This window comes from Rana temporaria, chromosome 1 (genome assembly GCF_905171775.1).
Source record: "Rana temporaria chromosome 1, aRanTem1.1, whole genome shotgun sequence".
Classification (NCBI taxonomy): domain Eukaryota; kingdom Metazoa; phylum Chordata; class Amphibia; order Anura; family Ranidae; genus Rana; species Rana temporaria.
In genome coordinates, this window is record NC_053489.1 from 527,606,981 (window position 1) to 527,726,311 (window position 119,331).

The window sequence follows — 119,331 nt, forward strand, 5'->3', positions numbered from 1 at the left end:
TCCGGGGCTGAAGTGGTTAAAGTAAGGCAGTGCGCGGCACAAAAAATGGCCTAGTCAGGAAGTAGGGTAAATCTTCCAGAGCTGAAATGGTTAACGTGAAAAATGTCAAACTTTTCCCGGAAAAGCACACTGATTCACGTTTGTTTGTTATTATATCTTTATGGATAACAGAAAAAACGTCTAGTTAAACAGTAGCGTGCTCTGGAATGCGTACGTTCCATAAACTTGGCTATTAGACTCCGGAAAAATGGCCGCCACTTGCACGCGCCTTTCTTCTTGTGTTTTCTGAAGAGAGGGAGCGGACGTACGCGCCGTCATATTTGCAGTGAGCCTATGGAGTGAAGAAGCCAGGTTCGGCGCAGACCAATCAGCTGCATAGGAAAGGTTGTTGGGCGGTGCCTGTAGCGGGACTGAATTTTCCCGCGGTTTCGGAAGCGGAGTGGGCAGTGCAGGCAGCTGGTATTAGGTGGACCAGATATTGGCAGCATGGTGAGCGCTCTCTCTATCTCTTCTCATGTTCTGTTACACGGCGTATTCCCCTATGAGAGGAATAAAACAATGGAGTCCGTGCTCGGCATGTTCTGTATCCCTCAGACATAAGGGGCGTGTTTATGAATTGGGTTCCCACCAATGGACGTGTAGACAGGACTGGAAGCCAGTATTGTACACATGAGGACGCAGGCCTCCCTTTGGGCACTCTCATACAGTGGCTTCTCATACATAGGAGAAGCCACTGGTTCACTCTAATCTAAACTATTTATTTTTCTGATATTTATTATGATTTATACAGATTCCCCTGAAACAAATAAAAATAATATACAGAGGGGAAAATAATGGTTTGATCCCCCTGCAGATTTTGTAAGCTTGCCCACTTACAAAGAAATGAAGGGTCAATCATTTTTATTATAGGTGTATTTTAACCACTTCAGCCCCTGGCCACTTTTTGCGATTCGGCACTGCGTCGCTTTAACTGACAATTGCGTGGTCGTGCGACGTGGCTCCCAAACAAAATTGACGTCCTTTTTTTCCCCACAAATCAAGCTTTCTTTTGGTGGTATTTGATCACCTCTGCGGTTTTTATTTTTTGCGCTATAAACAAAAATAGAGCGACAATTTTGAAAAAAAAAATATTTTTTACTTTTTGCTGTAATAAATATCCCCCAAAAATATATATAACTTTTTTTTTTTTCCCTTAGTTTAGACCGATACGTATTCTTCTACAAATTTTTTGTTAAAACAATCGCAATAAGCATTTGATTGGTTTGTGCAAAAGTTATAGCGTCTACAAAATTGGGGATAGTTTTATTAATATTTTTTTTTACTGGTAATGGCTGCTATTGGATCTGCTATTTTTTTTTTATTTTTTATTTTTATCGGTACTGCGATTTTATGGCAGACACTTGACACATTTTTGGAACCATTGGCATTTTTATAGCGATCAGTGCTATAAAAATGCATTGATTACTGCAAAAATTTCACTGGCAGGGAAGGGGTTAACACTAGGGGGCAATCAAGGGGTTAATTATGTAATAACTGAATGGGGGGGACTGACTAGGGGAAATGACAGATCGCTGTTCATACATTGTATGAACAGACGATCAGTCATTTCTCCCCCTGAAAGGACCGGGAGCTGTGTGTTTACACACACAGCTTCCGGTCCTCGCTCTGTCACAAGTGATCGCGCCCGCCGGGCACTGGCATCAGCACCAGGGGCGAGCAGGGGGCGCGCCCCTAGTGGCCGCAATGCAAAATCACGTTATATTACGTGATTTTGCGCAGCTGAGCCGACCTGCTGCCGTAAAACTACGGTGGGCGGTCGGCAAGCGGTTAAAGTGCTTAACCCCCACCAAAGCAGATTACACAGCACAGTGCTTGTGCTGTGTAATCTGCCCCCATCTAAACTATAAAAAAAAAAACCTGAACCTGGCACTTCCTGTATGCCCTTTGCGCTGACCAGGAAAATCATGGCTTCTCCCCCGGGATCATCGTGGTCAGAGTACATTCCTGCATCATACGTATCTGTCCTCTCAGCTCTCCTCTCTCCCCCCCCCCCCCCTTCCTGCCTGTCATCTCCCTCTGTGTCTGTCTCCGGTCTGGCCCTGCCCCCCCGCCGCTATTCTTGTAAAATAAAAACCTAAAATTGTCACTGCCAACATCTCTATTAGAGGCTGACATAGCACACTATGTTTCAAAAACGAGCGTTCTAAATACCGAATTTGAGCTGTCTTCAGGCCGGTCACGTGACTCGTGGCCACTTTACAGCTACGATACAGAGCTTCTGCTGAGGAGACGAGCGGCCACGTGATCTCCCCGGCTGACGTCAGAGGGAGATCACGGCTCCTCCCGCAAAAGCAATCCTGTGACCGGCCTGAAGACAGCTCAAATTAGGTATTTAGAATACTCTTTTTTTAAAAACTACTGACATAGTGTGCTATGCCAGCCTCTAATAGAGGGGCTGGCATAGTCTTATACAGATTGGTTAACAAATTCTAGAGACAGAATATCAACCCAAAAGCCAGAAAAAACACATGATTTGCATTATATGTTTTTTCTGTATTTTCGGTTGATATTCTGTCTGTAACAATAAATCAAGTTGCAGTTCAGTGAGTGAAATAAGTATTTGATCCCCTACCAACCAACAATAATTTTGGCTCCTACAGTATGTGCTCATGTACACAGATTAGTCCTGTCAATTTAAAGCGGAGTTCCGGCCACAATTTCACTTTTTAAATATAAATACCCCTGTAATACACAAGCTTAATGTATTCTAGTAAAGTTGGCCTGTAAACTAAGGTCCGTTTTGTTAGGTTGTTACAGCATTTAGACACTTTATAAAATTGAAATTGACTGGGGCCATCTTAAGTTTGGGCATCATGAAGCCAGACTGTATGACTTCCTGGATTTCAGCCTTGCAAATCTCGCACATGCTCAGTGCTGCACAAGCAGTGTCAGATCAGGTTTCAGCACCTGTGCTGTCCAAGTCACATGATTCTTTGAGACTGGGGAGTGCACAGACTCCTGGAAAGTTACACCCACTACATTCACAGGAGTCTGTGCGGTGTAGGTTAGGAAGCATTAAGCACCTAGGTGCAGGAAGTGGGAAGATTAACTATTCTGCCTAGCAACAACACTTTGAAGGCATCTAAAAAAATTTTTTTTTTCGTAAAGGACTAATGACATTTTTTTAAAACTACTGATGTAATGTTATATTTATGGGTGGAACTCCACTTTAAGAAGGTGCTCCTAACGACAAATCGTTATGTGTATAAAAGACACCTGTCCACAGAATCTTTCTGTCATTCAAGCCTCACCATCATGGGCAAGATCAAATAGCTGTCAAAGGGACACAATTGTAGACCTGCACAAGGCTGGAATGGGCTACGAGACCATCAGCAGGAAGCTTGGTGAGAAAGTCAACTGCTGGAGTGAATGGAAGAAATACAAAATAACCATCAATCACACTCAGTCTGGAGCTCCATGCAAGATTTCACCTCATGGGGTAAGGATGATCATGAGAAAAGTGAGGAATCAACCCAGAACTATACAGGAGGAGCTTGTGAATGATCTCGGGGCAGTTTAGCGCAGTCACCAAACAAACCATTACTAACACAAAGCACCACTATGAATTGAAATCCTGCAGCACCTGCACGGTTCCCCTCCTCAAGAAGGCACATGTACAGACCCGTCTAAGGTTTGCCAGAGAACATCTAAATGATTCGGAGAAGGATTGGGAGAATTTGCTGTGGTCAGATGAGACCAAAATTGAGCTCTTCGGCATTACCTAGACTCGCCGTGTTTGGAGGAAAAAAAATGCTGACTATGACCTTAAGAACACCATTCCTACAGTCAAGCACAGAGGTGGAAACATTATGCTTTGTGACTGTTTCTCTGCTAAAGGTACAGGCTGACTTTGCCGCATTGAGGGGCCAATGGACAGGGCCATGTATTGTAAGATCTTGGATGAGAACCTTCTTTCCTCAGCCAGAACACTGAAGATGGGTCGTGGATGGGTCCTTCAGCATAACAATGACCCAAAACATACCGCAACAAAAGAGTGGCTCAAGAAGAAGCACATTAAGGTCATGGAGTGGCCTGGCCAGTCTCCAGACCTTAATCCTATAGAAAATGTATGGAGGGAGCTGAAACTTCAAGTTGCCAGGCGACAGCCAAGAAACTTTAAGGATTTGGAGAAGATCCGTAAAGAAGACCACAATCCGTCTGAGATGTGTGCAAACCTGGTAACCAACTACAAGAAATGTCTAAGCTCTGTGCTTTCCAGCAAGGGTTTCTCCACCCAGTACTAAGTTGTGTTTTGCTTGGGGATCAAATACTTATTTTACTCACTAAACTGCAACTCCATTTATAACATTTGTATCATGTTTTTTTCTGTATTTTTGGTTGATATTCTGTCTCTATCACTTAAAATACACCTATGATAAAAATGATAGACCCTTCATTCTTTGTAAGTGGGCAAACTTACAAAATCTGCAGGGGATCAAATTATTTGTTTCCCTACTGTAACTTGTGTGTATCTATCTATCTATCTATCTATCATATATATAATATATATATATATATATATATATATATATATATATATCTCTCTATCCTCCTTGGAGCTTTCTTTTTCAATTATCCCCAGATGAACTGCCATATTCCTGCTGTCTTTGTGCCACTGGGACCTATGGAGTGCTGTGTGAGTCTGTGCAACATGTGCGCTCCTGCTCTGTACTACAACTCTACATGCAGACATTGAGAGCACTGCACACAGCCAGCATGAGGGGGACACAAATCAAAAGCCTCACAGCCCCCCTCAACAATGGTGATTGATAGCGGCTCTGTCTGTGTGTGTCTATCTAGAGAAGCCCTGACCCTCCTCTTCTCAGGTCCCCTGCCAGTGTTCCATCAGAATTGCTAACGGAAGTGACCTTCCGTCGCCACCATCTTGCTACATCCCACACTCCTCCACAGTAATGATACACGGAGATGTGGGCAAGCGGACATCTTGTTACACACACCAGAGTTTTGCATTTCACACTTATTTTTAACAGGAAACGGAGCATATATGGTGAAATACAGTATTTGGAAATCCGACAAACTGTTTACATGTTGTATTTTAAAATCAGCGGTGTTCTCTCACATTAGCAAACCTGTTAGATCAGCAGTGAAGAAATAATTCCGGACGGCTGCACTTCCAAAAATCCTTTTATTGAAGCTTCATATGACAAGTGGTTGACAGATGGAGCAGGGGACAAAGAGGTAGACGGGTTTTGCGCAAATGTCATCGCTTAGTCATTAACAGAGACTTACTCACCTGGAGCAGCTTTTCTTGTTTCATGTGAGTTCAGCAGGTTTGCCACTGCTTTATAAATTCAACATCTAAACAGTCAGTCGGATTTCTAAATACTGTATTTCACCATATATGTTCCGTTTCCTGTTAAAAATAACTGTGAGATGCAAAACTCTGGTGGGTGTAACAAGATGTCTGCTCTCCCCCTTCTCGGTGTATCATTACTGTGGAGGAGTGCAGGGTGTAGCAAGATGGCGGCAACATAACGTCACTTTCGTTACCAATTCTGACGGGTCCCCATATCTGACGGAATACCAGGGCTCCTCTTCGGCAAGTGCCTCCAAAGAAAGCCACTTTCTACAAACGCAGACAGGTTGGCTCAGCCACGCCCACTGCTCCTTCGTTTTGATTTGATTGCCACAGCGGGAACCAATGGCTTCTGCTGTTATCATTCTGCCAAGTGATGCACATCTCTGGATCAAACATGGGCTCGGGTGCGTATGAGAGGGTGCTGAGGTGGATTCTGTGACACACAAGTTTTTTTTTTTTACCTAAACGCATAGAATGAGACTGCAGACTTGGTATAGTATATGTAGGCATTTGTGATGTGTTTGCTATAACTTTTATGGAGGAATAAAAAGCATAAAACCTTTCTGTCTTTTCAACTAGCTTAAGTCAAGCTCTTGGGCCTTAATTCACTTAATTGGCCATAAATAAATAATTTATTCTGGCCATTGAAATGAATTAATGCTCAAGCACTAAACGTGCCTAGCATTTAGACACGCTTAGAAGCTTTTAGTAGCGTCATGTGTTTTTTCTGCTCAAACTCTGCTGCTCCTGGATGCACTGCCAGTGTTTTTTTTCCCTGCCACCAAACGCTGCTAAAAGCCTATGTGTGCATGGACACTAAAGCCCTGTACACACGGCCGGGAACGTTGTTTTTCCTGACGAGATTCCTGGCCGAGTGTATACACGTACGATTCAAAAGAACCGCCATTCTTTTGAATGGCACAAACTCGGTGACGTCATCTACTATGACGAGCATGCAATTGTCACATTTTATGCCGCCGCCATCTTGCTTCATCCTACCTTTGCCTTGGGAGCTACCGCGCATGCGTCAAAGTCATTTCGAGCATGCACGGGTTTCCATGGAGACATGTAAGTATACACACGCTCGGGTTTCTCGGCAGGAAAACACTGCCGAGAATCGCAACGAGAAAATAGAGAGTAGGTTCTCTATTTTTCTCGTCGAGTTTCTGGGCAGTTTTCTCAAGAAACCTCAAAGCCTTGTACACACGCTCGGTTTACTCGGCAAGAAAGCTCTGCCAGCAGTTTTCTTGCTGTTTCTGGCCGAGAAAACCGTGGGTGTGTACGAGGCTTCAGGCTAGCATGTAGAGGAGGCAGGAAAAAAAACTCCAGACTCTCCCAGGATTAGCTTTAAAAATGTCCAGTGTGCATGAGACCTTAATGGGTGATGCAACATGTCAAGCAATACACATAACCAATGCATCTGCTAAAGGAAGATTATTTTTTGATGTGGATTTTTTGCTTTTAATAGCAGCAATGATCTTTGTCCTTGGCCTTTTTATGAGTTTAGTGGCTCCAAAAATCTTCTCTGCTACTATGAATCAGTTTGTGTTATAAGGGACATAATATTATTTACAGATTATAACTTTGGTATTTCTTTGACATGATGTGCAGAGTGAAAGACAATATTGAGCTGTACGTGCAAAAAAAATAAAAAAAATCACATATGTTACTCAACTTTTGTTGTAAGTGCATTAAAAAGGTTGTAACCCTTAAAAAAACAAACAAAAAAAAACCCACTTGTAAGACAAAGACATAATGAGCTAGTATGCATCGCATACTAGTTCATTATGAAATACTTTAGAACAAAGCTGTTGCAGTGGCGCCTGCACACTGTTGAGACGACATTTTCCCCAGAGTTTCTTCCGGGTTCGTGGGCTCCGGCGCTGTGAATGACCAGAGCCACGATGAGGTCATTCCCACGCACTCCCATGGGTGCTGCTGGTCATGGCACAGGGCCATGAATAAACGTCATGATCGGCCGTTCCTTCAGTGCGCCTGCGCCGATGGCATATATAGTAGATAGTATATAGTAGGTATTTTATTATATCTTTTCATGTGACAACACTGAAAAAATGACACTTTCCCACAATGTAAAGTAGTGAGTGTACAGCTTGTATAACAGTGTAAATTTGCTGTCCCCTCAAAATAACACAACACACAGCCATTAATGTCTAAACCGCTGGCAACAAAAGTGAGTACACCTCTAAGTGAAAATGTCCAATTGGGCCCAATTAGCCATTTTCCCTCCCTGGTGTCATGTGACTCATTAGTATTACAAGGTGTCAGGTGTGAATGGGCAGCGGTGTGTTAAATTTGGTGTTATCGCTCTCTTAGGCAAGGGCTCGACAAAATCCGGGTGCCAGGTCGCAATTGCAACAAGAAATTGTGACCTGGCGCCCGCCGGTAATTGAGGCCGCGCCTTTGCGGCCAAAGATGCCGCGGCACAGGATCCTGTGTCTCCGTGCGCCCCCACCTCCCCCAGAGCGCTATCGCGATGGCCGGTTATTGAGGCTGTTATTTTTTTTTATTATTCTAACACCCTAGAGAATAAAATGGCGATCGTTGCAATACTTTCTGTCATGCCGTATTTGCGCAGCGGTCTAACAAGCGCACTTTTTTTAGGAAAAAATACACTTTTTTTATTTATAAAATAAGACAACAGTAAAGTTATCCCAATTTTTTTTTAGATTGTGAAAGATAATGTTACGCGGAGTAAATTGATACCCAACATGTCACGCTTCAAAATTTCGCCCGCTCCTGTAATGCCGACAAATCTCCATAGGCGACGTTTAAAAAATTCTACAGGTTGCATGTTTTGAGTTACAGAGGAGGTCTAGTGCTAGAATTATTTCTCTCGCTCTAACAATCGCGGCGATACCTCACATGTGTGGTTTGAATACCGTTTACATATGCGGGCGCTACTCACGTATATGTGTTCGCTTCTGCGTGCAAGCTCGTTTGGACGGGCGCGTTTTCTGGCTCCTAACTTTTTTAGCTGGCTCCTAGATTCCAAGCAAATTTGTCAAACCTTGCTAGGCCCCTTTCATGCGGGGGCAGCATTGGCGGTACATTTTTAGCGCCGCTTTGCCGTTAATTTTGCTTCGCAATTCGGACACTAGCAGGGCAGTTTTACTCCCTGCTAGCGGCTGAGAAAGGGTTAAAAACTACCGTAAAGCTGCAGAGGTGCTTTGCCGCCAGTATAACTGCAGTGTCCCATTGATTTCAATGGGCAGGAGCGGTGGAGGAGCAGTATACACACAGCTCCAAAAATGCTGCAAGCAGGACTTCTTTTCCCGTCCTGCTAGCACACTGCTCAAGTGTGAAAGCCCTTGGGGCTTTCACACTGGAGAGACAGCAGCGGCACTATTTTTAGCGTTCTAGCGCCTGCAAAGTGACCCAGCGTGAAAGGGGTCATACTGGTCACTGGAAGTTCAACATGGCCCCCTCATGGCAAAGAACTCTCTGAGGATCTGAAGAAAAAAGAAAGACTTGTACATAAAGATGGCCTAGGCTATAAGAAGATTGCCAAGACCCTGAAAGGTGCAGCACGGTGGCCAAGACCATTCAGCCGTTTATCAGGACAGGTTCCACACAGAACAGGCCTCTCGATGGTTGACCAAAAGAAGTTGAGTGTACGTGCTCAGCCTCATATCCAACGGTTGTCTTTGGCAAATAGACATATGAGTGCTGCCAGCATTGCTGCAGAGATTGAAGGGGTGTGGGGGGTCAGCTTGTCAGTTCTCAGACCATATGCTACACACTGCATCAAATTGGTCTGCATGGCTGTCATCCCATAAAGATTTGGAACCTTGTCCTGTGTTCTGATGAGACCAAGATAAACTTATTTGGTTCAGATGGTGTCAAGTGTGTGTGGCAGCAACCAGGTGAGGAGTACAAAGACAAATGTGTCTTGCCCTCAGTCAAGCATGACGGTGGGTCTGTCCTGGTCTGGAGCTGCATGAGTGCTGCTGGCCCTATGGAGCTACAATTCATTGAGGGAACCATGAATGCCAACATGTACTGTCTGTGCCATACTGAAGCAGAGCATAATCCCCCTCCCTTCGGAGACTGGGCTGCAGGACTGTATTCCAACATAAGAACCCCAAACACACCTCCAAGATGACCAATGCCTTGCTAAAGAAGCTGAGGGTAAACTGGATGAACTGGCCAAGCATGTCTCACAGACCTAAACCCTATTAAGCATCTGTGGGGCATCCTCAAATGGAAGGTGGAGAAGCGCAAGGTCTCTAACATCCACCAGCTCCGTGATGTCATCATGGTCGAGTGGAAGAGGACTCCAGTGTCAACCTGTGAAGCTCTGGTGAACTCCATGCCCAAGAGGGTTAAGGTAGTGCTGGAAAATAAAGGTGACCACACAAAATATTGACACTTTGGGCCCAATTTGGACATTTTCACTTAGGGGTGTACTCACTTTTGTTGTCTGTGATTTAGACAGTTATTTTGAGAGGACAGCAAATTTACATTGTTATACAAGCTGTACACTCACTACTTTACATTGTAGCAAAGTGTAATTTCTTCAGTGTTGTCACATGAAAAGATATAATACAGGCCTTGACAAAATCCGGGTGCCAGGTCGCAATTGCAATTGTGACCTGGCACCTGGGGAAGCTTAGGGCTGCAGAAGGCCGCAAAGCCGGAGCCTCAATTACCAGCCAGCACAGGGCGCGATTGTGGCGGGCCCGCACCCGCCAGTAATTGAGGCCGCTGCTTTGCGGCCTTCACAAAAGGAAGCTGAGGCCAGCAGAAGCCCGCAAAGCGGCGGCCTCAATAACCGGCCGGTAATTGAGGCCGCCGCTTTGCGGGCTTCACAGAAGGAACCTGAGGCCTGCAGAAGGAATCTAGGAGTGGCCATCTTGTGGTGGCCGTTGACATTACAGGTTACATTACAAGTAGCAAAAAACAGCAGTTCTAATGTATTTTTTTCACTGCCATCTCCTTCCCTCTAATTAGAACCCCCAAACATTATATATATTTTTTTATTCCAACACCCTAGAGAATAAAATGGCGGTCGTTGCAATACTTTCTGTCACACCGTATTTGCGCAGCGGTCTTAGAAGCGCACTTTTTTTGGGAAAAAATACACTTTAATTAAAAAATAAGACAACGGTAAAGTTAGCCCAATTTTTTTTATATTGTGAAAGATAATGTTATGCCAAGTAAAATTGATACTCAACATGTCACGCTTCAAAATTGAGTCCGCTCGTGGAATGGCGATAAACTTTTACCCTTTAAAATCTCCATAGGCGACGTTTAAAAAATTCTACAGGTTGCATGTTTTGAGTTACAGAGAAGGTCTAGGGCTAGAATGATTGATCTCGCTCTACCAATCGTGGCGATACCTCACGTGTGGTTTGAATACCGTTTACGTATGCGGGCGCTACTCGCGTATGCGTTCGCTTCTGCCCGCAAGCTTGGCGGGACGGGGTGCGTTTTTTGGCTGGCTCCTAGATTCCAAGCAAATTTGTCAAACCCTGATATAATAAAATATTTACAAAAATGTGAGGGGTGTACTCTCATTTGTGAGATACTGTAGGCTTAAATGTAGGTACAATTAAACAGGAAGACTTTACTTTAATATAGCTACAATCCCCTTACAGCTTTGGCAAATAACAGTCCGATTTATCCGCAATGATCTTTCTGGATTCTCATGAGATCTTTTTGAAATAAAAGTAGATGAGTGACGTTGCTTGCAAACATTTAGATGTGAATGGCTAAGAAAATAATTTGTGGCTTGTAGGTCCTAAAGAGCAATACCAGAAATTGATGAGAAGATATGAGTTGGCAGTTAGCTAGGTATTTTTTTTTAAATAATAAACCTACTTGAAACTAATGCTTTTTTTGTTTTTGATTGGCCTATTTGTGGAGGGACCTATTCCATCAGGGCAAGCAAAGCTGCTGGCATGAGATACGCAGAAGAATAATTTTAAAAGTGAAAGTTGGGTAAAGATGAGGAAGCATAATAACTACCTGCACTGGGCTCAGTATAGAGTGTAGCACTACCCATGGCAGGGGTGCCCAACCGTTTAATTAGTGAGGCCATTTAAAGTGGTTGTAACCCCCCCCCCCCCCCAAAAAAAAAACATGCAAGACAAAGGCACACAATGGGCCTAGCTCATTATGTATTACTTAACTGAGATCAAACTAGAAGCATGTCATAAAACAGCCATTCCTGGATTGTGTGCACACATGCCTACATGATGGTCAAGTAGGGATGCCAACTGCACAAATGCCCACAACTGGCTATTTCAGGGCTTCTGTTGGGGAAAATCTTGAAGGAAAATGTTTAATTTATGAATTGATCTAGTTGGGTTTAAAGGGTACCAAATAGATGTATGCTGCTAGATATTATATGAGTTCATCTTTCATATAATATTGCCTGTAACCACACCGAGCAGTAGTGTGCTGCCAACACAGTTAGAATTTCATCCCTTTTTTCATGTGCTACTAAAAACATAAAGGTGTCAATTTTTTTTCACACAAGAGTCATACAACTTTTACCCAGGATTCATATTTTTCTATTTGAAATCAACTCGACAATTGTGTGAACCCTGGGTGAAAATTGTGTAAAAACATTTTATAAGAAGACCCTCAGTTGTGTCCTGACATTCAAATATTTATTTGGGTATACTTTAATTATTCACTTCATTAAGAAATGCTAACTTTGATTTTCTTTAGTCTAAGAAACGAGGTCTTAGCGTTGAGGAGAAAAGAGCGAAGATGATGGAAATATTTTTTGAAACGGTATGTGTTTTTATTTTATGTTGTGATTTTTTTATAAAAATTATGTTGGAGGCTGACATTGTTTACAGACCTGGTTTTATCAGTAATAAATTTGAAAATGTAATGTTTACTATATATACAGTTCCTACTGCTTTCATCTATTTCTGTGCAAAAAATTTTCATATGACATTTGTGAGGCTACAGGTAAAAAAGTCAACCCAAGAAAGGATCCGGGGTATTAACTCCTCTTGTCAGGCAGCCTTTCAAACATCCACAGGGATCTACCTCAGGGAAGGGGAGAAAATTATATAGCATTTCCATACAAACGGGAAACCACTTTTACCCCAATTATTTTCTGGGACAACATATGCGAGAGGCTCCACCTGCATAAAACAGGAAACACGTCATTCATATTCAGTAATAAGAGCTTTGTTCACTTCCAGCTATTTACAATGTTTTCAGTGGCCATATGGGAACAGCAAAACAGCTTATTTTCCCTCAGACCTTTGTGCTAGCTACATTTCAGAAATAGTGGACCTGGAGGAGGGGTAGCATATCTGGGCGTTTTTTGGCTAGAATTGTTATTGTCCTAGTTGTGGGACCTGTCATCCCCATTCACCTTCTCGAATTTCCACAATGTGTCTTCTTCGCCCGTGGAGAAGTAATGATCCCCATGAGTGGAGAGGCTCCAGGGGGCCCTTGCTTAACTCGCATTTGGTCAGGCTCTGAGTTCTCCCCTGTGACACCTCAGGTAACAGTTGAGCGCCTGATGTACACTGACAAATTATGTGGATGGCCTGTGGCTGCCAGTAACCCCGGGTCTGTTTGGGTTGATTGTGCACAGTTAAAGCTCCTTCCCCCTGGATATCATTGAGGTTGGAGAAAGGTCCGTTGTCCCTGGCTACTTTTCAGAAAGATGATGCATGTCTGCAAAGCCAGATGATGCACTCTCAATGCGTGCATCAGGACAAAATGCCGCCTAGTACACAGTGGGTCTCCCTGAACAGACCACAATACAATAGTGCGTGAATGGGTAAATCCACAGACACCAGGGAGGGAGTGCAAACAGGTGGGGATGGAGCAGTTGGCAGACCTAGATTTGTGTATGGTCAGCAGTGCTAAATCATGCAGTGTTTTTCAATCATGCCAGCTGCTTCAAATCGGGCAGATGTGGGCACCAATGGCTCCAAGCTATTTGGATTCTTTAATTTTGTCTCTCCTTCCCATAACCCATACTGTGTGGAGGCTCTGTGTACTGTAGGGTAGTCCTGGGAGGACGTCCTCTATTGGTGCTGGTTGCTTTGGTTAGGGGTGTTGGGGTGCCTCTTAAGCCTCGTACACACGGTCGGACATCAAACAAATTTTCCCTTGGATTTTTGTCCGAAGGGAGTTGTCCGGTCACACCCACGCTCTGACTTTTTCGGCAACAAACACAAACGTAGTGACGTTTCAACGTACTGACGAGAGTTTAAAAGAGGAAGTTCAATTCTCCGCCGTCACCCTTTGGGCTCCTTCTGCTAATTGAGAGTCGGTAGAGGTTTTGTCTGAGTGCATTCGAGATTTTCAGTTTCGTGCAATTTTGTTTTTCTGAACGTCCGTTCGTCAAGCAGACATGTTGCGCAATGGTGTTGTGCTAACTTGACCCACAAAAAAATATAGAAATATCTTTGATTCATATAACCAAAATACACTAATCCAAAGTAAAGACATTTTGTTTTTACTCCGTCAGTATCACCAGCAAAGCAGCTTTTAGTATGATCACATAAAGAAGAAGAGAATGTGCGCTGCTTTTCTTGATTTCAGAACTTGCCGCGTCACGAATGTGCTCTTTCAAATATGAACGCTAGTTCTACCAGACAGAATGCTTCCGGCTGGTCTTTGCTTCTGAGCATGCGCGTTTGTACTTTGTCCAAAAGTCCGATTGCTTGCTGTACACATGGTCGGACTAGGCACCATCGGACTCTTGTTGACATAAAGTTTGTCCGTTTGCAGACCGATCTTTTTGTCCGATGAAACCCGAAAAAGTTTGTCCGATGGAGCGTACACACGGTCGGACTATTTTGAAAACTTGCTGATTTTGAAGTTTGTTGGCAAAAAGTCAGACCGTGTGTACGGACGGGCCTTTACAAGCACAAGAGATGAATGTGCTGTGTGTTCAGGTCTGTCATTGGCTGGCAATTTTGGAGGTCGAGGTTGCAGCTCTAAAACTTCTAAAGCTGTAGAGGTAAGCAGAAGCTGGTAACGCATTCCTACACTTATGTTACACTTGTTGGTGTGTAGGGGTACTGGGATCTTCTTACCTATACTTACTGTTATAGCAGGAATACACGGTTAGAAAATCGACCAATGTTCGACCAACGAAACAGCGAATGTTGATCGAAATCATCGCCAACATGACCCAATGAAAAAAAATCTTTAAAAGAGCAATTGATTTCATACGTAGTGTTGACGTCTCATGTACAAGTGGGTTGTCTACTAGTTCTGTTTGTGTCATAATGTTCAATAGATGTTTTACAGACGACCTTCACACCAACAAATAGAATATTGTTCGTTCACAAACGATACGACACAAATTTATTTATTTATTTTCAATCGGTCTTTTTTGTTCACAATATCTATATCGGCTATTACTTGCTGGGCATGAACGAGTAGAAAAGCGGCCGATCGTTCGCAGAATGAAAATTTGTGACTTTTTTTTTTTTAATTGTGTATTCCTGCCATTACTTATTTTACCCTCAATTAAACTTTTATTTTTTTTGTGCTATGGTTTAGACAGTAGCCCACCCTTATATAAATGTGGATTCTGCAACATTTAACTGATAGGCTCCTGGGTTAAACATTGATGCAAAGACTGCATAGACAAACTTGTGTTTTAAAGGCTACAATGCCATGAAAAAGTATTCACCCCCCCCCCCTGGCTTTTTACCTATTTTGTTACATTACAGCCTTTTACTTCAGTGTTTTTTTAATCTGAATTATATGTGATGGAACAGAACACAATAGTCTAAGTTGGTGAAGTAAAATTAGAAACGTATACATAAAACTATTTTTCAGAAATAAAAAACTGATAATAGGCATGTCCTTATGTATTCACCCCCTTTTGTTATGAAAACCTCTGGTGCAACCAATTACCTTCAGAAGTCGCATAATTAGTGAACTGATGTGCAATCTAAGTGTCACACGATCTATCATTACATGTACACACCTTTTTGATGTTGTATATGGACGAACTGGTATTATCTAATTCTGTAGTACAGCCAAAGTTTACCTCAATTCTCCTCCGGGTAGATGATTTGCAAAACCAAAGCCGGAGGAATAACATCCGTTTTAGGGGTAGTCTATATGTAATAATATATTGGGGAACCCCCCATTAGCTGAACTCCTAATAGAGTACATCGAGTTACTCTGTATAGAAGCCAAAAGGGGTCGGGTCCACGAGATGTCCTTTGCCATATAGATTTATACATCCTTATAAAGGATAGGGCACTGAAAGGGTCACAAACGAAACTGCAATTACGTCTAAGTTGTCAGACTCAGCTCCTATAGCTCAGTAATTCTATTGGAGGCTCTATGGTCTTCACAACACCCAAACTCAGCAATGTCCTTCAGGCAGACTTGATATATACTTTTTTGACATCTTCGGGTATGCCTTCTCTTCCGCCAGAGGTAATTGAGGTAATGGAAGCCCCTATAATAAATAAAGAACTGGTCATGGCGATAGAATCCTCTAAATCAGGGAAGGCCCCTGACCCAGATGGGCTAAATCTCATTTACTATAAAACTTTTTAGGACGTTCTCTCTCCCTATTTTTTTATGCGCCTATAACTCTATTTCAGCCAATTTTAAGCTAATAGATGATGCTTTGAGGGCTCACATTATTGTGATTCCTAAGCAGGGTAAAGATCACACTCAATGTGGGAATTATCGGCCCATAGCACTTTTAAATGCCGATTTAAAAATTATTTTCTAAAATCTTGGCGAAAAGGGTATTGCAACATATTTTCTTGTCCACGTAGACCGGGCAGGCTTTATCCCTCAAAGAGAAGTCAGGGATAACACTATAAGGTCAATAGATTTGATCCACTTCACACATTTGGAGGCCTGACCGTTTCTGCTTCAATCAACAGGCGCTTAAAGGCCTTTGACCAGGTGGATTGGCAATTCTTTTTTTTTTTTTTTTAAATAGTTTTTATTAGTTTTTTTTTTTTTTTACAGATGTATGAACATAACGCTCAAAAGAACATATTCCAGTTTTCCGTCAAGACGGTACAAGAGTGTTAACAGGTTACAATCATTTGCAAGAGTACAGTGCATAGATCACGTGTATCGAAAGCGAGAGAGATCTCGCAGTTCCCAAATAAATGCACAAGAGCTAAAATATTCCGAACTAAAGAGAATAAGAGACATTTCGACCATTAGACTCATATGGACCAAAACAGATGTCTGGGTCACAGAAAGGTCGCCACCCCGGTCCAACTGGACCACGGACGCCACCTCTCTTGCGTCTCAGTATACTTTCCCGTAGTGGATGCCATCGTCAGCTCGTAGTTGAAGTGTAGGTTTACCAATTCAATAACACTAGCGATCGTCGGGGGGTGGGTATCCTTCCATAATCTAGTTATACTCAGTCGAGCTGCGAGTAATATATTGGTGACTACCAGTCTCATGTTGCAGGGGATCAGGTCAATATGCATGTTGAGTAGTGCCATTGCCGGGGAGGGAGATACAGGGGTACTCGTGATATCTGATAAAATTTTAAAGATGGTCATCCAGTATGGTCTAAGATGTGAGCACGACCAAAGAGTGTGGAAAATGTCACCCCTGGTCGTGTTGCATCTCCAACAGGAGTCGGGGATATCTTTACCGAACTTAGCTATTTTAGCGGGTGTGAGGTACCAGCGGAGAGAGATTTTTATTGTGAGTTCCCATAGCGTCGCGTTGCGTGTGGATTTGTATACGGACCTGAGCGCGGAGCGCCAGTGTGTTTCAGTGAGCGTTTGTCCTATGTCCATGTCCCACTGGTCGTGAGGCTTAGCCTTGGTAAACACTTGTTTTTGGCGGAACATATCATAGAAAACGGAAATTCCTTTCTGTTTGGATATTGCGTCATTCAAAAATGACCAAATTTTAGGAGGAATGGAATAGCATGGCTTGGGCATCTGGGAGAGACAATGTTTAACCCTAAGATATGTGAAGAGTTCCGCGGGTCTAAGGTTAAATTTTTCTTGTATTTGAGGGAACGTGAGCAGAGAGGTGTTGGAAAAGATGTCTTGTATGTGGTGAATACCAGAAGACGTCCAATGAGACAGCCTGAGGTTTTCTGTGCAATTTTCTAGAACTGTTAGTGGGAGAGGAGGTTGAAACTGATGTGTATGTATTTCACCCTGTTGGACCAGAAAGTTCCAGGCCGAAGCCGAAGCTTTCATCGTGGGGGGAAGTGAGTCAGAAACTAGCGATCCGCATGGGACCCCTAGAATCCAATTACTTAGTGTGTGGTGCTTGACCGCCGTGGATTCCAACTGTCCCCAAAGTGTAAGGGGGCGAGGAAGAAACCAATCTTTAAGTTGGGCAAGTATTGCTGCCCAATAGTATTCTTTAAAGTCGATGGACCCTGCTCCACCTGCTATTTTGTGTTTGGTGAGTAGCTGTTTAGCGCACCTTGGTGTTTTGCCTTGCCACAGTAGTTTATTCAAGATAGTTTGAAGGGAGTGGAAGTAGGACGATGGGATGGGTATGGGGAGTGTCCGAAACAAGTACAGTATCTGGGGGAGGTGTATCATTTTAAACGCAGCCAGTCTCCCTAACCAGGAGAGTTCGTGTTTTGCCAGTTTTTGAGTTTCAGTTTGGAGTGTAACTAGAAGGGGCTTGAAATTACTCTTGAATAGTTGTTTGGTGGATCTCGTCAATTGAACCCCAAGATAGGATATTTCGTGATCCGCCCATGTGTAGGGAAATTGTGTTTGCAGGAGGTTTCTTGTGGTGGCGTCTAGCCCTAAGTCAAGTATAAATGATTTGTTGGCGTTAACTTTGTAGTAGGATACTCTACTGAACCACTGGAGGGTGTTTTGCGCCTCCTTCAGCGATGAAGACGGGTTGGTCAGCATCAGGATGACGTCGTCTGCAAATAGACTAATCTTGTGGGAAATAGGTCCTATGTTGAATCCAGTAATCTTTGGGTTTCGTCTTATGTGTTCCGCGAGTGGCTCAATGAGCAGATTAAAAATCAGCGGGGATAGGGGGCATCCCTGTCTAGTACCATTCGATATGGTAAATGGCTGGGAAATCATGTCCGCCGAGAACACTCGTGCTGACGGGGATGTGTACAGTGCAAGTAAGGCATTAAGTATTTGACCTTGAAAGCCAAATTTCTGGAGGACTTCCCTGAGGTAGCCCCAGTGGATCCTGTCGAACGCCTTCTCTGCATCCAAGGCTAGGAGCAGAGAAGGCGTTCCACTAGTCTCAGCATGGTGTAGTATGTCTATAACCCGTCTCGTGGCATCGGATGCCTGTCTCCCGGTGGTGAAACCCGATTGATCCCTGTGGATCAATAGAGGCATGATATGTAGAAGTCTCGTGGCTATCGTTTTCGCATAGATCTTAAGGTCTAGGTTAAGAAGTGAGATTGGACGGAAATTTTGGGGCGTCGTCGGATCCTTCCCCGGTTTGGGTAAGGTTACAACGAGAGCTTGTAGGGATTCTGCTGGGAAGTTTGAGGTATTGGCCGCGGCGTTGAATAGCTTGGTCAGTGCTGGCGCTAGTTGGTGAGCATATTGTTTATAATACTCCCCTGTAAGGCCGTCAGGGCCAGGGGATTTGCCCGAAGGCAATGATTTGATGGTAGCTACAATTTCTGCGATGGTAAAGGGATCATTTAGTTTGGACAACTGATCTGAGGTAAGGGACGGGAGTTTAATGTGGCTAAGGAAGTCGTTTATTTCGGTAGTTGTAGGCTGGTGCGTGTCTGGGTCAGTGTGCAGGTTATACAGGTCCCCGTAGTAAGCGCTGAATGCATCGGCGATTGCTTGCGGGTTTGTAAGTTGTTTCTTCGTATGCGGATGAAAGATGTGGTCAATTTTATTTTTTAACCTCCTCCCTTTAATACGTTGTGCTAGGACTTTACCCGCTTTATTGGATGTGTAATAATAGGACGCCTTTAGTTTCCTTTGGGAACGTTCAAAGGACTGCAGTAAAAGGAGTCTAAGTTCCTGTCTCAGGGACAATAGACGCGCGGAGGTGTTCGGGTCTGGGCTGGCTTTGTTGAGTCGTTCTAAGGAGTCTATTTGTGATATCAGAGCATCTATTCTTAACGTTCTATTCTTTTTATGGACTGAGCTTAGTTTAATCAGTATGCCCCTGACGAATGCCTTATGCGCGTTCCACACCACGCCTGGATCGGGCACAGAGCCCGAGTTAGTGTCAAAGTATTCTTTTAAGTGGCCAGAGATTTCCGGAGAAAAGGAAGGGTGTTGCAAAACATAGTTGTTTGCTCTCCAGACATAGGTAGGTCTTACTTGCTGTGAGTCAGAAATGTTGATAGTTATGGGGGCATGGTCCGACCAGGTCGTGGTGTGGATCGCAGATGCGCTGACCGACTGCAGAAGCCACTTGTCAGTAAGAAACAGGTCAATGCGTGAATATGTTTTGTGGAGGGGAGAAAAGTACGTGTAGTCACGCTCAGAGCCATGGTAGCACCGCCAGACGTCAAACAGATCATGCGAGGTGATAAATTTTTTGAGAGGAGAGTCTCTGCGTTTAGAGGCTGTGGTGGAATCCAGGAGGATTTCCGGTACTAAATTAAAGTCTCCACATATGATAAGGCGCCCTTGTTTAAGCGGGAGTGTAATTCTCATTACTTTGCGAAGGAACTTGATCTGTTTGACGTTGGGGGCGTATATGTTAACCAGAGTGTAATCGTTGCCATTCACATTACATACAAGTACAATGTACCTGCCATCAGGGTCTAGTTCAACATGTTTCAGAAGAAATTTCACAGAATCTCTAATAGCTATAAACACCCCTCTTTTTTTGGAGGTAAAGGAGGCCGAAAACGTATGAGGGAAATGTCTATTGGTGCAAGCAGGTGCCCCAGTAGAGATAAAATGTGTTTCTTGGACACAGAGTATCACATTTCAGATCTACCGCTGTCTTCCATAAGGAATGTCTTTTTGCCGGGTGGTTCAACCCATTAGCGTTGAGGGACAAGACCTTGATCGCCATTGGGGTCAGCTGTGGGTGCACAGTGAGAAGGGAAGTCACTTACAGTTCTGGGAAGAGTCTGAGTTGGTCCGGTCGGTTTTACCACAGAACGATGTGGAGGTCACCTTCAAGTGTAGATCTCCGTAGTGCAGGTCCCTGCACATGTGTTGTAGTAGCTGTAGAGGTAACACAGTTAGTAACAGAACTGATTAAGCAAGAAAAACTGGAGTTCAAATAGAGTGAACTAGCGGTGGTGTGCCCACCTACGGAGCTACTATGGAGTAGAGGAATGAGAGTTTCAACTAAACCACTGGAGAGGGGATACGAAAGTTAGTCGTCAGCTGTAACAAACACAAAAAAAAAAACAGGAGAAAGCTGAGAGCCAGGGAGAGACTCTGAAATGTAGATATAGAGGCCCATGGGGATTCAAGACATTTGTTCCGGTTCCTCTTCATGAGTTTCAGGCTCGCGACGTGTTGGGCGAGGATGTCGTTGTTCCTTCGGGGTTGTTTGTGTTAACGGTGGTTCCAAGAGGATGCCCCAGGAGTGGAGTAGGCGTAGGCCCTTTTGTAGGTCTTGGATCGCATGACTGGCGCCATTCCTGGACACGAGCAGAGTAGCCGGGTATCGCCATTTATATGGGATCTTGTGGTTAGCTAGACCTTTGGTGATCGGGTTCAGTTGTCTTCTGAGCTGAAGAGTGTACTTAGAAAGGTCAGGGAATAGCAGTACTCCCTCAAAAGGGGCTTGCAATGGCGGACCGTTTCTTGCGGCCGATAGGAGCCTCTCCTTTACGTGGAAACAGTGGACCCTCATCAAAGTGTCCCTGGGGACTGTGGCTGCTAGGTGTGAGGGTTTCGCTATCCTGTGGATTCGGTCTATTATAAGATCTCTGGGGGAAGCATCCGGGAGGATCATATGCATAAGCTCCCTTGCATAGTTAGAGAGATCAGCCGGTAGAACAGTTTCTGGGACCCCCCTCAGCTTTAAATTATTTCTCCTTGACCGATCTTCCAAATCGGCCAGCTTGGCCCTCACCCATGTCTGCTCTTTTTGCAAGTCATCATAGGAGTCCACAAGATCATTTACTGTGGCTGTACAATCCTCCATGCTGCTCTCAAGATGTGACACTCTATCGTCCATGACATGCATGTCAGCAGTGATTTTAGTGAAAATAGAGGACAGGTCTGTCATAAGGGAGGTCTGGAGGGATAGCAGCATGTCTTTTAGTGTGGTGTCCATCACTGGTTGTCCTGTAGTAGGAAACGAGGCCATGGAGGATTTCAAGGCCTGGTTGGATGGAAGGTGTCCATAAGCCGGGGGCTCAATTTGCGGGGGGGGAGCGCCGCGGACCTGGGCCTATGCGCATCCGCGCTTTCGCCGGGCTGCCTGTGACAGGATTATCCCCAGTCTTTAGTGCGGGAGGTGATGCAGAGTTTAGGTGAGTCTGTGAGTCGGGGCTTTCAGCTGGGAGGTCCGAGTAGGCCTCGAGCGCCGCGATCCCGCCGGCGCCATTTTGTGGCTGACTGACCTGGCTCGGCTTCAGGAAGAAAGCCGTCAGTTTCTGAGGGTGGCGTTCCGTCATCCTTTTCCTGGACATGGTCGGTGCTTCCCCGATGTGGTAGGACCCCGGATGGGTGCGGATGGCTGGGTTAGGTGGGCTCAATTCGCTCCGTTGCTCTCCCTGGCCGACGAGCACAGAGCCTAAGCAGCCATCACCAGCGCTGGCAGACCACGCCCCCTCGTGGATTGGCAATTCTTAAGATCCACCCTTAGACATATTGTCCTGGGGGAACAAATGCAGTCCTGGATTCAGGTATTATACACTGGGCTGTGTTGGTTAATTTTCTCTGTAAAGTTAGATCAGACTCCTCGATCAGTGGACTACAGGTCTTAAGCATGGAACATAAAATTGCTGCGTATGACCTCTTATTCTTTCTTACTGACCCAGAGGTTTCGTTACCACGTCTACTCCAATGTTTTGCTTAGTATGAGGATCTTTCAAATTTTTCTATAAATGATGCTAAATGTGAAGCAATGAGTATTCTTCTCCCTATGGAGTGTATTGCTAAGCTAAGGTGTTTACCGGTTTAACCACTTAAGCCCCGGACCAATATGCTGCTAAATGCCCAAAGGCGTTTTTACAATTCGGCACTGCGTCGCTTTAACAGACAATTGCGCGCTCGTGCGACGTGGCTCCCAAACAAAATTGACGTCCTTTTTTCCCCACAAATAGAGCTTTCTTTTGGTGGTATTTGATCACCTCTGCGGTTTTTATTTTTTGCGCTAAAAACAAAAATAGAGCGACAATTTTGAAAAAAATGCAATATTTTTTTACTTTTTGCTGTAATAAATATCTCCCAAAAACATATATATATATATATATATATATATATATATATATATATATATATATATATATATAAAAAAAAATTTCCTCAGTTTAGGCCGATACGTATTCTTCTACCTATTTTTGGTAAAAAAAATCGCAATAAGCGTTTATCGATTGGTTTGCGCAAAATTTATAGCGTTTACAAAATAGGGGATATTTTTATTGCATTTTTATAAAAAAATTTTTTTACTACTAATGGCGGCGATCAGCGATTTTTTTCGTGACTGCGACATTATGGCGGACACTTCGGACAATTTTGACACATTTTTGGGACCACAGTGAAGCACGGGGAAGCCGTGTTTACATATGGCTCTCCCCGTTCTTCAGCTCCGGGGAGCTATCGCGACGGAGCGACTATAAACGAATAGCCGCGCCGTCGTCCCGGATCGCTCCCCGAGGGAATCCGCACGCAGCGGGGGGGGGGGGGGGGGGGGGGTCCCGATCGGACCTCCGACCCGTGGAAAGGCAAGGACGTATATATACGTCCTTCTGCCTGTCCGTGCCATTGTGCGGACGTAAATAGTCGTGCGGCGGGCGTTAAGGGGTTAAATGGGTTCAGTCTTTATATAAATACCTGGGGGTTAAATTGACCCTGGATACTGCCTCATTATATGAGATACATTTTTGTCCATTACTATCTAAAAAGCAATCACATTTTCACTTTTGGCAAACCCTTACGTGGTTTGGGAGGTGTAATGCATTTAAGATGACATTTCTCCCCCTGATTTTATATCTAATGTAAGTGATACCTATTAAATCACCTCAAGCCTTTTTTCTTTTGGACACTGTTCATCTTGGGCTAAGATGAACACATGAGAGCAAGTCCGCATTAAAGTGAGCAAATGCATACTCCACCAAGGCAGCGAACACAAAAACATAGCATATGAGGAAGTAGACATCCAGAGCTTTGATAGCAGACGCTCTGGGCAGAGAAGATTGTGCCCAGTCCATCAGAGTGGTCATTTGAAGCACAATGCTGAGTAGTGACACTTTGATTCTACAGCTACATTCACGCTTTTGCTCCAGATAACGGAGACCGCCTCAGACATTCCATAGAGGGTCCGGAGGGAGACCAAAAATCCCCGCGTTTGCTGAGACCACTGTAATAGTGGTCACATTGATAGGGTAAGGAGACTACATTACCACTTCTGGGTGCCTTCCTGGTGGGTGAAGTTCGCTCTATCTTTCTACCTATCTTTTGGATGATCGCTTGGATTAACCTTATAAGGACTGGTTTATGCCATAGGGATGGATTTTTCATGTTTTTCTATTTAATTAATGTAGTGGGACTCTTCTTTTTTTCGTTTTTCAATTTTTATCACTCATGTTTTTTTGTGTCACATATACTGGTTTTTCACTATAATCTGATATTGTGAGACTCAACTCTCAGTAGTCACCAGCTACATTTAAGATCTATTCACATTGGATCCTTTTTTCAACTTCTTTTGAGCGCTGTACTGTAACTATATATTACACTTGTCAAGTGATAAGATATTTACAAAAATGTGAGGGGTGTACTCACTTTTATGAGATACTGTATAAGGTCACATAGGGTTTTTGCCTACCAGTAGTATTGTGGGTGTTATGTCATTATAGATTTATTTAAATAAGCAGACTGTTTTATTTAAAGGCAGGCAGATGCAGTGGTCAGCAACCCTGTCCTCAGGGCCCACTAACAGGCCAGGTTTGCAAGATAACTGAAATACATCACAGGTGATACCATTTGTTGCTCAGTGATTGCAGTATTCTAGTCTGCATCTCCCCAAGATAATACATAAAACCTGGCCTGTTAGTGGGCCCTGAGGACAGGGTTGATGACCACTGGATTAGAGGATACAAAAAAGCAGAGCTAGCATGTCTAATGAGCATATTGTTTCCCCTATGTGTTCATTCAAGTGTGTGCATGTTTGTGTAAAGCAATAACACATTTTACACCTGTTATGTGATTTAATGGAGGTGTGCTTTGCCATAAAAACCCATGCTGCAACGCTCCACACAAAAACATGAAGGTGCACATGTTGATTTTACATTTGCCTTGTGTTTTAAATATGTGTTTAAATTTCCTTTTTTGTTTTTGTGTGTGTGTGTTTTTTTTTTCTCTCTCTGCATGTTATCTTATTTGTAAGCTGGGTGGATGAGGCTGCTGTCTAATCATTAAAAACAATGTTCTGTTTTGCTAATAGAAAGATGTGTTCCAACTGAAGGACCTGGAGAAAATTGCCCCAAAAGAGAAAGGCATTAGTAAGTTAAGTTTTTCTTTAGTATTGTAATGTGAGCAGTTTGTAAGACATCAACAAAGGTTTTAGGTTTCTAGAAAATTATACTTGAAGGGTTGGGAAAATACTTGTGTTTTTTTTTGTTTTTGTTTTTTTAGATCTAGGCATGTGCATTAAGATGTGTTTTTTTGTAGTGTTGGGCAGATTTGTTCTCATGTGTAAACGTGCATTGATGTAGATTTTGACACATTGGCGCATTTGAATCTGAAGTGGATATGGTTAACAGCCATTGACACAATATTTGTTACTAACACATAACACATGGTATATGTGCTTTTCTGTGCTGCCATTAAAGTGGTAATAAACCCAAACCCAAAACCAAAAATGTAATTTATTGCAGCTTGCCAATCATTAGATGTGGTGGCTGCATTCATTTTTCTTTTTTAGGCTTTTTTCACCTGGTGATCTAGCAGGTAGCATATCATTAATTAGAGTGCCCCCACTCTGGATGAAGGAGCAAATGTGACATCTTTGGACAGCAGCACTGTCAGTCTAATCAGTTACAGCAGTTTTTTTTTCCCTTTGGGGTAAAGGTTTTGCATGAATAAATAAAAGATTATCATTGTAAGCACCCCTACCAGTGTTAAATGGTTTGTCCCATTCCTTTTAACTGATCAATTCTGCAGGATAGCTTGTTCTTTTGAAAAGCAACACACTCACTTGTCAGATCAACAGATGAAAATAGAAGAAAGCCTAAAAAAGAAAATGAATGCAATCATCGCATATAAGAAATCATATACAAAAATGTGGAGTAGCGCTAAAAAACTGAAGGCCTTCAGATGATGGAAGGCTATGTGAAAGTCCAATGTCAATCAAAAATGTGTTGCACAAATAAGTGAAAAAACAAATGATTAATAGTCCAAATGTGCATCAAATTTAGAGTGTGACACCCCAATGTGAAACAGAGGAGAAAAATCTGGCTCCAAATGGAAAATGCAACTTGCTGACCCTTACCGAAAAGGAAGATCCTAACGGACCTAGTCAAGCAGAAATCCCTGGGTATGTTGTAGTAGAACTTGTCTGTTGAGACGATCCCTCCAGGGGTCACAAATCCACCAATAAAGCAACCAGACGGGAAAAAAAACTCATATAGTGTGAATCCGTGTGAAAACAACACATAAGTGAATCCCCCAGTGACTGGCAACAGACAGTGTGAACACAAGAAACCACCACCGGTACACACGCTGACCCTTACCAGAGCATATGATCCATCAGGATCAGTCAGAGCAGAGGGGATGTAAACAATAGGCAGTAATGGGACGTCTCAGCCAATGGTAGAACGGAAGAATCGGCAGGTCCTGTTTAGCAGAGCAGCCGCATAGGTTGGGTTGTGATCACTTCCATATACAACCACAGACACTCCTACTCTTTAGCAGAGATATGATTTTCACTTTTTGTTTTTTCACTTATTTGTGTAACACATTTTTGATTGACATTGGACTTTCACATAGCCTTCCATCATCTGAAGGCCTTCAGTTTTTTAGCGCTACTCCACATTTTTGTATAAGATTTTATGTTAGTATAACATTTTTGAGTTAGCAGCTTGTTCACTATTTGTTGTTTTTTTTGGTAAGCGCACTATTTTCCTTTTTATATAAGAAATCATAAGCTGCAATTTAAAAAATGTTTGCAGGTAGGTGCAATACCACTTTCAGTTCTATGGGCCTTCCAATCCGCTAAAAGACAGAAAAACATGTTTTTTGTTTATTTTTATAATTTTTTAATATGCTTAAATGCAGCCTTTGAGATGGAACATGCACTATTTTTAATATGGGGATGTTGGACCCTTACATCTTAGCTTTAAAACACAACATTATAAATGGGCCCTTAAAGAAATATAACTATTTTTTTAATTCTTCTGGTATCCTCCAGGGGGCCCAGTGCATGTGGCGTTTTTTGTCCCTTTCTGTTCTGTGACTTGGTTGCTGATCTAGCATGCCCCACTTCCCCCACTGCTGTCTGACCACGCTGCTAGCAAAAAGATGAATAGGTGACTGACAGGCAGGGGTAGCCCGTCCATTAGTTGCACCCCCCCCTATCCAATGCGTCCGGCCCCCATGAAGGATGCCGGAAGCATGAATTCCAATGTGGGGGGGGGGGGGGGGGTTTGAAGCAACTGATTAGAGGACAAGTGATGGTGTAAGCCAGGGCTCAAAATTTCAAGTCCTGAGCTACTAGCCAGGCCTCAAGAGTTACTCGCCACCAGTTGCCCCACCTAATTTATACACTGCCCTGCGCCTAATTGCACCCCTAAACATGCCCTCGTAGATTATCTCATGGAATGACAATGTTTTATGCAGAATCAAGTTACAAAATTAAATATTACCAACAACAACTTTAACAAAATGGGACAGGGCACTGGGGGCAGACCAGAGGGACAGGGCACTGGGGGCAGACCAGAGGGACAGGGCACTGGGGGCAGACCAGAGGGACAGGGCACTGGGGGCAGACCAGAGGGACAGGGCACTGGGGGCAGACCAGAGGGACAGGACACTGGGGGCAGATCAGAGGGACAGGGCACTGGGGGCAGACCAGAGGGAAAGGGCACTAGAACTGTGTCTCTTCCCCATTCTCTTGCTGTCTCCTCTGCAACCCCCATCCATCCTCTCTCTCTCTCTCCCATTCATCTCATCATCAGGAGCCTGTGTGTGCGGCTCCACGCTTGCATGTCCCCACTTCCCCCTTTTATTCAGGCTGGCAGAGGAGAGGAGAGGAGCTGCAGCACAGCGGGAGGGAATACAATCCAGCGCTGAGATCCACAAAACTGCACAGCCATTGACACCATAGCACAGCGCACGGCACACATTGAGACCAGTCTGCTCACAGTGCTCAGGCTAAACTGTTGGACACTTACATAGAGCACAAGGAGAAGGAAACTGCACAAACTAGAAGGCTGCCGCTCTCATGTCAGGGCAACTTTCAGTGAGCGCTGCACCAGAGTGGTAATTTTTGCAATCCTCCACCTCACTCATTACCTTCTGCTCTCCAGCTACATTGGTCGGGGCCCGGGGGAGGGGGGCAGGCTCAGAGAGGTCATACTGTTAGGTCCCATGGCTTAATGAGAATTGTAAGTAGAGCACCTGTGTACTGCTCTGCCTGTGCGTGGCTCACCAGACTACTTTTCCCGAGCATGCACCTTTCCTCTTCGGCCGCCAATCTCATCGGGACTCTAAGTGTAGGCACAGATTGGAGGGAGATTGGTCATGCAGCCCTGTCATCACTCGCCCCCCGCTTAAATCCACTCGCCAAATGCTAGTAGGCGAGTGGAAATTTTGAGGGCTGGTGTAAGCGCTCAGGACCTGACCGACCGGACTGGGGGGTTGGTTGTGGCTGCAGGTGCACTGTTTGCCACCCCTCCCAAAAAAATTACCACCAGCCACCACTGCTGATAGGCACACATAGTTGAGGGCACAATGATGGACAGCACAGACAGTGGGGATGGGCATAACATCTGCAGCTCTGTGCTTCTTTTGTTCTACCCCCAGTTTCTTCTAATCCAAGACCTGCCCACCTGCTATTCCAGGGAAAAAGACTACAGTACTAGTTGTTGGCTTATGTTGTGAATTACTGCATGCTGTGTTGTCTTTTTACAAAAATGTTAGCCCACAACACAAGCTAGAAGCTAGTTCTGTAGTCTTTCTACCTGGAATGGCATGCAGACAGGTCTGGGCTTAGTTGACTGAGAGAGACTACAATACTAGCTGCTGGCTTGGATTGTCGGCTTAAATTTTTATGAATAATGGTGGATGCCTCTAGTGTTCTGTCATTCATAAGTGTTAATGGTAATGTGTTATGGTTTCTTTTATCAAAAGAAAGTTTATTGAAAAACATAGCAAACATATCATATGGCACAATACTCATGCAGCAAGAAGTACAGCATATGCATTACTTAACCATAACACAAGGGCAATTACAGAATAACACCCGCCTGTATGAAAGCACAAGTAGTTCAAAAGACAGTGCTGCATTATATCACTAATAATACCTTAAAATGCAATAAACTTGACTACCATTCCTGGATCATCAACAGTAAATGGTAATATCTCCTTAATATGGATTTGAAATGTCCACTTTCCTTTTTATATAGCAGAGAACAGCACCAGACATCATTCTTCACATTTTCTATAGTATCCATTTATTAAACCTGTTAAAAAAGGGCAAATTGCATTGCTTATGCTTTTTATGGTTAAAGAACGCTCTTGAGATTAGGGTGTTTTTAAAGCTGTACTCCAAGAATTTAGCCAATTTTCTAAAATGTATGTTTGCTAAAGCAATTATACCATGAATACCATAGTAGAATTTTGTTTAAATACATGCATTTATTTGAACCATTTGCCGATCTGCCACAGTACCTGCCGGCACAATCACATACCTGGATGTCATATGCCTGCACTGGGTTTAGGAGCATCCCTACCCAGTGACTGCTGTGTCCGCCGGACTTGGGCCCAGTGATCATGTGATCACAATGTCAACAAAGATGCTATGAATAAATATATACTTAACGGCTGTGGCGCCAATGCTGTGATAGGCCCACGTACCATGTGATAGCTGTGAGCCTATCACAGCAACCTGTACCATGTATTTAACTGTACTTTGCTATTACAATGATCTTTTATTTAAAAAAAAAAAAAAAATCTCTGATCAGTCCCCCAGAGTGGTACAGAGTAGTACGGTGTGAAAACGATGGTCAGCGCACAATGGGTGAAAATGAGTCCCTCAGTGGCAGTGAAAAAATGACAAGTTTATTTAGTAACAATATCATTAATAATGAAAATCTTAAAACTGATATTTGAATAAATGTTAAACCTCCGTATGTACTCGAGTATAAGCCGAGATTTTCAGCCCCCCCCTTTTTTTTTAGGCTGAAAATGCCCCCCTCGGCTTGTCTTGTCCGAGGATGAAAGAATATCCGTGATGGGCGGAACACTATACACAGTGTCTGCTGGGGAAAAAAAAATGTGCGTTCCGCCTATCACGAAACTGAACGAGGAGGAGGCCCGACTGTTCAAGAATGGCTGCCCGCCGTCTGACTCTGCAGTGCACCATACTCAGATAAACAGAACGAGGAGGAGGCGCGACTTTTCCACAATCGCCGCCTGCCGTCTGACTCTGATGATCGGCAAGGCTGCAATGGCCACATTGAGGTGAGATTGCAATGGCCACATTGAGGTGAGATTGCAATGGCCACATTGAGGTGAGATTGCAATGGCCACATTGAGGTGAGATTGCAATGGCCACATTGAGGTGAGATTGCAATGGCCACAGTGAGGTGAGATTGCAATGGCCACATTGAGGTGAGATTGCAATGGCCACATTGAGGTGAGATTGCAATGGCCACATTGAGGTGAGATTGCAATGGCCACAGTGAGGTGAGATTGCAATGGCCACAGTGAGGTGAGATTGCAATGGCCACAGTGAGGTGAGATTGCAATGGCCACATTGAGGTGAGATTGCAATGGCCACATTGAGGTGAGATTGCAATGGCCACATTGAGGTGAGATTGCAATGGCCACATTGAGGTGAGATTGCAATGGCCACATTGAGGTGAGATTGCAATGGCCACATTGAGGTGAGATTGCAATGGCCACATTGAGGTGAGATTGCAATGGCCACATTGAGGTGAGATTGCAATGGCCACAGTGAGGTGAGATTGCAATGGCCACATTGAGGTGAGATTGCAATGGCCACATTGAGGTGAGATTGCAATGGCCACATTGAGGTGAGATTGCAATGGCCACAGTGAGGTGAGATTGCAATGGCCACAGTGAGGCGTGCAAATGGGCATTGGTGACCCTATTTTCCACTTACAGTAGCTGCTGCATTTCTCACCCTAGGCTTATACTCGAGTCAATGAGTTTTCCCATTTTTTTTGTGGTAAAATTAGGTGCCTCGGCTTATACTCAGGTCGGCTTATACTCGAGTATATACGGTAATTGAAAAAAGCCTATGGTTACACTGGAGGACCCTGGAGCAGTGATGAGCTGACAGCATCTATGAATGGAACGGTGGGGCATGGAGCGGCACTCTCTGTGCTGTAAGGGTGGCATGCTGTGGGAGGAGGAGGAGAAAGCCACGATCTGCGGAAGATGGATGACCTGCTCTACACAAGCCTGCTGGCTGGGCTGCTGGTGAAGGAGGAGCTGGCTGGCTGATGTGTTGGTGGAGGAGGAAGAGAAGCCGCGGTCCGCAGGTGACTGGCATGCCGCTTGACTCTGGCTGGTATTCAGACAGCGGATAGCAACGCTGTTGTGTCACCAGAACTAGTGTCCCCATTGGAAGACTTTTTATTCTGGTGACACCCCAAAATGTGGGATTTTCTTTTACTTTCACGCTCTGTACTAAAGGTAAACCGGACAAATAGAGAATTTTAATTTCTCTAATAGGGCAAAGACAGCAATAAAAAAATCTGTCAGGCTTTCCAATCCCTTTCCACTCCATCCAAAATAATAAAAAATGCCTTTAGTTATACTTTAACCCCTTAACGCCCGCCACACGACTATTTACGTCCGCAAAATGGCACGGACAGGCAGAAGGGCGTATATATACGTCCTTGCCTTCTAGCGGGTGGGGGGTCCGATCGGGACCCCCCCGCTGCGTGCGGCGGCCGGATTCCCGCTGGGAGCGATCCAGGACGACGTCGCGATCGCTCCCCGGAGCTGAAGAACGGGGAGAGCCGTATGTAAACACGGCTTCCCCGTGCTTTACTGTGGCGGCGTATAGATCGAGTGATCCTTTTTATAGGGAGACTCGATCGATGACGTCAGTCCTACAGCCACACCCCCCTACAGTTGTAAACACACACTAGGTGAACCCTAACTCCTACAGCGCCCCCTGTGGTTAACTCCCAAACTGCAACTGTCATTTTCACAATAAACAATGCAATTTAAATGCATTTTTTGCTGTGAAAATGACAATGGTCCCAAAAATTTGTCAAAATTGTCCGAAGTGTCCGCCATAATGTCGCAGTCATGAAAAAAATCGCTGATCGCCGCCAATAGTAGTAAAAAAAAAAAATTTAAAAATTAATAAAAATGCAAAAAAACTATCCCCTATTTTGTAAACGCTATAAATTTTGCGCAAACCAATCGATAAACACTTATTGCGATTTTTTTTTTTTTTTTACCAAAAATAGGTAGAAGAATACGTATCGGCCTAAACTGAGGAAAAAAAATGTTTTTATATATGTTTTTGGGGGATATTTATTATAGCAAAAATTAAAAAATATTGCATTTTTTTCAAAATTGTCGCTCTATTTTTGTTTATAGCGCAAAAAAGAAAAACCGCAGAGGTGATCAAATACCACCAAAAGAAAGCTCTATTTGTGGGGAAAAAAGGGCGCCAATTTTGTTTGGGAGCCACGTCGCACGACCGCGCAATTGTCTGTTAAAGCGACGCAGTGCAGAATTGTAAAAACGCCTTTGGGCATTTAGCAGCATATTGGTCCGGGGCTTAAGTGGTTAATGCTTCTGCTGCCTGTTGTACAGACTAATGAATGCTAAATTAAGTTCCGTATGACACATAGAACATTATAGCAAAGTTGTTCTTTGGTTTGTAATAGAGAAGGACATTTTGTTGCCCAGAATATCTTGTCATAGCCCTATTGATGTGCACCTTCTTGATCCATGAAAGTAATGGCAGGTTATTTTGTACGTCTATTGCATTTCCACTGTTTGGGTAATTCTTTTTCATTTTTTTTTTCCAGCATCCATGTCAGTGAAAGACATCTTGCAAAGCCTAGTGGACGATGCCATGGTAGATTCTGAGCGCATTGGGACTTCAAATTACTTTTGGGCTTTTCCCAGCAAGGCTCTTCATGCTCGGAAGAGAAAGCTGGAGACTCTGGAAAGCCAGGTAATTCTGACGCTATCCTGCCATACAGTATGTGTTGTGTGTTTGCAATTAGTTTTTTGTGTGATTTTTATTTTATTTTTTATTTGCATTATAAAAAGAAAAAAAAAAGCAGGGACTTTTACACAAAATCCTAACATGTTATGACCATCCCTCATTAAGAACGTTCTGCTTGCGTTAATCATTACATAACCACTAGAGGGGGTGCTATATCTGTTCCAATATGTAAAAGGAAATGAAAGAGGAGATGTTTATAACATAACAGTGAAAACTATGTTCTTTGGCAGCTGCCTTGTGGGTTGTTTAATGTCAGAATGAAGCGGAAATCTTCTCTGGGGCAACTTCCCATTTGTGTATGTCTAATATTAAGTTGCTTATTATTTTGAGAAAGCAGTTTCCTATTTTGTACACATTGAATTCACAGCATGATGTTGTGTTTTTTTTTTTTTTTTTTTTGTAGATTGTCACATAAGAAGTTTTTAAAACTAATCAAAAATAATAATAAAAAAAGAATCAATAAGAATACAACTATGAAGCATAGCGGTCAAGCAAATGTAGAAGATACACTGATTTACTAAAACTGATGCACTCAGAATCTGGTGCAGCTATGCAAGGTATCCAATCGGCTTCTAACTTCAGCTTGTTCAATAAAGCCCTGTTATTCCAATAGGGGAGATGCGCTCTTTCTCTCTGCCAGTGGTTCTCAGCTCTTGATTGGATAGATTGATAGCAGCGCAGCCATTGGTTCCTGCTGCAGTCAATCAAATCCAATGACCCAGGGGGCCGAGTCATACATTCTGTGTCTATGGACGCAAATGTCGGACTCGGGAGCGTGCTCGCAAGCTAACCCCCCCCCCCCCCCCCCCAGAAGAGGATGATCATGGCCACTCTGTGCAAAATGAACTGTGGAGGTAAGTATGACATTTGTTATTTTAAAAATAAAAAAATGAAGCTTTACAATCACTTTAACATCATTTCTTGGTAGTGTCCATTTCTAAAGGTGGCATTAAAACCCAATGGTTCCAGAATACGTCATCATGTACCCTGTAATGTACTCCAAGAAAAGGAGGGATGGTTGGGTGTGGCCACATTTTTTAGTGTTATTCTAGCCATAGACGAGTAGATATTTTGACAGAAAATCTTATTTGACAGGGCACCTATCAATCCTCAAAAGCATTGTGATGCTGCATAGACTCAGTGTGATCTCAAAGTTGGCCTACTTATGTAATGTGGTTTATGAACGGATAAACTATTTTAGTTCTTGTTTCTTTGCCACCCATTTGCTCAGATCGCAGAAGGCATGTGAAGTTTGATCCATGTATGGCCATAGTGCTGTTAACATTATGTGAATATTTGTCTATTACAGGCTTTATTACCCAAGCACATTCTCCTTTATAAAACTGTCTTATGAACAGATTAATACTTGGTATCTTTCCTAAGCCTCTGGCTGTCTTATGTGTTTGCCTTTATAAATTGTTACTTAGTCTGTAACTAAGACTTAAGTTTGCTTAACCAGTGATTTATGGGCACTTTTACATTTGCTTATACAAATTAAATGACAAATTTTAAATGTATTGTTTCTTATATATTTTTAGCTAGTGCTGTGGGGGTTTTAAATAGCCTTGGCCTGCAGCCTGATATGTAGCAATGCCTTCGGTATTAACGCTTAGCTCTGTTTAGCGATATTGGTTTCCACTAATCCACGGCTTGTTGACCTTTTGTGATTTAACTACTGTGACCTATGAATACAAGGCTAAACTGTTTTAAAGCATTACAGGAATTCTGATCTTAAGTAATGAACAATAAATTATGTTAGTACTCAACAGTGGACTAATGTTTCTTTGAGAAGTTTGTCCCTAACTAAACATGCACAAAATTAGATCTATTAGTATTCATGTCGGTAGGTTTACATCCAGTCAGAGTGAAACCACCCCAGGATAGATTGTCTACAGCTAATCAGGAAGTGGTAAGTAATGATAGAAGAATTTTTTTCACGTAGCCTTTTTTAGTAAGAGCCAGATCTTGATATGTGATCGGTGATGAAGCCTTTTCTTCTACAGCAGATGTATTTTACATGTAGGTTATAGTCTGATATTTGTGCATCATATGGTGACAGGAGATCCCAACCACAACTCGCTGCTCTTTTATTGGTCTGGTGTTTAGTCCTATGTAAAAGTTTACTATTTAAATAACAAACGTGTTAGGCCGCATACACACGGTCGGACAAAACTGATGAGAATGAACCGAGGTTCAGTTTCATCGGTCCAAACCGACCGTGTGTCAAGCCCATCGGTCTGTTGTCCTTCGGTCCAAAATTTTAAAACATGCTTTAAAATCGAACCGATGGCCCGCTGCCCGATCGGTCCAAACCGATGGTCAGTACAGAAAGCACAGTACAGAATCAAGTCGACGCATGCTTGGAAGCATTGAACTTCGTTTTATTCAGCACGTCGTGTGTTTGACGTCACCGTGTTCTGACCCGATCCGTTTTTGGAACGATGGTGTGTACGCACATCAGACCATCAGGCCACTTCAGCGGTGAACCAATGGAAATGGCCCGTCGGACCATTCTCATCGGTTTGGAACGACCATGTGTACGCAGCCTTATACCACATCAAACGTTTTATCCAACCTCTTAATTTTCTGCATTTGTTATTTTGGAAAGCCAGTATTCATAAAAAGTAGTGGTAAAGAAAGCATTTTTTTTGTGTTTTTAATTTGTCATGGTACATGTAACAGGGTGTAACAGGGATGTGCCCTTTTCCTAAATACTTTGCAACTTAAGGTGCCCCGCTTTCTCATTTTAGAAAATTGGATTTTAGGGATAGTATTTATGTAAAACTTTTGAAAACCTAGAAAATATAATAAAGTCAAGAGAGCTTAGGCAATTGTACATATATAAATGCTGACATAAAGATGTATTCGACACAGGCAGCACATTTTCTTTTAAATGTTTTCATGAAATGAGTAATGAAATATATTGGGTATTGCAGCATTAACATGTAATTTTATTGTGCAGTTGCCTAAGTTATCAAAAAACATTGCAACATGACTGTGGTAATGATGACATTTTTGTTTGTGGAAGATAGATTTGTCAGATGCTACAGATTGTATAGAATTTGAGGTGTCTACCAGCTTCAGTAAAAAGAAAACCTAGCTGCCAATTTCCTTATTGTTTTAGGAAGGAGGAGCGGTGCACAATTGTGATAACAATTAAGGGCAATTTACAGTATCCTATGTTGATACTGGGCTCCAGCTTGTATTGCTCATGCCAACCCTAGCTCTAGTGACCTCTGTTTTTGGTGCTGTGGCAATCGCGTGGGCGTCTTGCACATGTGGTGGATTTGTCCAGATTTGATAGGTTTTTGGTCCTGATTCTTCTACACTATTTCATCTGCCTATCCGAAAGAATGCTAAATTAGCCCTGCTGCATTGCCTCATCCAGGGCCTCTATGCTCGTCATAAGAATTTGGCAACCTACTTATTTTTGTCTGTCAAGAGGATAACTGCCCAGGCCTGGAGGAAGCCTTTGGTTCCTTTTCAGGACGTTAGAGATTGTATGATGGCTCTAATGCTCAATGAACAGATGTCTAGAATTCTGAAGGACTCTCATGTAAAATTTTTAAAGATTTGGGGCTCCATTACGCCTTCACTTTACTTCCTCCAGCTAGAATTGGACACCTGTGACTGACCCGCCTGACGATCCGATCCCAAGTCCACATATTCCCTTTGCCCTTCCTTTGCCCTTTGCCCTTTGCCCTTTTTTTCTTCTGTTGGCTTCTCTCTTCTTCCCCCCGCTTTTCCTTTCTCTTTTATGTTTCGTCTTCTTTTTCTTCCCCTTCCTCCTGTGGCTCAAGCCCCCCCCCCCCATTTCTATGTGGTTACCTCGCACTCTCTAAGTGCATAATTATACTGCATCACTCTCAGGGATTTAGACTGTCCAGGTTTGACATTGACATCCTTGCTTCAACTGTCTAGGTCTTTTGCATAAAACTAATGCCACTGTTTTTTTGTTTTATTTGTTTTACAGCATGTGAAGTCTTACTCTGAGTTATGCTGCCACTCCAAGCCTCTGAGTGGGCAGATTGGATGCTTTTTTTGGCATTCTTTTAAAAAATGTATAAAATATTTGTACCAGAAAATTATGGGCGATTTATGGGAGTCAAAAATGAAATGACTTACAACCGTGCTGCTCTAATAAGAGATCTGCTGATAATACACCTTATGCTGTGTAGGTTATGACACTGGCTGGGAAGAGGGGTTAACATCGGGGGCGATAAAAGAATTAACTGTGTGCCTGTGTTTTATTACAGTGTGGGAGGTGCTTTTACTAGAAGAAGACATGGATCCGTGTCCCTGCTATGCAGACACACAGCATCCATGCCTTCCCTTCTGTCTGAGCCACTATCTCTGTGTCTTATGGATGCAGAGGGCTGGCTCGGAAACGAGTACGCAAGAGTTCTCCCACAGCGAGTAGCTTGCTATGGGGGCACTTGGCAAGAAGAGGAGGATCGGGGCTACTCTGTGCAAAACCACTGCACAGCAGGTAAGTATAACATGTTTGTTCTTTTTTTTACGTTTTTTTTTTTTTTTATCATTTACTTCACTTTAAGGTATCTGAAAAACTACACTGCTCTAGAGGGGAAATGGTTAAGGAGGATGGGGCTGCCTCCATATAAGCCTGCTCTCTGTGCATTGCTATTTTTGTCCCATAGTTTGGAAATTCAAATAGTTCATAACAGTTGTCTGCAAATTTTGTCCAGCAGGCCGGATTTTGCCCTTTGCCTGCCTTTATCTACCCTCTGGGGCACTATTACTCCCGATAAGAGGAATTATTCTTCCCACTGACACCGACAATTCTTTTTTGCTGACACCCAAAGTGGGGAATTATTCCTTCCATTGAAAATAACAATGGGGCACCACTACCCCTACTGATACTAATAATGGGGCACTATTCCTTCCACTAATGCCACCAGTGGGACACGCTACTGAAACCAACAAAGAGGCAACGTTCCTCCCATTATTACCAATGATGGGTCACTATTCCACATCCTACTAACCACAGATATTTTTTTATCCCCCACTGATCATCAGGCCTGAGGCATTGTTTATTCCCACTGATGATGGGGCATTTTCTACTCCCACTGGCTATAGGTCTGTCCCCCTAAATTCTGAAGGGAAGTAAATTGGCCCTTTTGAAAGTTTGGAGATTTCTGGTTTAGATTGGATTTTTAGGCTGATTCCTGTGAATTTTCTCAAATTTGAGCCATGGGTGGTCCTGTTGACACCACCCAGTTCAAAAAACGGCAATGAAGAAATTGAAGGAACCAGGAGAAAAGAAAGCCGTCAAAACCGTGTTTGCAGCCATTTACTGTTTGGGTGTTCTGACATCCACGAGTGCTGGATGTCAGAATACAATAGCCAGCAGCAGGAAATTCATCCATCCACACTGCTCAGTGTGGATAGGGGAATCTATGGATTTGTCTTGCTTTGTCCACTTTGTGTGTATGGCCAGCTAAAGGGAGCCACACTTATTAAAGCTGCCGATGCAACAATGTAACTTCCACGTGTTTTTCGCAAATGTGTGCAACACATTGGTCCCTTCCAGTGGGAATGCCCCTGCACTGCAAGATTTACATGCTTGTTATAGGTCTATGGCACCGCAAAAAGCAAATTTTTTACACAAACCTCATCCTCTGCAGGCACCCATCCAGCTGTATAACCAGTCCCTGCAGCCTCTTCTCCCCTATGCTCTGGGAGTGTCAGATCCTCTGACTTCTTCAAGTTCAATGCAGAGCCCATAGTTCTGCACTGGATGAGAGGAAAAGTCCACCTCTAATGCATAGAGGAGAGCACCAGCTGTGAGGAGAGTGGAGGATTAGGTAAGTAAAACTGCTTTTTGGGGCCCCCTAGACCTAAATGAGTGTTTTAACCCTAGCAGTGTAGGGATAACTTAATATTAACAAGGCAGTCACATTGTATTATTTTTATTAAAACAACTAAAAATAAAACAGGATTTATCATCACTCATTCTGAAAAGTGAGTAATAAAGGAGAAGTGGTGAAGAGAAAGAGAACATACTACTGCTTCATTGTTTTAACCATTGCTCACATAGCCTTGGAGCAGGCTAAATTTAGACTGGCTTACTTCCACTGAAAAACCATACTAACCTTTGTTCATTTAACTGAACAAGTCAACAAGACATCACTTTTTAGAGTTTTGATCTAATATTTTGTGTTAAACCTTTTTAGTAGGTTTTACAAAAAACGTACAGAAACGAAAAAAAAAAAAAATAGTCCGCGAAAAAAAAAGAGAGGGAGAGAAATATAGTAAAATAGACTGCAGCTTTGCAATCCTGAACAGTGCTAGGATACAGAACAGCTTAAGACGTATGGATAATGAATCAAAATGCAGTCTCTGCCTAATCAAAAACATATCTAATACACTAGGCTGATTATCCCATTAATATGCAGTACACTACACTTTTCGTAAGTCTACACAAAATACAGCATTTAACTCAAGATTATATAATATTAGTCATACTGCTGGCACATTGTGAAAAAATGCCACCATCCCCAAATATGTAGTCAGTGCATACCTGTCGCCCAGTATACCATCAGGGATATGTCAAGTGACCATACTTAGCTAGGATTGCAAGTAAAAAAGCATGGATTATGTAAACTGTTATACCTTTTAACATCCGCAGAGACGCTTATGCAAGCTGAGCTAAACTAGGGGTCTGTAACCATGGATCCCACAACTTCTCAAATTTGCAAGGAGTATCCCTTTTATTTATGTGACGCTCTTTAAGGAGTGTGGAATTGACCTGTAATCCCCACTCCTCAAGCGTAAGGGGAAGAGGAGACAGTCATTTAGACACCAGTTTGACATTTATGTGTCAACAATCACAATCTGGACAGGGGGATTCGAACATTAGGTGGGAAAACTTCTTCATTCAGAAATACCAACACATTTTCCAAATTAACCTGAAATGCCCTATTGGTAGTATCGATAATTCAGTGCCAGTAGTGAACTAGCTTGGAACATCGCCAAATCAGATGTAAAAGATCTGCTGAAGAGCAACGTGGGCAATCGGAGTCCTCCCTACGATTCCACAGATAGCATTGTATGGGTGTTCTGTACAGTTTATGGATTACACATAGTTAGGATAACCTATGCATGGGCAAAATGGAAATAATTAAAACCTGATCTAATACTGCCTGCCACGTCTCATCATCTATCTCCCCAATATCTCTTTCCCTGCTTATAATACCAAGGATTCGGAGGTTAGCCAAGGTTAGCATCACCAGTTCGGTGGTGGTCAGTGATAGTCTGGGGAAGCATATCCATGGAGGGATGCACAGACCACTACAGGCTAAACAATGGCACCCTGACTGCCGTTTGGTATCAGGATGAAATTCTTGGACCCATTGTCAAACCCTACGCTGGTGCAGTGGGTCCTGGGTTCCTCCTGGTGCATGACACTGGTGGACCTCATGTGGCGAGAGTATGCAGCCAGTTCCTGGAGAATGAAGGAATTGATGCCATTGAATGGCCCCTACACTCGCCTGAGTTAAATCCAATAGGACACCTCTGGGACATTATGTATCTGTCCATCCAACGCAGCCAGGTTGCTGTTCAGGAGCTCAGTGATGCTCTGGTCCAGATCTGGGAAGAAATTCCCCAGGACACCATCCGTCTCATTAGAAGCATGCCCTGATGTTGTCAGGAATGCAAACAAGCACGTGGGGGGCCATACAAACTACGGAGTATCATTTTTAGTTGCTGCAATTACATTTCAGCAAAATGGACTAGCCTGCTGCATTATTTTTTCACTTGAATTTTTGGGGTGTCTTTGAATTTAGCCCTCTCTGCAGGTTAATAATTTTCATTTCAATCAAACGATGTGGCATCCTTCCGTTCCTAACACATTACTCAGTCCAAATCAGTATAGATATCCAGCATGATTTTTTTTTTCTTCATTGAGATCTGATGTTTTCAAAGTGTTCCTTTTTTTTGAGCAGTGTATTAATTGTATGCACTAACATTTTAAAACAACATAGGCCAGAGTGTTATGTAATATAGTTTGCAAAAGACACTGTTTCTCATCCACTTCTGTTTCGATCCAGACTGGGTGGAGCCAGGTGGCTCATTGATTTTCAAAGTAGGCTGCACAATGATACAAATCAGATTTTAGACATCCTCTGCAACAAAAAAAATTGTTTGGGCAAGATACTCCCAAAGGGTTATTAAGTTCCAAAATTATTCACACCCTCATTATAACCCTGGGAGTGCATCAGCTGAGTGATAATGAGTCAGGTTCATTTTGCACATTGAGATAACCAAGCAACCTTTTTTCTTTCGAGCAACAAAAGGTATGAATCTGCAGCAAAGTTTGTTAATATCCTTGAAATGTACATTAAACACCTAGCGGGGAATATATATATATATATATATATATATATATATATATATATATATATTGTGACAGTATGCGAGGTGCGATACATGATCATAGGTACATTTCACCTCGCATACGTTCTATTATGAGAGACTGAACCGGAATCCATTCCGGGTTTTACAGCCTCTGGGCCTGGCTAGGATTCCGGTCCGGATGTTTGGGTCCACTGGAGTCCACAATCAGCTGGACTTTAAATGTCCAGGAAGAGAGCACAGCAGGGCTCTGGCTTGAAACTCAGGAAGGGACCTGAGTGAGGGGAGCGCTGAGTGCTGGATTGAAAAGGTTTGCTTTACTGCATGTTTTGTGGGTGTCAGGGACTAGCCCCACACTGTATAGAGAGGAGATCCTGTTTGTTTAGTTTAGCGCCGGACGGCAAGGATTTAATTTACTGTTTTGTTTATTTTAATCTGCAAACCGTTTATAAATAAAATCTGTCATCCGCCAGACTTAAAAGAAAGTGCCTGCTTACAGACTGTGATTTCAGAAAAGGTGATCCCCACGAGCTAATCCCTCACACGTGGTGGATTCAGCGGGCACTTTTCTGAAAATGGAAGAAATATTAAAGGCCCTGTTACAGGCCAATGCAGCCCAGCGGGAAACCAACGCCAAGTCGCAGAGGCCGCTGCAGCACAACAGGCTGCCCAGCAGGAGATAAACCGCCAAGTCGCAGAGGCCGCTGCAGCACAACACCGCCAAGTCGCAGAGGCCGTTGCAGCACAACACGCTGCCCAGCAGGAGATGAACCGACAGTTCACCGAAGCTCTGGTGGAACTGAAAAAGGGGTCCGCACCTCCGGTGTTAGCGGAACCAAAGATTGTACGTGCTTCCTACCACCTGCAAAAGATGACACCGGCGGATGATGTTGAGGCGTACATGGCGACTTTCGAGAGAGTCGCTGACCGCGAAGGATGGCCAAAAGAGCAGTGGGCGGGACTATTGGCCCCATTCCTAACAGGAGAACCCCAAAAGGCCTATTTTGACCTAGAACCAGATAAGGCCCAGGACTATGAGACTCTAAAGACAGAAATACTCGCACGCTTGGGTGTCACCATGGCAGTCCGGGCCCAGCGCGTGTATCAGTGGTCCTATTCCAGCAACAAGCCACCCCGATCACAAATGTTTGACCTGGTCCACCTCACCAGGAAGTGGTTGCAGCCAGAGACTCTGACCAGCCCTCAGATTGTGGAGCGTGTGGTAATGGACCGTTACCTGCGTGCGCTCCCTGCTACCCTGAGAAAGTGGGTCGGACAGGGGGACCCCAACACTGCAGCCCAAATGGTGGACCTAGTGGAGAGGTACAGTGCTACTGAGGACTTGATAAACCCACCTACGCCCCACTTCGGTGTGTCTCGGGGTGCAAGATCTCCCAACGGTTCGGGTAAGACTGTTCCGGGGTTCAAGAGTTTGGGGAGAGTGGATAAGACTGTTGTTACAGCAGATGAGACTGTAGGTCCTAGACCTGGAGACTGGCCAAAGAAGCCAGGAAGGTTTTTGGGACCGTTAAAAGGACTGGGGGTAGGGCAAATACGGTGTTTTCGTTGCCATGCATTAGGCCATATTGCTGCAGATTGCCCTCTAAATGATGAACCTATGCAATGTGATTATGTTGATAGGGTAAGACGCATTTCTCTGTTTGCACAGGTCGCATGTGTTGCGACAAGTCAGAGTCGCCTTGAAAAACAAATGTGCGTTATTTCAATAGATGGCAAGCCTCTTACAGCCCTGCTAGACTCTGGTAGTGTGGTGACCTTAGTCAGGAGTGCGTGTGTAGACCCCGCAAAACTACACCCCAGTTGTATTGGGGTAATATGCATCCATGGGGACACTCGGGACTACCAGACAGCGGTGGTTGAGGTTGATACCCCCTGGGGCTGTGTAACACATTCAGTGGGGGTGGTACCTTCACTGCTCCATGAAGCCTTAGTGGGGAGAGACTTTCCTCATTTTTGGAAGTTATGGGAGAGTGAAGGGAGGCCCGTAGATAGCGCTCCCCCTACTGGGGAAACACGGGAACTCTCACAAGACCCGTTTTGCCAAAGAGAAGGGCAGGCTGTTGGTGGGATCGAGGAGGCCGGAGATCCTCCACCATTCCCTGCCATGGCTGGGGAACCGGAGGACTTAGAAGCTAGCACCCAGCCTGAGGGTAACGAACAGGAAACCTCGCCTGACCCTGACATGGAGAGTAGCCAAAATGTGGTACCCGACTTGGAGATCAGGAGGGAGGATTTCTGTACCGAGCAGCTGCGAGAGCCCACCCTCATGAATGCCAGGGAAAATGTTAAGGTGTTGGATGGGGAACCGGTGGATCCTAATTGGGTGGTGTCCTTTCCCTACATGGCAATTAAAAACAATTTGTTATATCGGGTGATAAAACATGGAGAGGAAGAGGTAGAACAGCTACTGGTTCCCAAACCCTTTCGCAGGGTGGTGCTAGACCTGGCTCATGGTCACGTAATGGGGGGACATCTCGGGGTCGAAAAAACCAGGGAGAGAATCACCCAAAGATTCTTCTGGCCCGGTTTGCATGCAGAGGTCAAGGAGTACTGTGAATCGTGCCCCGAGTGCCAAATGTCAGCACCATCGCCCCATTTTCGCAGCCCCCTTGTTCCTCTACCAATAATTGAGGTCCCCTTTGAAAGGATTGGCATGGACCTGGTGGGGCCGGTCGCGAAATCTGCCCGAGGTCACCAGCATATTCTGGTGATCCTGGACTATGCGACTCGCTATCCTGAGGCCATACCCTTGCATAACACCTCCGCCAAGGTTATTGCCAAGGAATTAGTCCAGGTGTTTAGTCGAGTGGGGATCCCAAAAGAGATCTTGACCGATCAAGGCACCCCTTTTATGTCAAGGGTTACCAAGGAATTGTGTAGATTGTACAAAATCTCCCATCTCCGTACTTCTGTCTACCACCCCCAGACAGATGGTCTGGTCGAAAGGTTTAATAAAACATTGAAGAGTATGTTGAAAAAGGTGGTCGACAAGGATGGGAGAGACTGGGATTTTTTGCTACCATATCTCATGTTTGCCATACGAGAGGTTCCACAGGCCTCCACAGGCTATTCCCCCTTTGAGCTCTTGTATGGTAGGCATCCCAGGGGCCTGCTAGATATTGCTAAAGAAACGTGGGAAGGAGAGGTCAGTCCATATAGGAGCATCATAGAGCATGTCTCCTTGATGCAGGACCGAATCGCAGCCGTTCTGCCCCTAGTACGGGAACATATGGAGCGAGCCCAGGAGGCCCAAAGGAGGGTCTATAACCGGGGTGCCAAGGTCCGTACTTTCAACCCGGGGGACAGAGTGTTGGTACTGGTTCCCACGGTAGAAAGCAAGTTTTTAGCCAAGTGGCAGGGTCCCTTTGAGGTTGTCCAAAGGGTGGGGGAGGTAAACTACAAAGTCTACCAGCCAGGGAAAAGGAAACCACACCAAATTTACCATGTAAATCTCTTAAAGCCCTGGAAGGACCGAGAGACTTTACTGGCCACGTCCCCACTTCCAACAGACTGGATACCCGTGATACCTGACGTTCCCATCACGGATTCCCTGTCCGTAGCACAGCAAAGTGACGTTAGGGCATTCGTGCAGAAAAATAGAGACTTTTTCTCCCCCTTACCCGGACTGACCAACACGATCCAACATGACATAGTGACGGAACCAGGGGTTCGGGTAAATGTAAAACCATATAGAATTCCAGAGGCCCGGCGAGAGGCAGTTGCAGAAGAAATAAAAAATATGTTAGAGTTGGATGTGATCGAGGAGTCTCACAGTGAGTGGTCAAGTCCCATAGTGCTGGTCCCAAAACCTGATGGCAGTATTAGGTTTTGTAATGATTTTAGAAAACTTAACAGTGTGTCCAAATTTGACGCCTACCCGATGCCCCGGGTCGACGAACTTGTGGACAGGTTGGGACAGGCTCGCTACATAACGACCCTAGACCTAACGAAAGGTTATTGGCAGATACCGCTTACTGAATTGGCCAAGGAGAAGACTGCCTTTTCCACTCCTGAGGGCTCGTTTCAGTATAAGCGGATGCCGTTTGGTCTGCACGGAGCCCCTGCATCATTCCAGCGAATGATGGACAAAATTTTGAGACCACATCGCTCGTATGCAGCGGCGTACTTGGACGATGTGGTCATCCACAGCCCAGATTGGGAATCGCACCTGCTCCGTGTACAAGTGGTCGTAGATTCCCTTAGGGAAGCACGTCTCACGGCCAATCCAAAGAAATGTGCCATAGGCCTGGAGGAGGCCAAATACCTTGGGTACATTATTGGCCGGGGGATGGTCAAGCCGCAGACCAATAAGATTGAGGCAATTCAAAAATGGCCCCAACCAGTCAATAAAAAACAAGTGAGGGCCTTCCTGGGCATTACGGGGTATTACAGGCGTTTTATACCCAATTTTGCCACCATTGCCGCCCCCTTGACCGATCTAACGAAGGGTAAGGGGTCGGTCATGGTCAAATGGAACCCCGAAGCCGAGGGGGCATTTCAGAAGTTAAAACAGGCTCTTTGTATGGTACCCGTACTAGTAACCCCGGATTTTAGCCAGGAGTTTGTTATACAGACGGATGCCTCTGAGGTGGGACTAGGGGCCGTACTGTCACAGATCAGGGATGGTGAGGAGCACCCAGTGGTATACCTGAGCAGGAAGCTGAACAAGCACGAGAAAAATTATGCCATCGTAGAAAAGGAGTGTCTCGCCATTAAGTGGGCCTTAGACTCCCTGAGGTATTACCTACTGGGGAGGTCATTTAAGCTGGTCACAGACCATGCTCCCCTGAAGTGGATGTGTGACAACAGGGAGAAAAATGCTCGTGTGACAAGGTGGTTCCTGGCTCTACAGCCTTTTAAATTTGCGGTGGAGCACAGGCCAGGGAAGCTCCAAAATAATGCAGATGCCCTCTCCCGTGTGCACTGTATGGTTGGGTCAAGTGCTCAGCCGCAGGGGCTTGAGCAGAGGGGGAGGATATGTGACAGTATGCGAGGTGCGATACATGATCATAGGTACATTTCACCTCGCATACGTTCTATTATGAGAGACTGAACCGGAATCCATTCCGGGTTTTACAGCCTCTGGGCCTGGCTAGGATTCCGGTCCGGATGTTTGGGTCCACTGGAGTCCACAATCAGCTGGACTTTAAATGTCCAGGAAGAGAGCACAGCAGGGCTCTGGCTTGAAACTCAGGAAGGGACCTGAGTGAGGGGAGCGCTGAGTGCTGGATTGAAAAGGTTTGCTTTACTGCATGTTTTGTGGGTGTCAGGGACTAGCCCCACACTGTATAGAGAGGAGATCCTGTTTGTTTAGTTTAGCGCCGGACGGCAAGGATTTAATTTACTGTTTTGTTTATTTTAATCTGCAAACCGTTTATAAATAAAATCTGGCATCCGCCAGACTTAAAAGAAAGTGCCTGCTTACAGACTGTGATTTCAGAAAAGGTGATCCCCACGAGCTAATCCCTCACAATATATATATATATATATATATATTTTTTTTCTTAACAAAAGTGTAGTTACTCTTTAAAGCCTAAGCCTCCAGGCTGCTTTTAAACGTACTTATATGGTGCACCCTCTCCCATCAGCCTCCTCCCTAGCCCTGCATGCATCCATTTCATGGCTTAAATTTCCCAATTTGGCTGGGGCAAGGGAAAGTTCAAGTACTTACCTCAGTCCTCACACCCGCAACAGCCAGCACATTTCCCCCTGTGTGTGTTTTGATCCGTCCCTTGGTATCCTCCCATACAATGCAGAACTGCTGGTCCTGCATTGCACATGATGATTTTGGCCTGTGGGAGCAATTAATAAGGTATTTGTATTTATTCATTCCACCCCTAGCCAAATGTGCATTCAACCAATGTACTACACAAGGGAGTCTGTTTTGGGGATTTAAAGGTTTTTCTGGCTTGTAGAAGCTGTAGGAACTTTTCTCTAGATAGCAGGGGATGAAGTAATATAAGCAAAGTGGTCCCACAAACAATGATCTTCTATCCTGTGGTAATTCATAAAAGAACTGTGTGAAGCAAACAGATGCATGCTTTCACAGCATGGTCTCTGATTGTGAGGAAGCATATAGTTTCTGTCCTACAGAGTTTCCTGATGTGTTTAATGCAGGAGATAAGTATCATGAAACATAAGACCAAGGTGGGAAGAAATGAATGGAAGCCACACATTTGGTTTAATTCCTTTCTATTTGCTTAAACAATTCAACAACAAAACCAGAAGGAATTTATTATTATTATTAGTGGTGCTTATATAGTGCCGTCAATTTACGCACTGCTTTACATATTCATTGTACATTCATATCAGTGCCTTCCCACAAGAAGCTTACAATCTAAGGTCCCTAACTCATATTCATGATTACACATACTAGGGTAAATTTAGGCTCCATTCACACCTAGGCGTTTTAACGCCTGAAGCCCGACGCTATTGCAGCCTGAAATACGCTGGAGGGGTGATTTAACATTGTTCTTTATGGAGATGGTTCACATCTCCACGCCGAAACGGCGTATGCCTGAAGCTCAAAACAAGTCCCTGACCCTTTTTTTCGGCTTCGGCGTTCGGCATAGCCGACATTGTGTAAATCACCCCTCCAGCGAAAACCGTGGAAAACGCTGCGTTTTTGTCGCGGCAAATCGCGGTAAAAAACGCCGCAATTTGTCGCGGCAAATCGTGGTACAAAACGCCGCACTAAGGTGTGAATGCAGCCTAAGACAGGAACCAATTAACCTATCAGCATGTCTTTGGAGTTTAGGAGGAAACCGGAGTACCTGAAGGACACCCATGCAGGCACAGGGAGAACATGCAAAATCCATTTGACAAAGGCATTAAAGATTACATGTTTATGGGACATATGTATATAACGCAGTAATCCTTGTATTTGAAATTGTAGTGCCATTAGCATTGCTTTAAAAGAGTAATGAACCCCAAGGTTTATTGTGTCTGTGCACTTTGTTGTCTGTTGCGAGAGAAGGAGAAGAGATGGTGGGTGGAGATTGGAGAAATTCAGCTTTTGAGTTCCCCTATAACATTTGCATAGTATTGTTAGTGCAATGGAAAGCCTGACATATATATTTGGAAGCCATATATTTTTAGATCCAAATGTATACTAAAAGGTGAGCAAAATTCACATCCCAATTCAAAGGCTGGCTAGCAAAAAACTTGACAGGCAAATAACAATAGAATCAATAGATTTTGTAAGTGGGTATCAAACACTTTTAATAGGTTATATGTACACTGGTTGACTATAGGGAACTGGATCTGTACACTAGCAGGATTTTTTATAGAGACAGGCTTTCCAACCAAGGTGACTGAGATCTAATATTCTCTTTTGATGGTTTATTTTTACAATACCTTTTTAACTCCTAGTTTAAAATCCAACACTACAGATGCCCAGCTACATAGTGTACGCTAACTGAGAAAGCGGGAAGTACCCCTCCTCGATAGTGACCCAGAAGTTTTTGTTCTAAATGTCGAACACTTCAAATATGTATAGAAAGCTAGACTTTCCATTCCTGTCACAGGAAAAAAAATGTGTGTGTATGTATTTATGTGTGTGTGTGTGTGTGTGTATGTGTATGTATATATGTATATGTATATATATATATATATATGTGTGTATGTGTATTTCACGAAAGTGAGTACATCCCTCACATTTATGTAAATATTTTATTATATTTTTTCATGTGACAACACCGAGGAAAATACACTTTGCTACAATGTAAAGTAGTGAGTGTACAGCTTGTATAACAGTGTAAATTTGCTGTCCCCTCTAATGGCTGTGTGTTAGGTTATTTTCAGGGGACAGCAAATTTACACTGTTATACAAGCTGTACACTCACTACTTTACATGATAGCAAAGTGTAATTTCTTCAGTGTTGTCAAATGAAAAGATATAATATATTATTTACAAAAATGTGAGGGGTGTACTCACTTTTGTGAGATACTGTATACACAGTATATCCTATTGCTTTTTTTAGATACTGCATTATATAAAGTTTTTAAATATAAGGAATACAGGGGCACATCTAAAATAAGAACCATCTTTGTTGCTGCACAGCAGATAAATTAAATTGCAGTGAAACTTCATAAGAGCGTTATTGGCTGCTGTGAAGCAATGAGGAGAGGTCTAATTTTATGCACAATGGACCTTGTTTATAAAACTTTGGAGTTTGACAGTCGGTGATCCCCCACAGCAATCATACTGGGATACCCTGACTGGGTCAACATAAGCTGTCTGACTCCAGTTTTTTTCCTTCAGACCCTTTCATAAATGAGACACTGTTGTGCCGTCATGATTAGACTGTAATTACAGCCGTGGCCTCAAGTTTTGAAAATTACACAAATATAATTTTTTAAAGTCTGCTGCTTCAGTGTTTTTTTATTTTTTTTTTATTGTCAGATGTTACTATTGTATACGGAAGTATAATTAAAAGTATTTCATACGTGTCAAAGTCTTTTATTGACTATATCATTAAGTATATGCAAAGAGTCAATATTTGCAGTGTTGACCCTTCTTTTTCAAGACCTATGCAATTCGCCCTGGCATGCTGTCAATCAACTTCTGGGCCATATCCTGATTGATGGCACCTCATTCTTGCATAATCAATGCTTGGAGTTTGTCAGAATTTGTGTTTTTTTTTTGTTCACCTGCCTCTTGAGGATTGATGACAAGTTCTCAATGGGATTAAGCCCTGGGAAGTTTCCTTGCCATGGACCCAAAATGTTGATGTTTTGTTCCCCAAGACACTTTTTCCCTTTTGCCTTATAGCAAGGTGCTCCATCATGCTGGAAAAGGCATTGTTCGTCGCCAAACTGTTCTTGGATGGTTGGGGAAAAGTTGCTTTTGGAGAATGTTTTTGTTTTTGTACCATTCTTTATTCATGGCTGTGTTTAGGCAAAATTGTAAGTGAGCCCACTCCCTTTTCTTCTCTGGACAAGGTTTTTTCCGGATGCCCCAAGCAATTGGAAATGGCTTTACCCCTGTCCTCAGCAGTCCAATCTCTGTACCTTTCGTGGAATATCAGTCTGTCCCTGATGTTTTTCCTGGAGAGAAGTGGCTTCTTTGCTGTCCTTCTTGACACCAGGCTGTCCTCCAAAAGTTTTTGCCTCACTGTGTGTGCAGATGCCCTCACACCTGCCTTCTGCCATTCCTAAGCAAGCTCTGCACTGGTGGTTCCCCGTTCCCGCAGCTGAATCACAACTGTAAGAGATGGTCCTGGCGCTTGCTGGACTTTCTTGGGCACCCTGAAGCCTTCTTTACAAATGCAGTGGAACTGTTTTTTATGGGATTAAATTCATTTTCATGGCAAAGAGGGACTTTGCAATTTATCTGATCATTCTTTATAACATTCTGTAGTATATACAAATTGCCATAATAAAAACTGAGGCAGCAGACTTTGTGAGAATTAATATTTGAGTCGTTCCCAATTTTTTGGCACGGCTGTACAGTTATGTACAGTGTGCTTCCCTGACACCTGGTCATGTGATACTTTTGCTGAGCATTCGTATCTTTTGTGGGAGAAAGGGGCAGCGTAGGAAGATGCTGCCAACTGTTTGTTTATTTCAGGAGGAACACTATTGATTAGGACAGGTTTTAGTACCTATCTTGTTGCTTCTCCTTTTGAAATGAGTTGTCACCTGCTTATCTCCATAGACCTGGCCCCTCAAAATGGCCAGATCAGACATGTCATCTAATGTGTATGGGCTTTTTAGCATTGTAAAAAGAATATGTAAATTGTTATCAGAACATGTTTAGCGCACGCCACTTTACATAAAGCTACTATAGCACTTCATTCCCTTACACCCAGTCAGTTAACGTAAGCATCATAAAAGAGTTTGGATGCTTATTAACAGCTTTTTCTCTCTGCAAGTAAAATTAGGTCGGTATAATTCCATTGCATAAACACACCCTCATATCTTGTAGTAAGGAAATGGTTAAGAGAAGCACACATCAGGCCTCTCTTGTGCACAATGAAAGCATAAAGGATGTGTGTGGGGGGTTCGTGTTTTTCTTCTTCTTTTTTTTTTTTTTTTTGTACTTGGGATTATGTTAGTTTAATAATGCTTCACAGGAAGCGTTCACAAACCAAGACACGAGCAGCGAAGACACTAATTACAAGTTCACACCAATGCTATACATTCTGCAAAAATGAAACAACAAAATGGATGGAAAATGTATTCTTTCCCCGCCCCTTCTCATTCAGTGAAAGCAATGTATAAAAGGCAAATTAAAGGCAACATGAAAAAGGCTTAATTTGTTGTACTTCTTTTGAAATTGCATCTTCAGAAATAAATGTGATTTGTTCTTATGCAAAACAGAATTGTTTTTATTCCTCTGTTCCCAGATACTGTATCTGAGAGTATCACAGATGTCATACACAGGCTACAATTTTTACTAAGTGCTGTAGTGATACATAGCTGGATGTTCCATCCGAAAAGTTTTATTTTTTCATGAGTCTCTGCAATAGACTTTAATAGATAATCAATATAATTGGTTGTGTCATATTTCATTGGAATAAAGCCTAAATGCCTTCATAACTGTTCTTTCAATGGTCAACAATTTGAAATTCTTCTTTGCTTTTAGAAATATATTGTCGTTTACTGAAGTATGGATACTGTGAGCAGTCACTGATTTAAAAATACACAATATAGCTTTAATCTGTCAGTGTTGCATGAGTGGCCAGATGTATATATGAACAGCTGAAACAATACACATGACAGTATCTGAACTCTGTGACAGCTTTCTTTGTTTAGCACAGACTAAGCTGGAGACTATTCTGTTCACAGCCAAGTCTGAGAATCCAGGATTTTCTTTTCTGTGGCCTGACTCTCAGTAACATAATAACTGAGGAGGGGAAATGGTGATAGTGCTAGAAACTGTTTGTGCCATTTAATATCCCTGCATCAACTGTGAATTGTGAAAATGAGAAATCATACTTGTTTGAATTAAAAAAAGGTTAGTTGCTAATTCTGCTTAGGGAAACTAAGATCTAAAAAAATCGAAGTTTACATGCCAAATGAAACTGGCCCAGTGTGTTGAGAATGAACAGCCCCACCAGTCATATGCAGACCACTTTTCAATGCAGGCTAAAAGGAAGATGAAATGAAAAGACCTGCAGCACAGCAGCATGCAATTGGGAGACATATTATTCACATGTACCAGTATTTAAAGGGTCAGCATGAAACTCATGCCTCAGTTGCTAGTAAATGCTGGATAAAACATTGATCGTCCCATAGTATAAGATTTCAGCAGTGACACTTTCAGTGGTGCTATGAGGTCTCTCATCCTTGTGCAACATGTGTCGTTTTGTTACACTATTTGTTAGATCAACAAAAATTTCAAAAAGGCTCACAAAATGCCTTTGTAATGGCTGAGAACTAAGCTGCAGAAGCCTGTCACTGCTGTAGTTCTTGAGAGAAGGAAGCAGGCATTTCAACCCACCAGCATGTACCCCAAATTAGTTCTTTGTTTGGGCTGATCTCATTTTTCCCCATATGAATCGGACCCTTTTCAGGCTGAATTTGTGGACTGCCAAGAACAGAGAAGGCACTGAAATGTTTGAGGTGACCCCTTGCATTATTCAAAAGACCCTTCCCAGCAGGTGAATACTGATGGAATGCTGTACACAGATGGTGTGGTATCCCTACTGATATCCTTTGCAGTGAATATGAATTGATATTTCTCTTTTTTTCATGGACAGGCACAGCCTTAATCTTGACAAAGTGGGTATAGGCCTTCATTCAGGAGTGACTAAGCAGAAACTTATCGAAAGTGTTAAACACATCACACACCATATAGCGGTCCCTCTGGCTATTACCCCTCTCTGCATCTCGCAGATCAGTTTTTTTCTGCCTAGCTAAGGTGAAGACGTGGCTCCTTCGGGCCCATAGGCCTGGAGGTCTATTCCAAAAAGATTTATTTTATTTTATTTGTTCCTGTCATCTACAATCAACTGCCGACTGGGGGACAGGCTAGATCCCAGATCCTAGTAGTCTCCCCAGTTTCAGCCATTGAGCTTGTGCTGACCGTAGCTATGCGCTGGGTCGTCCACGACATGCCCGTCGCTCTACGGGTGGCTACATGCTCCAGGGATAGCATATAACTGGTCTATAGGACCGAGTCGCATCGGCCAGGCCGACAGTCACCTCCTGGGCTCTCTGAGCTAGGCTGACTGCTGGGGCGGGGGTTCACCTGGGGGGCTTCACCTGTGAGGAAACTGCGCTGTACGTCCGCTTACAAATGCTATAAGCTGCCATGAAAAGTTTGCTTACCTGTGTGTTCCCATCCATGCTGTCGGGGCCATTTTGCCTGTGTTCCACACTGTGTTTGGCCTCTATCTGTTAATCAGCAGCCATTTTGCCTGTGGTCCATGCTGGGTTTGGCCTCTATCTGACGCTCGGTGGCTATGTTTTTGTGGTCTGCGCCTTGTTTGGCCTCTATCTGCTAATCGGCGGCCATTTTACCTGTGATCCACGCTGTGCTCTGGTGCACGCTGTGTTTTTGAGTGAGTCCTCTGGGGTCTCTCTCGCAGCTAGGAGGGTGGGTTGTTGTACCTTGCCTTGGAATCCCTGTGGGTGTCGGGCACATGGGTCAGCATGGCGTCGGAAGCAGACGCCTTTTCCCCTGAAACACTTGAGCTAGCAATTGATGCCCCTGCACCCGATGTATCGGACACTATGTCGGCAATCCTAGATGCTTTTGTTGCCAAGGTGGAAGCGGCGCGTGGGAAAAAAAAAACTCCCCCGCCATCTTCTGGGGACAACTCTGATGCAGGAGCCGGATACAGCTACGAGTCATGACCCTGGCTCTGATGTATCTAAGGACTGGCCGGACAGTGAGGATGACTCCGGATTCCGTGTCAGCACGCGAAAAGGCTCTGGTCTGGTCTGGCTCTGGTCTAAAAATAGAGGAGTCTGCGAAAGCAACAAAGGCTTTGGTTCCTTTTGGGTTCCGTAAGCCGACCCGCACTGCTAAGGTGTTCCTTGTGTGCCTTATCTAGACAACCTTTTATACAAGAAATGGGACAAACCACAGGTTTTTTCTGTCCCTAAAAATTTACTGGTGCGTTGCCCTCTTGAGGATTGTTTCCTGAAAAAATGGACCTCTCCTCCGATGGTGGACCCTCCTGTGTCCAGACTAAACAAGGTAACCAAGATTCCAGTGGAAGAGGCTCCTGCTTTCAAGGACCTTGCGGACAAAAAGGCTGAGGCGGTCTCCCGCAACCTATACACGGTGGTGGGCTCCGCTGTGATAGTTGGGGCCCTGGTGTCTCAGACACTCACTGAATGGGCAAAGATGCTGCACAACGGGTTAAAAGCACGTCAGGCTCCCTCGGATGAGGTAGCGCTAGCCGACCAGTTCGTACAGGGCCTAAAATCTGTCTGTGAATGAGCCTTGTACACTATTCCTCTGCTGGCAATAGCCTCAAGCTATGCAGTGGCGTTACGCCATCTGCTCTGGCTAAAGTGTTGGTCTGCGGACCAATCTTCCAAGAAGGCCCTGATGGATTTGCACTTTAAGAGCGCCAGACTTTTTGGAGCATCCCTGGATGACATTGTTAAAGATGCCACAGGGGGTAAGAGTACGCTGCTCCCACAATCCAAAAAGGGTAAGGAGCCACGCCGTAGACAAGGGCCCTCCTTCACTGTGCACAAGCATTTTTTTCCGTCCGCCCAGCACGGCCAGTAAACGATCCCAGGCCAATAAAGTGCCTGCTGAGGGACAGAAGCGTCCCTCGTTTCGCAAGCCTGCGAACAAATCCAAGTCCGCATGAAGGTTTGCCCCCACCCATCTCTCGTGTGGGAGGGGGTGTCTTTGCGAATTCGCGACCTGGTGGACATCGCAGATCTACGACCGGTGGGTTTGCGAAGTAGTTTCCTTAGGGTACAAGATAGTTTCTCTCTTGCCCACCAAACAGATTTTTTCCCTCCAACCTCCAGCTTCAGGCGACCCGTCGGACAGCCCTGTTTGGCGCAGTTCAGGATCTGCTGGTACACAGGGTAATCATTCCTGTCCCAGTACAGGAACAATTTCAGAGGTTTTACCCAAACCTGTTCGTAGTACCAAAGAAGGAGGGCGTTCGCCCAATCCTGGATCTCGGGGCTCTCAATTGCTTTGTGAAGGTACAAGGATTCCGGATGGAGTCGGTTCGCTCTGTTGTCGCTGCCCTCCATCCGGAGGATTTTCTGGCATCCTTGGTCATCAAGGACGCATACTTGCATGTCCCCATATGCATCAGAGATGTCTGCGCTTTGCGGTTGGTGAAGACCACTACCAATTTGTGACTCTCCCCTTTGGCCTGGCATCGTTACCAAGGGTGTTCACCAAGGTGCTTGCCCCGATTCTGGCCCTACTAAGACATTGTGGCATCGCTATCGTGGGCTACTTGGACGATCTTCTTCTGAGGGCCACTTCAAGCTCAGAATTAGAGGTGATCGTGTCTATAACCTGTCAGATCCTCTGAGATTTTGGTTGGGTGCAGAACACTCAGAAGTCAGTATTGGTGCCGACTCAACGCCTAGAGTATCTGGGGTTGATTCTGGACTCCTCAGAGGTGAAAGTTTTTCTCCCTGTGGAAAGGTTGCAGACTCTTCGGGCTGCGGCAGTTGACATCCCAAAGATGGTTGTCACTCCGCTTTTGCATGCGAGTCCTGGGTCTCATGGTAGCCTCCTTCGTGGCGGTACCGTATGCTCAAATTCACACTCGAGTGTTGCAGAAGGAAATTCTGTCCAGATGGGACAAGTGCCTATCGTCCCTGGATTGTCAAATCTGGGTGAGCCACCTAGTCGGGACCTCCCTGGTTTGGTGGCTGACATCACCGGCACTTCTGTCCGGGAAGTCGTTCCTTCCTTTTCACTGGATGGTGGTCACGACAGACGCCAGCCTTATCGGTTGGGGGGGGGGGGGGGGAGTCTGGGGGTCCAGTCGGCCCAGGGTCACTGGACTCCGGAAGAATCCCACTTGATGATCAATGTCCTGGAACTCCGGGCGATCAGGCTGTGCCTCTCCACATGGTCTTGGAGGCTACAGGGGTGTCCAGTCAGGATCCAGTTGGACAACGCCACGGCGGTGGCATATGTCAACCATCAAGGAGGAACAAGAAGCTCGGCTGCAGCGTTGGTCGCCCACATCCTGAGGTGGGCAGAAAGGAGCATACTGGCCCTGTCGGCCGTATACATTCCGGGCGTGGAAAACTGGCAGGTGGACTACCTGAGTCGCCAGATACTGGACCTGGAGGTGTTTCAGCTCCTTTGCCAAAGATGGGGCACGCCAGACGTAGATCTCCTGGCGTCTCGACTCAATCTGAAGGTATTGAAGTTTGTGGCCAGGTCAAGAGAACCATGGGCAGACGTGACGGATGCGTTGGTGGCACCGTGTAGTCAGTACCGGCTAATCTATGCCTTCCCTCCTCTGAAGCTCCTTCCTCATCTGCTTCGCAGAGTGGAGGCAGAGGGGATCCCAATAATTCTAATTGCACCGGATTGGCCTCGACGTCCTTGGTATGCTGACCTAGTGCGTCTAGTAGCAGACATCCCTTGGCATCTACCGCTGAGAGGACTTGCTGTCTCAAGGTCACATACTTAATTTTGCTTTACAGTCGCTGGCTTTAACGGCATGGCTATTGAAAGCCAGGTGCTAAAAGACCAGGGCCTGTCGGATTTAGTGATTTCTACTAGGGTTGTCCCGATACCACTTTTTTAGGACCGAGTACAAGTACCGATACTTTTTTTCATGTACTCGCCAATACCGATTACCAATACTTTTTTTTTTTTAAATGCAGCCGTGTCCCTAAATGCAGCCATGTCCCTAAATGCAGCCACGTCCCTAAATGCAGCCACGTCCCTAAATGCAGCCATGTGTCCCCAAAGAGAAAGCCAAGCCCCCCCCCCCCCGCCGCCGTCTATTTGATCAGCGCTCGGGGAACATAACGGCTTTCATTTGAATAGCTGTGTGTTCCCCGCCACGCTTCGTCATATATAGACGCTCCCCCTTGCCCAGGCACTTTGATAGGCAGATCACCCGTCCAATCCTATTCAAATGAAAGCTGTTATGTTCCCCAAGCGCTAATCAACTAGACGGCAGGGGCGGGGGGGGCATGGCTTTTTCCTTGGGGATTAGGTGGCAGCAGCTCTCCTCCATACCCGAGGACTGCTCTGCTCCGCTCTCCGCCCCCTCTCCACCCGCTCTCGGGATGGGAAAAAGGTATCGGGGGGGAAGCATCAGAAGCATTTGCGCGAGTACAAGTACTCGAGCAAATGCTCAGTATCGGTATCGGGAAAACCCTAATTTCTACCATGAGGAGGGCACCGAAGCTATCCTCTAGGAAGATTTACCATTGCATTTGGAAGGCCTACATATCCGCGTACTTATTTTGGTTTCCAGAGTCCTGCTGTTCTTACAGCGGGGGTGGACCACAAGCTTGCCTTAAGTACGATCAAGGGGCAGATTTTTTTCCCTGAAGGTCTTTTTTCAATGACTCCTGGCGGCTCACTCTCTAGTTTGTGCAGGGGGTTCGGCATGTGGTCCCTCCGGTCCGTCCTTCCCTACCTCCGTAGGACCTGAACCTGGTCCTCTTGGTGCTTCAGAAACTTCAGAAAATATTAGGGAGATTCCCTTGTTGACACTCTCAAAGTGGTCTTTTTGGTGGCTGTTACATCAGTTAGAAGGGTTTTTGAGCTGGCAGCCTTGTCATGCAAGGCCCCCTATCTGATCTTCCACAAGGATAAGGTGGTGCTGCCTTATCCGCAGCCTTCTTTTCTTCCTAAGGTCATTTCGGCCTTCCATCTCAATGAGGACATTGTACTTCCATCCTTGTGTCCTCGTCCGTCGCTTCCTAAGGAGGCGGCGTTGCATTCCTTGGACGTTGTCCGAGCTCTGAGAGTATACTTGTCTGCTACTGCTTTGTTCCGGAGGTCAGACTCACTGTTTGTTTCGGGTGGCTGGTCCTAAGAAGGGCCTGGCTGTCTCGTCGGCCACCATCTCTAGATCGTGATTCAGGCTTACGCCATAAGGGGTCGGGCGCCTCCCTTTCCTGTCACGGCGCATTCGACCAGGGCAATAGGTGCCTCTTGGGCTTTCCGACATCAAGCGTCTGTTTCCCAGGTGTGTAAGGTGGCGACCTGGTTGTCCATTCACACTTTCACGAAAATCCACCAGGTTGATGTGAGTGCATCTTCGGATGTTTCTTTCGGCAGTTTTGCAGGCGGCTGTTTAGAGTTGCAACTCCTCAGTTGAGGAGCTCTGTTTTGTCTTGGGGTAAAGTTATTTTTATGCTGTTCCCACCCCTCGTTTGACACTGCTTTGGGACGTCCCACTTTGTCAAGATTAAGGCTGTGTCCATCAATGAACGAAAGAGAAAGTAGTATTTTTGTGCTCACCGTAAAATCCTTTTCTCTGAGTTCATGGACAGACACAGCACCCACCCCTCCTTTTTTGTTTGTACTGCTTTTTGACGAACTGATCTGCGAGATGCAGAGAGAGGGGTTATACCCAGAGGGACCGCCCCTTGGACGGTACTGTATGGTGTGTGATGTGTTTAACACTTTTTTTATAAGTTTCTGCCTAGTCACTCCAGAATGAAGGCTAATACCCACTTTTGTCAAGATTAAGGCTGTGTCCGTCCATGAACTCGGAGAAAAGGATTTTAGGGGGAGTACAAAAATCCTATTTTTAAAACAAAACTAAATTGAAACATTAAAGAGAAACTTTGTTACATAAATATGTGCTGTCTGAAATATATCATATATTACGGTAACTGACTGTAGCTGTAAGCATTGGCCTTGTGGTCACTGAAACAACCAACTCCTAACCCCCCCCCCCCCGCTGGGGTTTTGGTACTCTCTCTAATAGATTAATCTAATTTGTGAGCAGAAAAAAAACACCGGCACCATACCTTTTTGAGGTAATTTAGGCTCATTTTCCTGAGACCTAGAGCTAGATTCTGGTAGCTTGGCGCATCTTTTGGCCGGCGTAGCGCATCTCATATGCGCGACACAGACGTAAAATAGGGAGCCCAGAATAGTATTCTCAAAGTTCTGGCGCCAGCCCACCTAATTCAAATGTGGAAGGTAGTGGGCGTGCTTCATTTAAATTAGCCGTGACCCTATGTAAATGAATGGCCGTTCGTACGGCGCATGAGCGGAATCACGTCGCAAATACTCCCTAAGAAACGTCGGTGCAATGCTTTCGACGTGAACGTAACCTACGCACAGCCCCATTCACATACCACTTACGCAAACAACGTAAAATTCGACGGCTGTTCCGACATCCATACCTTAACATTGGCTGCGCCTCATATAGCAGGGATAACTGTACACCGGACGTAAGCCTTACGTAAACGGCGTAGCGGGCACAAGTACGTTTGTGAATCGGTGTATCTAGCTCATTTACATATTCAATGCGTAAATCTACAGAAGCGCCCCTAGCGGCCAGCGTAAATATGCACCCTAGATACGACGGCGTACTAAGACTTACGTTGGTCGGATGAAGCAGGAATTCAGGCGTATCTAGTTCCCTGAATAGCGCGCATAGATACGACGGCGCATCTTTCAACTTACGCAGCGTATCAATAGTAGCCACGCCCTCTGTTGAAGTCGGAAGTGACGAAACGCGTCAGGGCGTGGCTACAACAGCGCAACACGGAAGCCTACCTGCAGTCTACAAACCATCCACTTGTTTGCCAGCGTCAGAAGCACTCGTGCGGCCCCTGGTGTCCATAGGACGGAGACGACAGCAGACATCAGCAGAGAATACAGGCTTGCTTTTTTGTTCATTCTTATTTATTTTCCTGTACGGGCATTTTACATAGGGAACTATTTCCCACTTAGAATGTATGGTTTAATGTTAGCAGTACTTCACTATTTTAGTGTTTTTATTGTTTACATGTAACATCACCAAGTTTGACCGTCACAGAGGAATTTGAGGATCATTTGAAGGAGTGCTTGTGAGTTCTAAACATCCCCTTTACAGGCTGCGTCAAGCCTTTTTTTCAGAAGTGGGCACTCTCACAGCATATGGGTGAATCTTAAATAGATTTGAGGGTGCACTTCCACCTATTTTTTGATCACCCAGCACTTCACATCTGTATCTTCAATAGAAACCTCTCTTTTGGGGTTATTTATCACTTTATTACACAGCGCTGTTTTTATCATTTTTGAACCATAGTTCTTTTTATTTGATACTTTGTTTTTATACTGTCAATGGGTTTTTTCCCATTTTTAAAATAGCTGCTCTTGGCCTTTTATCAAGTTTACCACTATTTGATAGAATCCACCTCACTTGTTGACACATCTTTTTCTTCACTTGGGATCAGTTGATATTAGATCCCAGGCGCCGGAAGTGCATTTAGGTTCCCTGTTGTCTGGTTTATGCACCTTACTATCTAGTATCAATAGATACGCCGACGTAAAGGGTTTGTGAATCTAGCTCCTAGTGTCCACTGTCAATCATAAGGAAGGCGGAATTGATGGGGAACTAGTCTCTCAGCATCTGCATCAGGTTCCACCCACTGTCTGCGTTTAGCTTCTCCATATTTTTTCCTAGAATGCTGGTAATCTGCGTTCTAGCAACGAATGAGGCTATGCAGCTAACAGTGTCGCAGCAACCACTGATGGCATGCAAACATGCCCCACATCCTGCTCTTTAATACTCCGTACACAACTCTACTCTGGTTTGTCTCTGTATGCCTACTTAGACTATAATTACCTCCCAGTTTCCTTATCAACGAACTGTCCATAATTATTTTTGAAGCAGCCACAGCGACACATTCTGATGGTGGAGTAAATCATAACTACCTGAATCTATTGCATGTTTTGAAGCTGTTACTGGAAAACAATACCACCAGAAAAGTGTCACAAATTAGCTTTTGTTGTAATCTTTGGGGATATTTCAAAATTCATTTCTTCACAGGGCAGGCAGTTAGACTGTGTCTGGGTTGTTTTAACTGCTTGCTGACCAGCTCACGCCGACATATATGTCGGCAGAATGGCACAGCTGGGCAAAACACCTACTGGAAGCACCTGCAGCTTGGCGGGGGACCCAATGTGCATGGCTGTAAACACACAAATCCCTGTTCTGTCAGGGGAGAGGAGACATATCGTTTGTTCCTAAAAAGTAGGAAAAACAATATGTCTCCTCCCCCAGTCAGTCCTATACACATACAGTTCGAACACATCCAGAGAACACACATTTAACCTCTTGAATGCCTCTTAGTGCTAACTTCTTCCTTACCAGTGACATTTACACAGTAATCAGTGCATTTTTATAGCTCTGATCGCTGTATAAATGTCAGTGGTCCCAAAAGTGTCGGATCTGTCCGCCGCAATGTCGCAGTACTGCTAAAAATCGCAGATCACCGCCATTACTAGTAAAAAAAAATTATAATAACAAAAATGCCATAAATCTTTCCCATAGTTTGTAGATGCTATGACATTTGTGGAAAAAAAAAACAGTTTTTTGTGATTTTTTTTTTTTTTAACCACCTCAGCCCCGGACCATATTGCCTGTTAATGACCGGGCCACTTTTTGCGATTCGGCACTGCGTCGCTTTAACTGACAATTGCGCGGTCGTGCGACGTGGCTCCTAAACAAAATTGGCGTCCTTTTTTTCCCACAAATAGGGCTTTCTTTTGGTGGTATTTGATCACTATTTTTTGCGCTATTACCAAAAATGGAGTGACAATTTTGAAAAAAAAATGAATATTTTTTGCTGTAATAAATATCCCCAAAAATATAATATATATATATATATATATAAAAAAAAACTTTTCCTCAGTTTAGGCCGATACGTATTCTTCTACATATTTTTCGTAAAAAAAAAATCGCTATAAGCGTTTGGTTTGCGCAAAAGTTATAGCGTTTACAAAATAGGGGATAGTTTTATGGCATTTTTATACATTTTTTTTTACTAGTAATGGCGGCAATCAGCGTTTTTTTTTTCAGTACTGCGACAATATGGCGGACACTTTTGACACATTTTTGGGACCATTGGCATTTTTATAGCGATCAGTGCTATAAAAATGCATTGATTACTATAAAAATGCCACTGGCAGGCTATGGGTTAACACTAGGGGGCGAGGAAGGGGTTAAGTATGTTCCCTGGGTGTGTTCTAACTGATTTGTATGAACAGAAGATCAGGCATTTCTCCCCTGACCGGACCGGGAGCTGTGTGTTTACACACACCGCTTCCGCTTCTCGCTCTGTAACGAGCGATCGCTGGTACCCGGCGGCGATCGCGCGCCGGGATCAGGGACGAGCGGGGGCGCATGCGCGCCCCTATTGGCTCCTGGGAGAGATGACGTATAGCTACGTGATCTCGCCCAGCAGAGCCGACCTGCCGCCGTATAACTGGCGGCTGGTCGGCAAGCAGTTAACCAAAGATATGTAGAAGAAAATATATAGGCCTAAACTGATGAAGAAATTTTGTTTGTTAACATTTTTGGGGATATTTATTATAGCAAAAAAAAAATCATTTTTTTCAAAATTGGTGCTCTTTTTTTGTTTATAGCGCAAAAAATAAAAAACACAGAAGTGATCAAATACCACCAAAATAAAGCTCTATTTGTGGGAAAAAAAGGACGCAAATTTTCTTTGGGTCCAGATTTGCATGACTGCGCAATTGTCGGTTAAATGGACGCAGTGCCAAATTGTAAAAAGTGCTCTGGTCAGGAAGGGGTTACATCTTCTGAGGCTGAAGTGGTTAAAGGGCTTCTATTGCTTGTTAAAATTTTGTAATTACTATAATGTCCATACCCTGGGCAATGGTACACTTAACTTTAATACATAGCTGGATTACATGATGACTATCTTGGGCCATCTTCCATATTCCAAACTGAAATAATCTTTTATGAGGTAGTCAAAGGTTTTACTCCTGTGTAGCACACATGTTTATGACTGTTCCATGTTTCCTTTCCCATGTAGTATATTAGCTTTATGCTATGCTCTTATACATGTCTCCTGCTGTTCATTTGTTTTCTCACTGGGAAATGAATGAGTAAATGCACAAGCAGCCAAATGATGACTTGAGCTAATGTTACAGAATTCTTACATTCTTTCCACAGCCATCCATAAGGAGAAACCTAGGAGAACGTTCCATAGGTCAAATATTTCTCTACTGGTTAAGAAGGATATGTTCAAAGGATATGACTGGTTAAGAAGGATATGTTCAAAAGAAAAGACAAGTCCTTACGAGGCTGGATGCACTTTTCTATCGGATCTGTGAATTGTGTGGGAAAATCTCATGACCTACAACAGAGATACGCTGGTTCCCATGTGTTTCATGAATACTACAGATGTTTAGTGTAAAAACATATGTACAGTAGATATACTGTTCCCTTTAGATCTGTTAAAGGAGTTAAGATGTTTTAGGGGAAGAACTATGATAATCGTTGATAAAATTGTTTATTGTAGGGTTTGCTGTGTTATAATAGGGAACTTTTGAAGTGTATTGTTATACTTATTAAGTGTCAAATATCAAACCAGAATGATAGGCCCAGATTCACAGAGAGCGGGCGCACATTATGCCGCCGTAGCGCAAATAATATACGCTACGCCGACGCAGCGCAGAGAGTTAAGCATGGAATTCACAAAGCCAGTGCTGCCAAAACTGCGCTGGGTTTCGAAGGCGTAAGTCGGCGTAGGTGGAAGTGGGCGCGAGCCATGCAAATGAGGCGTGACCCCATGCAAATGATGGGCCGAGCGCCAGACAGATACGTATCATGAAGTGCGCATGCGCCGGGACGTGGACACATTTCTTCTGCGCATGCTCACAACCACGTCGAAACAACTGCCTAAACTACGCCGGATCAATGCCTACGACGTGACCATAACCTACGCCCAGCCACACACACATCCAACGTAAACTCTGTAAAATACGCCGGCTTGTGTTCCCTGGTGCAGACCTTTGCATGTCTGCTGCTGGGTTACACCTCCTTTATGGGGCTTAACTTTACGCCGGACGTACAACTTACGTGCACATCGCGTAGCCTGCATCGGGCGCACGTACGTTCGTGAATTGCCGTATTTCCCTCATTTGCATATTTGAATAGAAAATCAATGGGAGCGCCACATGCGTCCAGCCTAAATATGTGCCCACGCTACGCCGGCGTAGGCAAGTTACGTCGGCGGGATGAAGCCTATTTTTAGGCGCATCTTGGTTTGTGGGTCCGGCGCACAGATACGACGGCGCACATTTGCACTTACGCGGCGTATCTTGAGATTCGTCGGCGCAAGTGCTTTGTGAATCCGGGCCATAGTCTTTATATGCATCTTAATTTAAAGAGCACCAAGTATACCTGTAATCTAATGTCCATGTGCAAAACCATGCACTGCTGCCACCAGGGAATTACATCCACACTTCTCCCTGCTTACAACTCGCCTACTTTGCCAAGCTGTACTTCAATACAAACGCACAGGATGCATGACTTCGGACTAAGTTCCATTGCAAAAAAATGTAAAGTGTAAATATGCGCCGTCGTATCTATGCGCCGTATCCCCAAAACCAGATACGCCTGAAAACCAGCTTTTTCCGACCGACGTAAAAAGATTACACCGGCGCATCGTGGGGCATGTATGGGGATAGCTGGCTGGTTGGTGAGTGACATGGGTGTCAGGCATGACGGTCCCCCCCTGATGCAGACATCACGAGGGGCACATGCATGACTAACATTCTCCTGTCTTTTCCCTTCCAGGTGACTCTGCATATGCACTCGGACCCCATCTCATGACTCCATTCCGGAACCCCCAAACCCCAGGAGAGGAAAGATACAATGAAGCACACGCACGTACCCGTGGAGTGGTGGAGCGCACCTTTGGCCTCCTGAAGTCCCATTTTTGATGCCTGGATAAGTCTGGGGGGACCCTGTTGTATTCCCCAAACTTCGTGTGCCAGATCATCGGTGCATGTTGCATGCTGCACAACTTCGCCGTGAGAAATGGCCTGGAGATTGAGCTACGTGATGACCTGACCCCCGAACCACACAACCCCCCCCCCCCTGACCGAGGGTACCCCGTCTTCTGAGGGAGCAGCAGTCAGGAGACGCCTTGCAGAAGGCATCTTTGCACGTTAAACCCACACATTAAACATGGCACAAGGAGAATGCACGCATGCACACCACTGTGGTCCCTAGCACACACACCCCACATCCTCATCAAATTGGATTAGACCAAAGTACACCGCACGGTACTAGGGAGCAGCAACGCCACGCCAAGGCTCCAATTATGTCACTGTACATTCATACACCATTCACACGGACCTGGGATCACTTCTCCCTGGTCCTGGGGAACCCTTCTCCACACAAATGAGGGTGACAACCCTTTTCCGGCAGGAATGTCACCCCCACAACCATACATCATTCACAAACCCAAAACAAATCATAATCATAGTAAAAAAAAATAAAAAAAAAATAAAACACTGAAAACAAAAAAACACAAAAAATTTACGTTGTTGGCGTGACCCACGCCTGGGGCCCCGGCTCCGCAGGGGAGACTCATGAGAGGGGCGGAATCAGGGGAAGGAGGAGCATCCCCTGGTCCCTGCCCTCCAAGGCCACGGCAATTCTGTTGAGGCCAACATTGAGGGCTGCCATATTGGCCTGGACTGCCTGGGTCAGGGCACACACCTCCTGACCCACGCCTGCTGTGGTGGTCTGCATTTCATTAAAGCAGTTAATCACAGCCAGGGAGTTACAGCTCATGTCCATCACTGACTCCTTAATGGAGGCCAGGCTCTCCTCCATCCGGGCCAAAGTCTGGGTGACCTGACCGAGATGGCGGGTCTGAAGGGCCTGGTCCCTCCGCAGATTTGCAGGCAGAAAGTCTGCCAACCCCCCTGGTCTTGTGGGTCGCCTTCCTGCCTCCAAATGAGGCTTGTGGCCTGGGAGTAGGAGAGACCCCTGGGGGGGGAAGCCCTGTTGGGGGAGGAGTGGGAGGGGCTAGCCCTGAAGGAGGCCTGACTGCTGCCAGCCACAGGGGGAGCCTCCTCCGAATGGAGAAGTACCTCATTGGCACTGGTGACCTCCTCAACCTCAACCTCCTCCTCCTCATCCTCCTCATGAGGTAAGCTGTGGCCACTCCCCTCCCCTGAGGACTCCGGGCTTGCCTGGGTGTTTTCCTCAGACTGATGTCCGGTGGAGGCTGCGGACTGGCCAGATGGCCCAGCACCCTCCTGCACATCTGTGGATGACACAAAACATTCACAGGTTGGAGGATACACACACTTGTCACATATTCCCTTCCCCCCCCCCCCACACATGCTACTCGCCAGATAGAAAAAAAACAAAAAAAAAACGTACCTGTCCTCACGGCCTCCTCGGAGTCAAAGCCAGGCAGGCCCTCCACTTGCTGCCTGTGGAAGCACTGGGCCACCGCACGCTCCTCAGCAGTCAGCCTAATATTGCAAGGTGGTCCCCCTCCAGTGCCCCTGGCATGTGCTGTAATCTTGGCCAGCTTCTCACGGACCACGCGGCGGAGGTCATTTATCTTTTTTTGGATCCCACTGCGGCTCCGGGTCTCACCCCCCAATGCATTGACATCGTCGGTGATGTCCTGCAGGATCTGCTTCCTCCTGGCCGGGGTGGTGTCCCGACTCTCAGGGCCATGCAAAAACCGCCCATGTAGGGTAATGGCCCTGGTAAGAATCTCCTTCTCCCGCAGAGAGAAGTTCAACTTCCTCTTCCTTGTTGCCATCTCTGCAACAAACAATCACCAAAAACAGACAGCAAAAACAAACCGCAAATACAATCTCCAATAACACTCTCCAATACGACTTTCCAATAACACTCCGACACAAACCAACAAACACCAACAGCCAACAGAACAAAAACACCTAGCTTTAGGAAGGGAAACACATGGATGTACTTTTGCAATGGAAGGGCGTATGTCTGGGCCTATTTATGCACTGGGCATATCTCACTAAGTACGCCGGGCCTAGTTCCTATCTCACTGATTGCGCCAGGCCGAGTTCTGAGCATGCGCAGTGAGGCGCAGAACATAGTCAGCGTAATGCGCGCATGTGCAGTCCGGCCGGCCCTTCATTTGCATGGGGTCACGGCTCATTTCAATGGAGCACGCCCATTTCCTTCCCACTTTCAATTACCCCGCCTTACGCCTCGTAATTTACGTTACGCTGGCGCATATTTGGACGCAAATACTCTGTGGATACGGTAGTTGCGTCTCTAAGTTGAGCCAGCGTAACGGAAATGAGATGCGCTATGCCGGTCTATATATGCGCCGATGTACGTGAATCTGGCCCTATATGTCTATGGACACACTTGTTAAACACCTTTTGACATTCATCTTGCATGCCTTTTGTTGTTCGTTGACTGTGTGACAGCCCGTGGAACAATTGTAAAGAAAAGTCAATCATGGGCTTCCAAATAGTGAAAAGCGCAATAATACCATAGATGCATTAGCGTTTTTTTCATTGTGCTTTTTAAATGGGTTTGCCATTTACAAGCTACACTCCATTGTGTATGTATCAGATACAAACTCCTATAATGGTGTCGACATAGAAGGGTGAAGAAATTTATAAATGCCCTAGGTCAGTGGTTCTCAACCTCCTAGTGCCGTGACCCCTTGATAAAATTTCCCAAGTTGTGGGGACCCCTAATGGTAAAATTCATTTTCATAGTGTGGGTTGTCGGCACCCAAGGCAAGACAAGTAATTTGTGCCCTTAACCCACGGACATTTAGCGAGTCCCCTTCACTTGTATAGTATTAAAACCCCTTTATGGTAAATTTTAGGATACACCATGCTTTGTATGTGTTTTCCTTTCTATCCCTTGTATCTCTCTCTATCCTAATTTCTTGGTTTTTCTTTTTCCCCATTCCTCTCTATAGCTTACTTTCCTGTTCCTTCTCTTATTCTTTCTCTCAATGTTGCTTTCTCCCCCCCCCCCCCTCTTTTCTGCTCCCTTCCATGTATTCTATATTTTTATTCCTTCTCTTACTCCTTTGTGGGGGGGAATGGGATGAATGGCAGTGCTGGTGGGGGGTGGATCAGTGGCAGTGCTGGGGGGGGGGGGGGGGGGGGAGTTCTGATCAGCCAACTTTGGTGCTCTTGATCAAGGTCATCTGCTGATCTGAGAACTGTAGTGGGGCCTTTTTAATAGCAAGTATAATCACAGGTAGTGTTACTCACTGTATCTCTGACTTTGTGGCGTCTCGCAGCAGTGACACCTATGCCGAAATCAGGAGATGGGGTCATCTCCAGCCCCTCCCACTTCACATTCCTCACCGGTCAGATGACCTCTAGTCTTTGCCCTCTAGCTGTGTACTGAGTCGGGCGGCCACAAAAAGGCTGGGAGAGCGGTGCGGGCTTCAGGAACAGCCCAGGATTCTGTGACCCCTGGCAAATCATCATTTGACCCCCGAGGGGGTCCCGACCCCCAGGTTGAGAACCACTGCCCTAGGTGAACATTTTTAGGATAACCAATTTCTGTAAAACTTTTAAAAGGGTCTCCATCAATTGAAGTGAGAGTCATTTGAAAGGATGGTTGACGGGGTACTCTTGTATCATTTTTAAGTTAAATGGGAAGTTCCACTCTTCCTCCTCCCTTTTTTAATCGGATAATTTTTTTTATTGAAAAAATGAACATATAAAACATAATACACATTTTTTTTTAGATACGTTGCAAAATATTGTAGAGAACAGATTTCACATGTTATGAACACAGAGAAAATAAAATAATTCAGTACAATACAGTTATACTCTTCAGCACTACATTTGGTGTATTCACTATATCAGAAAGCAGTTATACCGTGATATACTTAACCACAGCCATCTAAGACGACGCAGTGGCCACTACAACTCTGTCTCCAAGACTTCTGTTTTGCACAAGCCTCAGTGGTGCCAAACCTGGGCTACCCAGCCAGGGATCCCATATATTCTCAAACTTCCCCAGGTTACCCCGATGCTTATACGTAAGTTGTTCCCTAACGAGAGAGTCATTTACCGATGTAATGTGGAAGCCGTTATGGACAACCATTTCCTGGCAATAAGTTTCCTGGCCAGAAACAGAACTCTAATAATAGCGATAGAGGTATGTGGCGTATACAGTTCTTCATCTAAGCACCCCAACAAACACAGTTTGGGATCCATAGATAATTGGAGCTTCCATATGCTATTAATATTGGCCACCTTCCTCCTCCTTTACATTTGATGCAATTTATTTGAGGGGGAGCAGGTACCTAGTTTTCACAGGTACCCACTTCTTTTGATTGGATCGCTGCAGCTATCCAAGTGGGAGTTTGGCTCATCTCCTTCCCCCGCAGCCTTTTGGGACACATCACAGGTCCCAGAAAGCTGCGGGACCATTCAGCTGCCTGTAAAGCTGCAAGCAGTCGCAGCTGGCTGCCCTCAGTTTATATGCTGGCACTGCAGACCTAAGGTCGGTGAAAAAAAATGCCAGATGAGGACCGTTCTGGATCCTGGGACAAGTGAGTGGCTGTTAATTGAAAGCCAGCAGCTACAGTTTTTGTATTGTATTTATATGTATAATTTTTACCACAGGTGACTGAAGAGCCACTTTAAATCTTCTGCCTCCATTGTATACTTTATTTTACAACAGGCAGGTGTTTTTTTTTTTGCTAATGTGTTTTGGATTCTTTTTTTTTATCAGTTGTCCGAAGCCAGCCAGAAGAAAAACAGCCTAGAGCAAAGTGTGGAAAAAGCTAAAGTTGGCCGCCAGGATACAGTAAGTAAAACACGTTTCTGTCTTAATCCCGAGGGGGAGTTGGAAGTAAAAACTACAGACAAAAAAATTGAAGAACTAACATGTATCTCACACGCTCCCCCTCCCAGACACTGTAGCCCACAGTGGGAGGGTTTCAGCAACAGAGGCGTTACTAATAATCTAGAAAGCAGTGAACAGGAGTAGGTGTGTCTGAGTGTTGATTGACAAGTTCCAGGCTTAAAAATCAACAGTGACAAATGCCTCAAAAGCCACTCCCTTGCCTCACCCTGCCCTCCACTGGCGAATGTTCTGTTTAACCCAGTTATACCTGACAGCATCTCATTGGGTAGGATTTCTCTGTGGCTCGACGTACCTCTATTTCAACTCCGAAACTTAGTGCATCCTGTGACACGGAGATTGTATAGCTTTGATGTCTTACGCAAAAAATTCAATATACCCAATCATCTTTTTTATTTCTACCTGCAGGTGAGACATTTCTTTCAATCCAAATCTTCTACCCTGACTCTCGACAAACCGACGGCTTTTGAGTTTCTATGTGCCCAGGGCCCCCACCAATTGCACCTAATATCCTCTATTCACCGTATCCTCCATGGGTCAACCCCTCTTTCTGAAACCACACACCTTTACATGAGAAAATGGTCCCACATATTGGGTAAGCCTATTACGGTCCAAACCTGGGATAAGATTTGGTCTTCCACCTTTAAATCCTCTAAATGTGTGATCCATCGGGAAACGTCTATTAAAATTCTCATGTTTTGGTATAAAACTCCTGATGTTATCCACACATATGTCCCCTCAGTTATGCCGCAATGTTGGCGTTGTGGAAAAGATATTGGCTCTCTGTTTCATATTTTTTGGAGGTGTCCCCTGGTTCAACCCTTTTGGCAGGAGGTGAGACAGCTGGTACAAGAGGTGATAGAAGTTTCCCTTCCATTTGACCCACTGAACTTCCTTTTGGGCCTCCCATTCCCAGGTCTGAACAGAAAAAGTAACCGCTTGGCCGCTTATATTTTACTGGCAGCCAGGAGGCTGGTACCGTTATGTTGGCTGTCTAGTTCCCCGTCCCCATGGCCCAGATTTCTACACCTGGTAGCTGAAATTCGGAGGATGGAATATTTGACGGCCTCTGTTAACGATTCCATACCAAAATTTGATAAAGTCTGGGAACCTTGGGATCTCTCGAGATACGGGACCCCTGTGTCGTTGCCCTCACCTTAGTATATGGTTTTCCCCTTGTGTTTTTTTTTTTTTTTTTTCTCTCTGATTGCACCTCTAATATATACCTAAGAGTTGTTTGTTTTAATATGAGCCTGTAAATTCATGCAGACCACTTCTGTGTTCTGCGTCCTTGGACACTATGTATATGTCATTTACTTTCATGTTTTTTTTTGTTCTTTATACGATTTCTGTATCGTCATTGTGTTGAACTTTTCAATGCTTTGTACTTTATGATACTGTGATGTCTTACTTGTTTTTTTTTATATAACCCAATAAATAATACAATTATAAAAAAAAAAATCAACAGTGACAATACCGATGGCCATGCCACTTTTTTTTTTTCATCCTCCTGTAGTATAAGCAGGCATTGCGTACATGAGAGTGTCAACTCTGCTCTGAATTCAGGAGCAATGTAACATTATTGCCACACCATCACAGGAAGTTGTATTAGGTGGACTGACAGGATCAACAGGAAAATTCACACTTTCAACAGGAAAGTGTGAATTTGAAGGGGGACTAAGAAAACTGTAAGTGCAGATTAGAGGTAGTCCGATATGGGTTTTTCTCTGGCCGATACCGATGCCGATATTTAGAAATCACGGCGGCCGATAGCCGATTTATGATGCCGATTTTTTTGGGCCGATATGTTAAGCCGATTTTTCAGGCGCTTTTGGGCTAAACAGTAAAGTTAGCCCATATTTATTTTTTTTCAACCAAAAGTTTTCATTACCCGTTTTTGTGTAATATATATATATATATTATATACAAAAACAGGTAATGAAAACTTTTGGTCGAAAAAATAAATAAATATGGGCTAACTTTACTGTTTAGTTTTTTTTATTTTATTTGTTAAAGTATATTTTTTCCCCAAAAAATGTGTTTGAAAGACCGCTGCGCAAATACCGTGTAACATTAAATATTGCAGCAATCGCTATTTTATTTCCTAGGGTCTCTGCTAAAAAAAAATATATAATGTTTGGGGGTTCCAAGTAATTTTCTAGCAGAAAATACAGGATTTTTACTTGTAAGCAACAAATGTAAAAAAAGATTTAGCCTTTAAATGGTTAAACTGAGAATTCTCCTACACAGAGTTCAGTTAATTGATAAGTAGCAACATTGTATATCTTTTCTAAAATTTGGCAGGCTGCCCAGGAGAGAGAGAAGGTCTTCTACGGGAAGCACTTGCATTGACTTGTATTGCAGAAGCTTTTTGCAAGTCGCGGTGCTGAACTTATCAATCGGCTTTTTTAAAGCACAAATCGGCCGATGCCGATTATTTTAAAAACGCCAAATATCGGCCAACCGATATATCGGTCGACCTCTAGTGCAGATGCATTTATAATTAGGTGCTGCAGCAGCACCTAATGATCATATATTTAGATGTACCTTTTGATGTATTCTTATAAAATGGTTCAGCGCAATACAATTTGATGTAGTAACCAATAGTAATTGCTCAATTTCATCTGGACAAATGAGAATCTTCACAGACAAATATTTATAAACTGTAATGTCTTCTACTGTAGAAGGAAAGATCAGAGCTGTTGGAGGAACTGGCAATGTTGAGACAGCAGCGGGACCAGCAAAAAGCAGAACTAGAGCAATACAAAGAATGTGATCCGGATGTTATAGAAGAGATGCGTAAGTTTTTTTTCCTCTCTAACTTCCTAAAGCAGAACTCCATTCTTACTTTCAGCCATGCACAGTTGTACAGGCTTCTGTCCTGTCCTGAACTTGCTTAGACTGGTTTCACTGCCCACTGTGAGCTTCTCACAGTGTGCAATAGAAGCTGCAGCAAGTCAGAAAGTCTGCCTCGTTTTCTGGCTGGAGGAGACCTAGCATTATCACACCCTTTCCTCAAGGCCTTACTGTCCCTAGCCCACCCATTTAATTATAAATAAAATGATAAGCGCTAAAGTAAAGTGCAAAACACAATATAATACAGTGGTCAACACACAGTGACCTAGGTGATGAGTGAACTAGATAAAGCCAAAAACATAAACAAAAAAGTGACAGTTCCACTGTGCTATACTGAAAATAAAGTCTAACAATGGAGTGACAAGTGGATCTTCCTAGGAGCAAAGCTTATGAGGTAAATCATCTGGACATGGTATTGAATCCCATCACTTATTTCCTATTGCCCTTACCTCCAATCAGTAGTATTTGTGCATAGGGCAAAGGGTCTCTCCTTCCGTTCAGCGTTAACTCTCCTGGATAGGTGAGACCTATGCAATCAGCCGGAGGCCAACGGATCTAGTCGGCTTGTCATATCAGCCGCGTCCCACGCTGAAGCGCGAACCGCTGTGTTTTTAAATTCTGCTTATAGAAGAATTTTGAATAAAAGCGTTTTTGCCATCATCCACAACGCTCTTCACTATTGTGGCACTTATTCCCTTACTACATCCCTCGGCTCCACTCCTGTCCGACGGAAAATCCAATCGTGTGTACGTGGAATTAGAGAAACCTAAATAGAAATCAGGATGACTCGTTAATTTCAGCGTTGGTGTAATATTTTGGACCATTTACAGGAACTGCTTGTATGTAGAGGTGTATGCGTATGTAGGTGACCAGTAGTCTGTAAATGACAATTTGTACCATTCTTTTTTTTTGCAGATAGCATAGTAAAACATGTTTCAGTATTGTATATTGTTTTACATTCAGTTATTGCTATCAAGTTCTGTGGTGCTTTACACTAAACATATATTGTAAACAACACAAGAGGAAAGAAAAATGTATAAGGGTCCTGCCCATTAGTGCATTGACTGTAATAGGAAACAGAAAGTAATATGAATGGCAATTAATATCCTAAAGAGGGATTTAACGAGCTGTATATAGGATTTGACTAGCTGCATGTATTGCAGAAAATTAGTACAGGTTTATCCTTTGCTCATGGTAGCTGAACATGGACCTACTAGGCAGCTGGTATAGTATATACGTAAGAGTTAACTTGTTTAAAGTAAACATGTAGCAAACCTCAGCTATTTAAAGGGGTTGTAAAGACAAAAATATTTTCCTCTTAAATTAAAGTCTGACAGTAGCTGATAAAGTAAAAAGTAATGTTTTGCATTATAACTAGTTTGATACCTGTTGAAATCGAGCTGTTTTATTCACCTCCATCACTCCTGAATCATTATTCTCACTGACTTCCTGGTTTGCGGTGCGCATTCATTCTTGCAACATCACGGCCTAATGGGAACTACAGTTCCCATTAGGCTTAGCCTCCATGCCTGTGAGGGATAAGAGAGCATCTTCACGCAGGGCTGTAGTCATAGGGAGGGGGTGAGCACATTCTGCTTTCCACCATGCAAAACTGTTCAGATGCTGGTGGAAAGCAAGAAGAGGAGAGACAGGAAATGGCATTTTCAAACCTGGATTACTGTATTTTGGAGGTCAAAAGGAAAAACGAGGTAAGTGATATTTAAATGCTCTAGCTTACAGCAATCAATTGATCTAATAAAAAACGAACCTTTAGTGTTCCTTTAAGCCTGAGCATACCTCAAAAGATGCTTAAAACCCAGTATTATCCAAAAATATATATAATCAACAGGAAATGCACAGCTGGAACTTACTGACCATTTTTAACTGGTAAGTGGTGTGTTTCCATTTTCTAAAGATCAGTATTTTGTTGTGTGGTGCCTGCTGGATTATTTACACTATATATTTACTTGCCTGTCAGAGGGCTGAGGGAATGGAGATATCTCATATATTGATAGTTTGATAAAGGAAATGTTTAGTTTGGATTCCTTTATCTGCAAATCCAGACTTTACCAGTTAGCTTGACCCAGTCTTTTCTCGCCTTCCTAGCTTGCCTATTCAAAGGATCCACCTATCACATTATAAAACTAATAGACACATTAAAGCGGAATGTCAGTCTGTCTCTTATGCCTTGTTTCCACTGAACGGAACTGTTCGGGTCAGTAGATTTGGAGCGGTTTAGAACGGACCGGTCTATTCTCGTGAGCGTTTCCACTGCAAATCGGACCGTCGGGACCATACAGGATTTAGAAAAAATGCCTAGCATGTCCACCAATCAGTGGAATGTATTGCATTTCAGCCCTAATGGAACCGTTCCATTTTCTATGGCCCCACATCTGAAGCAGGACCCAGAATGGTCCGGTACGGTTTGGTTTTATGGCACACTTTCATAATGGAAACACCCAAAATAGCGTACCGAACCGCTCAGTGGAAACGAGGAATTAGTTGGCCCCTGGGGTCTGGCAGAGCCCATCAACGCATTTGCAAGATGGGGAAGGTTTGGGACTTCCTTGATAGCCTTCTTTCCACATGAACAGCTAAGAGCACTGATCAGGATTCGGTCGGCTGCTGGATTTCCAGCATGCTTGTCCAAACAGGTGGCTTCTGTCGAACTGGGTGACATACACATGGGCCGAATGTTGGCTGTTTTTTATTGAACCAGACTATGTCTCCTGACATTCGTCCCCAGTTTACTTGGCATAAGAGAGGGAGAGTGGTGTAGGAGGCAGGGCAATATGAAATGACCTTTAGCGTGAAGGTCCACTTTAAGAAAGCAGGAATAGGTGGAGCTAAAGTAAACTTTGACAGGAATATTTAAAGTCATACCTTGTATATACCTTTATCTGTCTGTATTGACCCTTTACTTGGAAAGCACAGCGGCTAAGTAGTTAGCCCTTGCAGCACTAGGGTTGTAGGTTTGAATCCCAACCACAGCACTACCTGCCTGGAGTTTGCATGTTCTCCCTGTACCTGCGAGGATTTCCTCTGGGTACTCCGGTTTCCTCCCACACTCCAAAGCAGGGCTGCTGTTAGAAATCACGGGGCTCCATACAGCCTACCTGACAGGGCCCTCCTGGCCGAAAGTGACTGAGGAAATAGATTTCCTATTCCCTTTCTCTGCAACCTCAGAAGCACAGATGAATGAATAAAAAGCGCTCAGAGGCTTCCTGCTCATTCACAAACTGAAGCATAGTAGCTATAGTTTACTATGCTTCAGTGATGAATGGACACAATAGTGATTGGTACCAACATTATTACCGGCCTCTTGCCCCGCTCTTCATCCTGAAACACCTGTCTGAGTGCCTGCAGCACCTACCGACAGGAGAGGAGAAGAGGGAAGCTAGCAGCACTGGGGGGAAAGGGGCACAAGGGGGGGGGGGGGGTCGGACAGCAGTTAGAAGCGGTGCATGTGCTAGAACCAAGCCCCATGCAGTTCAGCCGGAGGGAGAAAGAGGAGGAGAAAGCTGACAGCTCTGTTGGGGGAGTTATAAGAGGATCTGTGTCTGCAGTAAGACAGTACAGCTAGCCCGACCCCCTTTTGAACTGATGGGACCTGGGCCCAGTACAGGAGGGCTGGCTGTACTGCCTTATTAGTGGCCCTGCTCCAAAGACATTCTGGTAGGTTAATTGGATCCTGTCTAAATTGGCCCTACTATGTGTATGTATGAATGCAAGTTGGGGGATTAGATTGTAAGCTCCCTGAGGGCAGGGACTGATGTGAATGTATAATGCATATGTAAAGCACTGCGTAAATTGATGGCACTATGTAGAGTACTTGTAATAAATATATAAATTTACCTATTAATTTTGATGTGGCGTTTACTAAGGTTAACATATGCTAGTTTCATATGCTTTGAGGTTTGTGACAGATTTCCTTTACTACAAATGTCATTAAAGTGATTAAACCTAGTTTTGACAGGCACACAGCTCCCACTTCCTCCCCTGGTGCCGCAGCGCCGTAAGGAAGTGCACCTCTCCCCCCCTGCAATCTTCTGGGACACGTCACAGGTCCCAGAAGATTGGCCGGCCATTCGCAGTGCGCGCCCGGCTGTGAAGCTTACAATGCTGGAGCTGCAGAGAGGAGGGGGAGTGGAGCGAGGCTTTGTGCGCTTGCATCGCTGGACCATGGGACAGGTGAGTGTCTGTTAAAAGTCAGCAGCTACACTTTTTGTAGCTGCTGACTTTTAAATGGGTGGAACTCCGCTTTAATGAAGTTGCCAAAATGTTTACCCCTTTCTTTTAATAATTAGACACATTTTACATGGTAGCGAAAAATAGTATATAGTCATAAGGCCTTTTTATAGGTTTTTTCAAAGCTCATTGCTTAAAAAATTATAATTACACGGGCAATAAAGTGATACAACTGAACTGCACAGAGTGATAATCCCATAATATAGCGATTATCTCATCGTGGGAGGGACTGACAGAGAGTAGGATTCCCATCTTAATGCTGGCATATAATTGAGAAAACAAGGCTCCAAGGCCAAATGTCGTCATGTGTTTTCACAGTTGATTTATGGTGTGCCCACACTGACTCTGAGCAGATTAGAAAAGTGCTTTTGTTTCTATACATTAAACTTGTATTAGCTGTCGCCTCTTTTAACTCACTTTTTGCATTTTTTCACATAAGTATGACATTAGCTATTGCTGTCTGGCTTTTCTAAATATGCAGATTTTTTTAAAAATTTGTCACAGCTTCATGGATTGTAGGTCACAAACATCTAAAAAAGAGTGCTAGTGTCGCCCTTCCTCCAATTTGTTAGCACTACTCAGCGCTCAGGAATAAGCAATCAAGGTGATTGGCAGCAGGATGTGAGATGAAAAAAAATATTATTATACCGTCAAGCAGCTGCTTAAAAAATGTACAACATCTAACAAACTGTAAAAAAAGGGGAGAGAAACTAATGAAAGTCCCAAAGTCCAGTATGATACTGTAGCAGCGCTATTTTCAAACCACCGTTTGAAAGCCCTCTATGTGTTACACATAGGAAACAATAATGGTGCACGTGAACCAAATGTCATTGATCAAATTATTTCTTATCAAGTGCTCCTTTCACCAGGGGGTGGTCACCACGTGGGGGGGGTGTTTTCCCCTTTTGGGGATGCACTCACTGAACTTTCGCGACGGTTCTCTTGTGTGACACCTCCCATGTTACAGATCACTTCCTGTGACATCACTTCCGGTTTACTTCCTGCTGTCATTCAAAATCAGTTAGCCAATCAGGAGAGAGAGGTGGCGAGGCCGAACCAATGCTTCATGTGCGCAGAGATCAGGTAAGTATGACATGTTTGTTATTTTTATAGAAAAAAAAAAAACTGACACAATATTACCACAGTTCTACATGAGTACCGGCCCTACGGGCATAGTGGGTTACGGAAAGCTAATCACTTTCATCTGTTATGAGTGATGGCATCATAATGTGGTAGGACTAAGTTATCTCTACTCCTGGTGACCCATTTCACCGATATGTTTCTTTTCATTGTGTTTGTATCAGTTATGTCTGAAACTGTTGAAACTAATAAAAAACTATTGAAAGAAAAAAAAAAAACTGAGACTTTACAATCACTTTAAAAACCACTTCCATACCAGGCCTATTTTGGCACTTCTCTCCTACATGCATAAATCATAATTTTTTTGTTAGAAAATTATTCAGAACCCCCAAACACTATATATGTTTTTTTAGCAGGCACCCTAGGGAATAAAATGCCGGCCGTTGCAACTTTTTATCTCGCACAGTATTTGCGCAATAATTTTTCAAACGCCTTTTTTGGGGAAAAAATCGGTTTTGTGAATTAAAAAATAACAAAAGAGTAAAGTTAGCCCAATTTTTTTGTATAATGTGAAAGATGAAGTTACGCCAAGTAAATAGATACCTAACATGTCACGCTTTAAAATTGCGCACACTCATGGAATGGCACCAAACGTCAGTACTTAAAAATCTCGCGTCGCTTTATTTTTTTTTTTACAGGTTACCACTTTAGAGGTACAGAGGAGGTCTAGTGCTAGAATTGTTGCTGGCGCTCTAACGCACGTGGCGATACCTCACATGTGTGGTTTGAACAGCGTTTACATATGTGGGCGGGACTTGCGTGTGTGTTCGCTTCTAAACGCGAGGGGCGTTTAAAAAAATTGTTTTATTTTTTATTTTACTCAATTTCTTTTATTTTTACACTTTTTTTGACTTTTTTTTTTTTGATCACTTTTATTCCTATTACAAGGAATGTAAACATCCCTTGTAATAGGAATGGTTTGTGACAGGTACTCTTTATGGAGAGATGCAGAGTCAATAAGACCCCACATCTCTCCTCCAGGGTGGAAAGCATTAGATCGTGAAAAAAAAAAATTCACCGATCTAATGCTTTCATCCGCGATTGCGGCTGTGTTTACATTCCAGGAACCGTGACGTCATAACATCGGGCCTCCGACGATCATAGAGATGACTGGTAACCATCTGGTCACCAGTCTACTCTATGGTTTCCATCGGACGCCGGCGGATCGTTTCTCCGGGTCTCCGATGGCAAAGGAGAGCCCGGAGAAGCACCGGATGGAGGGGGGGGGGGCGGCGTCCCCTCCCGCCGCCTATAAGAACGATCAATCGGTGGAACCGCCGCTATGATCATTCTTATGGTGCAGGGATTCGCCGGCTGAAGAGATGGATATCTGAATGATGCCTGTGGCTGCAGGCATCTTTCAGATATCCCCACTGAAAATCCAGGACGTCATATGACGTTCTTGGGCTGGAAGTGGTTAAAAGCCAAGTTCACCTTTAAAAAACAGTTACCGACTGCCCACTGTATATGTACGTCTTCTTTTTAAAGATGGATATCTCGGTAACGGCAGCAGCTGCTGCCACAACCAAGGTATCCATCTTTTCAGTGGGCGGCCGTGTAAACGATAACGGCGGTCTCCGCGGCGGATTCGCTGCGAGATCGCCGTTATCGGTGGCGGGAGAGGGCCTCCCGCCGCTCTCCCGCGCCCTCCGCCGCTTACCGGAGCCGTCAGGTAGCGGCGGAGGAGATCGGGTGCTGCTGCCTGATCAGTGAGGACTCGAGTGAGGGCAAGATGGCCCCCACCCGTCCTCATAGCTTTGCTGGGCGGAAGTGACGTCAAAACGTCAGTCCCGCCCAGCGTCTTAAAGAGACAATTTTTTTGTTGTCATTTTTTTTAAATGACAAATTTTCCATTTTGTTTGAGGTCTTTTTGACCCCAGATCTCATATTTAAGAGGACCTGTCATGCTTTTTTCTATTACAAGGGATGTTTACATTCCTTGTAATAGGAATAAAAGTGATACATTTTTTTTTTATTATTTCAGTGTAAAAAATTATAAAATCAATAATAAATAAGAAAACAAAAAAAAAAAATATTTTAAAGCGCCCCGTCCCGACGAGCTCGCGCGCAGAAGCAAACGCATACGCGAGTAGCGCCCGCATATGAAAACGGTGTTCAAACCACACAAGTGAGGTATCGCCGCGATCGTTAGAGCAATAATTCTAGCCCTAGACCTACTCTGTAGCTCAAAAAATGCAACCTATAGAATTTTTTAAACGTCGCCTATCGAGATTTTTATGGGTAAAAGTTTGACGCCATGCCACGAGCGGGCGCAATTTTGAAGCGTGACATGTTGGGTATCATTTTACTCGGCGTAACATTATCTTTCACAATATATAAAAAAATTGGGCCAAATTTATTGTCTTATTTTTTAATTCCAAAAAGTATTGCAATGACCGCCATTTTATTCTCTAGGGTGTTAGAAAAAAATATATAATTTTTGGGGGTTTTAAGTAATTTTCTAGCAAAAAAAAATGTTTAGTCTTGTAAACGCCGAATCTGAAAAACACCTTCTGTCCTTAAGTGGTTAAAGAAAAATAAATGTAATTTTTTTTTTTGCAAGTGAAAAAAATGTACATCATTTTTTTTTTTTTTCTTGGGAGAATGTAAAGCATTGCACCCCCGATGAGCAGATTGGGGATGCAAGGTCAGACTCTTGCAGACTGTCAGTACACTGTCTGCCTGTACCTCCGATAAGGGCAGGCAGTTCCTGTAGTCCAGGAAGCTCAATGGACTACAAGAGCGCTCACCAGTGCACTCGCAGTTCATTGAACTACAAGCCGTCAGATGCAGTGGCTGATGGCAATTGTAGTTCATTGACATAACTCTGTGAATGAATGGCACGTCCATGTGTACAATTGGTACAGCCGGACGCAGCAGATGACTGATCAGTGTACCAGCCTGCTGCCGGTGCCATTTGACCGATGTGACCGATCACAGCAGATCACATGACAGTTGTAATCAATGAATGGCTTCCTTTCATGTCATTCATTGTATATAATTGTGTTGGTAGCTCTGATTGGTTAGTGATCACATGGTACAGACAGGGCCATTCACAGCCCATTTGTACAATGTGATTAGCTGTGGCCAATCATAACAATACACAGTGTTTACACACTCATTCAGTAAAAAACCTTTACTTATAGTAATGGTACAGTGTTACTATGGTAACACTGTATTGGTGTGGTCACAGTATGTAAAGAAAAGGAAGAAAAATGAAAAAATATTAAAATAATATTGAAAGATTTTTTTTTTTCTTTAATTTACATCTTGTAAACACTGAGTTTTCCTGGTCACCCCTCACACCAGTTATACGATGACGCTACATACTGCTGGTGAACCAAGCCAAAATGAAATATCTGTACTGTTTGTTCAATGGTACACTTTACATATTTATGATTATATGCAGAGCACATTAAAAAAAGTATGTATGAAGCGACTTCTAAGTATTATTGTTCATAATGCATAAATCATTGAAATCAGTGAGTGTCAAAACTGTATGTAGCGCTCACCCCCGAAGGAGCCGCTGGTTATAGATCGGGTGGACTGTTACCTCTGTAACTCTGCCATCTAGGGTAGTCGATGAGAGCCAAAGTAATGAAATGTCCACACAGCAGGTGTCTTTTTCTTGTGCTTTTATTTACCCAAAAAGAGATAAAACTTGAGGTAGAGGGTAAAGATGTATGAGGAGAAGAAACAGCAGATTCAGGCATAACGATACGGAAACAGTCCTGCTTCCAACAACACTTTGCTTTCATCGCCACTCCAGCCGGATTGGGTATAGTGTACCCGGACAGGCCTCTCACACCGACCTGGCAGCCAGAGTATCACTCGGAACTTTGAGGGAAAAGATCTCTGCCACAGACCCTCCCTAGAATTTAGATCATGGAGACAATCCTCCTTGATAGTATTTGTACCTGGATCAACTTCAGGTAGTTTTCAATTTGGTTACCGACTGACAGGTGGCTAGCATCCACCCTCTGTGTCCGGTTACCTTGATCCCTGATGGATTGTCAAAGCCCTTTTGGATCGCCAGCCTCTCTTGGCTCTCCTCAGGCATACTCCCCACCGAAACAGCTATCTCGCTTGGGATCTTCTCAGAATTGGGGACCCAGTCGGTCACTGGGGCCCCACCACACCTTTAAATGTTCCGGGCCAACATGGTCCAGGAACACGGCATGGCACGCACACCCCGGCCTGGTAGGCCGTCTCGCCGGGGGGCCGTGATGTGTGGTCACCCTGAAGGTGGGTGCCACACCGGGAAAGAACCCCGCCTCAACGGCGTCTGTTCCAGAAGTACCCTCTTTCAGCATGCCCAGCGAGAGAAACTCCCTCCTGTTTGGCTGCTGGCAAGAGGCACCCAAGCCTCGACTCCACTGGCGCCACCTGTCGCCCCGGGGTGGTATAACACCCCAGCAACAACAGAACAAGCCCACAGCACAGCACAGCCCAGCTGAAACAGAGACCCTCTTTAGAATCAAAATTGAGATCAGAGTCAAAATATACTCTGATTATCCCTTAACTTTTATCAGCACCGGCACTTAGAAGTGACCCGGCGCTACATGTATATGTAAATACATTTTATAGTGTGTTCATATTTTATTAACCACTTAAGACCAAGCCTGTTTTTCAGACTTGGCGTTTACAAGATTAAAGCATTTTTCCTGACGCATTCATGACAGCACACACTGGGTTGTGACTCCGCCCCCACAACCTGACAGGATTGGTTAGCTATAAATTTGAAGAGGAGACACCCGGCATTATTCTCTTTTTTTATCCTCACCTGACAGGACATGGACGTACAGCTTGTCTCCTACCGCTATCGTCCCAGCAGGTTCAGCCTCTCCTGTTTGGAAGTCCCCCTTGTACTGTCTCTAATAGAGCTTTATAGGGGGAACCCCGCTCTGGTGGTCTCAGGGGTTAAATCCCGGCTATCCCTGGCTTATATACAAGCTTTAAATAAGCTTATACTGGCAGTGTGGCTCATTCTATCCCTCCCCCTCTCCTGCTGAGTATTATGCTTGTTTTCTGTGTATACATGTCTCCCTGTTTATTTGGCACATATTTCTCTTCTTTGTATTTATCCTAGAGTACCTCAGCAGCAGGCTCTCTGAGCCCTGTAGTGCCTCGCAGCCGCCGCGTTCCCCGAGCGTACTGCGCATGCGCGCAGCAGAAGGATGACGCCGGGGGTCTCCCTCGCCCTCATCCAAGATGGGGCGCTACTGCGCATGCGTCATCAGCGCCGCGACGGCGGCGCCAGATTCAAAAGCACTGAAAAATTCCTTTTTTGCCCCAAACAAAAAATACAGCGCTCGAGGAAGGAGTACGAATCACTTTATAGTCTTAAAGTAGTGCAAAAATATACACATGAACTGAAAAATTAAAAACTGCACACTAGGCAGAAAGTTTAAACAAGCGAATCTATTGCAAAGTCCCCAAACACTTGAACAGTAACCATATGGTGATAGTGGGATAGCAACCTGAAATCACTGCTGGGAGAAAGCTTTCAACCAAAGTACACTTCTGTAGTATATGAAGGTGGTACAGCCGTTAGTATGCCTCTAAGCAGGGAGATGAAAAACACACAGCGGGGAGACAGCATCCACGCTGGGAGTGAACATAGATGTTATTCACCTGCCGAGGGAGAAATGGCTGTAGTTCTAATCCAACAGGGAGGCCGATGGGGGCGGGATCACTCCTCGCAACGAAGGATGTAGGGCAGTGAGGGAGATCCTGGATGGGACTTTACGGATACGAATAGGCGAGCATAGACGCCTTATCAAAAAGGGCTGTGACAAACACAGTGTACCTAGACACTTCCTGCAGGCCCATAATAAAGATTTTAAGTGCCTGGAGGTCATGGCGATTGAGTCCATTCCAATAGGGTCACTTACGGCTAATGAAAGATTTTCCCTCCTCTGCAAGAGGGAAACTTATTGGATCTTTCGGATGGGTTCTTTGTCACCAGGTGGCCTTAACGAGGAGCTAGATATCCTCAGCATTACGAACGAAACTTGAATTAAATTTTAGTATACAGAGCTTATGGCTCTTTTTATTCAACGTCATGTTTTTAAAAAATGATAATTTTTATAGATAAATGTGTTCATGTCACTAATATTTATGTTATGAGTTGAGTACATTGTGTTTTGTATTATATTTTTTATTTTTTATTCTTTATTTTTTATATATTTTTTATTTTTATATTGTATTTTTTATTTTTTATTTTATTTTCATTCATTTTCAATGTATGTATTACGTATTTTTGTATATGTGCTATTATTATTTTTTGTATATGTGTCACTATTGGGTGTTTCTAGTTTAATATCAACAAACATAATAATTGCAAACTCAATATGTTGCTTTTTTAAATAAAGAACCGAATGGTGATGGTGGGGTTAATACTTTAAATCCGTCCCCCCGCCCGCCATTATCCAATGGGATTGTTACATGTTCCTATTTTAATCTGGTGGTGTTGCCTGTCCGTGACTTTGACAAAGCGTCTGGCACGCGAAACATGTCAGTCACGGCTCACCCCCATCTCGTTTTATGCCCCCACTTGTTTACAAGAAGCCAATGCTGAGATACTGACAGTCTGGGAATTCCTTCAGTGACGTTCAGCATGTTGATTTTACTGCTCGTCTACCTCTTCCACTGATTGGCCCCTGGAGTCACATGACCCTCGAGGGATAGAGTCCGGACTTCATTCCCTTCCCCTTCATGTGACGCAGCGGTGATTCCACCCCTCCCTCCTCGCTTCTGATTGACGCGGCGGCGTCCTCGTATTGGCACGGTGGTTCCCATCCAGGATCTCCCTCACTGCCCTACATCCTTCGTTGCGAGGAGTGATCCCGCCCCCATCGGCCTCCCTGTTGGATTAGAACTACAGCCATTTCTCCCTCGGCAGGTGAATAACATCTATGTTCACTCCCAGCGTGGATGCTGTCTCCCCGCTGTGTGTTTTTCATCTCCCTGCTTAGAGGCATACTAACGGCTGTACCACCTTCATATACTACAGAAGTGTACTTTGGTTGGAAGCTTTCTCCCAGCAGTGATTTCAGGTTGCTATCCCACTATCACCATATGGTTACTGTTCAAGTGTTTGGGGACTTTGCAATAGATTCGCTTGTTTAAACTTTCTGCCTAGTGTGCAGTTTTTAATTTTTCAGTTCATGTGTATATTTTTGCACTACTTTAAGACTATAAAGTGATTCGTACTCCTTCCTCGAGCGCTGTATTTTTTGTTTCAGTTTTTTGCCCATGTTCTCAGGTGATTGACAGCTGCACGGAAAGGTTTTTTCATCTTTTTTTACTACACAAAACACTGTGTTTTATTGTCCTTATGGTGTAGCGCTAGTAGTGGGAATTTTTTCTTGTATCTTTTTTGCCCCAAGGCTGCTGCTTTGCCCAAATTTCACTGGGTTTTCTCCCAAGGTATATAGGTGCCTTCTCCCTTCTAGGGTTTACCTTTTACTTTCACTTTGCTTTTGTTAACCCACCTGTTGCTTCCTTTCACCTATCTGCAATCTGCTGCTTCCTTGTATGTCTTATGGAGCCCACTGCCCTCGCAGACCACTACCAGCAAACAAGGTATGGAGACCGTCATACTATTAGGTAAGTAGAGAAGAGACAAAAAAGAGAGCCGGCCGCTAAACACTGTCTTTCTGTTGCAGTCCCATCAGGCCTAGAGACCCAAGCCCACGGCGCAGGGAGAGGTCCAGGCATGCATCAAGCAGGAGATCCCGTAAGAGTCGGTCAAGATCTTCCTCCCGCTACCATCGATCAAGGCATAGCCGATCACGCCGCAGCCGCTCCCGTCACAGCCGGTCTCATCGCAGACGGTCTCCCTCATTCCACCGCGAGCATTATCATACCCGTCCTGCAGCAAACGCTTGCTGGGTGTGCGGTGCTACTGCTTTGCCAGGAAAGCTAGCATGTCAAACTTGCTTTAATGAAGCAACTAGAGAAAAGGAGACGAGTGCCAGGATGGCTACAGATCTCTCCTCCCAACAGCTCGTGGGGGAATCAGCGCAAGAATCAATGTGGACCTCAGTTCCTTTGGTCTGTGATGAGCCCACCCCAGGCACTTCATCCGCCTCCGGCCCATATACCCAACTAACAGAGGCTCATTCCGATCATGAAGATCGAGAACTCGTGTCTGGATTTGACTTTTGTCTAGTCAAACCTTTTGCCCGCTCGGTCAAGGCGACAATAGGTTGGGAAGAACCCGTGACGGAACCACTAAAGGTTGGGAAATATTTCCCCGAGTTAAGGAGGGATCCCGAACTGTTTCCCTTCATCGAAGAATTGGAAGACCTCATTAAGGAGGAGTGGGAGAAACCAGACAAGCGTCCCGGTCTGTCCAACAAACTCTCTAAACTGTACCCTCTGAGAGAATCTAAAGTCGCTTCCCTCATTAACGCTCCCGTTGTGGATGCTTCTCTTATGCGACTCGCCAGGCATGTCACTCTGCCAATAGAGGACGCAGTGTCGTTCCGGGATGTTCTCGACCGTAAGATCGACCTAGAGTTGAAGGCTTACTCCACGTCAGGGGGAGCATGTAGACCAGCTATTGCTACAGCGGCTGTTGCCAAGGCCATTTCCGCATGGGCAGCCAACGCTGAGAAGTCTCTCCTGGAAGGTGCTGATCGAGGGGATGTAATATCCTCCTTGCAGGAGATCAGACTACCCGGTGACTTCATGGCGGGGGCTTCCGTGGATATCATTCGTTCTTCGGCCAGGTCCATGTTAGCCTCAGTTATGGCCCGCAGAGCCTTATGGTTAAAGCCTTGGGTCGCTGACGCGGCTTCAAAAGCCAACTGGTGCAAGATACCATATGATGGCACGAACCTGTTCGGCACGAAATTAGATTCGGCAATCTCCAAGGTCACTGGTGGAAAATCGGGGCTTATTCCCTCCGACAGAAGACCCAAGCCTCAGAAAGGTCCTACCTTCAGGCGTAATCTGCCTGAGAGGTACAGGGAAGCCAGATCCTATCGCCCCGGCAAGGAGTTCAGGAGAGAATGGAGACCTAATCGCACACCCTTTGCGAGGGGTCAGAAGCCCAAGGCCACTACTGCAGGGGACCAGCAGAAGTCCTTTTGAAGTCTTGCCTGCCCACCCAGCTCAGGTGGGCGCCAGGCTCAGCAGTTTCGCACAAATATGGTCGGACCACATAGAGGACCCATGGACTCTTTCTACAATAAAGCATGGCCACAGATGGAACTTTATAGGGGTATTGCCTCATGCTACCTTTCAACCCACCAAGATACCGTCTTCCCTAGACAAAAGGAAACTGCTCACTCAATATATCTTAGAACTAGTTCAGAAAGGAGCTATCGTGGAAGTTCCTTCGCACCAAAGAGGCAGGGGATTTTATTCCCCTCTCTTTCTGGTACGAAAGAAATCAGGGGACGGAGCATCAATGCACCAACCCATCAGCATCCCCAGTCATGTAAGACACTCCCTTTTGTGGTGGACTTGCCCTTCCAACCTCAGAAGATTCAGACCCATAGCTCCTCCGGAACCGGAGATAGTGACATCAGATGCCAGCGAGAGAGGTTGGGGGGCTCACTACCTGGATCAGACAGCCCAGGGTCACTGGCACTTCCCTGCTCGGGGGACGGTCTCAAATATACTGGAGCTCCGAGCGGCATTCCAGGCCCTCTTAGCCTTTGCGCCTCTTCTACAGGGGAAGAGCGTCCTAATTCGGATGGACAACAGGATGGCGGTAGCCTACATCCAGAGGCAGGGCGGTACCCGAAACCTCACTCTTCTGGAGGAAGTTCGCCCCATAATGGAGTGGTCCCAGATACATCTTCTGGACCTGAGAGCAGTCTATGTCCCAGCAGCACAGAATACGCTAGCCGACTTTCTGAGCAGGGAACTTCTGTCCAACAACGAGTGGTCCTTGAATCCCCGGGAGTTCTCCGTTCTGACGGAAACCTGGGGGGTTCCGGAGATAGACCTGGCAGCAACACCAGCAAATGCCAAGTGTTCAAGATTCCTTTCCAGGGTACCCTTTCCAACAGCAGAGGGGACAGATTGCCTTCTTCACCCATGGGACTTCAATCTGGGGTACATCTTCCCCCCAACTCCCCTAATAGCGAGGTTTCTATCTCGACTCCGAAGGTCGTCGGCCACAGTAATCACAGTAGTACCATTCTGGCCGAGGAGACCGTGGTTTACGACGCTCCTACAGCTCAATACCCGACCTCCAATCCACCTTCCAGTTACAGCGGATCTTCTACTCCAAGGTCGGTCTCTCCATCCAGCCCCAGACAGGCTCCACCTAACAGCCTGGAGGTTAAGAGGGCTAGACTAAGAGAACAAGGATGTTCCCAGGCGGTTATAACAACTTTAATGCAAGCCAGGAAATCCTCCACGAACACCATTTATACCAGGATTTGGGAAAAATTCGCCCAGTTGGCGCAACTCAAAGGTTAGAACCCCGTCTCACCCGATCCTTACCAGATCCTGGAGTTCCTGCAAACGGGAATTGACAAGGGCCTAAATTCAAGCACCCTAAAGGTACAGATCTCCGCTCTGTCCGCCAAAACTGGCACCAGATGGGCCTTGCATCCTTTGATCATACAGTTCATAAAGGCATGCGTAAAGATCAGACCACCCAGAAGACCGTCCTTCCCGTCCTGGGATCTTTCCGTGGTCCTCGAGGCGTTCTCCAATCCACCCTTCTTCCCACTTAACTCGATTTCTCTATGGGACAGGGTGATTCTGAGACCTTCAGACCGTTTCCTGCCCAAAGTTACTTCGGCCTTCCATTACAGCCAGGACATCATCTTACCATGCCTTTCTAACGAGAATGGCGAACCTCATGCCTTGAACATTAAGTCTACAATTTCCAAATATCTGTCGGCTACTACTCATCTTCGATCAACAGACGCCCTCTTGATTATACCTCACGGGGCCAGGCAAAGCCAGGCGGCCACTTCCCGCACCATCGCCTCTTGGCTAGTCAAGGCTATTGAAAAAGCGTATTCCACTCAGCAGATGGAGATCCCGGAAGGCGTCAGGGCACACTCAACCAGGGCAGTGGCAACCTCTTGGGCAGCATATTGTGGTGTTTCTTCGGAAACTATCTGCAGAGCAGCAACCTGGTCTTCCAGGCATACCTTTATCTCCCACTACAGGGTGGACGCCGCTCTCTTGGCTACGGCCGAATTTGGCAGATCTGTCATCAGGGCCAATTCTTCTGCTCTCTAGGGAATAAAATACTTTTGCATTGAACCCTCCCGACTGGCGAGTTATTTCCCAGTGTGTGCTGCCATGAATGCGTCAGGAAAACTGAAAATTGTATACTTACCTTTCCGTAATTTTCCTTTCCTGACGCATCTTCATGGCATCACACAGCTGCCCACCCTACTGTTCAATGATGATATTTACGGAGAATAATGCCGGGTGTCTCCTCTTCAAATTTATAGCTAACCAATCCTGTCAGGTTGTGGGGGCGGAGTCACAACCCAGTGTGTGCTGCCATGAAGATGCGTCAGGAAAGGAAAATTACGGAAAGGTAAGTATACAATTTTACGTTTTTTTTTGCTAGAAAATTACTCAAAACCCCCAAACATTGTATATATATTTTTTTCTAACACTCTAGGGAATAAAATGGCGGTCATTGCAATATTTTTTGTCACACCGTATTTGCGCAGTGGTCTTACAAGCGCACTTTTTTTGAAAAAAAAATCAGTTTTTTGTATTAAAAAATAAGACAACAGTAAAGTTAGCCCAATATTTTTATACATGATACCCAACATGTCACGCTTCAAAATTGGGCCCGCTCGTGGAATGGCGTCAAACTTTTACCCTTAAAATCTCCATAGGCGACGTTTAAAAAATTCTATAGGTTGCATCTTTTGAGCTACAGAGGAGGTCTAAGGCTGGGAATTATTGCTCTCGCTCTAACGATCGCGGTGATACCTCACTTGTGTGGTTTGAACACCGTTTTCATATGCGGGCGCTACTCACGCATGCGTTCGCTTCAGCGCGCAAGCTCGTCGGGACGGGGCGCTTTTAAAAAAAAAAATGTTTTTATTTTCTTATTTATTTTATTAATTTTTACACAAAAAAAAAAATGCATCACTTTTATTCCTTATACAAGGAATGTAAACATCCCTTGTAATAGAAAAACGCATGTCAGGTCCTCTTAACCACTTAAGGACCGCCTCCTGCACATATACGTCGGCAGAATGGCACGGCTGGGCACATGTACGTCCTGTACTAGTACCCAGCCATGGGTCGCGGGCGCGCACCCGCGGCCCGGTCCGAAGTTCCGTGACCAGCGGACCCGACCGCCTCTGGAGACCCGCGATCGGTCCCTGGAGCTGAAGAACGGGGAGAGCTTGACGTCACACCTACAGCCACACTCCCCTAAAGTTGTAAACACACTTCAGGGAGCACATAACCCCATCAGCGCCCCCTTGTGGTTAACTCCCAAACTGCAACTGTCATTTTCACAATAAACCATGCATTTTAAATGCATTTTTTGCTGTGAAAATGACAATGGTCCCAAAAATGTGTCAAAATTGTCTGAAGTGTCCGCCATAATGTCACAGTCACGAAAAAAATAGCTGATCGCCGCCATTAGTAGTAGTAAAAAAAAAATTTAATAAAAATGCAATAAAACTATCCCCTATTTTGTAAACGAACCGATAAACGCTTATTGCGATATTTTTTTTTTTTTTTTTACCAAAAAGAATACAGAATATAGAAGAATACGTATCGGCCTAAACTGAGTAAAAAAATATTTTCTTTATATATTTTTGGGGGATATTTATTATAGCAAAAAGTAAAAAATATTGCATTTTTTTAAAAAAATTGACGCTCTATTTTTGTTTATAGCGCAAAAAATAAGAGGTGATCAAATACCACCAAAAGAAAGCTCTATTTGTGGGAAAAAAAGGACGTCAATTTTGTTTGGGAGCCACGTCGCACGACCGCGCAATTGTCAGTTAAAGCAACGCAGTGCCGAATCGCAAAAAGGGGCAAGGTCCTTTAGCTGCATTTTGGTCCGGGATTAAGTGGTTAAATATGAGATCTGGGGTTAAAAGAACTCCGATCTCATATTTAGACAAAAATGCAAAAAAATAAATTTGTCATTTGAAAAAATGACAACCAGAAAATATTGCTTTAAGAACCCTGGGCGGAAGTGGCGTTTTGATGTCACTTCCACCCTGCTATGCTATGGGGACGGGTGGGGGCCATCTTGCCCTCACTCGTATCACAGCTGAGCAGGGGAGAGGACCCGATCGCCGCCGCCATTGCCGACGGCTCAGGTAAGCGGCGGAGAGCGGCGGGAGGGGAGACCACCGTTATCGTTGACAGGACCGCTCACTGAAGAGATGGATATCTTGGTTGTGGCAGCAGCTGCTGCTGTTACTGAGATATCCATCTTTAAAAAAATGATGTATATATATACAGTGAGCGGTCCTTAAGTGGTTAAAGAGGCCTAAAACTGACAGAATCAAACAGTAATCAGCTTATATCTATAAGTTAACTTTAGTCCAGCACTGTTTATGAGATCTGCAGAAATTGCCTGCTAACCAGTCTCCCTTCTTCAATACGAAAAGTGTATACAGAGCATATATGAAACAGTCAGAAAACCTCAAGCAGCTTTCTTGAACCATTTAAACACTTCTCAGCTTGCGTTTGGTTATGTTACAGATCCAATGTTTAGTGGTTTCATAAGTATGTCCTTTCCTGACAGACTCCATGGAAGCACACGTATGGGTTTACCCCACCTCCTCTCCTCCCCTATAGAGTCCCACTCCCATAAATTTTGTCTCAAAGCCAGGGGCCACGTTCCTTTTTTGTCCTCCTAGGACCCTGTGTGTGTGGAATTTTGTTTCCCTACCTTGTTCCTTTGCCCAAGTATCTATTTATTTATTTATTTATTTATTTATTTATTTGAATAAAGACAATAATGCTTCCCTTCTGGAGTGGATGGAAAGGTGTAATATTAACCTTGTACAGGTTAATGGTCAGAGGAAATATGGTGGCCCTCCTGCAGACTCAGTTGGAGAGGCTTCTCTTTTTGGGAGAGAAATATTTATCAACAATATCCTCGAAGAATTCCATGAGGGCCAGAGAAATGCAGACTGGATGCGTTCCAGATGGTTTTCTGCATGTGAGTTTTTTACGCATTCCAGATTTTTTTCCCCCTCTTTTCTCTTAACCTTAAGCGCCAGTTCACGCCACATGCAGTCCAGTGCGTTTTTGTTCTGCATCAAAAACGCATGGAAAGTAGGTTATATGATTTCCAATGGCATAGTTCACACCAGTGCGGTCAGTTCCAGGAATTTTCAGTTCCAAAAACTCTAAAGTTGTTGGAAAGAACAAAGGAAAACGTGTCTCATCTAGGATGATTGCGGCATGGATTGTTCAGGCCATTCAACAGGCTTACAGAGCCAGGGGCTTGGCTCCTCCAAAGGCTGTGACAGCGCATTCGACCAGGAGTATGCCTAGGTCTTGGGCAGCTTTGCGGCATGTTGTGAAGAGCCTGCTTCTTTATCATCTGTTATTTTTTGTTTGATATTCCTGTATGTTAGTACAGGATAAAGATTTATTTCCCATATGTATACTGCCATGGAGTCTGTGAAATTTCCTATTAAATACTTACCGCTATTTTCCTTTCCGGATGGACTCCAAGGCAGCAGGATTTCCCTCCCAGTGTCATGAGTAAGCTAGTTACAGATTGCGGTCTCTAGCTTTGAGCGAAATTTTATAAAAGTAGGGTCCTATAGGGGAGAAGAGAGGAGGCTCGAGGGGGAAAACCCATAGGTAGGCTGTAATGGAGTCCATTAGGAAAGGAAAATTATAGTAAGTATTTGATAGGACATTTTCCTTTTTATCGTTGTCGGTTATGATCTATGATTATAGTTTGATTCCATGCATACTTGGGTACTAAACTATTTTTTTTGTTTAAATCTGCAGGTAAAAGCAACATGGTGGCCAAAGATGCTGCTAACCGCTGGACTGGTAAGCATTTGTACCTTACCACTCAGGAAGACCCTAGAGGTGGACACTCTATACATAGATCAAATGTATTTATATAGAGGGGATGTATTTCAAAATTATTGCAGAGCATTAGGGTAATGTCTGCCATAGTTTTTAGTTATGTGTATAGTGGAATATCTGCGCTAACCCTAGAGAAAAATATGACACACTGGTGCTGCAACTTAAATAGCCTGAATATTCAGCTAATAATGTATATAAAAAGAAAAAGTGCACAACCAAACAATATATATAACTCCCTTAATATAAAAAGAATGGGTAATGATGATATGTGATTAACTGTACACTTCAAAACACAAAAAGTCAAAAACAAGGTGCTCCAATAGTGAACGGTATTGCATCACTTGATGCTTCTATCCAGAAAGTAAAACAAACAACGGCGCTTACCAGATTCGATGGATCTCAAATTATAGAGATCAAACAAGCTCATCACAGGATCACTCAGATCAGGGATATTCCTACACAGGGATCCAATGCAGGGATCCTTGTAATACAGCGAACTCTCCAGTGGTATAGTTGTCCTGTAGCTGCAACGATATCCTTATCCAGGAAATCTCCAGCAGTGGGGTGTATCATATGATAGAAAGAGAGGCTTCATGGTGTAGTACTCCAGTTAAAAATGTATTGAAAAACTTCTTGGGCACCGACATCCAAAAAAGACAGTGAACAGTACATTCAAGCAGCCGCGGCTCAAGGCAGCCGGCTTGTGCGTGGTGACATCAAGAACAAGTGCTCCATCCGAAGCGTTTTCCCATACAACACATCGCCGGGATTCTGCCCGCAATTACAAATCATGGTAAAATTGCGGTAAAACATGCAACGTTGTTTCTTAATGGCACCCCAAATACAGTGCAATTTTATCATATTGTGTGGCAAAACATACCTGGCTTGGTGCCAAAATTTGCTACATGAGCTACTTTGGCACGTTTTTGGACCCATTCAAAATAAATGGTTTCGCTCCAATAACGTGAAAAAAAGTGAAATGCTAAAGTGAAGCTAAAATTCAGATTTAAATCCTGCAGTCTTTAATCCAGCTAGCAGATGGTGTTCGAGTCTTCTGTTCACAAATTTGGTTATGCCAGTTTTGCAGTGACTTTATTCTTTTTTGAGTTACTAACCCAAAACAATTATGCGGATCAGGACTTAACTGGCCTCATGCTTGTTCCAGCTTAGCTCAGAAAGTATTGAAAACAGAGACAGCCAGGTAACAAAGGTCAGCGATGGTAGTCTTTAGTGCAGCAGTCTTTAAACGACCCTGACATTTGGAACATTCAAGAGGAACCCTTCCAGAATCTTTAAAAAAAACTTTGCACAAATTCACTAAATCAATTCCTTTGCACAAATTCACTAAATCAATTCCTTTGTACAAATTCAATTGGTGTCCTAATTTTTATTTACTTATTTTCAACTTTTATGGAACATTCTAAAAAGCGTAGTTACTGTATATACCCAGTGATTCTAGAAATGTTTCCCCACAGACAAGTGGTTGTCACTAGGGCCATCCACTTGTTTGTAGATGTCCCTGCATTAGGTGAGATGATTTACAATTGAACATTTGCTTCTCGTTTTTGTTGACTGCCGACTTTAGTATTCCACCCCAGCATACTCAGATCAGAGGAATTTGTATGTGAGCTGTGCATTGATGCCAGTGTATGTTACATTAATATGTTCTTTAAATGTTTTTTTTTTGCCCATCGAGGGACACAGAAAGTATTTAATGTTTTGAGCTATGCTGCTACCTAGAGAATTCAAAACTGGCAAATGAAAAAATCCCAGCCCAAGCAAACCCCACCTACCAGCATGTCTCAGTTTTTTGCCAGCTCCCTAGGAGGATGGACATCTTTTCTGCATCTATGCTTCTGTAATAACTAACCTATTTACATAGATTTTTTTTTCTTCAGTCAAGACTTGCTTTACACCACTGGTGAAGGTTCTCCTCCGATTGGCAGCTATCTGGTGCAGTTGTTTGAGTGCTGCTTCCAAGCCCTGCTGGACTGGATGTTGTGAGGAGAGCTTGGAAGTGACCTTCAGGCACTTGGCTCTGTATGGGGCTCTTTCCAGACTTGGTTCTGATAAAAATTTGATGCAGAGTGCTTTCCAAGTCTAGAGCCATCAGCATTTCCTCAGCACTTGCGCTGGCTCTAAAGACTCACTCAGTAGGCTAGTTGGGCCGAGCTTGGAATCTTCCTCTATTTTAATTATTTTGTTTACCTTCTGCCATTTTTCTGCCGTGGATGGGATTACCACTATGTGCCTGGGTGCTAATGTCATCTGCTGGGTGCAGTGTTGTGCCCACGCCATTCAGAGTTGAGCCTTTTTGGCTTAGGTCTTTACCATGTTAATACAAAACTTTGACCTAAATCACCTAGTTATTTATGGACTCTGGTCACAGAGGTCCTGAACATACTCCCATGCCCTGTCCATTAGATTGTGTATCCGATTTGCCCATGGCCTTGGTGGCTTCAGGACCATTGGCTGTAGAGTGTCAGTCTGATTTTGAGTCACTCAAGTCCTTGGCTGATGAGCTTACCCCTGAGAAGTTGAAGTCTCCTGCTATCAGTCCTAAATTAAATGAGACTCTTTCAGTTTTTATTGATGCGTTACCCACCACTTTAAGGCTGCACTCGCACCTGAACCTTTCAAAGTTGCACGTTTTTACTGCAATGTTTGGTACGATTTTGTACAGGTCACCAATGTAAAAAGAAAAACGTTTGTAATCTGCCCCAAAGAAGCTTGTGTTCTTTTTGAGCTTAAGGCGTTTTTCAGGCGTTTTGCTCCAGGTGACAAAACGCTCAAATGTGAACAGGTGCCATTGAAATGGATGGGATTTTGCTTGTTGGGCGTTTATCTGGCATTTTACAAGCATTTTTTGAGCTGAAAACGGTCAGGTGTGAATGCAGCCTAAAACGGGAGGTTCAGAATCTTGCTTCTAGCAGGGCTGCTTCCAGTTCCGAAACCTTTAAAACTGCTAGGGCTGCAAAGACTTTGCCTTTGCATCTGTTTTTTTTGTATTCTCTATGGAGATTGGTAGCACCCTTATATATTTTTTGCTGCACCCAAGTGCTTACTGAAATGATATACATATTTTGAGAATTGAGGTTGGCTCACCTTAAAAAGAAGCTTACTATTCTGGTGGAGGATGCATCTTTCTTTAACCAGTTTCAGTATGGGAAATTCTGATATTTCTCTTATACATGCATGCTTATATTCAAGTCCAAAATTCCTGAAAGGATGAGTCACGAAAAATTTTCAGACATTTAGAAGATTCTCATTATGGCCGCCAGACTGTTGGGCTGGGGCGAAATCCTGCGCAGCTTTGTTGTCGGATGAATATCGTCTCCCAGTTAACACCTCGGAGCTTCAGGTGATCTAACTATCCCTTCAGTGTTTGGCCTCCCGGTTTTAAGAGTCATCTGACACTGATTCAGTTGGGCAAATCCATGGCAATGGCTTACATCAACCATCGGGGAGAAACTAAAAGTCTTGTGAAGAAAGAGAAGGTAGAGCAGATCCTGTCACATTGCAGAGTTGTTAACCCCATACTTTCCAGGTAAAGGCAACTTGAAGGCAGATTTCCTCAGCTGACGGTGCCCGAACTTGGGAGCTTGAGGTGTTCCAGGACCTATGTCATAGGTGAGGGATGTTGTATGTGGTCCTCCTAGATTCCCGGTTCAAGGAAAAGCTAGACAGGTTGGTATCTAGGTATAGGTGTGCCTTTGCAGAAGCTTTCGATGAATGCAGTGGCTTGGTGGGGTCAGTACACTCTGATCTTTGTTTTTCCTCTTCTGAAACATCTTTGTCATATGCTCTGCAAAATCGACATAGGGGGCACTCTGATTATCGTTATTGCTCTGCAATGGTCCAGGTGAATTTGGCACACCAACCTGGTAAATGTTCTGGCAGAAGCTCAAGTTCTAAGAGACAGGGGCTTTTCTGAGTCCTTAATTACTATGATGCTTAAAGCTTGAAAGTCTACTTCCTGCAAGGTCTGTCATCAGATGTGAAAGACATCCTGTACTTCACTTGATGCAAGTCTTCAGGCTTCCCATCAGGAGCTTCTCTGTGGAACAAATTATTTTCTTCCTGCAGCTGGGTTTGGACCAATATTTGGCTTTAAACACAGTCAAGAACCAGGTGTCTGCTCTTTTTTTCATTTTATTTCATAAACAGTTAGCTATTCACTCTTTGATAAAGGCCTTTGTATGGGGAGTCTCTCATGTGACAACCCCAGTCTTTCCCCAGCGACACTATGAGATCTGAATCTGGTGCACTCTTTCCTTCTGAAATAGTTTGAACTCATTAAATACATTTCTCTATCTACTATCACACATAAAGAGTTTATGAACTGTGGCAGCTTTTTCTGGCAAATAACCCTCTTTTGGTCTTGCATAGGGACAGGGTGGTGTTGGGACCCAGGACGTATTGCTTAGCATAGTTTATTTTTCACCTCAACCAGGACATTGTTCTCTTGTGCCTCTATTCGGCTTCTGTTCGTGAAGGGAAAAATGTACCTCCATTGTCTAGTCTAGATGTGATTTGGGCTCAGGGAATTTATCCCTCAGCCAAAGCTTCTTTCAGAAAGACTGATTTATTTTTGTCATTTTAGATGAACCCCAAAGGGGGGTGCCCCATCATCTTACTCCATAATCTCTAGTTGGCTTAGATGGCCCATCATTCAAGCTTATAGTTTCAAGGACTGGGTTCCACCCTTTACTATCGAGGTGCAGAGCCCTATCTGATGCCAGCTTAAAGTGTAACGTACTTCACAAAGATCTTTGAGCAGCAGGCATTCTTCAGTTCTGTATTATTTTTTTTGGCCTTTTATTTTTTTTTGCTGTGTCGTCCAGTATGACTGCTTCTGGATGTTCCAAAGAGTGAAAACTTTGTGTGACCCTCAATAGATTAGAGAAAAAATAGGATTTTGCGTTCGCTGTAAAAAAAATAATAATAATCTTGGAGTCCATTGAGGGACACAGTTCCCACTTTTATGTTTATGATCATGCTCTTCATACTGCTTTGCTACAAGCTGAGGCGTGTTTGCAGTGACAGGGGTTATCATTGGATTGCCTACAATCTTTTTATCTTTGCCAGCATTCTAAGCAGAACATTTTTCTGCTTTGTACAGGTAGGTAAAAGTATTTCACATTATACAGTGCCTACTGGCTGGGGTATAGTATGTGTTGCCCATTTCTGTTCTATAAGGTATAGTGATAAAAAGCATGCACTCAGGGGGGTCTATTGGAATATATTACTCAATTTTAAATTTATAGTCCTCTAGCCATCTTACACTTCTCTGTGCTGTGGGCCACATTGACTAGTTGCTGTAATCACTGCTTTGTAACTGCACACACTTGGCACATGAGGTGTCCCGGGTTTTTGGAATATTGGATTGGTATAAGAATATAAATGTTGCCTGCCCAAGCACCAATCTCCACTCCACTGTACCATGAGTATATTGCATAGTACCCCACTCAATTTAGTATCCTGAAATATTTTAACTCTCATCGTGACTTTGACACAATGCTCTTTTTGTTATTTGTTCTTCATGTATTTACAGACAACATATTTTCCGTAAAATCCTGGGCCAAGAAAAAGTTTGGTTTCGAAGAAAGGAAGATTGATAAAACTTTTGGCATACCTGAAGAATTTGATTATATTGACTGAATTAATTCAGAATCATTCAGCTTGTTGTATATCTGTAGTAAGTATGTCTTGCGTCACTGATGTGCGTTACATTGAAGTAAATCTGTGAAAAACCTGGGAAATTCAAACTAACCATATAAGAAAAATATATAATCCCAAGTTACCGGCAACAAAAAAAGGCATGTCAAAACAATCAGTAGCAGTTGATGTTATATGGACTGTTCTGTTGAGCTTAATGTCGCCCCTTCTCTCCTCCCATGCCATGCTGTTATCCAGTGATGCTGGGTTCACACTTGTCCTACAACGGTCCTACATTGGGAGCTCATGTAGCATGACGTGTGAAAATCAATGTTTCCCTATGAGAGCTGTCTTAACTGGTCCGACACAAGTCGGTCCGACTTTGAAACTACTCCCTGTACTACTTTGATCCTACATCAGCCCATTGAATATCATTAAAGTAGGATCAAAGTAGGAGCCTTGTCCTAACCATCCGACTTTTGACATCCAACTTGTGATTACAGCAGCAGTAAAAGGAATTTATCTCACCCTGGGATTGTTTTGATTGGTCAAAGAACAAGTCAGACTATCACAAAGTCGGATCAAAGTAGTATCCTGTTCATGAAAGTAGGATGGATGTAGGACCAATGTAGGATCAATGTAGGACCAATGTAGGACCAATGTAGGATCAGTGTAGGACCAATGTAGCAGAGCAAAGTAGGATGAAAGTCGTGTAGTAGTGTGAACCCAGCCTAAAGCTGTTATTGAGGCAACCAGTAGGAATCTGGGGAGTCAGAGGCAAGGCCAAGTTTGACTTTTTGATGAAAAAAATTTGATCTGCATAAAAATTTGTTTGCTATATCTGTGGATCTTCCAATAATTTTACCATGCAGTTTTCACAGAAGTAACAATTACCTATGCATGTTTTCATCATTTATGTTTTTTTTTTTTTTTTTGCAAGGAGTTACTTTAGGTGTGTTTTAAATATTTGCGTTTGTATATATGAAATAAGTTATTAAAATGATAATTGTTTTTGACCTTGTAGCCATTATGTAACACAAGACTAACCGCTTAAAATGTGTTCCTGTATATATGATAAAAATACTTTTTTCCCCCTTTAATCCACGATTGTTTTATTGACAGCTATGGCACATAATTCATTGACTGAATTCTAGTGCAGATTGTTTTCTTAATTACTTGCTTGAAGCTGCTGTCATAGTATTTTACAATTGTTGGCTATTTTGTGCTCTTTATTTATTAAATACAAAGCCGAAAAAGTAAATGACTGATCTCAGAGTGACGTTTACTTGAAAGGAGGCTGGTTGTTTAAGGTAATAGTTTGGATGATTAATGAAAACTGGAGCACATGGTTGAAACGGTTACCCTTAGCAACAAGATTCCTTATTGCATGACATCTACCTGTTTAGTTTAAATGGGAAACCCTTACGTTTTCGCCATATAATCAGGCGCACAGAGATTTTAGAGCAGAAAATTAACTATACACGGGTAAAGGTCCTCTCCAATAATGTTTTATTTTATCTTCAGTTCTGTATACAGATTAAAGAGTTAGCTCCACAAGGTGGCATGCATCTCGTTGGACTTAACTCATAGTAATCCGCCCTATTTAAGAAAGTGGCTGAATTCGTGAAGTTCAGCTTTAACAATATAAAACAATACCGTGCCTTGAACTTTCCACATTTTGTCATGTTACAAGCAAAAGCTTAAATGTATTTTATTGGAATTTTATGTGATAGACCAACACAAAGTGGCTTATTATGAAATTGAAGGAAAATGATAAATGTTTTTTACATTTTATTACAAAAAAAAATCTGAAAAGCTTTGGCTGTATGTTTAGGGTTGTTGTCCTGCTGGAAGGTGAACCTCTGCTCCAGTCTTTTGCAGACTAACAGGTTTTCTTCTAAGATTGCCCTGTATTTGGCTCCATTCATCTTAACATCAACTGTGACCACCTTCCCTGTCCCTGCTGAGGAAAAGCATCCCCACAGCATGATGCTGCCACCACTGTGTTTCACAGTGGGTTTGGTGTGTTCAGGGTAATGTGCAGTGTAATTTTTCCACCACACAGTGTTTCGCTTTTAGGCTAAAATTTTAAATTTTGGTCTCATCTGACCAGAGCACCTTCTTCCACGTTTGCCGTTTTCCTCACATGGCTTCTCACAAACTGCAAACTTCTTATGGCTTTCTTTCAACAATGGCTTTCTTCTTGCCACTCTTCCAAAAAGGGCAGATATGTGGAGTTCACGACTAATAGTTGTCCTGTGGACAGATTCTCCCACCTGAGCTGTGGATCTCTGAAGCTCCTCCAGAGTTACCATGGGCCTCTTGGCTTCTTCTCTGATTGATGCTCTCCTTGCCTGGTCTGTCAGTTTAGGAGGACAGCCATGTCTTGGTAGGTTTGCAGTGCTAACTCTTTCCATTTTCGGATGATTGATTGAACAGTTCTCTGTGAGATGTTCAAAGCTTGGGATATTTTTCTATAACTTAACCCTACTTTAACCACTTAAGACCCGGACCAAAATGCAGCTAAAGAACCTTGCCCCTTTTTGCGATTCGGCACTGCGTCGCTTTAACTGACAATTGCGCGGTCGTGCGACGTGGCTCCCAAACAAAATTGGCGTCCTTTTTTTCCCACAAATAGAGCTTTCTTTTGGTGGTATTTGATCACCTCTTCGGTTTTTATTTTTTGCGCTATAAACAAAAATAGAGCCACAATTTTGAAAAAAATTCTATATTTTTTACTTTTTGCTATAATAAATATCCCCCAAAAATATATAAAAGAAAACAATTTCCTCAGTTTAGGCCGATACGTATTCTTCTACCTATTTTTGGTAAAAAAAATAACAATAAGCGTTTATTGGTTGGTTTGCGCAAAATGTATAGCGTTTACAAAATAGGGGATAGTTTTATTGCATTTTTATAAAAAAAAATTTTTTACTACTAATGGCGGCGATCAGCGATTTTTTTTCGTGACTGCAACATTATGGCGGACACTTCGGACAATTTTGACACATTTTTGGGACCATTGTCATTTTCACAGCAAAAAATGCTTTTAAAATGCATTGTTTATTGTGAAAATGACAATTGCAGTTTGGGAGTTAACCACAGGGGGCGCTGATGGGGTTATGTGTGACCTGAAGTGTGTTTACAACTGTAGGGGGGTGTGGCTGTCGGTGTGAAGTCATCGATTGTGTCCACCTATAAAGGGATGAAACGATCGATGCTGCCGCCACAGTTTACACACGGCTCTCCCCATTCTTCAGCTCCGGGGACCGATCGCGGGACTCCAGAAGCGATCTGGTCCGCGAGCCCCGCGGTCCCGATGCTTCAGACCGGGCCGCTGGCGCGCGCCCGCGACCCACGTCTGGGTACTAGTACAGGACGTACATGTGCCCAGCCGTGCCATTCTGCCGACGTATATGTGCAGGAGGCGGTCCTTAAGTGGTTAAACTTCTCCACAACTTTAACCCTGACCTGTCTGGTGTGTTCCTTGACCTTTGTGATGCTGTTTGTTCGCTAAGGTTCTCTAACAAACGTCTGAGGGCTTCACAGAACAGCTGTATTTATACTGAGATTAAATTAAACACAGGTGGACTCTCTTCACTTATTAGGTGATTTCTGAAGGCAATTGGATCCACTAGGTTTTAGTTTGAGGTATGCACGCCACACTTTTCAGATATTTGTAAAAAATCATTTATCATTTTCATTCCACTTCACAATTATGTGCCAATTTGTGTTGGTGTATCACATAAAATCCCTATAAAATACATACATTTTTTTGGTTGTAACGTGACAAAATGTGGAACATTTCAAGGGGTATGAATACTTTTTCAAGGTACTGTAACTAAAATGAAGGTAACACCTAGACATTAGATTCATTTTGAGAGATCTTTTGTAGATGAACATTTCACCTCAAAATCACATGTATTTATTTAGACTAATATCTAAAGATAGGTAGTCAAACTCATAAAATAACTGCATTGTTTAGCTACTTTATTATTTATTGATTTTTTTCTGCATGTTTTTTTTATTTTTCTTAGTGCCACTTGTGCTCTACTGTACTTGCTTACAACTCAAGTTTGAGTCAGATGACTCACTGAAAACCGTGCACTCCCTGTGTATCTGTTTTTTAACAGTTGTTGAAAGAGACAGATTAACTGCACTGTGTTGCTCTTGAGAGCTTCTGCTAGTGGCTAATCTAAACAATCTATATTTAATACAGTACCAAAGAAATCGAGAAGCAACTTTGTAATAATATAGTAATAAAAAAGTCTAATCTTAATCGCACTGTACAGGACACAGGCCCTGTATTCATAGACTATGGGTGGTCAGTGGAGGTGCATCCATTAGGGGCACCTGGGCAACCCCCGCCCTCACTGTGTAGAATTGATAGATTCATGCATAGTATAGATCTATCCATGGTTGCTGTAGCCACCCCCTATTCAGGCGTCCGGCCCTTTTGGATGCCAGATGCCTGAATTCCATTGCGCTCGCAGTCCACCCAGGTGTGTTAGATAAATGTATATTAATTTGCTTTTCTAACACTGAACCGCCTCTCAGCTAATTATGAGGCGCGGGTCTAATACCCGTCACCTGATTGGCTGAAGGAACAGGCGCTCTGATTGGATGCTGAACAGAACGGAAGAAGAGTGAGACAAATGAAGGACACAGGAGCTGCTGCCTGACCCGCTGCTCATCTTACCATCCCACAGCTTGCTGACTAATCCCCCATCAAGATGGGGTAAGTGCCGGGCAGTCAGCGAGCAGGCGGAGGGGCTCAGTGGCTGCATATGATGGGCACAAGTGGCTGCATTTGACGGGCACAGTGGCTGCATATGATGGGCACAGTGGCTGCATTTGTTTTTGTTTTCTGAATTTTTTGTTTGTTTGCGCCCCCCCCAAAATAAAAAATTGAGCACCAGCCACCACTGCTATGGGTTATATGCAGGCTACCTTCAGGTGATTGGACACTGGCAAAAAAATAAGCATTTTTTATCACGATCATGTGTACACAATAGCATGTACACATATTACTACTTTCACACTGTGTGACTCCAGTTTTTTTGCTAGTGTCCTCTTTTCTCTGAAACTTCTATCAAGCTCTTGCAAGATCTGACTGCTTATTTCCCTGGTCTAGCCAGCAGTTTCCAGGTAGGTTACTGTCTCTGTGTACTTTGGGGCCATACCCGGACTCCACTAATGTTTGCTTCAGCACACTGGCACCTGCAATAGGCTCTCATCTTGGCACTTGTGCAATGTGTGTAGTTAGCTACAGGGTTATACATGTGCAGGGCTGTTGTCCATTTCCAGGAGTTGATTAAGGCTGATTAGAGTAAATTAAGGGTTAATAAGGGGTTAAACAGAGAAACATTTAATAAAAAACTCGATTTTTTTTTTTTAACTTGACAGGTTGCTTTAACCACTTCAGTCCCAGAAGAGTTCCCTCTTAACCACTTCAGCAATGGAAGATTTGGCTGCTCAATGACCGGGCCATTTTTTGCGATCCGGTACTGCGTTGCTTTAATTGACAATTGCGCAGTCATGCAATGTTGCACCCAAACAAAATTGACGTCCTTTTTTCACCACAAATAGAGCTTTCTTTTGGTGGTATTTGATCATCTCTGCAGTTTTAATTTTTTGCGCTATAAACAAAAGCGACAAGTTTGAAAAAAAAAAACACTATTTTTTTCTTAGTTTAGGCCAATTTTTAGGAATAGAAAACTCTGGCGCTGTCTGATGGACTAGGGGGGAGAACTGCAGCAGCACCTGCGAATCTGATCCTAACAGAGTGATAATAATGTAAAGTATGGTAGCTGCATTGTGGGGAAGGGAATGGAAAAGGGGAAGTGAGAGGTGGGAGGGATCGTGGGTGAACTCAGCAGTGAAAAAAAAAAAAAAGTATCTGATACTAAAATAAACAATACAGATGAAGGTGAACAAACACCTATAATCCTGTGATGGTTTAGCAGTGAAGATACATAGTAGAATTGCTACTACATATACAAACACAAAAACTGGCATAAAATAAGTGAAAAAAATATATATAAAAAAGGTGCAAAACTATCCAAAAAATCACACAAGTGATAAAGTCCTGTCCATAAATCAGTTCTAAAAGTCCAATAATTCCTCTATGGAATAGTGTCTAGATGAAACACCTCCACCAAAAAATGCAACGTGCAGGAAAAGGAATCTTCAGTGATGACACCTCTGATGTGCTAGCAGCTCACCTCATGGCTGTTTGTCCAAAACAGCTAACAGAGATACTTATCGCAGCTGGATTGAGTGGGCTGATAAAAACACCTCTTCCTGACTCCTAAGACAGCTCTCAGCGGCATGAATGAAAGGACAGCGGGCATAAATCCACGAGTGCCGAACTCGTATCCCCCTCAGAGTGTCAGCTGTACAGGTGAGAGTGTGATCTGATCCTCATACGTCCAAATGGCAAGGCTCAATGTATCATGGGAGCATTAAGAAGAGCGAAAGAGAGACCATAGCGTGACTCCATATAATGGATACATTTAATAAAAAACTGATATAAAACTCACATTAAGGTAGTGAAGTAGAGTAAAACATCCACGAGCGCCGAACTCGTATTAAAACTTCAGACTCTGTACCCGGTGCTCCAATCCCTATGTATCGTCGGATCACATGACGATTAATGTGAGTTTTTTTATCATTTTTTTATGAAATGTATTCATTATATGGAGTCACGCTATGGTCTCTCTTTCGCTCTTGGTTGGTATTGTGCAACCCTAATGGTTATCGATATCGAAAATCTTATTTGCATCGATTCCTATTCCTAGGACCATTGGGCCAGGGGTTAAGCTCTGCTGCTGTGGTGCCCTCCTTGTAGGTGTGGTCCTCTCCACCTCTTTGGGCTAAGTCTATATATACAAGGGGAAGGGGGTTTTTGGGACTTTGAATGAGACGCATGATAACGACACGCATCTCCATCACTATTCAGGTACATAAAGAAAGAAGGTCAGGACTTTAAATGAGGTGTGTATATTGTTGCTAATCGAAGGAGTCAATATGAAACATGAATAAGTGTTTGTTTGCCATGATTGAATAGGTACATGGCAGACAATACATGCAATAATGGCACATAATATAGCAAATCATGTATTGAAATCATTTACATCTTAAAAACATAAATATCTTATACAATGGTATTGACCTCAATAATAAAAGATCACTATAATATAATATTGTTATAATCAACGGTATTGCCTGGATCCAAAGACCACGTAAGTATGTATACATTGCATCTAGGTTAAGGCTGACGCGTTTCATGGGATCTATCCAATCACCAGTACATCTATAAAGAAAGGTAAGTATATCAAAATAAACCACTCATAGACAAAAATTGGAAAAATAGAAAATACATACAGGGAGGAAAAAATGGTAGTCCCCGTAAGACTCGCATATCTGCTTAGTAGGAAGCAACACACCGACAGGGTGCTATGGCCCGGAGAGAATGCCTGGTCCAGAAGCTGTGGTAACAGGGCCCAACAGGAACACAGGGAGCATATGTGTAGGTGTGACCCAGAATATCTGGAACAGTGGGACAACCGGGCTCCATTCTGTGAATCAATAAAAATATGAATACCAAATGGTGCTGAAAATTTAAAAATGTGAACTAATCAGAGAAAGGAGCTCAAATAAAATGAGTATGAACGGATGTCAAGATTGAATAAGTTCCCAGAAATTAGTAGAATCCTGTAATTAAAACCACATATGAAGTGAATGTCATAATGATAGTGGTAGTTACCTAGTATTACTGATGTGGGAGTGAAGACCAGCAGACTGCACAAGGTGTCAGGGTGTGTTGAACCCTGAATTATAAGTGAAAATGGTGAGCGAGGAGTGCAGCCAGCTTGGAATGGGAGCCATGGTGGCCCGGGTGACAGAAGGTCCCGGTGGTGAGGTGGTCCGCTTGATTGGGGATGCACTCTCCTGGAAAGCTGGTCTACCTTTAATAAGGTCCTTAGCTGTGGCACAGGGCTAGTCCCATGGACCCAGCTTGTAACCCCAAATTATTAAGGCCTTGCCATACGGCGAAGTGTACATAGACCTGTAAGTGTCACAGAAGAGCTGGTAGGAGGACCTGTGTTCTGCAAATTTTCTTTCATTAAATGTCACCACTTTGTGGTCAGAGCATTGCTGCACTTGCATCTGGCTTGGGAAACTAGGATTCCTTTTCAGTGTAAGGCCCCTAGATAGCCATGAAGACCTTGGATAGGGGGCGTTTAAGAGATGCTTACGGGTTTCTGTTAAAAATTCATAACGCCTACTGAAACTACAGGAAAAACAAAAATTCTGCCTTGCAGTGGGACTGCTCCCGATTCAAATGCTCATTTACATCTAGGGCGCTAGAAAATGCATTTTTATTTTCCTGATCCCCCCTCCCCCAAGTAGGAGCTTGCACTCTTCTAGGCTCCAGCAGTGGACTATCCCTCTGCATCCTCATGTCAAACGCAGGGCTGTGGGCCCTACATTGTACTTGATGATGTCAGAGGACCTGTGTCAGAGATCGGTATTGCAGCCTTGAGGGAGCAACGGATCGAGAACGTAACAAGCATTTAACTCTTACAGTGCATGGGGTAGATTTACTGCAAGGGAGGATTTTTTGCCCTGGAGTTCAACTTTACTAGTTAATAAAAACCAGATCAGTCCACCCAGTTTTGGAGCTCAAGATTCTCTGTCATCATGTCGGTTTTTGTTATTTCTACTAGATAGATCATTGTCTCAATAAAACAGGGAGAGTTTCTGGCAACCATGGACTTTAACCCTTTCCCGCCGAGAACATGCATATATGCAGCCTCGGCTTTCGGGGGTTATACTGGGATGATGCCCGCAGCTGCAGGCATCATCCCGGTACCGTTGTTTAGAGCCGGCGATTGGCTTTCAAGGCATAACAACCGATGCGGCTAAAAGTCGCTCAGTGGTTATGTTGGAAAGGACATCCCCCCTCCCGCCGCTCTGACCGGGCCTCCCGTCCCACCGGGAGACGCGATCCGCTGCCTCCAGTGTCTCGCCCGTAAACGGCTTTGATTCAGTCTGCAATGTAAACACGGAAGCGGCGTCATGACGTCATTTCCGGGTTACTTGACTGCCAATGGCACCAGATTTAAAAAAATGCACAGTATTCAGAATCGCCGTTTTCGGCGATCTGAATACTTTGAAGTGCAAAGGAGGGATCGGGGGTACATTTCTTGTGACAGCAATAAAAATGATCAACAATTTTTTTTTTTTAGAAAACACAATTTAATATTATAAAAACAAATAAAAGAAATAAGATACAATTTGTTTTTTTTAAAAGCTCCCACATATGTAAACGGTGTTCAAATCACACATGTGAGGTATCGCCGCAATCGTCAGAGCGAGAGCAATAATTCTAGCACTAGACGACCTCTGTAACTCTAACCTGGTAACCGTAAAAAAAAAGTTTAAAGCGTTGCCTATGGAGATTTTTAAGTACCATAGTTTGTCGCCATTCCACGAGTGCGTGCAATTATAAAACATAACATATTTGGTATCTATTTACTTGGCGTAACATCATATTTCACATTATACAAAAAATCACTTTTTTTAAATTCATGAAAGTACATTTTTTCCAAAAAGTTGCGTTTAAAACACTGCTGCACAAATATCGTGTGACATAAAATATTGCAACAATCGCTATTTTATTCTCTAGATTCTCTGCTAAATAAATAAATATATATATAATGTTTGGGGGTTGTAAGTAATTTTCTAGCAAAAAATATGGATTTTACCTTGTAAACACCAAATGTTGGAAATAGGCTTAGTCATGAAAGGGTTAAAGATGCCTGCCTTCACATGCCGATTTCTTAACTTGGTTTCTTTGGGCCGGATTCACGTACAGCCGTGTAAAATTGTGTGGGCGTAACGTATCTGATTTACGTTACACCTCCGCAACTTACACGGGCAAGTGCTGTATTCTCAAAGCACTTGCTTCGTAAGTTGCGGCGGCGTAGCGTAAATCGGCCGGCGTAAGCCCGCCTAATTCAAATTTGGATCAGGGGGGTGTGTCTTATGTAAAACTACTGTGACCCGACGTGATTGGCATTTTTGCGGAACGGCGCATTCGCCATCTGTGGAATTTCCCAGTGTGCTTTGCTCCAAAGTACGCCGCAAGGACGTCATTGGTTTTGACGTGAACGTAAAAGACGTCCAGCCCCATTCACGGACGACTTACGCAAACGACGTAACTTTTTCAAATTTCGACGCGGGAACGACGGCCATACTTAACATTGTTATGCCGCACTTGGGCAACTATACGCCGGGAAAAGCCTAACGTAAACGTTGTAACTTTACTGCGTCGGCCGCGCGTACGTTCGGGAATTCGCGTATCTAGCTAATTTGCATACTCGATGCGGAATTTGATTGAAGCCCCACCTAGCGGTCCAAAAAAAAATGCAGTTAAGATCCGACGGCGTAAGAGACTTACGCCTGTCGGATCTAATGGATATCTATGCATAACTGATTCTAAGAATCAAAATTCATGGCTGTGCTAATCTTGTGCTCTCCATGGGAAAACTCATATAAGATTGGGCTAGATTCCCAACCACCAGAAGTTCTTTTTTAAAGCAAGTACTTTTTTGGTCTGTGACGATGTATTCTTTTTTAAACAATACAAACACACATACAGAAAAATATCAGCAAGGTGTGTTGAAGCGTACAGTGTGATGAAATGTGACATGCGAACAATCAGTTCACTGGGTTCTGCACAGAAATTACCTAGTTCCATAGCGACCTGCTACTGAGTCCTCATAATGCAGATTTCCACACTGAGCTAAAGAAACTGAAAACAAGTGCATCTTGTTTAAATTATTAATTTGGTCCCTTTGTCTAGCAGTAGGACACTTGTTTTGAGTAGGAGAGCCTATAATAGCCTTCACAGACTCTAGGATAATACCCAGAGACCAGGCTAAAGCTGGCCACTTATATATATATATATATATATATTTCATTCAGCCTACAGGCTAGACAGTACAGATGGATGAATCTCTTGCTGTGCCCATTGTAAAAATTATCTACGTCGCCGAGATGGACAAATCTCTCACAGTGGCTGTTATATTCTGACAGCTGTAGCTGGCATATGTCGAGAATACCTGATCGGCAGCTGCATCTAATTGGATGTAGCCACTGTTCGGTCAACTGTTTTCCTCCTGGCTCCTGCTTGCACTAAGCAGTGCATTTGTTCTTAAAGTGATTGTACACGATCACCTTGTAAAACAACCTTTTCAGTTTAAAATAATTTAAATGAAATGCAAAACAGTTGTGCATAGATCCCAGCGGCCCTTTACCTGATGTTGGGGGCGTGGCCAGGCAGCGGATGTAGCCGGACGTGTCTTCACTTCTCTCCGCCCAAACTCCGTACAGTACTCCTGAATACTTACCCTTAGCTCCTCTACTTGCAGCACATCAGGTAGCGGAAGATCCCTGGAACATGGGCATACCATTCCGGTACTGATACGACCCCGATGTCCTCCGCAAGGAAGCTTTCTTCGTCCCAGCTGGTGGACAGCATGGCCCAAAATGGCACCCAGCGCTCTGCAAGGGAGAACCACAGGGAGGGAGCTGAGAAGTTGTTCTCCATGCCACTTTCTACGGACCCGGTCGCCTCCACTAGCACTCCGGAAGATTCCTCTGGAGGTATCTCGGAAGAGGATGACACGGTGCCGTTGGAGGACGGTCAGGTAGAGGACGGTCAGGTAGCCAATCTCCCATGGGACACAGTGAGTACTCCTGGAAGCACAACCACTAGGCCTCATACCTCCTCCAGTCCTCACACTGAGGCTGAGCCCACGCTGAGGGATATATTTGCCGCGGTTACCACTAGTAATATCTCCTTGGCCACACTCACTACTGAGATCGAGGGGATGAAGGCTGAGATCTCCTTCCTGCGGCAGGATGCCCAAAAGCTACAGAAGAGAACGTCTGCCCTGGAGGGGAGGGTAAGCTCTATTGAAGACGATATGGCGCCTATGCAAAGGGACCTCACTTACAACAATCATCTTGTTTCACAACATACGGCCCGTTTAGAGGACTTGTAGAACAGGATGAGGAGGAACAATGTGAGGGCGATGGGCCTGCCTGAGAATATTGAGGGGAGAAACTCAGTGGACTTTATTGAAAAATGGCTGCTCACTGCTTTTGGAAAAGAAGCGTTCTCCCCAATGTTTTCAGTGGAGAGAGCACACAGGGTCCCAGCAAGGCCCCCGGTGCCAGCAGCCCCCCCTCGTCCTTTCCTGTTTAAACTCCTTAATTACAAGGATAGGGATGCTATCCTACACAACGCCCGAATAAAACCTGCGGCTCTAAAGATTGACAATACTAAAATATCTCTCTTCCCAGACTTCTCAGCTGATCTGCAGGAACATAGAGCTAAGTTTAATGATGTTAAACGTCGTCTCAGAAATCTTGAGCTAAAGTATGCCATGCTGTATCCTGCACGCCTTAGAGTAGAGGCCTTGTTATCAGTTCACTTTTTTGATAATCCGGCCATGGTCGCGCAGTGGCTGGATCGGGAGGAACAATCTCTCCGGGAAGCTCGCAATAGACGCCCTGTTCCACCGTGACACTGGTAGTTATGCTTGATCCTGTATACTCCCATGTTCTCCTGACAAGGCGGAAGGAGCTGCGTTGCACACATACAGTTTGTTCTTGCTACTCGCTGTTGAGAGGTATTTTGAACACTGAGTGCGCTTCCACTGTTGCCCCTGAAGATGGTCTGGTCCAGACCCTTAGTTGCCCTGAGGCAAAGTTGCACGACCTGGTTGGTCGATTTACCTTCTGTTCGGATTGTTTGACTACTTTTTTATGTTTCTTGTCTGTCTTCATTTTATTTTTATTCTCATTTTTTTTATTTTTTAGTATTATTTGAGAGGTCCTCCCTATTCCTTTGGTCGCTAATTTTTGCTCCTCCCCCTCATAAGCCTACTACTGGACAGAGGAAAGAAAGGCAGATAACTGGCAAGTCTGACAGGGCACAGTGAGTACATTTCTTATTTGCTAAATTTTATAACAGAAACGAAGAACATGTTTGGCCTTTTTTCATTTGATTAGTACAAAATAAAAACCCAGTGGTTAACCACCTAAGGACCGCCGCACGAAGATATACGTCGACAGAATGGCACGGCTGGGCCCTTTTAAGAGCCAAGCCATGGGTCGCGACCGGACCCGATCGCATCACAGGAGCTGAAGAACGGGGAAAGGTGAGTGTAAACCTTCCCCATTCTTCTCTGTGGCAGTGTCAGTGATCGTCTGTTCCTTGTCATAGGGAACGATGATCAGTGATGTCACACATCCAGCCCCGCCCCCCTACAGTAAGAAACACACATTAGGTCACACTTAACCCCTACAGCGCCATTGTCATTTTCACAGTAAGCAGTGCATTTTTATAGTACTTTTCGCTGTGAAAATGACAATGGTCCCAAAAATGTGTCCACCATAATGTCGCAGTCACAAAACAAATCACTGATCGCCGCCATTACTAGTAAAAAAAAATATTAATAAAAATGCCATAAAACTATCCCCTATTTTGTAAACGCTATAACTTTTGCGCAAACCAATCAATAAATGCTTATTGCGAAATATGTAGAAGAATACGTATCGGCCTAAACTGAGGAAAAAATATTTTTTTATATATTTTTTCGGGATATTTATTATAGCAAAAAGTAAAACATTTTTTTTTTTTAATTGTCGTTCTATTTTTGTTTATAGCGCAAAAAATAAAAACGCAGAGGTGATCAAATACCACCAAAAGAAAGCTTGATTTGTAGGGAAAAAAAGGTTGCCAATTTTGTTTGGGACCCACATCGCACAACCGCGCAATTGTCAGTTAAAGCAACGCAGTGCCGAATCACAAAAAGGGGCCAGGTCCTTAACCTGCATAATGGTCCGGTTCTTAACCGGATAAATTACACCAAAAGAAAGCTCTATCTGTCTCAAGAAAAAAATATATAAAAAATTCACTTGGGTAGAACAGTGTTGTATGACCACGCAATTGTCATTCAAAGTATGACAGCGCTGAAAACTGAACATTTGCCTGGGCAGGAGGGGGGTGAAAGTGCCTGGTATTGAAGTGGTTTAACCACCATTTATCCTAACCTGTACCAATATATTGAGTTAATTAACTACTAAACGGTCTTGTGTCTATTTCTAGGTACTAATTCACAACCAATTTAAAGGTATCTTTACTCGTGTTCTTACAAGTACTTGCAGTAACTTTTATTAAACCAGGTGTGTCAAAGGGGCTGAGGTTGTTCTTGGAGTCAAGGTGCAGAACAGAGAACCTAAAATACCAAGCGGCTCCTGTGGAGGTAGGTGCTGCACTGGTTAGGATCCTGCACTTGGTTAAGTATTTTCTTCTTCCTTAGGTTGAGGGATTGCTCCAACAGAGAGATTGAGGAATTCTGGGGCTCCAGACAATTCAAAGGCTTTGGATATCAAAAAGAAAAAAAAAAGCTCTCTAAGAACCAATAGAATCTTTCTGTGTTAGTTATGCTGTCAAAAAGGTGAAAGAAACACCAAGTCAGTTCTCAAGTGTGAAAATACAGAGGCTCGTTGACCAGTTGAATCTGTACAGTACCCATTATCCACACTGCTTTGCAACACTAAGCAAAAGGATATACCCCTTGAAACGCACTAGCATTCTTGCATTGTGTCGTGCAGTGTTGCAAATGCCTTTCATGCTGGTCATTCAGGTTTTGGAGGTGGCAAGAGACCCTGTCATAGGATATACTAAATGCTTGTGTATTTACACCTATTGTGAGTATTTTTATCAATAAATAGTGTTCAAAATAATGCACTAGGCTTGTGCATCCTTCTGGTTTGTTTGTTTGTTTTTTTCGTCCAAAAGGTGGGCATAAAGATTGAATGGCTTCCTCTCACTCCCAAAGAACATAAAGCATGGCAAGCACAGACAATAGGGTTGATTTATTAAAGCTGGAGCGTGCAAAATCTGTCCCTCTTCTGCATAGAAACCGATCAGCTTCCAGGTTTTATTGCCAAAGCTTAATTGAACTAGCTGAAGTTAGAAGCTGATAGGTTTCATCTGCAAGATGGCCAAGAGACATTGGGGTTGATTTACTAAAGCCAGAGAGTGCAAGTACAGGCTCACATCTGCATAGAAACCAATCAATTGATATGAGAGTGTTCCTAATCATTCGGTCCAATCCAGCCTTTTTCAACCAGGGTTCCTTCTGGGGTTTTATGCCTTGGTAAAATGCTTAAAAATTGCTCAAGTCAGAGACTGGATCAAGCCTGCCATCCATTAAGCTTGGCCATCGCCATTTTTTTTAAGGGACCAAAAGCAATTGGACAATTGAATCAAAAGCTGTTTCATGGGCTACTCGTTATTTCTTCATCAATTACACAGGTAAAAGATCTGGAGTTCATTCTAAGTGTGGTATTTGCAATCTATTGTTGTGAACCTACATCATGCATTTAAAGGAACTGTCCATGCAAGTGAAACAGGCTCTTGTAAGGCTTCAAAAATGAAACCAATCCATTGGAGAGATGGCAACAACATTAGGAGTATCCAAATCAACAGTTTGGTACATTCTGAGGAAAGAAGAACGCATGGAAGACAACAGTGGTTGATGATCGCAGGATCCTCTCTATGGGAAAGAAAAACCCATTCACAACAGCCAGTCAAGTGAAGGACACACTCCAGGAGGTGGGCGTATCATCGTCAAAGTTTACTATTAAGAGAAGACTTCGCAAGAGCAAATACAGAGGGTTCCCCACAAGGTGCAAAACATTCATATGCCTGAAAAATAGAAAATCCAGATTAGACTTTGCCAAAAAAACATTACCAGTTCTGGAAAAGCATTCTTTGAACAGATGAAACTAAGATTAATCTGTACTAGAGCTGCATGATTAATCGTTAAAAGATCATGATCTTGATTTGACCCCCCACATGATCTTAATCCTGCATTTCCCTGATGCATGTAAAAAGTGCAGAGCAGTTCCCCTGCTCACAGATGCCAAAAAAAAGCAGCCGGCAACATTGCTCAGCCTGAAAGAGACAAATTAAAAGAAACCTTGTATCTTACTGTTCATTTACAGATCAAAGGGGTGAACTTTGGTCTGAAAATTAAGCCCTTTTAAAGCAACCTTGTCAAGTTTTTATTAAATTTTTACTCTGTTTAACCCTGTATTAACTTTCAATTTACTCTAATCAACCATATTAACTCCTTATTCTCCTCCATGTAATTATTATCTTCCTGTTGATTTTTTTTTTTATTTACTTATATTTTATAACATTTTAGGGTTGAAAACGTTTTTATTGTCAATTTAATAGATATCACATTGAACAACATGAGAGAGTTACAGTCCATAGACATTCACAAATAACCATATATGGTCAGCCAGCCCGGTGGCTATCGCCCATAGCTAGACTCTTATTATACAACAAAGTAGTACTAAAATTTACGACTGTCGCTCAGTCTCGATAGCAATTTTGACCAAGTGGCCATGTTGTTCATCAAGAAGAAAAATTCCATATATTTTATGAAATTTTAATCAATAAAACTTTTTTTTTTGTTTGCTTTGTTCATTAATATTTCTATACATTTTTAACATATGTTTACACGTTTCACATTAAAAAAGGTGCAAAATTTAAAAAGAAATACACTTATTTAATTTGCAAAATATCTTTTTAATACTTTATACCATTACTTTTTTTTTTTTTTTTTTTTATCAAAAGTTTTTATTGCTCACAAAACATACAGTTAAAGAGAAAAACAGAATGACATCTTACACCCTGTATTCCAACATTCACAATAACAGAATTGCAGGTCAGACAACAAAAGTACGACTACAAATCATTTCACATATTCAATACACCATCTTGACCAGCTGGACCCACTTTGCCGAACCCCCAGTCCACTCCCGCCCTTCCACCCCTCCGCTTTCCATGTATCCTCCCAAACGTCTAGGCAGGGGACCCTGTCTGTTGTCTTCTGTCCCTACACCCCTCCAAGTAGCCTTGCCTGTACCAGTTCCAAGGGGCGTAGCCCAGGTGTCGCTAGCCATGGATCCGACAGTTTAAGAAATTTCCCTGCGTTCCCTCTGTGTTGGTATATGTATTTTTCCATTAATAGTGTTCTACCCACAAGCTGAACCCAGGTCTTGGTCGAAGGGGGCTCCCTTGATTTCCAATGCAGGAGAATGAGCTTTCTCGCCTGGAACAATGCCCTGGCGAATGCCATTCTGGTGACCTCCTCCTCTATCACCCCCTCCAAAACACCCAGCAGGCAACAAAGTGGGTTCTGTGGAACGTTGGTCCGGAACACTGAATTCAGCGTAGCCAGGACCTCCGTCCAATATCTATGTAGCTTGAGGCAATGTAGGTGGATCAGATCCCCCTGGGTCGCCCTGCAACGTCCGCACAGCGGGTCCGGAGCCCGGCCCATTCTGAAGAGTCTAACCGGGGTAAAGTGCACCCTTAGCAATATGTAGAGCTGGGATAACCCTCTGTGACACATTCAGTGAGCAGGTATTTACGGCCTGTAGCGCTTCCTCCCACAACTCACCCTCGATGGGCCCTAAGTCTGTCTCCCACTGTTCTGCCACCCTCATAGAATACCCCTCCAAAAATGATCCCAGGAGCATGTTGTAGCATTGTGAGATCATGCCCTTTGGTATCTTGTGCAGAACACAACATTCGAAAAATCGGCGTGGGGGACTGGACCCACTCCGCAGCTGCCCCCTGAGCCCTCACTGCGTGCTGCAGTTGTAGGTAGTAGAACTGCATAGTGTGCGGTAGGTTAAATCTAGACCTTAGCTCACTGAAAGGAAGCAAGGCCCCTCCCCGAAAGACATGTTTAAGGTGCGTGACCCCAACGGACCTCCACCTGTGGCCCTGGTCAATCTTGGCCAGCTCCTCATAGGAGTCATTCCCCCAGAGGGGGCTAAACTCGGTGAACCCTACCACATTTTGAAGCTGCCTAACTTTATTCCATACCTTCTGAACTAGAGCATACGTGGGCATATGTTTATTGGGTTTTTGAAATTTACGAGCCTCCAACCCCTCAGGTATCGTGGCTGCCCCCGAGCCCCGTAGCATAAGCCTAGCCGCAGAGGTCGTGGGCAACGGTTCCATGGCCCCTATTAAGTGTTGTAGCTGTGCCGCCAAGTAATACAACCAGGGATTGGGTAAAGCTAGGCCCCCTCCCTCCTTCGGGCCCTGCAGTTGTTCTAATTTTATCCTAGGGGTTTTGGTGTGCCACAGCAACTGTCTAAAAAGAGAGTTAACTACTCGAAATATTTTAAGGGTAATGACAATGGGTGTGTTATGGAGAAATATATAGTAGTGGTGGCATCAGTATCATTTTAATAAGGTTGGTTTTACCCGCTAGAGACATTTTCAGTCTGTTCCAAATTTGAATCTTATCCCTGAATTTGGACATCAGGGGGTACACATTCAGTTTGCAGTAATCTGTTATTATGGGGGATATTCAGACCCCCAAATACTTAAAAGATGGCACTACAGGGACAGGGCACGGCAGACTGCTCCCGGGCGCTGGCTCCCCGTCTAGGAACATCAGAGCCGACTTTGTCCAGTTAATGGTAAGGCCCGAGAAGCGGCCAAAGGCAGTGATAATGGACATGACCTTTATACCATTACTGACAGCTGAAGTGTAAACAAAAAAGTTGCGGTAGGTATCGGTAATTGTTAGGGTTGTCCCGATACCACTTTTTTAAGACCGAGTACAAGTACCAATACTTTTTTCCAAGTACTCGCCGATACCGAATACCGATACTTTTTTTTCAATGTCATGTGGCAGTTTGACAGATGGGGACTGATAGGTGGCACTGACAGGTGGCTGGCACTGATGGGCACTAATAGGTGGCTGGCACTGATAGGTGGCACTTGTGGGCACTGATAGATGGCACTAATTGCACTGATAGGTGGCACTTGTGGGCACTGATAGGTGGCACTTGTGGGCACTGATGGCACTAATTGCACTGATAGGTGGCACTTGTGGGCACTGATTGCACTGACAGGTGGCTGGCACTGAAATGCTGCAAAAAATGACACTGAATTTATAAAAATAAAAATAAATGCTGCAACGCCAATCTTGATACACCCTGCACTCGCTGCAGCAAGCAGCAGCAGACATTTTGTTACACCCAGCCCATATAGCTCAGGCTGGGTGTAACAAGATGTCTGCTGCTGCGGAGTGCAGGGTGTACCAAGATGAGTGTAGGGAAGTTCAGCCGCTGACATGTTACACAGACCTCTCCCCCTACAGTGCAGACCCCCCTCCCCCTACAATACAGACCTCCCCCTTACAATATAGACCCCCCCCTACAATACAGATCCCCCCTACAATAGACACCCCCCCTACAATAAAGACACACTCCCCCCCCCTCCTACATTACAGACCCCCCCCCACTTCACACCCGTAATGCTGTAGGCTGCTCAGATGACCAGCGGGCGGCATGGCTGTGACAGAGGAGAGGGAGGCAGCTGCGGTCGGCTCGGCTGTGTGACAGTCACACCCGAGATTCGTCAGAGCCGCGGCTGGGTCCCGGGTGTAACGACGGCCCCCCCCCCCCGCAAAGCCAGGCTTCAGCCTGTGTGTCACTGCCTCCCTGTCACAGCCATGCCGCACGCTGTTCTCATCAGTCGCGGAAGCACCGGCCCGACACCCCCCTCTACAGCCAAACTCCGCCTGCACTCCCCCCGCCCTCTCCTGCCTTCCCCAGACACTGACTCCTCTCCGGCTACATAAAAAAAAAAGTATCGGGGAAGCATCTGGAGCATTTGCGCGAGTACAAGTACTCGCGCAAATGCTCTGTATCGGTCCCAATACTAGTATCGGTATCGGGACAACCCTAGTAATTGTTATTGGTGAGTACTAAAAAAAAAGACCCTAATATAACTTAATGGTAATTATTTTATTTCTTTACATATTACATTATCTTTCATTACATTTCTTTAAATTTGATTGAAGCAAAAAGTATTATGTCTTATTTTATTGCCATCCTATTTGATAACCTTATGTTCAGGGGTTGTAAATCTTTAAAATAATAAAGTTCTTTAGAATCGTGATCTTTATTCTAAGCAAAAAAATTGAGATTCCTATTTTATCCAGAATCATGCAACTCTAATCTGTACCAGAATGATGGTGTGGAGAAGGCTTGGAACAGCTCATGATCCAAAGCACACTGGAGGCAGTGATGGCATGGGCATGCATGGCTTCCAGTGGCACTGGGTCATTGGTGTTTTTTGATATGACAACCAGATTAATTCTGCAGTGTTAAGAGATATACTGTCAGCCCAGATTCAGACAAATGCAACAAAGTTGATTGGACGGCGCT

The 119,331-nt window shown here is 44.0% G+C and overlaps 1 protein-coding gene across 2 annotated transcripts; it reads left to right on the forward strand.

Annotated features, from left to right (window-relative positions):
• The first annotated feature begins 318 nt into the window (after positions 1-318).
• On the forward strand, positions 319-99,101 carry MND1 (meiotic nuclear divisions 1). 2 transcript variants are annotated; one of them, XM_040331958.1, is made up of 8 exons: positions 320-489; positions 12,077-12,142; positions 24,893-24,950; positions 32,688-32,836; positions 69,910-69,984; positions 72,726-72,840; positions 93,232-93,276; positions 98,870-99,101. In XM_040331958.1, exons 1-8 carry the CDS (start codon positions 487-489, stop codon positions 98,974-98,976), a joined length of 618 nt encoding a protein of 205 aa, XP_040187892.1. In that variant the 5' UTR covers positions 320-486; the 3' UTR covers positions 98,977-99,101. The 2 variants fall into 2 exon arrangements, with proteins under 2 accessions (XP_040187896.1, XP_040187892.1); XM_040331962.1 differs by lacking the exon at positions 12,077-12,142 and having other exon boundaries at positions 319-489.
• Positions 99,102-119,331: the final 20,230 nt, after the last annotated feature.

Coding starts and splice junctions, on each gene's coding strand:
- MND1 (XM_040331958.1), top strand. Junction 69,985..72,725: donor AAGTTGGCCGCCAGGATACA/GTAAGTAAAACA, acceptor CTTCTACTGTAG/AAGGAAAGATCAGAGCTGTT. Junction 72,841..93,231: donor GGATGTTATAGAAGAGATGC/GTAAGTTTTTTT, acceptor TTAAATCTGCAG/GTAAAAGCAACATGGTGGCC.